The following is a 117,365-nucleotide window of genomic DNA, read 5'->3' on the forward strand; positions in this document are numbered from 1 at the left end:
ATAATTAACAAAAGTTTTTTTGTTTGTTTGCTTACAAATGAGTGTAACACTAAATTAAAAAGATAAAGGTGAAATGGGGTTTGGGCATCAGAAAGCAAGCAGGCAGTTGTAACATGACAATAGACACAGGGAAGGAAAAATGTCAACAAGACTTAGAGAAACTTCCCTTTCTTATTCAATTAATTTTACAAAGGGACTTAATTCAAAATTCAATCCTAAATACTTAACATATACAAAATCTAATTTGATAAAATGGAAAACATCTTTCCTGTCATAAATATGGTACTTACATATATACTCATTAATTGAATAATTTTTACTAATTCCAAAATACGGTATTCATAATCACTTAAAGTTTACTCAGTATTTCTACAAAGCATGCTAATTTATGTTCATAATTTATTATAAAAACCAGCTAAGGGCAATTTGATTAATTTTGTTACCATAAAGTTCAGATAACTGCTATTGACAAGTTTGGATTATTTAATGAAAAAATAAACTCTTACAGTTAATGTGAAAAGACTGATCTTTTCTAAAACCAAAACATTCCTCTCCCATGGACTGCAGAACTATCTATTGTGCTGCGAAGACTGAAGACAGTGGGCAGGAGAGTAAGGACAACATAGCCACTCTCCTCCTAGGAGCAAGATCACGCACATTAGAACACTGATTCACTGTAACACAACCGTAACACTAAGTACATCACAGAATTTTCATACATGACACTTTAAAAATTTCAAGTAGAAAAAAGGAATTCCAAAATACGATGCTCAGATCAATTTAAATATTCAAAAAGTTCAGTCCCCATTCAGAAACAGATAAACAGTATATTTATTAAATGAGTTAAGACAAATTAACTTTACAAATAGACAAATAATAAAAAGCTCGGTGGCTAAAATAGATGGTAAGCATCACTGAAAGAAATCAACACCATCACGGTATCTCAGTTGGCTGACACGTGTAGAAAGAAATTTTCAAAGAGCAGTTTCACAGAAATGAAGCCAGTTTTTTTTTTTTTCTTATAAACAAATCACCATTTCTTGGTTCAAAACTGACATCTGTTATGAAAATTACCATATCATATATTTATAAGATGACAAGGAATAACTCATCTTCAAAGTGCAAGTTAAGTCTATTTACAACCACAGAAAAGGCAATGATGAGGAGAAAAGGATTTTTAAAAAATATACAAAGATTAAAAACATTTGGGATGCAAAATTAAACAATTTCTTGGTTAGAAGATAAAAGAGAAGAAGTGATTGAATTACAGATGCTGATTTCAGCTATACATACTATATAATGGGATCCAAGATCTTTAACAGCCTGTCTGCATTTTTTTTCTACTTACATAATGCTCTGGAAATTTCTGGTAGAAATTACAGTGTCTCAAAGAGAGAATACACACTAAGCATGTCCTGCTACTACTTCATGGATGTCAGAAGACCCGTTTATGGATTAGAGTTGGTGTAAAAAGCCATTGCCTTGAGTTGAAAAATGAATACTGTAAAAGCTCAATACAAATCCTCCAAAGCACATGCACTTCTAAATCTTTTGTTAATTACATTCATATTTAAGCATAACCAAAAAAAAAAACAACAAAAAACTGAAAACATTTCCCTTTTCTCTATTCCCTATGCCTTATAGGCTTTCCAGTTGATAGAGTAAATTTTTAGAGTTGACAGGGTTCTTCAAGATAGTCTAGTCCACCACCCTCATTTAGGGTAAATGATTTTCCCAAGGTCATGCAGCACGTTAATGGCAAAACCAAGACGAGAAACCAGGTCTTGACTCCCAGCCTCGTTTGCTTTCCAGCATATCATGCTACCTCTTTTTACAGTATGATTTGCTATAAATACCTGATGAATAATGTACAATTACAAATGCTGACAGAGCCAATGTTTTCTAAGACTTGCAGAGGATTACTGCAAAGGACTGATGGAGAGAAAAAGACTTTCCCCCACCCACCAAAAATATCAAGCACCATCAACTAAATGTTTCTTTGCTGGGTCAGCACTCTCAGATGTAGTAGTCCTCGTAAACTTTATGTCAGCCTGAGGATTGTTTATCTGGTGAAATCTGGGCCCTAACACAATGCCAGTTCCTAAAAGGTAAAGACAGAGGGATAAAAAGGGGAGAAGGTAGACAAGAGAAATAAAGATTTAATGAATCCAACTGGCTTGGAGATGGGCATTCCAGCATATGGTTAATTACTACATATACATATGTATTTTTAGGACCTTTCCTACCTTTTCATATAATCTCATTTTACCTAATTTATTTGGCCACTTAAGAATGAAAACAAACGTATCAGAGACAATGGTGGTCATTATTTTTTTTTTTAAACTGTGAGACTACTTTAGGCAAACTAAACTCTACGAAGAATATGTCAAATGGTAAAATTGCAATGATTTCTTTAATCTGGTTCTATTAGATTACCACCAAGGAATTAAAGCGGGTACTTCATGGGGCTGTTACCATCTTGAAACTTATTCCAATTGTGGTTAAGGAGAATGGACTGATGCACCAGATATGCAGAACTGAGTAAAGAAGCTGAAATTTGCTTTTAAAAAAACATTGCCATGTATTTATTTAATAAAAGGGCATATTTATTTATGTTTACAAACAAGTTTCAAGAACAAAAGGAAAACATGTATGCTTCTACTTATTAACCTTTTTCAAAATGCCAACAGCCCTCATGCTGTATGAAGGTTTCTAAAGATTTATTAGAAAAATCAATACAGTTCACTCACAGTTCACCAAGACATCACTGAGCTAACATGTTTAGACAAAAACAAAAGGACTAAAGTTCTCTTGTAGTTTGATAGTTTGATTTAATTTGATTTGCCTGAAATAACAAAAGCATTTCAAGCATCTTTCATTATGTAGTTGATGTCCTGCATTAAACAATCTACTAAATTCTGAACAAAGGTTATTAGCAAGTTTTCAAAAATTTTAAAAATTAAACAGTTGTTTCAAAACCATTAAGTAGTAAATGTATTTAAGAAACTAATTAGGACAGATGCCATAACTTCATTAGAACACCACTGCTCATGTTTTTTTGTTTTGTTTTGTGGTTTTTTTTTTTGTTGTTTTTTTAAACAAAGCATTAGTGTTATCTATTTGGCTATCAGTATTAGCAATTTATCTACAGTATTTAACAAGGTAAGTTGTAGGCAAAAATTTAGTACAGTTTCAATAGAAACACCCCTTTTTTTTCCTGAAAATACAGCAGTATTTGAAGGACTAATTTTTCTCTGCATCAGTTATAAGGAAGCTTCCCATCTATGAACAGGAACAAAAAAAGTATCTACAAACCTTGTAAACAGATCTGTATCATTTATAAACATAAATAATCCAAATTATTAACAGCCAACAGCAGAAATTAAAGCATCAATTCAATGATCCAGGGCTCTTCGCTTGCTTGCCCAGCTTTACTCCTCCCTCTCTCCCCTCAAGGATTGAGATCAACTAAAGCTTCGCTAATCACTGTTCAGGACCATTCTTAGGTTCTACTGATGATCCACAGGTCAACTTACGCTGAGTTACTGTTTATCTGTCAGTTCATTTCTCCCACCCCCCAAAAAGCACCCTCAGTCTGGCAGAAAGCTTTGCTTTTTTTTTTTAAAAAAATAAATCTACATTCGTACAAGTGTGTCTTCTGTTGAAGTCCAAAGACAAGAATACTATCTTGTCCATCACAATATGTGAAAAGACCCAGTTTCAATTTGTTTCTTTACAATGCAGCTAGTGTGTTAACATTCAGCTTACAATCAGAGTGATGTTTCCAAACTATGTAGTGGGCTTCCTGGGGATGAAGAGGTAGCAGACTTGTTCATTTCTATTGTAAGGTAAATCCCGCTGTCAACAGCATTGTTATTTTTGTTGGGAGAGGGTGGAGGACTGGAGTTTCGTTTTGTAGGAGCATCATCTTCAGCATCAGTGTCATCAATAAGGGGGATATGAGGCTCTGAATCTTCTATCCTAAACTCAGGATGTGTCATAAAGTTGTGAATTGAACTTCTTGATTCCGGTTTTTCTAACCCTTCATATAAAGAACTACGAAATGCATTCACCACTCGAATCTGTAAATATCAGAAAACACAGAAAGATATCAGTAGGTTGTTAGCTTAATTTAAAAATGGTTCATTTATGAGTCTGAATCCACAAACAGCTAGGTATGAGTGAATCATATTTGCATGTAATGCAGTGGAACTTGCAATACACTGTAAAAAAAAATGAATATTTTAGTAGGACACTACAGAACAACAAAACCACATACTCTAAGAATTAAGAGGTATAGAATTCAAAGTAATACTATGAAAATCTCATTGTCACTGGCTAAGAATTTAATAGCCATTTTATAGGATTTTTTTTCCCCTAAGAAAACAAAATCAAACAGAAAACAAACATAAAATTAACCATACACAAGCTTTAGCTGATTTTTTTAAATGAAAGAAAAAACATAATTTTTGAAAACAACTCAAATAAATTAAATAAAGTCAAGCACAGAGGGTTACTATTAATCATGCTAGGAATTAGGGTGTCACTGAGTATGAAAAAGCCAAGCAAATATACGCTGAATGCCACAATGAACTCACATCTACCCCACTATGCCCTTCATTAAAAAATAAAAATAAAGACAAAACCCAAATAAATTTCTATAAAATGCCATTAAACAGCTATAAATATTTGAGTATATGCCATTTTTCTGTAAAGTGTTAGTGTTTTTCTCGACAATATTAAAACTTAAATAAATTTATATACTATAGTTCAATGGAAAGAACAGATTTAAAATAAAACAAAAACCCTCTGGGATTCTTCTGTGAAAAATTTCCCAAGAAGACACAGTTTTCCAGTATTTTCACCCTTAAACATGTAGCCCCACAATTCAGCTTCCTTCTTAGAAGTCTGCCATATGGATGAAAAGAGGTTAACGGGTAATTAACTCAAATAAACCACAGCACACACTGACATTAGGTCTCATTAACGCAGTGTCATAAGCACTTCAAAAAAGACAAAATCCAAATAATTGAGCATCTACTACGTATCAATTCAAATATAGTGCTTGCTTTTGATTTTAATGAATCCTGTTTAGCAATGAAGATGTCATTATAAGAACTGACAGTGATATTTCAGAAAAAAAATCACTAAAATCATAAGACAATGATACTGAAAAAAAACAATAGACTCCTCATATGGACATTTGAATTTGCTTTTTAAAAAGGTAAGTTTATGCCCGCCTTTTTCTTGTATATATTTGAGGCATACAAGTCTATCTGATATTGTCCACATTATGAAATAATCATGGCAAACAAGCTAACGTATCCATTCCCTCACACAGCTATCATTTGGGCATGTGTGTGGTGAGGACACTTGGGATTGCACCCTTCTAGTAAATCTGAAGTGTACAGTGCAGTACTGTTACCTGTAGTCACCATGCGACACATTAGATCTCCAGAACTATTCATCTTGCATAACTGAAACTCTGTACCCCTTGACTAACATCTGCCAAACTCCCCCTTCCCCTAGACCCTGGTAACCACCATTCTACTCTCACTCTCTGCTTCTATGAGTCTGACTATGCTTGATTCCCACTCCTGGGAATTTACCCAAAGGAACTGAAGGTAAGATCTCAGAGCAGTTCTTTCTCTCCTATGTTCACTGGCATCAGTGGCCAGTAGGCAGATTGAACACAAATTTGAGGACCAGTCAGCAAATCTGGTGGGTGATGAGAGCTCAAGATGACCTTGAAGTCTTTGCTTATTTGATTTGGTTGCTGGTATTGCTAACAGACCTAGGGAAACAGTTAAGATTTCTGTTTTGTTTTGACCAGTCTGGGTGGAGAAGACGAGTGAAGAATCAAGGGAAAAATAAGTCAATTTTTGGAACATGTTAAATTGGGGAGCTGCAAAACATCCAGAGCTCAGGAGAGAGGTATGGGTTTAAGTGAGAGATGTGGGAGTTAGTAAAGCTCTAGGAGGGGCAGAAGCCAGTGAGTGTGTATACACACAATTACACACACATCTGTGGTAGGTGAAATTAGATTAGATTTTTTTTTTAACCAAAGCTTCTCAATTTTGCTAAGAATTTTTTTTCTATCTGATAATAGAGTATCAGAGCTTGAAACGATATTCGAGATATATTATCCCAACCAGTTTACAAATGATGAAACCAAGTACCTGAGGAAGGGTGGTTGTCTTGCGAAGTCACTAGTAATCAGTGCCAGAATGTCTGAGAACCAAGGTTCCTGGACTCTTAATTCCAGGTTCTCTCCAGTCAATAAAAGAACATATGGACACTGACCTTGTAACTAACTCCACTAGAATAAAATACTTCCTAAAATGACGGTCAGCATAGTACAAGAACAGCTTAGGAATGCTCTGAAGCAATACAACTTTCAAAAAACCGTTCTCACATTAGGAATACACAATACAATCTAGATTAACCAGGGGCCGCTGAATCTGATTTGTTTTACTTTCTACTCATAAATAAGAAAGGCTTCCCATCTAAAGCATGACACTGAGCTAGTTTACACTTGCTCTGATCGCTATTACCATTTACATGTAAAATTCTCACAGTACAGTAGTAATTCTGAGTAATTAAAAACACAGCTGTGTGCACAATATTTCAGGTAGATAGAAAACTACTTTAATACCACAAAGCATTCAGTCTAAGCAGAAATGTAAGTAACCCTAATTTTCCATTTTTGACAATCCAACACTTACTGTTTGTCTTTTAAAATCTACTGAGACCTACTATGTACAACATAATTACTGGCTCCTAAAATTATTAGAATTAAGAAAAACTCAAAAATTTCTATGTCAAGAAAAAAAATTTAAAGAGTAAATTATTCAGAGGACGAAACTAGAGGAAAATATTGTATGAGGCATATATGTTAAAGAAAAAATCAAAGTGATTATCATAATCATAATTTTAGTAAACAAAATAATTATCAAGGTAAACATTAAGTTTAAGTAACAAATCAAAATAAGATTATGTATCCTGCTAAACCACCCATTAAAAAATATATAATTCTTTTTGATAGCAGGAAAGGATATTACTGTCTAAAATGCAGTACACAAGACAACAGCTCTAAACTATGAGACTATTTAATCAGTAGCTCATATATCTTACCTTCTACAACAGAGTGCCCATTTCTAAAATTTGTATTCATCATTACTTTTACTATGTACACTACAAATTAAAGAGTTTCTGGTAAAGTAAAAGATATTTTGCAATAGGAAAAGAAAATTCTAGGTTGTTTTTCAAAGTTGGGTATTTGCAATGTTCTCAAAGTGAGACCCACCCGTGTAATGTGTAGAGTTTTAATTATCTGGAATAGGGGTTGGCAAACATTTTCTGAAAAGGGCCAGACAGTATGTATTTTAGGTTTAGTGAGCCATACCATCTCTGATGCAACTACTCAAGTCTGTCTTTGTAGTGCAAAACGACCAAAGATATTAAATTAATGAGCATGGCTATGTTCCAATAAAAAGTTATTTTCAAACAGGCAGCAGGCCAGATTTGGTCCACAGGCTATGGTTTACTGACCTTCCATCTGGAAGATCAAATTTTCTCTCAATTTCTCCTTTCCAGGAAGGTGTAACTACTGATTCAACAAAATAATGTGCTAAAGGTAAAGACTGGTATTAGAAAGATACACTTTATAAAGAGAAATTACAGGTTTCTTTCTTGAGAACTTTGAAAGATCTGACTGGTAAATGAGGGGGTAAAAATGACCTTTCCAGAGAGGTTTCAAGACTAATATATGACAAAGCTGAAATGGATTATAATTTCTTCCATTTGGCAAAGCCAAAACTCCAAATAAGAGTCAAAGAAGTTTAATGAACACAGATATTTCTAAGATTATTCTGTATTACAGTGAAGAAATGAAACCTTCCATTAAATCTTTTAACACTATCCCCTGGCCACATGTGCCCAGAAACTCAGAGTTGTACATCAGAAAAGAGCCTGGAGCAGGTGTGGGTGGGTATGCCTTAAAACAGAGTTTTTGATTGATCTGCTATTGAATATAAAGTCTGGAAAACAATTATACAGAGAAATACAGTAAATATGATATACCTAGGTCACATGAACCTCTCCAATAAAAGTCACTTATTTAAAATTTTGCTGAAATAAAAACAAACAGAATATATACCACCCAGGAAACAAACTTGTCAAAAAAGTTTAACATGAAGCTAATTATGAGAAAACAATCAAATCCCGAATGTAGGACACTTTACAAAACAAACGGCCTGGATTTTTCAAAAAAGTCAATGTTTTGAAAATTGTAGGTAGAGAAAACAGATCCTAGTCAAAGGAGACTAAAGAGTCATAACACACACTACTGATGGCCCTTTCTTGGATCCTGGATCAAAAAAAGCTATAAAGGACATTTTGGGGGGCAACTGGAGAAATCTAAATATGGACTGTACGTTAAACAAAATGGTATCAAAGTTAGATTTCTTGGATGTGATCAGACAGTATGATTATACAGGAGAGTACACACTGAAGTATTCACAGATGGAATTTATGGTATCTACCACTTACTTTCAAATGGCTCAGAAAAAGTGTATATTAATATTATAAAGGTAGAGCAGATGTCATAAAATATCAAGGAGTGGTAAATCTATATGAAGGGTATTCACCTTTCAACTTGTCTGTTGGTTTGGAATTTTTCAAATTTAAAGTTCTGAAGGGAGGGAGTCTATCAGGATTAAGTCTCAGTTTGGCTCCTTCTTGTGGGATATAAATAGGCACTAACCTTCCATTCCAGCCGCATCAACTCCTTACATTTTATTACTTTTTTAGTACCAAACTACGTCAGTTGAGACCTGCCTCCCTCAATCAGTGAATTCTATCAAGGGGTCAGCTTGGGAGTCAGTTCCTTCAGGTAGTTTTTCCTGACTTCCCAGGGAAGGTTAAGGACCCTGTTACACATTCTCTGCTTCATATCCATGTCACAGTCCCCAGCTCCTTGTCTGCTTCCCTTACTAGACTGCAAGGTCGGGTGGTTCGAGTGCAGCCCTGGCAGATGGCAGGCCTTCCACAGTGGTTATGGAATACAATGAAAGAAACACTAGTAGAAGGCAGTGAAGGGATGAGTGATAAAATGCCCTAGAGAGCCAGGAATCATGTGAAACCCCCAGGCAGAGGAAGGAAGGGATGCAGCTGACTTAAGCTGTCCCAGGCATAAGGCCAGGCAATTTGCATAAACCACTTCATTAGGTAGGTAGCACCAGGGTCATTTTCAAAAGAAAGATTCCTATCTGTCCATGCGTGCAAATTTAACATCCTGCCTAACGTTACAGGGTCAGTTTGTCTTTACAGCACTTGTCTGCTCTTTGCGCTACATCATGTTGTTCTGCTTATTAGTCACAGACAAGTTATTTTTCCAAATCAGTTTTCACACCTGTAAGATGGGAATAGTTTCTGTGCTGCCTGTTTTGGAATACCGTCAAAAATAACAAATGAAAATTACTTAAGCAAGTAGTGAACAGACCAGCATTGCTTTCTCCCTCAATTCATCCTCTCCCCAGCTACCCAAGGTTCTTCTAGTCCTTCACTGGCTGAAGACCAAGTGGAAAAGATAGGTCTCTGCCTAAATAAAAGATTACACTTAGGTGTCTCAGCTGATTTCAAGGGCAGGGATGAGGGGTGGGTGGGCGTGTATCTTTAGTGCCTCCAGTATACCATGGAATTCAAACTCAAGTTCAGAGTAGGGATGACAGAGGTTATAAGGCTTCTGAGGAGTTTACTGAAAACCTTTCACTAAAAGCCATCTGCTAAAAACCTGAAAGGAAATTTGTTATTCTAGTCAATTAATAAAATTATGACATGCAATGTTTCAATAATTAGTACATAAAAACTACATGATCACCTCTCCATAGATGCAGAAAAAGCACCTAACAAAATTCAACACAAATTTATGATTAAAAACTCTTAACAAAACGGGTATAGAGGGAACATACCTGAACATAATAAAGGCCATATATGACCCACCAACAGCTAACTTCATACTCAATGGTTAAAAGCCAAAAGCTTTTCCTCTAAGATCAGGAACAAGCCCCTCTATCAGTGAGGGCAGAAGTGGCCAACTGTGTAACTGACAGATTTGTTTTGCTACTTTTATTCAACATAGTATTGGGAGTCCTAACCAGAGCAATTGGGCAAGGAAAAGAAATAAAAGGCATCTGAATTGGAAAGAAAGAAGTAAACCCATCACTACCTGCAGATGATATATATAGAAAACCCTAAACACTCCATCAAAAAACTGTTAGAATAAACGAATTCGGTAAAGTTGCAGGGTACAAAATCAATATGCAAAAATCTGCAACATTTCTTTACACTAGTAACAACCTATTAAAAAAGGGAAATTAAGAGATCAATCCCATTCACAATTGTATCAAAAAGAATACTTAGGAATAAATTTATCTAAGGAGGTGAAAGCCCTGTATATTGAAAACTATAAGACATTAATGAATGAGACTGAAGATGACACAAATAAATGAGAAGATATTATGTGCTCATAGACTGGAAGAATTACTATTGTTAAAATGTCCATGCTACTCAAAGCAGTACAGATTCAATAAAATCCCTATCAAAATTCCAATGGCATTTTTTACAGAAATAAAAACAATCCTAAAATCTGTATGGAACCACATAAGCCTCTGAATAGCCAAAGAAATCTTGAGAAAGAAGAACAAAGCTGGAGTCACCATGTTCCCTGATGTCAACTATATTACCAAGCTATAGTAATTAGAACAGTATGGTGTTGGCATAAGTTTGCATAAAAACAGACATATAGATCAATGGAACAGGACAGAGAGCCCAGAAATAAATCAATATTTATGACAAAGGAGTCAAGAACATACAGTGGGGAAAGGACAATCTCTTCAACAAATGGTGTTGGAAAAATTGGATAGCTACACACAAAAGAATGAAACTGGACCACTATCTTACACCATACACAAAAATCAACTCAAAATTGATTAAAGACTTGACCATAAGACTTGAAACCATAAAACTCCTAGAATAAAACATGGTGGTAAAATTGTAAAGCACTACAGAATTTAAAGAATCTTTCATTAAAAAAAAAGTTTTTTAAAAACAAACCAAAAAGCTCACATAGGAGGTAAATTCCTTGATACAGGTCATGGTGATGATTCTTTTGAATCAGATACCAAAAGCAAAAAAAGCAAAAACAAACAAGTGAGATTATATCAAACTGAAAAGGTTCTACACAGCAAAGGAAATCATGAACAAAATGAAAATACAACCTAAAGAATGGGAAAAAAATATTTGCAAGTTACATATCAAATAAGGAGACAATAGCTAAAATATACAAAGAACTTGTACAACTTGGTTAACAAAAAAAAAAATCTGACTAAAAAATGGTCAAAAGATCTGAAAGGACATTTTTTCAAAGAAGACATACAAATGGACAAGAGGCACATTAAAAGATGCTAAACATCACTAATCATCAGGGAAACGCAAGTCAAAACCACAATGAGATATCACCTCAGACCTGTTAGAATGGCTATTATCAAAAAGACAAGAAATAACAAGTGTGGCAAAGATGCGGAGAAAAGGGAACCCTTGTGCACTATTGGTAGGAATGTAAATTGGTATAATCACTATGGAAACACTATGGAGGTTCCTCAAAAAATTAAAAACAGAACTACCAAATGATGGAGCAAACCCAATTCCACTTCTGAATATCTGAGGAAAACAAAAACACTAATTTGAAAAGATATATGTACCCCAATGTTCACTGCAGCATTATTTACAATAGCACATATAGAAACAATCTAATTATCCACTGATGAATGAATGGCTAAAGAAATTATGGTGTATATACACCTCCCCCTACACTAGAATATTATTCAACCATAAAAAAGAAGGAAACCTTGCTATTTGTGAAGAGAGAGGGAACTTGCGGGCATTATTATGCTAAGTGAGATAAGTCAGACAAAGACAACACTGTATGATCTCTCTTATATGTGGAATCTTAAAAAACAAAAACCTCAAACCAAGCTCACAGATACAAAAAACAGACTGGCTGCAGCAAGAGGTGGAAGATGGTCAGGTAGTGGGAGAAATGAGTGAAATTAAAACAAACAAACAAACAAAAAACACTGAACAAAAAAAATACACTTTCCCTACTTCTTTGGAAAACTTAGAACATTTTATCTAGGAAGCAATTTTAAATTAAGTTGATTACATACACGAAAAAAATAGTATAAGCACCAAAGAACTTTGAAGCTATTATTCAGGGACCCCCTCCTTAAAGAAAAAAAAAAAAGCCAAAGCAACCTGGCTGTATGCTGAGAACTTTTCTACAGGGTACTAACTTACTTTCCAAACTGAACTAGACATGAGTCAAAATGTTAAGTTCATTTTTAGCTTTAAAAATGCAATTTCTTGGTTATGTTAGATCAGTTTCAAATCACATGCATCTGGGAACCATGCAATATGAACATGTTTAAAGGCATATACTCAAAAATTTATAGTAGTTTCACAAATTCTAAGCTACAATTTTACTCCCCATATTAACTCTCAGAGTTAGCGTAGAGACAAGCTCATGGATTTCGTGTCTAATCTTTGGTTGCAATTGTTCCACCTGTTATCTAGCCCTCTAAGAAATAAAACAACAACAACGACAACACTTTGAAGTCTCAATCCACTTTACGAAAAGAAAGCTTTATGAAAAGCCTGAACAATGAATTTAAACATTAAGGAGAAAATGAGAAACGTTAGGTGTGTGAAGTAGGAAATGTTAATTTCATGCACTTAGGAACACACACTCACACCCCACAGTAGTAGAAGCAGTAGAAGAGGAAAACACTACATGTGTAGGGGTAGAAATATTTGTTACATCATGATGCTGGCTGGCGATGGAGGGTTGCCGCCTTAGAGCCCCCTGAATGGAACTTCCACTCTGGAAAGCATTCACTACATCCATCTGCAAGGAATCAGAGATTGTGACAGCTTGCTCAGCAAGAGAAAGAGAGAACAAGAGAAAGGACCATTCCATCTATCAACATATAAAAAGTAAAGAAAAAAGGCACTTTTTACAGAGCAGATAAATAGGCAAGAGTAGCATTTGGAGATGAAGGGGGGAAAAAAAGCTAGGAAAAAAGGAGCTTAGGGGCATATAGACACATTCTTTCATGATCAGTTAAAACTTTCATTCATTCCAGGCACCAGTATTATTTTTCAAAAGAGTAAGTTTTGTGGGTTGGGGAGGCTAGAAAGGAAGTGAAGGAGCACATTTAAACCTCCTCCCGGGTCCAAAAGCCCTCTGCTCCCGCTCCCACTGTCTCTCCTACCTCTCTACCAGGCCCATACCTGCGTCTGGATTCTGTTCAGACCTCTAAACCACAAGATCTGGCCACGCCGCAACTCCCGTTCAGCGTGATCAATCTCTTCCACGTCCTCTGCTAACTCCTCCTCAGGTATTTCTTCCTTTTGTGTTCCGTGACCAGCTTCTTTTAGGAATTTTAAACGGCTAGTTGGAATTGTTGAAATAAGCTACAACACAGGGGAAAGAACTTAGAAACAAAGCGCATCAAGATACAATTAAACCGATCAACTTCAACACAAAAAAGGTATGAAAAGTTGCAAGCACAGCCAACTATCTTTACCCATGAAGCAATGAGATCCTGTCCATCAGAGGCTTTCTTTCTCAGAACAAAAAATATTCTTCTCTTAGCTACATAGAAGATTTAAGTCTGAAGGGTAAAAAGGTTTCCTGAATGGAAATAACCTGATTATATTTTCATATTTTATTTAGGACATTCAAGACAGTAAATTAACAACCATGCTTTTATATATATATTTAAACTCATATTTATTTCAAATAAAATAAAAATAGGTTGGTCTTCTTGGATGCAAAAGAAGTTCACATTTCATTAGTGCTTTAAGAGTTCAATGAGAAAAAAATACCAAAATTCAAAAAATCTTCAAGGCTAAACTGAAAATAGCTTTTGTTTATTAAATATATTTATTTTTATAAAATGCAACTACTTAAAATTGGATTAACAGTGATTGAGAATGACACCAAACAGGAACAGATGCCCCAGAAAACATGAAAGATACAAAAATGCCAATAAATATGTATTAACTTTTAAGTGTTAACAGCTATTCCTTAAGGAACTTGGCCATTCCTTAAGGAAGCTGGGAGAAACAGGCACACTGTCAGAATCAGAAGTGCTCAGAGAACTTCTAGCCCGACCACTTCATTTCAGAGATGAGCTCAGAGGCAAGAGATGTGACTCGTTCTCTGAGTGACTAAGACCCTAGGTCTGCTGACTAACAAAATCAGTGTTTTCTCCCATGGCACACTAAAAATCAATAGATGACGTCAATCAAAGACAGCTACTGATGCCTGTTGGGCATATACGCTGCATTGAATTTCCTCTTCCTGAAATTAGAGTTTTTTGGAGGTTGTGGGGTTCAGTTTTGCCTGTAAGGGAACATTATAAAATAACTAGAAAGGTAATCAAAACAGAAGAGTGGCCCAAATATGGATCCTACTTAAAAGAGGATCTCAATTAAAGAGATCTGCATAATGAGTAAGAAGAGAAAACTCAGAACCTAAAAACACAATTAAGAAAAAGGTAAGATAAAGGCAAATAAAGACTGAGTTAAAGGTTAGGTAGAAGCTGGATTTCGGTTTGACTGACTTGTAGAATGGTAAGAGTTATTAGCTCACACCAGTCACACACTGCTAAGTTTCATTTATGAAAATGTTAGTACAGATTCCTTATCAGTTCGTTTTATAGTGATGGTAACGGACTTGAAATGAACAACACATACACCATTACCACTTATCTTTAAAAAAAATAATGACATACACTTGCAAGTAAGCTACTTATAGTATAGATGAAAGATATCTCATTTTACAGGCATTGTAATTTTAAACACACTGTTAAAGCCATTTGATCCAAATACTCTAAAATGTCATTTTGTGGCCATTTTCTCAGATACTATTTTCATGGAAACATTCCTCACATCAACTGAAACTTAAGATTTTTCTTAAGCTACATTTTTATTATACTACATAACAAAATGATGAAAAGTCAAATGTATATAATATTTTTATATTTTTGTTAAAATATTAATTCTGAAAATGCAAAAATAAGTCATAGAGCAAAAGATACAGATATTAGCATTCTATCCAGTTACAAATGAAACCTAGTAAGTGTCGTGAAACTTGTTAGAAAAAAAAGTTAAAAAACTAAGAAATTAAAGTTGTGTTTTATTGTACAGGCATAATCACAGTAAACAGCAAGTGACATATTAGAACAAGTGTTACATAAAAAAAAATCTCTGAATGCCCTTTCTTGACCCAGAGTAAGAACTGCTTAGGATTAAGTTATAGAACTGATTAAAGAACATACACATCCTGAAAGAAATTTTAAAAAATCACTTTAGATACCAAAAAAAAAAAAAAAAAAAAAAGAGAGATATTACCTGGCCCCAGAGTAACGTTCCCATCCCTAGGAATATTGACCATAGCCACTGTTCTATTGAAAGTTCTGAACAACTGAAAGGTTTTCCACCAAATTGCACAATTATTATCTGGAGGAATAATCAAGAGTACATTTATTTAGTGAAGTTGTTGACTTACATTCTGGCTTATGTTCCTTATCTCACTGTGGACTTGTAACAAACAGACCAGGGGCTGATCTGCTGGTCACACTTCAAGTATATTTATAAGGTATTGAAGAGTAACACCTCACTTCAACTGTTCTGGGTACATCAACCTATGTTGGGAACTAAATTTTATCACATTTGTTTACAGAGAAATAAGCTGTTAAAATTTTGCAATCCCCATATATTAAACAGATAAACCCAATTTTGTAGTAAGTAAAAGCTAAAATTTTAGCATGTCATGAACAATGATTTTTTTTTTATGAAATCTGTAAAATACTTCCAGAAACTACAGAACAAGAAGATAACATTTCTCCCAAAGTTAATTGAAACTGAAAGCTAAGACAGAAACAATTTTCACAGAAATAATTAAGTCTAGGATTTTGGATTCTGGTATCACAGTACACAAGGTATAGACTATTTGAGTAAAGTTCTCAAAATTTTTAGATCTTCATTTTGAAATAAGCACCATCACTATCTGACTCTATTTTGAAAGGCTCACTTTTTAATTTAATTTGAAATCTTACTGTGTTTAATGACTTCCAGGTTTAATCATGCACCATTCACTTACCTGTTTTGATTCCAGATTCTACTGTTAACAATCATTTGCATAGAAGAGTACCACAGAATCCAAGAGGATATAAAAACACAGGTATAATATATAGTTACATAAAACCCACCATATGTAAAGTGTATAGTTCTGTCCTTAGACTGACTTTTATTCAAATGGGAAAATTCAGTCCCTCACATTTCATCTCAACTCCATTCCTCACACTCCATTCTCCATTCCATTTCCTGCCTTGTTTTGACAATATCACAAAATGAAAAATGTGGCTCATACCAACTCAGGATGCAGACATTCAAAATTTTAAAACATTCACTTCAAAATCTTTTATTATTTCATAATGAACTCAACTGTAGAAATAATTAACTGCTATTAATTGCTAGAAGCAATTAAGCGGCCACTACAGCTATATTAAAAAGTGGTAAACTGTAAGACTGGTCTTAAATAACATAAAAATTACAATAGTTTAAATAATAACAATGTAGAATGAATAATCAGAATATCCGAGTGTGAAGGATCACAGCCACAGAACCTACAGTGCAGTTAAAGCAGTATGAGCTTAATACACTCATGCACATGTAGAATTTCAGGACAGGGCAAATTTTCACTTGAGTTATGATACTTAAAACTTTTTTTTGATGTCTTCAAGGCAATACACAGAAAGCCCACACACTGCAGTCAAGTAATTTCTGGAACAAGCCACCTGTTTACCTAAGATCTCCATATAATAATCAAATTTGAAACTATCTTTTACAATTACCCACCTGTACCACAAAAGTGCCTAAAACAATTGTGCAGAAGATGGCATTATTAAAGATTCCTTCAAATACATTTCTTTCACCATGAATTTTCCGGGCATTTATTTCGTTGAAAAGTTGCATCAGTACAAAGGTATTAAAAACAATAGTATAATGTTCCGACGGAGGAGAGTGCAAAGGAGCATTTCTTCCACTATCAATATCAAAAAACTTTTCTCCTGAAAGAATAAAAAATTACTATTCTGTAATTGTCATACAAAATAATTTAACATTTCAAGAAAGTATGCAATAACAAAATCTAGACAGACCTTTCTTTGCTCTCAAATGGCAGCAGAGAAAGAGTTGGAAGGGACGTGGGATTCTCTAGTGTGACTTTCTTATTTTGTACAGGAGCAATGGAAGCCCCCCAAACTATGGTGACATGTTCAAGATCTAATGTCTAAGTTAGTGGTAGAGCCAGGACAAGAAATTAGGACCCTCTTTACTTTTCTCCCCAGTATCTGTCACGCTGCCTCTCAAAACGTATTATGCATCCACTGATAAAGAGGAGAAATTAAAGACAAACGGGTTGGGGGGGGGGTCAGAAAAAGAGTAACAACTTATGTTCTTGAAAAATCTGTAGCATTAAGATATCTGGGATATGAGCTTGGAACAGAAACAACTGAAGCTTTACCAGGCATCAAATTCTTACCAGCAAACAAGAGTGTAAAGACTACTACAAGTTGGTAGAATGCATGACCCAAAATATTCTTCATCATTGTACGTGAGATGAGGGGCTTATTTCTACCATAAGGTTTCCGAAGCAGGAGAGACTCGGTGGGGGGTTCAGTCGCCAGAGCCAGGGAAGCGAGCGTATCCATTATGAGGTTTACCCACAGCATCTGTACAGCTTTAAGTGGAGAATCCTGGGAAAGACAGGTTTCTTAATAGACATTTACAGCCATTCAGGGACTCAGCAATTCTCAAGATGCCATTTACATTCAAAAACTTAAAGAACGTAACATTTTTGCTCTAAAATAAACAAGTCTTAATAAACAAACTGTCAACCTACTTGAGTAATACAGGCGCCCGTGAAGGCAACAATCACAGCTACTACGTTGACAGTGAGCTGGAACTGAAGGAATTTTGAGATGCTGTCATAGACATTGCGTCCCCACATAACTGCTTTAACAATGCTTGTAAAGTTGTCATCTGTGAGAATAATATCAGATGCTTCTTTAGCTACGTCAGTTCCAGCGATACCCTATTAAAAAAAAGTTCTGTGAATTAGACTAAATGTTTAAAACATAACTTTTAACTATTTGAAAGGCTAATATACATTTAATTAATAGAAATTTAGCATTATATTTAATAGTTATTGACTAAAACTTATTGTGAAAGATGGTAGAAATTGAATATAATAAACGAGGCATTGAAAATAAAGTTTAAATTGGGTTTAAAAAAAAAATAGGAATGGATACAGGCACTACCCAAAATTCCTTCCAAAAGTCACATTATAAAAGATACATTGAAAAATAGAAACTCACAAAGACAAAAAGTTAGTGGGAAAGGAGATAGTTCAAAAAACCGCAGGAGGCTGGAAAGCAGATGACCAGACAGTAAGAAACTCAGCAGACCCCAGAGAGCCGAACCCTAAGCTGACAGCAGGGAGAGCGGGGGAGCCTCTGTTGCACTGCGGGGCTCTGCTGCATAAGGCTCGGGACTTGGTAGCATCAGGTAGCACTGGAGGTGGGGGTGACGAAGGAAGTCTTCAAAGTCTTCCGAAGATGCTGAAGAAGTACTTAGAAGGTCCAAACTAAGAGCAACAATGTCCCTCAACAGTGGAATGGGATGCATTATATTAGCAGGCTGTAGATTAATAAAAATGAATGAACTAAACTATATACAACAATGCACATGAATCTCACAAAGACAATGATGAACAAAGGATAATGGACTCAAAATAATATATAATATACGATTCTTATGTACAAAGTTCAAAAACAGACAAAAGAAATCTTCGGAATACTGGCTGTCTCTGAAGAGAGACAGTAGTAACTATAAGGGAGTGTGACTCAGGCTTCCTGGGGTATAGGTTGTACTGCATTTCTTGCCTTGCATTATCTATTATCTACTCACTTGTGATAATCCATTCAGTGTGTACTTTTCTGTAGGTGTGTTACATATTCATAAAAAAATGAAAAGAAAAGCCAGCTAGAGCCTCAGAGCCCCCTCCCAAGGCCATGCAACCAGGCAGTTCGCCACTCCCTCTGACCTGGCAGAAAAGTGCCTGCTAATTTACTAAGAGGATACAACAGAATGTTTAAACTGAAGGGTGGCACCAAGTACTGCTGGGTATGGGGTGCTATATTGAATACAAGCAAGCAGTTAAGAGTAACTCTGATGAATGCTAAGACGACCATTCTTCTTCTTCTTCTACTTGTCTCCCAGAATACCAGGATTCAAGACTGCCCTCCAGTCAGCAGATTTGAAAATTCTTTTCTGGGAAATCTGATCAACTGAAGTGAAGAGACCTAAAAATACTGAAAATTCAAAGTACCCTAAGAAGTGAAATGGCCAAGCCAAACCACTTTATTGAGTAGCTCTGGTCGACAAATCACACCTATAGGCTTAAGGCTTTCCAGCTTTTCAACTTCCTACTTGTAAATAAGCAGAGACAACTAAGAATCATTTGACATCTAAAGAAAGCACTAACTGGAAAGATAGACACGACACCAAAAGGCATACAGAGATACAAAGAGACAAAAGCTTGTTTTTAAAAAAATGAACTCCTTAGAAAAGCAAAAGGCACAGCAATGAAACAAGAACAAGATGTTAAAACAAGAACAAAAATTCAGAGATTAAAAAACAACTCGTGGAAATTAAATATATGATCACAGAAATGAAAAAAACAACAGAGTCGAGGAAATATTCCTGTAAGATGACAAAGGTATGGTAAACAGAAGAAAGAGACAAGTTATCAGTATAAGAGCTCCAAAAATCAGGGGGACTATGCCACAAAGAAAAACAATGGAGAAAAAACAAGGAGAGTATAAGAAAATGCCACAAAACTAAAGAAAACGAGTTTTCATAGTAAAAAATTGCCCTAAGACAAACCATTATGACATTCAGAGGACTTGAGAACAAAGGAAAGACTTAAATACCTCCAGAAAAGAAAGAAAGAAAGAAAAAGTTTCAAAATTCAAAATGGTATGTAATAACATTGGAGGTACAAATTCAAAATTCTGAGTGAAAATTATTTTCAACCTTGATTTTTTAAAATCAAGTCAGACTAAGAATCCAAGAAGAATTCTTTGAGGAGAGAATAGAGATTTCAGTCACAAAAGTTATGAAAAAGTAACTCTCATGAACCCTTTTTCTCAGCAATCTGCTGGAGATGGCTTTACTTAACTGAGAGAGTAAACCAAAAAAGATGATGACATCAAATCCAGGAAATTTAAAATCTTACATCAGTGAATGGTTAAGGAAATTCTCAGATGGAGAAAGAAAAGTCAGCTGAGCAGCAGGCCTAGCAAACAGTCCAGATTATATAGCATGTCATACGGTCTGGGAGGTGTCTCTAAGCAGGTAAAATCGGTGAAGGCACATGATGCCTCTGACATAATGAAAGAAGAATTTGGTGATGAATTAATATTCAGTACATTAAAAAACAAACTAAGGAAATAATTAGATAAATAAATCAATAATTTAAAGATTAAGAGAGTGAACTGAATAAGACAATTTGTAGGGAATACAAAAAGTTGTGCAAGGAAGTACAAGTCATTACAGTAGACCACATGGCTCAGCCTGGAACAGCATTTCCATCACAGTAAGTACGGTCTCTGGACCATCTTTAATTCTGATGGAAGAGTGACAGGACAGGTAGTGAGTATGAATGCACATAGGGGTAACTGTGTGTGTGTGCCTGTGAGAGTGCTAAATCCTTATCGTCCTTAATGAAAAGTCATTAACACATGCTTTATATTAAAAAAATTAAAAACTCTTGTCATGTCATTTAGATATATGAAGGCAAATAACTAAGGAAAACAAACAGCTAAAATAGTTGGTTTCCTTTAGTCAAAAAATGAGCTGGAAGAAATGATAGTCGGTAGGGGACCTAGGTATCAAGTCTTACAGAACTGTTTGACTTTTCAAATGCTATGCAATATTGTTTTGATAAACACAAAAAACAAAGTCCAAGTCAAGCTTTTCTCAAAATATTCAATAAAGGAACAATCATAATTTAAAATTTTAGCCTCTAACTCCTAACCTGAATATTTTAATGTGAAACATATCTAACACAACTAAACCAAACAGGTTTCCCTGCCTCTAATCATTCTCTTTTGCAAATGCAAATCTCATCACTCCCTTGTTCAAAATCCTTCAAAATTTAAAAAGTTACTGTAGATGTTAATTGGTACCCAAATAAAAACTAGTTTTACAGGTAAACAAGTGTGGGAAACTTTACACCAAAAAAAAATTAAACAGCTTTTTTTATGAGCTTCTCAGAGCTGCATGCTAATGTCTCCAGATTTGTTTGCCTGCATCAGAAGACTGCTTGGGAAATGCTGCTCTGTCAGATAAAAGAACAAATCCCTCATCTCAGCCTTTAAGGCCCTCCTCAGGTAGCAAATCCCCCTTCTTCACATCCAGGACCCACCAAAACACCTTCTTCTAGTCTTGTTAAACTACTTATCATTCTCTGACATCTCCTGGCAGGACTTTTCTCCATCCCTCAGCTCAAATGGCACCTCTTTCAAATGCCTCTATAGGCAGAGCCCCGTGCTGTGTTTAGACCTTCACTGGCTGCCACTATGCTTTGATGATTTATTTCCTTGTGTGCTGAACCTTTAGGAGGCAGCAACTACTCACCTCTAATGTTTCTGGACCAGAGTACTGAAAACAGATTCTTAATGTTTGAAGAAGAAACAAATTATTATTGATCCAAAATCTAAAAAGACTTTAAATTACGGTATTCAAATTACCTTAGGGAAGTTTTTTACTACCAGCGATGTACACTTGGTTACAGAAATACATCATAGTATTTAGTCTTTGATGACAGAAATATCTGTACTTGTGTGGTTGACAGAAATTTGAATTTTGGTGGTAGAAATAATAAAATATAATCTAAAAGAATGTAATCATATTTTAAGCACGCTACGGAGGCTTGCTATCTAAAGGAATTCTAAAAGGAGTGGCTAAATAGGGCAAAATGCCAGACCCCTCTGCAAGCTAATAACATACTCACACTAGTTCCTTTATTTTATTGGTGTAAATTTTATTTTAATGTTTAATTTGCTAAATATATAGTGTGTGTACATATACAGAGAGTGCGCGAGAGAAAGGGAGTTTTAAAATGCTATTTCTGCTCGAAAAATAAGAAACAGATTTTAGAAAGAACTAATCAATAGCAATTTCTTGTAGGTATCTAATAAAAGCCCCAAACAAATAATTTCACCTTTCAGTTTTAAAATATGAAACTGAAGAACTGAACAAAAACACAGTAAATTCAAGCTTGAGTCAGAGTGCTTTCAAGTCCAAACCACTAAGCACTTATTCTTTCCCTGTATATTTAAAATACATTTAGATTTTTTTTGATGTGTTACCTTAAAAAAAGTGGTAAAATGTGCCTAAAACCTTCAAAAGGCTTAAATATCAAACAGAGCAGCTGCTGCACTGTTTCTGTTTGCATTACTACATTTACCTGCATTTATTTAAAGCCTTTAGTATCTGCCTGAAATACTTAAGTTTTGGGAAGAAAGCTGTTTTATTTTAAAATGCATTGTACATAAATGCCTTCCTGGTGAGCAGTCCAGATGAAAGTAGCAGTAAGAATCCCCGCTAAATGATCAAGAGCAGCAGTGAGTGACCCTGTTTCTAAAGTGAATGACCCTGTTTTGTCTACAAAGAAACAGCCCTTAAATATTCTTTATCCCTTCAGCTACTTTTCACAAGTCTTCAGAAGTTCACACCAGTGTGCTGCTTACCACAATAAATTTGGAATAGGATGAGGTAGGAATCTTTGGGTGCACAGTTATTGGTCAAGGGGACTTTAACTATGTAATTTCCTTCTTCCATTTGCCTCACTCCTGTTGAAAGGCTGCCACTATAGTGATGGCTCTGCTAAATCCCAAATACTTTAGCAGCAAAATATCAGGGGACAAATTATGCAAAAAAAGCCCACCACTGGTACACATAAATATTCTCTTATCTGAAACATTTGGAGCCAGACTGTGTCTCAGAATTCAAAGTCTCTCATTCTTTAGAAAGATAATGAGGTACATGCCTTCTATTACAAATTCTCCCAGAGGGTTAGCACCCCATAAAAACACATTAGTATCTGTACAAAGACTACGGATGTTCAAATTAAGTGGGACAAATAACATCCTCACATAAATTCAGAGTAAGCTGTGCAATGAAAAAGTCTGTTGCAAATTTAGGGGAAAAATTAGTTTTTAGATTTTTGGATTTCAGAATTATGATTATGAACATATATTTTCCAAAATAAAACAAATCAAATTAAAATTAAATACTTAAATTTTCTATGGCACTGAAGTAACAAAGATTCATCCCAACACTGAAAAACTGGAAGGAATGGATTCAAAGATATAACAAGCTTTTTCACTCATTAAATGTTTATGTAGCATATGTATTTCGTGGTATCTATTTTACACTACTGGCTATACTATAAAAAAATAATAATGAAATGCTGAACTTGCCTACTACTTTTAATAATCAAATATAAACTGAGAACTTAGGTGGGGAAGCAGACTTTTTTAATTAAAAAAGATTACATCTATTATACACGAAATGATTACTCTTAAAAGACATTTTCAGTTGAGTGGAAGATTTTTAATTATATTCTTAATTTAAATACACATAACTGTTCTAAGCCTGTCTTTTACTTAAGAGGACTGTTATAAGGGTCAGATGAGATGATAGACGTTTAAATATTTTAAAGTACAAGGTAAATGCATGATCTTACTATAACTGTTCAAAAGAAGTCATCCTCCAGCATCAAATAAAGGTGTATTATAAACTAATTTGGCTTATAAGCCATTTTAGGCTTATAAATTATCCCTCAAACTAATCTCGAGGGACAGTGTATAAAAGCAATAGCAGTTTAGTAACAAACCAATGAAACAAACAAAAAACCCAGCAGGTAAATTACATCTGAATGCTTGAATAGGTAAATTCCTACCATTGCAAATCCAACATCAGCTTTCTTTAATGCCGGGCCATCATTTGTACCATCACCCGTCACGGCTACAACCTGGCGTTGTTCTGAGACGGTGCTGTCAATTATACCTGAAATAAAGTAAATATTTGTGCTGTAAAAATAATCCCTTTAATTAGTAAGGTGACTCTGCAGAATATCTTGGCTAGCTGGTTTTACAGATTCACGGTTAAAAATAAATAATTAAATGTAGAGAAATGAAACTGCTGAGATGCTGGGCAAGAACCAACTCCAGAAACTGTTTTATTAGGAGTGATATCCTGTTTTAATCCCTGAAGATAAACACAAGTCCCCTAAGGGAGCAGAAGAAATGCATGTAGATAGAGTTCATTAGAAAAGATGATATCCAGGATTCAATCCTGTATTCAGTATCTATTACTATTTTAGGATGTAAAACTCATTTCTGTTATAAGAAATTGTGGAATAATTTTAATATATACTCACCTTTAACCAGTGTATGTTTGTCAGTAGGAGATGATCTTGCAAGTACTCGAAGCTTTGGCCATATCTTGTCTATCCGCTCTTGCTCAATCTAGAAATTGTTGGCAAAGTTAAAATGTGCCCAAATCCTAGTTTCCTAATTCCAAAATCTAGCATATGAATCAGTGGTTCTCAAAGTGTGGTTAACAGACCAGCAGTATCAGCAATGCCTGGGAACTTGTTAGAAATGCAAATTGTTGAGCAATGCCCCAAGGCCTATCTATCAAATACTCTGGGGTGGGGCCTAGTAATCAAAGTTTTAAAAGCTCTCCAGGTCACTCTGATGCATACTCAAGTTTGAGAACCACTGCGATCTTTATAATTACAAGATCAAATTAAAAAAATCTCCCCACTGCCTATGAAAATGAAAACTTCTTAGCCTAAGAAGCACAGAGAGTTTGGGGTCCCCTAAAATATGCTCCGTATCAACCTTTCCAAACTCATCTCTGTCTACTCGCTCACACCTTTGGTACTTCTTGGGCAGAGACTGAAAAGAAGCACTCACTCCCTTTAGGGCAAATTTCTTTATCGCTTGTTCCCTTTATCTTCTGAAGGGCTGCATGGATTCATGTGTGATTCCTAACACGTAGTACATATTCAAGATATATTCGTCAAATGAAATTTCTAATATACTAAAAACATATCAACTTAAAAAATAAGAAACGCTTACCTCTCCCTTTTCATTTCGTATTCTTCTGTTGAAATCTTTACCTTCTAGGCACAGGAAATCTTCCCCTGGATGTAAAATACCACATTTGGTAGCAATGGCTCGAGCAGTATTAATATTATCACCAGTGACCATCCGCACAGTAATTCCAGCCCTCTGACATTTCTTTATTGCATCTGGTACCTGGTTTGGTGGGGGAAAATTCACATTACAAAGGCGGGTAAATCCCACGGAACAAATATCCATTGCCTCAAAGTCCCACAAGTGACAACTTTAATTTCATCTCAAGATACTGAATAGTTCTTGAAGTATTTCCCAACAAACTCTTCCTTCCTATTCCAGCGCCACAGTCCTAGCTCAGGCTTCATTTTCAGTCTGTTTGTATTATTTACTTGCCAGACTTTTTAAAGCAGCTTTTCCCCCTGGCAACCATTAGGCAATTCTTTCTGGTTTGGCATTCTACCTCTCTGGTATACAGCCCAGACCACACCAGGGTAAATGTTGGTGTCCTTTGGGCTTATGGGTGGGTGGCTCACTTGTTTTGTTCCCCTTCCTTACCTTTTAAGGGTTATCTTACCTACTCTGGTGCTTCCAACTACCATCTATGTGCTAGTAACTTTCAAACCTATACATATTTTTCCCAGCTCACTGTGAGAGCTGGATTACTAGGTCCATCAGAAATGTGGACATCAGGATTTGGGTGTCTGGGGTAGGGTAGAGCACATGCTTAGCATGCACAAGGTCCTGGGTTCAATCCGCAGTACCTCCTCTAAAAATAAATAAACCTAATTACCCCCAACACAAAAAAAGAATTTAGGTATCCAAAAGGGAAACCATGTTTTCTATCTAACAGAAACCCAAGGATTAGCTGACTTCTTCCATCACCCTTACCCTATACATCCTTAAAGGCCAATGAGTCCTGCGGATTCTACCTCAAACTTCCAGCACCCTGTCTCCACTGCTTGCTGCCTCAGCTATTGTAATAGCTTCTTTTTTTTTTTAATTGCTGTCCCTGTGTTTGTGTTTCTCCCCTCCTTTGAAATATCTGATGTATTTGACGATAGAGTTCTATTCCTAATACAATTTCTTAAAAATATATGATTCCCCAACTGTTATACAATAAGTCACAAAGTTCTCAGTATAACAGAGTATCACACTTGAGATTTAGAATAGTTTCCTATATTTATCTAACTTTTTTCTACTATACCCAGCTTGATAGATGAATAATCTCTGTATTATTTTTGTATCTTTACTTCTGTAGTTCCCTTTGCCTAGAAAATCCTTTCCCACTCATCTTCTCTAACCAGAAAATCCATACTGATCCCACCAGAACAGAGGCAGCAAATGCAAATACCTACAGGGCCATGTAGGCAACAGAAATGAGGAAAACATGCTGAAAGTGACAAACCCAAGACAATACCTAAAGAAAGAGCACTCAGCTCTAGTCTATTTTGACCATGGTGGAAATGCTGACAAAATCTATACGTTCATGAGAAAGCAGAAATCCAGATTTATGTGCATATATGCAGTCTCTCAATACTTCTACACACACACACACCCCTCAGGTCCACAGATAACTTGACTAAATGCTAACTTTGGCCTACAAGCTGGTTGTGACTTCTTTTGTAAATACAGTGTAAATGTAACATCTCTGGGAGTTTTCATGACCTCCCTAGACAGAATTCTGCCTTCACATTACACAAGCCTGTATTATTTAAAAAAAAAAAAAGAAAAAAAACTTGATTTTGAAAACATTGATCTGCTGTATAAATGTAATATATATCTTGGTATCTCACTTGAGATAAAAATTAAAAGATACATATTTGTCCATTTAAGCACTCAATGATTAGGTGGTTCCCTGAGATCATTTGGAATAGGAAAACAATGAATGAGAGTGAGAAACTGGTCTTGGTTAAAACTATATGGCAAATTACATTTAAGAAAGTAAACTAAATTTATTAATGGCCCACTAGCCATCAAATACTTCCATGTAAAACTCAAACTACCTCCACTTTGGTAAGTAAAAACACTGTAGAGAAGCCAAATATCTTGTTCTTCAAGTACACATGCTGGATTTATTCCAAATATCTAATCAAGACTCTCTACATCAGAACTGCACAGTCCAGATACCCATCTGAGAAAGCTATCTCATACTACATTGTCTCACATTAGTACGAAAGGACCCATTTCATTTTGTGATACTGAAAAAAATTGCTACTTACGTGTTTAAAAAAACTGTCCAGACTCAATGCCAAGAGCACAGTAACAGCAATACACTTCCCAGAGGACAAAAATTGTAGACATCCTGATTTAGTATTATGCTTAGATAAGATTTAAGTCATAAATCAATGAATAAAACTGAATGGTCTTCCCTTGACCAAAGCTTGGCAAACATTATCCACCTGGATATTTAATAAGCATTTACAACTCCACAACCCAAAACTGAATTTATCTTGATTTTTAAACAGGCTGCTTCTGATTTTCTTATTACAATGCTTAATACAATCTACCAGCCACCCAGTTATGCAACTCAAGAGACTGGTTCCCACTTCTCTAGAAGATATCTAATTGTGGAGAAGATACCTCAGTCCTCAGCTTTTTCCCCTAGCTACACATTTTCCTTGAGAGTCCTCCCTCAGCCTCACATGTGAAATCTCTATCCTACACCACTTTCAGGCTCCTAGGTCCTATTGCCTACTTGACATATATTTGGATGTTTCAGACACCTCAACAATGTCAAAAAGAGTATATCCAAAGCCAGCGTATTCATTCCTATTGGTTCTACTTCCATTTACTGTGAAATCATACCCTTCTTTTCATCTTCCCTGCCATAACTTCAGTGCTAAGCCACAGTCATCTCTTGCCTGGGATCGTTGCAGTCATCTTACAGGATTCCCTGCTTTTACTCCTCTTCCTAATTCATTTCTTACAAAGTACCCAAGATACTATTTTAACAACATGAATCATGTCACTTCCCAGCCTGAATTTCTTTAATTACTTCCCACTGAATTTCAGGATAAAATTCAGAGCCATTATTGCCTAGTAAGGCCAAAGATAATCTTGTCTGCCCCTTTTTTGTCCAAACATACAGCCGCACTGGCCTCCTTTTCATCTTTGAAATAGCTAAATACTTTCTCACATTCAGGCTCCCACATTTTTTGTCCCATTTCTTTGAACGCTGTTCCTGCAGCTATCGACACAGCTGGCTCACTTTTAGCCATTAGATCTCAGCTCCAATGTTACATCCTCAGAGATCCTTACCGTGGTCTCTCAGTCATCTCTATTTTATTACCCTGTGCCTATCCTTTATAGCACTTATAACACTTGTAATTGTCAGTTCCCACCCCCTAACCCTGTGCCTAACAGAATATAAGGGCAGGGCCTAGTCTTACTCCTCACAGAATGTATTTTCACTTGGCACAACTGTCTGTGTATCTATCATTTTATCTTTTTATCGGTTGTGTTACTTATCTAGAACATACATTTCATGACTATTGTTTATTGCAGTATTTCCAGTTCCTAGAAGAGTGCCTGGTACTACAGAGGGTGTTGGCTTAATTAGCTGATGATGGCCAGTGAACAAAAGCCGCTTTTGCCTTTGTGCCACTATTCATGTTGCTTCTTTGCTCGGCACATGCTTACTGCTCTCTCTCTCTCAGTCCAGCTAATACCTCCTCATCCTTGAAGACTCACATCAGGTAATTAACCTCTGGGAAGTCTTACCTGACTCCTCCAGAGGTTAATATTGCACAGTGGGCTTTTAAGCACAAGTTTTTTTAGACAGAGCTTGGTTTGAACACACTAGCTCCATGGTCTAGAGCTAACCTCTACACATTTCAACTTTTTTTTTTTAGCTTGCAAAAATACTTATAACTCAAAGGTGAACGTTAGTGAACTAATACATGTAAAGCACTAGGCATAATATCTGGCACACAAAGAACTCAATAAATTAAGACGTTACTTTAGACTATGCTGGGGGTGCATGCTCTGTGCTCACAGAACATGCTCTGTATATGCATCTAACAATGTGCTAACATCTGGGTTACAATTATCATGTGTTTATCCACCCCCACCCAGGTCAGTGACATCTTTGAGGCCAGGAACCAGATCTCAAAAATCTTTATAGTCTCTAGTATCTTGGAAAAGTGCCTGGCACACAATAGTTGCTCAATAAACTTAAAAAAGAGAAAAAAGATTGAAAGAAAAAAAAAGCAAAATCTAGAGCTGCAGTCTGTCCAATATGGTAGCAAGATGTTTAAATTTAAATAAAAATTTTTTTTTTAATTCAGTTTTTCAGTTGCACTAGCCACACCTCAGGAGCTGAGTAGTCTCAAGTGGCTAGTGACTATCCTACTGAACAACACACAGAACAATTCTATCACCGCAGGAGGTCCTACTGGGCAGTGCTGGTCTAGACACCATGAAAAAGAAATAGTTTAATGGTATTTACTGTGTAATTCAGTATAAATATGAGCTGAAAACCAACCCAGTTCAAGGCACTATGCTAGGTTATGGTGCTATAAACACATAGGATCCCCCCAAAAGTTATCTAATTAAAAACCATAAATAGGTAGCACTATTATTTCACTTATCCTGGATTCACATAGGAGAGAAGTAAAACCACAAAAACCAAGGATTCTACTAGAAAACTGTGTACAGCCAGTGCCTTCTGCACATGCAGAACACAGAACGTTTCACCACCTCAGGTCTCACAGGGTCTTCAATCCCCACAACAGCAATGCAGGTAAGGCCGGTGACAATATCATTTTCATTATCCCACTCTGGTTCTGGTTCTCCCGCTGGGAAATCTCTGAACGCAAGACATATGGTTCTCAAGCCTTCTGATGCCATCGGTTCAATCACAGTTTTTACAATATCATCACGGTCCCTCGGTCTGAATACCTTTGCCTCACCATTAGCACTCAAGATTTTGAAACACCTAAAAGGGAATGTAAAATTCAAACATCAGTCACTCACAAAAATAACAGGTAATATCATTTAAGCGAACTGGAAGGGCTAGAAATCATGGGATCTGATATCTGGAATTCAGAGAATTACGTATGTTGTGTTTTTACGGACTTAAATCATACTCACTTTTCACCCTGCCCTTTACAAAACACAGTTCTCTTTTTATGGTTCTCATTTGCTCCTTCTCCATTTAATCAGTTACTCTAGATATTCTCTAAACCTTCTCTTTTGGAAATGCAGAGCTTTAAAATTTTCACACACACAAAAACCTAGTGGCAGGAGACTAGACTATATACCTGTCTATTTTGGTACAGAATTAGACATTAATTTTAATTAACACAAAATTCCCAAATATTTTCTTCTTTTAAAGTAAAAAGCCAAGTTCAATCAACCCCTTACCTGAGACGTTGTTTCATCACCTATATTGTTTTAACCATGAAAGAAAAAAAATAACTTATTGTTAAAATAGGCATTCTATCAGAATGAGAGATAATGCCAAAATAGTTATATTTTTAGTGAAACTAACTACAACCTTTTAGCTAAGCAGTAAATAAAAGTTACACGATATACTTCCCTATCTGAAGTTTAATTGTTCACATTGCCTCTCTACACTCCTTCTCTCCCTTGGTGATGCCACTGCCTCTTGCTTCTAGGCAGGTGATTCCCAAATCCTCATCCTCTGTTTCCACTGTTTTCCAAAGCTTTAGATCCCTGTTGAAGAGTTCCACTCAGATGCTGTGCCAGCACCTTCAATTGACTGCATGTAAGGCTAAAGACTATCTTCTTGCTACCCTAATAGATATCAATGTTACTCCCAATAATTTCTACCTAAGTCCAAAATCTCACTTGAATACTTCCTTTCTCCTCATCATCTGTATAGTATTAGCTCTTAAGTCCTATGTATTTGTCCTCTGAACAGTCTTCTGAATGTTTCCTCCCCACTCTACTCCCCCTGCTACTCTACTGCTTTCTTCTGGCTCTTACTTCAAGCTAGAGCTATTGTAATAGACTTTTAATTGATATCAGTCTCCAGTCCATCCTTCCCACTGCCCTCCCTACCCCCAACTCACCTTATTCCCTGATAAAAGAAATATCCTCAATGCCACAGGTTTGCTCAGTTCTACTACCTAACGGAAAAACGTCTGTTGTATCATCTGGCCTACTTGACTGTTTTAACTGTTTCGCCTAATGTTTGAGAGCGTCCAGGACAAACTGTAAGCTTCACTGTGGAAATGGTTACTGTACAGTTACTACATATCAGACTCCATGCTAGAGGTTTCACATGCATTATTTTGTCTCACTGACCCAGGGTTAGTGGTCATCACCCTCTTTCTCAGAGGAGAAAACCGGAACCTAGGGGAAAATCCGCCCAACATCCCAAAGCTACTTGGGTGCAGAAGAGCCAAAGCTTAATTGGTTTTGATTTGAAAATCTCCCTTCTACCAAACTACTTACTATCCAGCAAACCAGGGGTGCAAGATTTCTAACATTTCACACTGAAATCAGATAACCAAGCTCACTGTGAAGGGAGGAAAGATGTCCCGTGTGCCACAGGAGTGCATCACTACTCAGCCAAACTATATGACTACCTCGTCCCCCATACGACCTGCATATTCCTACCTTCTTTCCTCTGATATGACCTCCTTCACGTCATGTTCTTACTTCATACCAAACCTATCTTAAATGCTACATCCTTCATAGTATGATCACTCATCTTAAAACTTTGTGCATATTTGCCATATACTGCATTTTCACTTATTTATTTATATACTTGTCTCTTACACCCATTAGATTAAATCTTTCAAATGTTCATTAAGATAACACTAGATTATAATATAAGCAAATTAAAATTAGAAATATTTTAAATATTACAATTTCAAATGAGTTCTAATGTTCCTAAAGCTCGTAATTTTTTTTTAAAGTTCTTTACTTCTCTAACTAGAATTAAAGAAATCAAAATAATTTCAACACCTGTAATAACAGATAGTGTTAGGGAAATTATACAGAAAACATGTAATGTCAAAATTAAAGTTACTGGTCTGTATGAGGACAGTGCAAAAGGAAGATTACTATTCAATACGACAGGAGATATTTAAATACAACACTGCAGCAGCATAAATATGATAAAACCTCACTCTGATATAAAAAGAGGATTCTCAAGATCTAGTTTTAATGCTATGCCAGTCTAAAAACAAATCTGTAATTCACTCATTACTATCTACAAGGCAGTGCGGAAGACATAAATGTGAGGTTTTCTTCCCAGGAGGCTTTTATTTTTCACAATCCTACACAACAATGGAATCAACACATCTAGAACAAATACCAAGGTTTTCTTTATTAAAGCTACCAGAACGAATGTTAACAAGATTATTTTCCCTGTAGCAGAATACTAAGAAATAAAAGAAGCTCAAGTATGAAAATGGAAGAATACCCTGGACAAAGACCTGGATACCATTAAAATATACTAAGAAAACTCCAAGGTCCTAGCAAATGCCTGATGTTCACAAAAAGAAAACACCCACAACACAGGAGGTATTCCATAAAGCGACTACAGTTAGCAATTTATTCATCTAAGCATTTCACTCTTACTTTTTCAGAATTATTTCAGATGCACCCTTGCTGAATATTCGATAACTTCCATCTGAATTTTTCAGGACAGTACTCATGGACTTCCTAACAGAATTGAAGGTGTAGACTTTGTACAGTGCTTCTTCTGGTATTTCATTTCTAACATCCTGATAATCCCGTTTTAAATCCAAAAGAAGTCCCAACAAGGCACATTCAGTTTTATTACCAACATGACGAGGTAATCCACCCTCTTTCTCTGGTGGCTATAAGAGAAAAGAGGTTTAGAAGCCAGTATTATCATGTTTCTCTACAACAGTTTAATTTAAAATACAACACAGAATGAGTCATACTAAAACAACAAAAAAAAGGAAATTTCCAGAATCAGCATTTTCAAACAGGGACATAGAAAAGGTACGGTAGAAAGGTGCTCTGGGGTGACAATGACATGAATTCCAATCTCAGCCCTGCCAGTTACAAGCTACATGAACTTTTGGCAAGTTACCCAACTGTTGTGGTCCTTGGCTTCAGCATCTGGAAAACAGGGGCACTTAGGATCCAATAATTAAATGAGATAAGACACATAAAATTTAAAGTTGGTTCCTGACACATAGTGGAGCTTACTAAATTTTAATTCCTTTTCATTTCCTGTTTTCACTGAATGACTATATTAAACAATCCAAAATTAAATCTACTTTGTCAATTTTTATGGCTTAAAATAAAAGTATATGCATTAAAATAAAGCACTGTTGCCTAATACATAAAAAAAATTTACTTCCTTCATAGTATCTTCACAAATACATCCTTATGTACTCATCACAGTGGTATTAACGGCAGATGTGACCATCTCTACGTAATAATTGAACAAAATAAGGCTCAGACTTTCAGCTAGTAAAAGGCAAAGCTAGATCTAGAACCAAGATCCCATAACTCTCCAGTCCAATAATCCAATTCATGCAATATTAATTTTGTTTATGGTCTTCATCCATAAATCACTAGAACACATTGAGTTAGTCCCCAAAAGTTTAAGGAACACTTTGTAGGTAGGATCCACTGAGAAACCAAACAGAATATATACAAGTATATATAAAACATATTATTTTAAGTTGAAATCTGAAATTTTCTCTAGAATTGAAGGTTGACTTTGAACAGTGAGACAGACTGGTCTTTCACAAAATGAGCATGGTAAGAATTTAAAATTAAAGACTTGTTTTGGTCATAAGCCTCAGTTTTTAAACACAGGAAATTAAAAAATATAGGAGAAGAAAATACAAGTAAACAGAATGTATATGTTGATCAACACATCTTACTAGTAACATAAATTGTATCTGAAGAAACTCATATACAGTATATGAATATATGCCTTTAAAAAACTACCAGGATTCCATTCTTCAATTTATATATAGTAATGATAGGTCTAACGTGCTATATACAGTCTAATCATTACAAACTAAAAATTTTTTTCACATATAAGTTATTAAAGAAATCTTACCAATATTTTTGATGTATAAGCACAATTCACAGAAATTCCTGTTACAAGATAGGACAAAATATTCGGTGGAATAGCTTCTGGTTCAGGAATCTTTTTATAATGTTTTTCATTTATGTAAGCTTGAACAACTGTCATTCTGTTCATTGTCAATGTTCCTGTTTTATCTGAACAAATAGCTGTAGCATTTCCCATGGTTTCACAAGCATCCAGATGCCTTACTAAATTATTATCTTTCATCATTTTCTACAGTGACAAAAAAAAATTCAGTTAAGCTACATATAACACCAATCACCTTACATTAAAATGATTATAAACGGCTTTAAAATCAGAACTAAAGCTCCCAACTTTACATGGACACATAGCACAAAAGCACCAGTTTAATACTGGAAGAATTTTAGCACATTTGACCTATTCGAATGAGCTAAAGAGAGTACTAGCTTTCTGCGGTTTCAATCACTTTCCTTCTACATAACATAACTTAGTAAATTATTCTGTATCCATATGTAAATTGTGCTAACAATATGCCTCCAACAGCTTCTGCAAAGTGTCCTCAAATTACGAGGGCAATGACAATTTGTACTCTAAGTACAGAGGTACTTACAGCCATGTAAGAGTATGTTACATGTAAGGACTAAGTCTCCTTTTTATTAAGCAGAAAAAAAAAAATTCTTGTATCAATCACCAAGGGAAAAGTAGCTTTTATCAGTTAAAATATAGAGCTTGTGGGCATGCAGTGGCCTGATTTTTTTTTTTTTTTTTTGGACTCCGATAGACGGACATAACATATCAAAACCAGAAAGGGGCATTTTTTATCTTTTCCATATGTTTGTACACTTTGTATTCTCACCCTTACAATCATTCCTTTCTCTTATTTACAAGAAAAAAAGGAGACAGTTTCTAGAGAAACAGGAGTTCTCACAGCAGCTCCAAGATGCATTTAAGTTAAAATGCTTGATAACTGACTCTCAAAACATATGTGGAATGGGTTAAAAACTGCATAGAGATATTTTAAAGTATGCTCTGTGACTACTAAGATGCAAGATACTGCCAAAAAAAAAAACCTGGTTCCTTGAAGAAATAAATATGGAGAAGGAAAATTATAGTGACTTGCGTTAACACTAAAGACTAAAAGAAAGAAGTTCTACAGTAAAGAAAATGAGTTCAGTTTGCAAAACACAGGAGCCTTAAGGACTACACATCAGTGAAAAGAAAAGTAACTGGCAATATTTGGGCTAAATAAACATTAAGTAAAAGCTTTAAAAACACTAGTTAAAATGGTCCTTCTCACTGTCTATCAAAAGAATGCAAATCAATCCTGCCTACATACTATTGATCAACTGAAAAATTAACATCCTTAATGACTATTCAAAGTGAATTAATGACAATATTGGTCAAATGACTGATCTGTCTAAAACTTACGTTTAGTCTGATTATTTCTAATTATTTTAAAGCATCACAAAAAGGGACAGATGATTATACTACACTTCATTATTACTTGATACATTTACTATTTTATTTTTGAAACAGAAAGATGTGAAATGCCTGAAAAGAAAATAAACTCAAACAGTAAAGAAAAAATATTCTTATCCTGACAGGTCTATTGAAAGTTCTTGGCAACACTGAAGATAAGAGTGCTAGAGCAGAAACTATGACCAATTATGCTGTATCGCTCTGTCAGCAATGCCACTTAAGGAGTAATACTAATTAATATTAGAAAATTGACAAGAGCAGCATTCTTCCACTAGGTATAATTTTATTTCTGAAGTCATTTTGAAAGAAAGATCAAAACTGTCCAAGCGAACTGCTTAATTCAATTCACCTTTTCCATATAAGATAGAAAACTGTTTAAAAATAAATTAATTATCCTCAAATATAATATTCCTTTAGGTAAACAGTAGTTAGCAAAGCCATCGAAGTTCATTTTACTTCGAAAACAGGAAGGACTGAGCTACTGCAGATGCTGTGGTCAGAGGAGGTGACATTAGAAGAGACCTGAATCAAGTTAGAGAGCTGACGACCCAAAGGAAAGAACACATGGGCCCTCAAGTGAGGACACAGCTGGCCTATGTGAGAACCAGCAGGAGTCTGGAGAGGCTGGACTGGAGGGAGGGAGAGGTGGGAGATGAGCACTGAGAGGGAAGCAAAGGCCAGACAGGGCAGCGCCCTGCGAGCCTCGGCAGAGCCTTGGATCTTACTCTAAGTCTGACAAGAAGCCAGGAAGTTTTGCACAAGGAAACAGTATGATCTGAATTATATTTTTAGAAACATGAGTCCACCTACTGTGTCAAGGCTAGACCATGGGGTCATGAGGGTATAAGCATGGAAACAAGAAGGCCTTAAATGCTCAGATCCAAATGTCCCACAGGTAAACGACAAACATACTCATTTCAGTTTCACAGATGGAAACAGGAAGGGGTGTGACAACACAGTGATCACAGGAGGAAAATGAAGCTACAACTTTCCCCAGCAGTTACGCTCAGTTTTGTGTCAAGGCTGTCCTCCCAGCAATGTACGGGCCTCAAAGCATCATCTTCAAACTGCGGGGACGGGGAGGGAATCAATGACAGCATCTCTAAAGAAAACAGTGTAGATTTATGGAAATCTCTGACTTTCAGAACCCAAAAGAGAAGAACCAGGGGTGCATTTTCTATACCAGATGAAGCTTTACTCCCAGGCTACCTCCTTAACTGCTTCCCACTTACCTTGACTGAATAAGCCAGTGAGATAGTGACTGCAAGCGGCAGACCTTCTGGCACTGCTACCACCAAAACTGTGACTCCAATAATGAAGAACTTCACAAAGTATTGTATGTAAATCGGTGTGCATTCAGCAAGCCAAGGTCTCTTCTGAATCCAGAATGTATGAATTACAAAATATAATACGAGAATGATAACTGTGATGGCAGACATCAACAAACCTTTCAGGATACAGAAAGAAGGAAAATGTCATTATTAAATAGTCCAGACTCCACTCATTGTCAGTTACCTATTAGCCACTGGAAGGATTACAACTACTTTGGTAATATTTATTTTAATTTCTCTGTGAAATTGTTACCTCCTTTTCTATACCCGTAACTCATCATTTGACATTGTCAGACTTAATTTCTGCTTCCAAGTATAGCCCTGTCCCCAGGAGAACTGGGAAAAACGCATTAATGATTCTCTTCTAGACTCAACTGTATCTTCAGTCTTTCACTAACGCCAAGACAAAATAATAGGCAATGACAATGAAATACCAAAACCTTAGTATAAGCTGGTGCTTTACATGTTGGCAAGTTGCCTAATAATGAAAGAGAAATTGGTAAGAATATGATCAATGGGGAGAGACCTGCAATTAAATATTCAATCCTATGTTTTTCATGAAAAAACAGATAATTGAAACTATTTCTTAATTTTATCCATCGATCCTTACTGCTTATTAAGTTAGAAAACAAGAGTTAATCTTGTATTACAAATTATTTGCCTTCCTGTTTTGTGGGATACTTAGCTCCTTATAAATGAGTACTACAAAATAAGGCAAGTCCACATGGTGGGTCTAATTGCCCAATCTGATGTCTACTAAATACCATCACCATCTTAAATCCACCCATTTCCACAATACTATGAGTCAGCATTACTATCTGGCTATATATTACAAAAAGCAAGTATCTGCTATAAGACAAGAAGCTATTTGAGGACAGAAGCAAAAACTTAACTTTTTCCAGTATACTCCTAGTAAGTACTAATAGAGTGATCCAATGTAAGTGACTTTAAGAACATAGGCTTATTCAGCCATACATGTTCTTTCACAAAAATGATAAACCCTGTTTTTAGCCAAAGCTCTGCTTTTTTTTTTTCTCCCTGAAGAGTGATTCTATTAACAGGTGTTTTATAGTGATGGTTGCATTTTATAACTTCAGCCTCACCATGATGATGCTGTTTAACTAATCCATTCAACATGAGTAAACTAACTTTTAGAAAAACATGTGACTAATTTTTTTTTCATAGTCAGTAAAAAGATGAGAAAATGTATGTGAGATTTCTTTTTACTAAAATATACTTGGGTAATCTGTATGGAGTAACCTCACTGCCAGCCCTTCCTCTACTGCTCCCAGAAATTCAGAGATGAGCTCATGGGCTTGTGTACTGGGAAGGCTTGGGCGTTCACCCTGACCCAACCACTTATTTATCAGCTAGCTCACAGAAGACACTTCCTCTATGTAAAATGAGGATAATAGTTCCCAAGCTGCAAAATATTATGAGGAGCTACAATACCTCAAAAGGCCTGGTACATAGGAGATAAAACTAAAAATATTTTTAACTCCTCTTCCACTCACAAAACAGCCTTAAGTGTGCCAAAAGATTTTTAAGCAGAAAGTTAGCATATTGTAAAACAAAACATGTTAGTTTCTTGTATATATCATACCTGCTTTGCCAATCTGAACAGCTAGCTTTGTCAGTTTCCCTTGTAAAACAGATTTTTCCTTTTTTGGCAAATTCGCTTTCTTTTTGTCTTTTTCATCACCATCTCCACCTTCTTCACTCTTCAAAGGCTGCATTTCCATGGCTGCACCATCCTGGGCTTTTGCTACATTGAAGAGCAAATATAACCTCACCACATGTTAAAGGCATACATATCACTTAACATTTTCAAGTAATTTTTGAAAAAAAAATCAGTTTCTCACAGAAACATGAAAATATTTAAACATTCAGCTTTGTGTGTGCATGTCTGTGTGTTGGCGTCTGTGTCTACCCTGACAAAATAAGGTAATAGGATACTAGGTTTTGAAACTTTTTAGCAGATTTGAAAATGCTGTGCTAGGAAATAGGGATGAAGCATAAGAAGAAACACAGGGCCCTGAAAGTAAGAGCTAAATAACAAATCACTTCTCTTCCTATGTGCTGTGTTGGATAATGAGACTCATTCCAAACACCAAAAATGCTTCCTATATAAGTTATGACCATGCTGTAGAACATTATGTATGACCACACATATAGAGAACTGTACATATGTTTACATTTTTAAATAAATGCAGGAACATTTACATTATATATATACACACACACACACACACACACACACACACACACACACATACATATATATATTTCTTATGCATTTTTGCTAGCAATTATATAGTAACCAATGATAATGATACCTGAGCTTAAGTTTAAAATTGCCTACATCTGGGCTTTTCTAAGCTTACCACCACAAGTCATAATTAAAATCTTATTACCACTGTAAAGGCAGCATGAGCACGGCACTGACGGAAGAGATTCACCCAGGTAACATGGTTGCTGACCCACGTGTATCCTACTTCTGGATGAATACAGTGCACAGGAGATATAGCTTTGGATGTAATGAGAACAAGCTAAGTATACTTTTATACTCCTGAATTTACCTTTGTTGCGATTCTCAATAGCTCCATCTTGTTTCTTATCTGTAGGAACAAAATGGGAATTAAAGCTTTCCAAAAGAAATGAATACAGCCATGCTAAATTATGCAAAGGTAGCTCACATTTCTATAAGAGAACTGTTACACAATCGTTGGGGTGTGTGTGTGTGTGTGTGTGTGTGTGTATAGATTAGAAAGTATTTGTCCTATAATAACTCCCTGCATGTTAACCATGGGAGAATACTCCAAAATAACTTGGATCATCTATTCTTGTTTGATTTCTCCATAAGACTTTACTCTTTTTTTACGCTGTAACATACCCAAATATGGTACAAGAGGTTTTAAAACTAAATACAGATACACAATCCTATATCTGTAACAGAATGTAGAAAGGGGCAGGGGTAGAGACGAAGGGAGGAATTTCCTAGGAAGACAACAGGTGCACAGAGGAGCTTTGACGGAAATGAGAATAAAACCGGTATGTGTAAAAAAGACAGGGGAGGCAAGCAAGTAAAACTAGAACACAAAGATACAGAAGAAGCAAATAAGACAACCAGTTAATTTCCAAATTAGCTTAGATTTAGAGAAAAAAGAAAGATAGGGATGTCTAAAGTAATAAATCAAGGAGTCTACAGTTTGGAGTAGACAGTGTAATATTAAAAATAACAAAGAGGAAGCAGAACCATCCAGTCTATTCTTCTTCCAACTTCTCTACCAAGGACAGCTACCTTCAAGCTGGAGAATGTGGAATAAATATGGTCAAGGAAGAATAGATGCTCCAGATAAGATGAGGAGACAGTATGAGAGCATCAAGCTACTTTGAATGAACTCAAGTTTGGAGAGAGACCAGACAGTCATATTCCAGACTATGAAGGGAATTGAGACAGATTACCCTGGAACATAGTCTATTAATACATAATATTCATATAGTCAAGGGAATGGGAAAAGAGCTGGAAGTCCACAGATGGAAAAGTGGTGTCTCCCATTCTAAAAACAACCCCAAGAATCAAAAATGGTGGGTAGTCAGATATTAATTCCTGGAAATGCTCTTGACTTGACTAACAAAAATAGGTACACAAGATCTTAGAAAAAAAAGAGTGCTTATTGGAAAAGAAAATGTGAGGTCAATAAGAATGAAGCCATGATGCAAACATCCCTTTCTTTTTTTAACAGGGTCTGCCGACTTGAGTCTCCTATCAGTTAGGATGCAACAGTGTATCGTTAAGACCACAGACTCTTCAGCCAGGTAAGTGGGTTTATCTAGATCTTTGTACTAGATAAACCCACTGTACTAGATCTTTGGCCTGGAGCAAGTTATACAACCTCCATAAGCCTCAGTTTACTCATCAGTAAAAAGATAAACAGTTACAACATATATAAAGCACTCAATAAATGGTATCATTAATACTGGTTTTCAAATTGCCTTTCATTCTTCCTTAAGACACCTAAGGTGACACACGGAGGGCTACTGTGAGGAGTGGGGTAGGGAAAACCTAGAGTTTGGGGCTTGCTACCCTTGCCTGCAGCCAGAGCTTTTCAAACATATTTCTGTTTGAAATAAAGATTTCACAGCTAAAGACAAAACCCAAAGAATGAAACAAAACACATAAATATTAAAAACACTCCTGTGGTCACTGCAAGCCAGATTTTAGCAAGGCATTTATTTTAGAGCTCAAAATACCAATGTGTGTGAGAGAAATATGGGCTCACTAGTTTAAGTAAAATTAAATAAATCTAAGTGGTTGAACCACAGTAAACTGCTGTCAACTGAAAGGGAAAAAAACTCGAGCAGAGTGATCCCCAGTAGGAGTAAAGGGTGGTCCAGCAGATACTTAAAAGCAGAGTGGGAAAGGTTTTAAACAAAAAAGTGACGGAGCCACCAAGTGGTTCTGAACTGTTTGCCTACGTATGACAGAGCTTCTTATAAGATCCCTGAGGAAAAACTGCAGTTATCAAGTTTGCTGACAACAGATCACTCGGAGCAACAGCAGACACAATGGGTCAAGATCAAAATGTAAAATCTTGGTATTGAATGATGGGCTGAATATAACAAGGTAAACATAACAGGTGTCAAAGTGAACTCTTGGCCTTATGGCTAAAAACCAACTACATAAATTTATACTGGGAAATGAGAAAAGCAGAAAACTTGAACAAAAGCCCAATGAGGCCAAAAAGTGCTATGTCTGACAGAGAAAGCTACTACTGAAGTATCAGAAAAAAAAAAAAAAAAAAACAAATAGGAAGTGAGAATTTAATTCACTTTTCTGGTCAGATGACAGGGAGATTCTAAAACCAGAGAATAAACAGTGTAAAGCCAACAGAAACGTACAAGGAGATAGGGCATCTGCCTGGCTATGGTGATGTGGTCACCACAGGCCCTGCCCGGACGACTATGCCTAAAAAAATCCCTGCCCCTCTGTCAATTCCACTACTTGAAAGTACTATACTGGGTAATTAACTTTTTGCAGAATGCATCATATCAAAATCTGATGAAATAAGTCTATTTTTGGTACCAGTTCTTACAGTCTAGCTGCTGTGTTTCCAAACACCAATTCTTACAGCAACCTACTGTTCTTACTTTTCTTTTCCTTTTTCTTCTCATCTTTCTTCTCTTCCTCTTCACCTCCAGCTCCAAGTAAGGTAAAGATAATTCCAGTTTGAGAATTTACACCTACAGCAGTAACCACCATTCTTCCAGAGCCTTCCATTACATGAGTACCTACAACAACAGAAAACTTGTTTTTTAAAATTCAGTAAGATATTACATAAAACCTTGTGCTTAAGGGTTTAACTAACAAGTCGTCTGAGTTCAAAGCTCACTCTACCACTCATTTATCATGTGATATTGGGCAAATTATAAAATTGTAATTACTCATCCGTAAATGGGGATAACAGTACTTACACTTTATAAAAATGAGACTCAAATTACGCCCCGAAGTGTGAAGTGTTTGGCACAGTGCCTGGAATTTGTAGGGGTTCAATGAATGTTCAATATTTAAATTATAACTGTATTATTATTATTAGAGTCATTTCTCTGAGAAAATACATCGCTTATAAAGAAATGTGCTTATAACCAAAAGGATTCCACAGCAACCACTGCCAGATTTCCCACAACCTCTGCCTAACCCAGGCTTTACCCCAGCCCGTCTAGGCTACTGCTACAGCCTCCTAGCTAGTCTGTCCTTCCAGTTCATCCTGAAATCAGTTTTAACTTTCCTAAAATGTGATTTTATCATCAGCCTCTCATGGCTCAAAAACCTGACTATACACTGCCTACTGGACAAAGTCCAAAGTCTTCATTTTGAGACCCACTAACCTCCAATTTTTTCATCCACTTCTCTAACATAAAATTCCAGGAGAGAAAGCTGGGGAGCAGTGATGGGAACCCTGACTGAACTGACTGAATTCTGATTCTGTCCCTCACAACAATCTTGCAAGTTGGCAGCAGGCACTATTATTCTTATTTTCTAGAAACTTGCCCAAAGTTACACAACTAGTAGGTGACAAGGCAGACTCAACCCAGCTCTGTCAGAGGACAGAGAACATATTCTTCTTAAAATATAATGCAAGTAAGTTTGCTTACAGCTCACCAACTTGTACATCAACAACTCTGTATCTTCTCTTAACTCATTAAGAGGCTTCTCACCTCTCTATTCTAATGTTTTTGTGGATTTTAAGTAGCTTTCAAAACTTAACTCTTTTTTAAACACTCAATAAAGCCTAATTTATTTGATCTCCTAGTTCACAACCATCTGGGGGGCAGGGTCTGCAGCACCTACTACCATCCCTTCTACCAAATCAATGCTCAAGGGTTATGTGCAAAATAAGATCATAAAGCATGTGTACTGAATCCAGTAGTTAAGAATTTTTATTTGGCTATTAATTACTAATTTATCCAATATCATTTTTTTAGGCCTTTGATTTTCTTGCTTTTAAAAATCTATATTCTAACTATTTCATTAATTATTAGTTTCTTAGCCTAATAAAAAACGCAAGGGAAACAAGAAATGAAATTTAAAAAAGGGAAATGGTATTTACTAATCAAGGATTATATGTAAAAGACAGTTTTGCTTCTGTAAATAATTCTGGTTTTCTGCAAATTTCACTTATTTTAATGTCCTGCTCTTCTTTACCACAGGTAATCAAATGTTGCAGTTAATAAGCTACGGCAAAGTAAATGGTTTTTGTTCTGGTTATATACTCACTACTAACTGAAAAACTGCTTTAAAACATCTAAATTTAAAAAGCCAAGAACAGCAGTGAGAGATGGCATCATGAGAATAAATTTAAAAATAAATGCATTTCATGTTTTTAGTAAATTTTTGGAAGAGGGAAATAAATGCAGAAAAACTTTCCCACCCGTACTGTGATAAGGGACTCCAGAAAGTTATTTCAGTCTTTTCTTAAACATGGAAAATTTTATAGCATCCTCCTGGTATACCTGGTGTGTTAAGAACCTGAGTCTACAAAAACTTGCCACCCATCTCTGCTAAAACAGAAAAGGACCAAGGTTCAGTTAAGGGATGCCAACCTGAAGAGGTAAGCACTGTGTAAATAAGCTAGTTGTACACCAAAGCCCATGAAGTGTATGTGGCAGAAGGGAAGAGGAGATGATCTCAGTCTATGGCACTTAGGTATGATTGGCTAGCTTTCCCTTCCTTTGGAAAGACCATAGATTTTAGCTGGTTAACATTAACCACAGTTTCTTAGAAGGATGGCAAGGAATAACTAAAGTAAGTATACATTAAACTTAAATACATTAAGTATCCAAGATATTTCTGTCTGTTTGGAATGAATTTCAAACATACCAATATAAACAAAAACCCAAATAGGGTATGAATGTTCTTAGTAGTGTAGGATATTCAAGGTATATAAATCTTATAATTTTTTTCCCAGGAGACATGTCTATATTACAACTTAAACTTTTCCCCTATTTATAATGGTGTTTATAAATGTATATAATATATGAAATCACTCTGACTTTTAGGGGTGGGCTGTTTTACAATCAGCCTTTTGGCATATATTTACAAATCTTAAAAAGGTAATAGTTAAACTTAGGTATGTGTCTGAAGTTTGATTTTAACTTAACTGACCCTTGTCACAGGTTTGACTTTGGTTTCAGTAAAACTATGTTCAACCAATTAAAATATAAAGTTCACAGAGAAGAAATGAAAAAGTATAGCTGCCAAGTTATTAAATGGTTAAATCAGCAGGAATCTCCGTACAGTGTAGGAAACGCTGGCATTTCATTAATATCAGAAAATGATAATTAAAGACAAAAAGGCAACAGTTTGCTTACTCCAAACGCTAGTATAATTCAATCTAACAAATATATTTAAAACAACTGTCTTACAAACAATTCATAAATTCTATAAAGAATGCTAGAAAGTTAAGAGTTGGTAACTGGAAATCAAAGGTTAAAGAACTGGCACACTTCTGGAGTCAGGCTGTGGTACCCAGGGTTCCTTTCATGCAGTATTTTAGAAGAAAGGGTGTACTTTTCTTTGTCATCCTTTCCTTTTCATTTCCAGTTAGCCTAAGGTCTAGCTATCAACAGTCAGGCCACCACCAGAGCCTCCCAGGTACATAACCACCTCCCCTGTTCAGACAGTACACCCCCCTATACAAATCCTTCCCTCTTCCATTCTCAGAACGTGTCTTAACCACATGCAAATTCAGTTCTGCTTGGTAGATGCAGCGCTACTCCTAGACCTGTTTATTAGTCATATCATCTTAGATAAATAGTTACTGTCTCAGACTCATTCCTCAGTAGTTAAATGAGGAAGTGAGATTAGGTAAACTTCAAAGATTCTATCAGTTTTTTTTTTTAAACCCTGTCCTTTGTAGACCATCACAGAAAATTCATTAATTTGCTTTAAATACATAATCATTCTTTAATTTTATCTTTCAATAGTCCTTAAGAATAATTGTGATATGGAAAAACAGAACAATTCAACAAAGACCATTAGTGTAATGATAAAACTAAAAGGCTTAACATTAATTAAAACTGACTCTCAAATCTCTTCATTTTTCTGGACTCAGGTTCCTCATTTGTAAAATATAACTCTAGATTTAAAGATCTCTAGCTTACAAAAAAAAGTCTGCTAGCTTACAAAAAAAGTGTCTAAGGATTATAAGGGTAGAAGCTAACATAAAATACAGAATCCTCTTCACATTACTGGCTCTTAGGGAAACTGTATTTGCTGACAGTGGTATAAAGTTGTGGAGGAGGAAAAAGTTCAAAGTTATGAAAGAAATTCATACCTGATAAAAGTAAGGGATCCTTATCTAAAGACTTCTTAACATGATCAGATTCTCCAGTCAATGAGCTTTCATCAATTTTAAGATCATTTCCTTGAATAAGTATGCCATCAGCTGGAAGAAGATCACCTAAAACAAAACAATGATGCATTAAACCGTGAACAAGATTACAACAGTATTACACCCTGTGTAAGATGTACTGCCATTTTTTACTTACCATATTTCACCTGAGCAATATCTCCAACAGTAATGTCAGCTACAGGTATCTGAATGACCTGACCACCCCTGATGACTGTGAACTTCTGTTCTTGTTCAATTCGACTCTGCAAACCTCTGAATTGCTTTTCTTTACTCCAGTCATTGAAAGCTGTTACTAAGACCACACACACTACTGACAAGAGGATTGCAGCTCCTTCAATCCAACCAGTTTCACCTTCACCTTCTTCCTCTCCAGCAGAAGCCTGTCCACAAACTAATTGGAAAGAAAGAAAATGCTTATTAAAAAAGATTCTGCATTGATGGCAATAGATATGTAATTATGATGGCTATATATCCCGTTGATTTTACTTATAGCTCTGAACACCTTATTGACTCAAAGCATTCCATAATGATGAGGATGCCTACCATGTCAAATTCAAATTCCCTGCCTCCGGAGATTTTCATCCTCAGGATAGGGAGGCAGTCTAGGGGACTAGTTCAGAGTAAGGACACTGGGGAAGATTAAATCTCAACCCTAAGGCAAGTTACTTACTTTTGGGACTCAGTTTCTTCATCTGTCAAATTAGGAGACCATCACCTACCACAGAGTTGTTGTGAGATTAAAAAATGAGAAGAAACTTGCAAATTAGGTAGAGTAGTGACTGAGACATCCTTCACACTCAACCAATGGTTAATGCTATTAATTATTACATATAGTAGGCAGGTCTTACATAGACAATTAAGTTTTATGTGTTACCCATGAATCATGCTTGTTTACTGCTTCAGTATCAAAGGAGTGTGATAAAAGCCTGGCTTTCGTAAGATAAAAATTCAAGCAAACTGCTACTCTTTAATTCAACAATTTGGGCACCTACTCTAGGTTTCAGACACTGTTTTAGAAGCCAGGGATGTAACAGTGAATAAGACACATTAAGCTCCCACTCGTCAAGAAACCCAAACTCAGATGAGCAGGTATAGACGGTATATGAAGGATTCAGATAATAAAACACAAGTAATGAATTTCACATATCGTCAAGTGTCATGAAGAAAATATGGTAATGTGCTATCAAATGCAAAAAGCTGGGTGAACAGAGAAGGCCCCTCTGGATGTCCATGACATTTGAACTAGGAGCCAAAAGATACAAGGGAACTAGCCATACAGACTTAAGAGGAGAGGATTCCAGGGAGAGATTAAAGTCAGTGCAAAGGCTCTATGGCAGAAAAGAGTTTGGAGAAAGGCAGAAGAGGGAAAAAAGAAACCTCAAAACTGTAGGGTCAACAATGCTGAAGAAAGAACAAAGGAATAGTGCTTTTTGGACTTCGAGCTGTAATCTATTTGTGAGTCCAAAATCAATTCAGCAGCTCATGACCAGAATTTTGAAAAATGAAACAGAACAATACAGAAAGGATTTACATGCAGTAAAGGTAAGTATTGTTTTTTGAAAGCTTACTTTGGTTACTTATAAATTCACGTGAAGGAATATGGTCTTCTGCATTCCTAAGTAAGGATCTTTCTCACTGATAGTTAAGCTAAAATCTCTAAAAGTCAATGGTTCTTCTAGGACATGCAGAGCAGGAAAATGATTATTCACAAGAAAAGAATGAGTAAATGATGACAGTAGAAATTATTAAAACATATTCCAGAATATAGTATCTATAGATACAACTCACATAATCAAAAGCTCTTTGGAGTCCTGGATACTTTGAGTGCAAAGGGCCCTGAGACCAAAGAGTTTGAGAGCCACTAGTTTTATACAGTGACTGTAGACTTACTGATGGTGTGAGTTACAGTGCTTATTTTCACACCAAACAGTACCAGAAAAAAATTGCGATAATTTCAATTTCTATGACTGTTGAGTTCAATGAATGGATTTCCCTTTTAACAAATTACCACTTCTTAGTGTTCTATACAACATAATGAAAAGATACATGAAATACACTAATAAAAGCTAAAAAAAAAAAGTACAAACACTAAATAACTTTTACCATGGAGCAAAAGTATCTTTATATGGTTTATTACCTTCTGGTAGATCTTTTTAAAGGGTCTTAGGACACTAACAACTCTAGATTATCATCTCAGTTGGATCTAATACCAGTATCTCCTTAAGCAAATTTGAAAAAGGGCTTGTCACTACATCCTACAAATGAAGTACTCTGAATTCCAAAAAGATATGCCCAGATCTTGTTAGTAAAAACAAAACAAAACAAAACAAAACAAAAACTACACCCGTTGAAAATATTTTCCTTCAGTTTTCTTAGTCTCGGGAAAAAATGTTAAAAGTAAGTTTTTAATCATTTTCTAACTCACTCAACTCTAGGACACCAATTCCCAGTATTCTACAACGACAATTGGGTAAACCAAGCCAAATAATTTAGCTATATGTTGCTAAATATGGTACAACCTCCCTTTTAAGATAAAAGACACACTGACACATCCTCTCACCTACCCATGTGTGCACATATACACATACGTGAGTGCACACACACACACACACAAACATCTTAAAATCTCAGAGGATATATATCAAAATGGTATGCCAGTAATTTCTAAGAACTGAGATTTTCAGTGAATATGATTTCCTTTGAATTGTCATCCCCCCTCCAATTTTTCTACACTAAAATATGTATTATTTAGTGATATTTAAAAAAATAATTTGGCTCCATATTGACAAGAATATTGCCTAAATCCTTTCTTATCTACATTAGTGATTCTCAGCTACAGGCAATCCTCCCTCCCCCTTTCTAGGATACCTAGCAGTGTCTGGAGACATTTTTAGTTTCCTCAACTCAGGAGGTGGTACAATGCAGAGGGCAACAAAAAATGTTCCAGCGCAGTGTCAACAGTGCCCCTTCTGAGAAAATTGATGTACACTGACCGCAGACAAACTGGCTTATTCTGTGACCAACTACCTCCACTCCCATTCCCCTCCAAAAGTTCTCTCTCACATGAGCTCTAGGAAAACCTTTGAAAGAACTACTTCAAATGATTCTTAAGCCACCTTTTAGTTAGCAAATATTTATTAAACTCTCCATAACTTGAAGGGCAGGAGAACGAAGCTTTACAAACAGAAATATTTTGGTGAATCACTCTTCTGATCTATAAAATATTACATTAAATGTAATGACCAAAACCCAAGCTAGATTTCCTAGTAGTTACAGAATGTACTGTCAGGAATATCTATTTGAAGTAATTTTTTTAAAGGAGAAGAAGAAATTTAAAAGAGAAATGAGAAAGCCACAGAACAATAAAATCATTTGTAGCTGCAGGTTAAAGCAGAGCTACCACTCTACCATGGATTTTTCCACTGGGCAGAACACTGTGCAGCATAAAAATTTCTAAAATAGCAGGTAAATTACTCAAATCATGTATATAACAATTTAGAAAACCCCAAAATAAAAACCTGTTATTTCACAATAGTGTCCTAAAGAACTTAAAAACCATGATGACACATACTACATCATATGTATGGCTTAGCTCGTTGCCAGACAGAGTATGCGTATATTGGCAGGTTATTTAACCTCTGTACCTCACTGTAAAATGAAGAAGATACTACTTATCTCACAGGGTTACTGAGAAAATTATCTGAGGGGATATACTTAAAGAACTATTAAAAGCACTGTTAGAACAGTGCCTAGTACACAGCAAACAGTCAATAAATGCTGGCCTGCTACTGTTATTATATTAAGTAAGCCAATGAGCTGAACTCAAAAGTCATTTTTTTCCTCCCCAATTTACTTACGTGCATTATCCCCTTCTGGAGGTTGATAAAAAGAAAGGCCCAAAGATACTATGGCTGCAATTTCTAATATAATTAAAGTAACATCTTGTAATGCTTCCCATACTAACTGAAGAAAGGTTTTTGGCTTTTTAGGAGGTATAAAATTCTTTCCAAATACTGCTTCTCTTCTCTCTATATCTGCAGGGTTTCCACTTAAACCTAAAAAAAGAAACAAATTTCAGTGAACAATTTTACTACAAATGAAAATATTTTTTCAAAACACATTCATTCTTTACACTTTAGATTCACTACATTTAGATACAATTTCTAAGACCCTATCAAAGTGGTTTATTTTTGTGCCTAAACTAAGTGTACAGAACTTAAATCACTGAAATACATGTGCAATGCTTTAAGAAAACATTTTAAGTAGATGCTGCAAGGTTAAATTAAGGACTTCCACTTTTCTGACTGCTGGTTTTTAATCATACTATCTTACACCATCTTTTAGAGAACAGAAGTGATATGAGTTTAATGGTTTTACTTAGAATTAAACATTTCTCTGACCTTTACTTATGACATTTTTCCTCCGAAAGCAGGGAAATATATATATTTATTTGATTTACTTACTGCATCTTGGTTAACTTAATCGGTGAAAGTCTTTGATGTTCACTCTTCGCTGAAGAACAATGAAAAGTTCATCTATCACAAGCTCTAAAATTTTTCTTCTAAAAGGTCCGTTACACTTCACTGATAAAAGATTTGCAAGTCACAAAAAAAAAAAGGAGACTTGGGATGACTTTTTTTTTTCTTCAAATTTTACTTTTAGGATTTATTTCCAATTGAAGAGGTAGGAAGTGCTACTGACTGACTGTACCTACGGTTACTGTAAAGAAAAAGGTACACTGTAGGATGTGCTATTTATTGCCTGGAGTGTGGAACTAGAAGGCTACAAGGGAAGAGGTTAAGAGAGAGTTGGATGAACATCAAATCTGCCTTTCCTTCATCCTACCAAGCAATTCCTCCTCTAATTTAATCCTGCTGATTCTGTCGAGCCTCAATAAATCCCAACCAGTTAGTGCAAACTACGCACACATTTACATTACTGTGGGGTACGAAAACATGGACAGCAGTGGCAAGCGATGTTTTTCCTTAGTTTAAAAATATACTGAAAAAGGGGACAGAGGTACCAGGATGACGTTTGATTTATCATTATAAATTTAAATTTATAATCATGTAACTTCAACTCTTTATTTTTTGGCAAGAGCTCATTCTATGTGAACACCAAAGGAGGAAGACACAAAAACGGCAGATCACCGGAAGGCGCTCAGCTTTAAAGTGTTTTAGCTATTAATCTTGATGTGGAGGCAGGCAGAGTAGGAAACAGAGAACAAAGAAGTTCACTGTTAGAAAAAACAACAAGAAATAAATATACAGATTTTAAAGTAATTATTTTTTATTTATTATTCACTTACTTGTTAAAGGTACCAAAAAGCTTCCAGAGAATGTTTTCACTAGCAACTCTAACAAAGTCAGGTCCATCCTGGGCAGACTGAAAAGCATCTTAGATTTCTGATGACAAAAGTCATTAACTGAAAGCTTCCAAAGAGCTCTAAGCTTTGAGGCAGAGTCAACAGAAAGAAAGGCACTGAAGGACTGCACTGGCTGTGATTGGGGAGAGAGGAAACCTGCGATTTTAACTTAGAATCCACACGCTGTTTCTTCAGACGACAGCAATGCCCCTCAATCTCCTGGCTGCAAACAGTTAACAACGGTCTGTAGTTTAATTGGAGTAGGAGATTCAATGTAGCGAGGTTTTCCACAAAACACAATGTATTTCATTTAAAGAACTGTACTTTTAGATGTTCTGAAATTATGCACTTTCTGCTTTTCAAATTAAGTATCCTTCCTTTTACAAAAGGATATTAGATGGTGGGTAGGCCTATTCTGCCTCATATTTCAATGCCCTTATAGCAAAAATAAAAGGTTGTTATCCTGCCCCGTGTCAGTCTTCAATTTTTTCCAAGAAATACTCTGAGATATTGGTTCTATCAGTTAATAGAGGCTATCATTAATTACATATTAACACCTAAGTTTATAATATAACCACTGTAACTATACAATAATTCATTAAATCTTAACCTGTACTGGTTATAAACAGGCCAATATTGTATGTTAATGCTGAAAAGAACAGCCACAGAGCTAAGGACAGCTTAAAAATGCATCTTGGAGGGAATATGGGAAGTAAAAAAAGGTCACACCCCTATCAAGCCTCAGGATCCAAACTTGCCAAGGTCATTCACAGCCTCCCTTTCTGCTGTCAAATCCAGTGATACCTGCTGCTAAGAAGCCTCCTCTGGGTTCCAGACAGACAGATGAGCTGCCTCTTCAACAGCTCCCCTGAGAGGTCCAACAGACCTCTCGCACTCTGCACGTCCAAACTGGAGTCCTCCCGAGCTTCCCCGTATCCTCTGCGTCACTTTCTGGCATCTCCATCCTTCCAGTTGCTTGAGTGAAGATCTTCATATTATCCTGATGCCGCACTTTCCTCTCACACCCAAATACGTAGTCTCAGCCAGCGCTCATCCCGCTCAGAGGGAGACCTCCGCTCCTGGCTGTGTGGGGCTCACAAGGGATTGGGTCCTCCTCTACCACACACACCCCATCTCCTACCAATCTCCCCCACCACTCCTATTCCCTCCTGCTGCTCCAGTCTTCCCCCACCCCACCTGCTTGTTCCTTGATCATGTCCAGCACACCTTTGCACCTGCAGTTCCCTCTGCCTGGCGTGATCTTTCCCCATTCATTCACGACCTTGCTCCTTCATGTCATTCAGTCCTGCTCAAATGTCACTTGGCCAGGGAGGCCTTCCCTGCCCACCCTGTCTGAAATAGCACCCTCTGGTCCCTCTCTAGTCCCATCCCCTGCTTTATTTTTATCCCTTTGTTCTGTGTTGATCTTTCCAATTAGAATGTAAGCCCCATGGGTTTAGGGACTTGGTTTTGTCACTGCCATCATCCCCCTCCCTGAACCCGTCCCACCACATAGAATGTGGCACATATATACTGAGTCAAAGAGTGAATCAAGCCGATCATGTTGCCATCCTACAATCCTACAGTGTTCCGTCACATCTCTGTGCCTTTGCTCATGCTGCACTTTCTCCTTGGAAGGTGCTTCCTGCTCCTAGTCTGCCTAGAAAACTCTTACTTGTCCCTCAACACCCCACCAAACTGTCGCCAGCTTTGTGAAGTTCCCATGTCCCCAAGCAGAATGATCCAGTCATTCCTTGGTGACCCCAAAGCATCCTGTATGTGCCTCAGTTAATGCCTGAGTCTCATGTGATTTGTCTGTCTGTCTTCTCCAGTAAATAGTGAGCTTCCTGGGAGCAAAAAAAAAAAAAAAAAAAAAAAAAAAAAAGCTTACCCAGAGATTATCATAATTCTTCTCTACAACCCACCACACACAGAAGCACACACCCAGGTCACTGCAACACTAAGGTTGTCTGGTTTTGGAATCAGAAGACCTAGGTGAATCCTGTGCAAATCACTTAATTCCTTTAGGGGTTGAGGAGAAGCACTAATATTTGTTGGTGTAACTTACAAGATTGTTTGGAAGGACCAAAAGAGAAAGCACAAAGGACGCAAATCAAAAACTACAAGGCGATAGTTAATTAAGCTAAGGAAGGGGGAATACAAGTTACAAACTGAACACTACAGGTTTTAATTCCATATTGGGGGCAATTAATTTCTAATATAAAATAATAAACTTACATACTCTAAATATAACGAAGTTAAGAGGTTTGCAACAACAGTCTTTTTGCCACCAGATATTTACTGAGTATCTGTTAATTCCAGGTACTGTTCTACTTGCTGAGGAGCCAGTGTAAATAAGACAAGTCCTACATTCAGCAAGCTTGTATTATACTGGAAGGAGACAAATAAAGAGACAACTAAAGTAATATGAAGAGAAGACTGGCGTTTATTCTAAGTGTAATGGAAACTACTAGAAGGTTTTATAGCAGGGTAGTGATAACTAATCTCATTTAAACTGTGTGAAGGATACACTGAAAAGTATGAGAGTGGAGGAAAAGACCAGTTGGGAGGCTGCTTCCATACAAAGTAAGAGAGGGTGGTGGTTTGCATCTGGGTTTTGGAAGTGGAGGCAGAGTCACTGAATCTGCCACATATCTTGTAAGGAGATGAGACAGAACTTGCTGAAGAGTTGGATGTGGATGAAAGAAAAAGAAGAATAAAGAATGATACCTAAATTTTTTTTTTTTGGTCCATGCATTTAAGTGGATGGATGATAGAGACATTTACCAAAACAGAACTGCAGAATTGGGTGGAAAAAGGGAGGCATGGAGTTAATGGCTCTGCGTTAGAGATTTAAACACGAGAGGACCATTAAATAAATAAATGTAAATGTCTAGTGAACAGCTCATTATTCATATTCAGAACTCAGGGAGAGACCTGAGCCAGACAATCCTCAATATACAGATGAGTCTAGATCCAGGGGCCTGATGAGAGCTCCTGTAAAGCTACAGCAAGTTGACAAGAAGAGAGTAGGGCTGAGGCGAGAGCCTTGGAGCACTCCAAATTGGATGGGCAGCTAGGGGTCTTTAAACGCCAAAGGCAACTGAGAAGAAACGGGGACACACACATACACACAGCTTTGTGCAGTACTACAGAAAGGGAGAATCTGAAAAAAGATAATGTGACTGATTATATCAAATGGTGTTACAAAGGAGGAATAAAATGAAGACAGAGAATGGATAACTGGCTTTGCTAGATGGAGGTGGATGACCTTAATGAGGAATCTTCCAGTGAAGGTGTGGAAGAAAGTCTGATTAGAAGGAATCAGACAGAGAACGAGAATGAGTGGAAGCAATAAGGATAGATAACTTCTTCCTAGAGTGTGATGCAGTGGAGAGAAATAAAGCAGTTAATGGTCAATTAAAATGGCTAAATAAAACCCATTTTTTAAAAAAGTAACAGATATTAAGGCAAGTTATTTAGCAATGGAAACGAACAACTGGAGAAGACCACACTGGTGATACAGGACACACAGGCTAACTCATCCAAGTAAAGGCTTTGAAGAAGCCAGACGAAATGGAATCCAGGGTGTGGGTGTTAGCCTGTTACAGGTGTAGGAAGGGGCTTCCCCCTTGAGGAGGGGGAAAGCAAAGTTTGTGGGGAAGAGAAAGATAAGCTGTTGGAGCTGGTAATGAAACTCCACAGTCCTAGTTTTAAAAACAGAGGAGATATCATATCAAATCGTTGAGAATAACTTATAAATAAATATGATGAGAAACCTTCTGCCTAGTCCTGAGGGCTCAGCTGACTGTGGGGTGGCAGCAATGAGGCCAAGGGCATGCGTGGCATTGATCTCTTTATGGCCCAGTTGGCTTCACACACACACACACACACACACACACAAACATATTCAAAAACCATCAAAAGCAGCCTCAGAAAAATATGCTTTTGGGGTCTGGAGCCACCATACTATGAAGAGCTAATAGCTCATGAGTATTGTCTTTACATCTGAAAGGGACAGATTATGGGATAAAATGCAAATTCTATTAATTGTGGGATGTTTTACCAAAAAAATGTAGGCATTCTAACTGCTGGGGCTAATAAGATCATGCATCAATTTAGAAAATGAAGAGGGGAGAGTACTGCAACACAGAAAGCAGGTGGATTTAACAGAAACTCATGTCTAAGTATACAGCACATCCCACAGTTTTATCAAACTCTATACCTGAAATCATGTCAGAGTGTGTGCGTGTGTGTGGGTAATGGTAGCAGCCAGACTGACTTCTCTAAGTGAGGGCCACAGGGAAACATGCAGATCACAAAGTATGTGAAAATTTATGTTTGTGTACATTCTTATTGAAAAATAGACTAATACTTTCATCAGCTTCTCAATTTCAAAAGAGGAGGAGAGAGAGGGAGACTCCTTTCAAACTTAAGAACTGCTGTCTAACGTCAAACGTAGGCCTTCATTCCTGAATGCCAACCATGGGCCGGATACTGTGACAGGCATAAACACACACAGAGAAATGAGTCTGACTGGATGCCTTTCTCTCGCACTTGCCTTCAAGGAACTCATAGTTTGGTGGGAAAGCCTGACAAGTAATCCGTTAATCACAACCCAGTGGTTAAGCATTATGATGGGGGTGGTGAGGATGTCAATGAAAGTCAACAAAGGGAACTGGAATCCAAATTTAGGGGGTTGGGGTAGATAAGGGAATTCTAAGACACCTAACTTTAGATCTTAAGAATGATTTAGAGATGCAGTCACAGGAAGGGTGAGGTAGAGTGTTTTAGGTGAAGACATCAGTATGTAATAGGACCAGAAACAAGAGTGAGCTTGGCACAACCATATATAAGAAAATAGAAAATTCTGCCATGCTTCAAACACTGAGGAGTAGAGTTGGAAAGAAGAGATAAGATGAGAGAGGTGAGCCAGAGCTGGACCCCACAGAGATTTGTCAACCTAAGTGAGAGGTCTGAACTTCCTCCTGAGGGCAATGCGAAACCACTGTCAGCTTTAAGCAGGAAAGGGGCAGGCAGCATGAAGGGAGACAGGAAAAGACAGCAGTTAGTATGTTGTTACCTGAATTATGCAAGAAAAACCCAGCGGCCTCACCCAGGGTGGTGAGGAGGCAGAGAAGCAGATTCCCTTGAGTGAAGAGACAGTGAAGAGTTAGAATTTCCATGTCTTGTCGACCCAGTGAGTGAGAACAGGTGGAAGATTCCTTCCAGGTCAAGACTACCAGAAAGGTGGATGACAGTTTCATTGGAAAGAGGGAAAAAGGAAGTATGCTTTCAGAAGGGAAAGTTTGGAGAGGTTGAGAAAATGAAGATGTCTAAAAGCACTTAAGCTTTCAGGTCCAAAGTCTGGGAGAAAAACCTGGGCGGAAGCTATAGATGTTGGAGTCAGCTGTGAAGTCTTAGAAGTGGAGGGCATCACCCAGGGAGACGAAGAGGAGAGGGCACAGATGATCAGAAACCTGAGGCCGGCCAACATCCAAAGGAAAGCACAGGAGGCTGACAAATCTGGCAAGATAGGAAGAAAGAAAATCTTCAGAGCATAAAGTTATAAAAGCAGAGGAGAATGCTTTGAGAAGGAAACATGTCTATTGTACTCAGAAAACTGAACTCAAAAAAACTAAAGACATGCTACTTCAGGCTCTACCAAGTACAACTTTAAAAAATAATATATATGCTACAAAGTTTGAGAGGAAGTAGTCAGTGTTACAGTTATGTTAAAAAAAACTCATAAGCAATGAAAACTGGTGACCTGAGGAGGTAGTTAACTAAATGTTTAGTTCTCTACTTCAGCAGTAACAAATTTCTAGGACACGGTCACACAGGGCCATCAACAGAAAATGCTCATTGGTAACTCTATACAAGTATGAAAACACACGTGGCTGGCACACCATGGCTGTGCAAATCCTGCCGAATGTCTGAAAGGGCTGTGTCAAGCTGTATGACCAAACATACATGAGGGCATCACAACATTCTTGCAGCAGTCTATAAGTCACTAATGATTTATCCTGGGCAAAAGGCCGACTTCTTTGGAGTTAAAATGTATTTGCAGGTGTGAAAGTCAGTTTTATTATATTACACCATGAAGACATGGTCAAAGCAGACTATTACTAACAGCCTTACTACTAGCAAATGCAAATGTAGACTGCCACCCGAAACATAATGAGATACCAGTCAGCCAGGGACAACTACTGTTGATTCTACCCTGCTTCCTACCACACATGACTTTTGTTTCTCTTTACCACTGTTTCCTTTTCTCATTTTCTTTTTTTCTCTTCTACCTAATTTTAGCAACTACCACTTAAAAAACTTGGTGTCTCATTTGCTTTCTTGCCCTTTACAAATCTACAAAGCCCTGCCTCTTACAGAGTATCACTTCATACCTGTGTTTAATTTTTATGAATTCATTTTATCCTTTGCTAAATACAGCAGTATGAATAAGAAACATGACACCAGGGGCTAGAGATCTATAGTCTATAATCTTATTATTAGTCTATTCTACCATCCAATATAAAATATAATATAGATAACATAGGAAAACACATTAAAATGGAAAAGATACCGAAAGCTAGTATAAAAATAAAAAAATCTAGAAGTATGGTCTAGAATAGGAATAAGGAAGTTCACATATGAAAACAGTAATACAGAAGAAAAAAACTGTAATGGTAACTTTATGCAGTAAGGATATTATACGGTTATTCTGGTATAAAAGTACATCTTGGATTCTAAGGACTGTAAGACAGGTGCTTGTTCACTAATAGATAAAACTAAAAATATGAAGCAACATGTCTCAATTCCAGTTAACCCTCAAATTTATACTTCTAATTCTTTTAAGAATAATGATAATTAATCAGAACCACTAGGAAGTTGTTAATATGAAAATCACATCTGGCTCAAAACACTGCCTATTGATCAGTACATGTCCAGTATGCTTCAAATCAAGTTAAAGGCCTATTCTGCTAGAAAACAAGCAATAAATTAGCAGACCAAATGAGGAAGCACACAACACAACTTCCTGAATAGGGCACATTTTAAACACCGACTGATAAACTGAACCTTAAATTCCATTTTTTTTCATTATGTGATTTCCTGCCATCAGAAAGTACTACTGAGAAGAGAGAACACAGGTACTTCTTTCTCACTATCGCAAACTCTTTTGCAAGCCGGAGGAGATGAACTTTTACAACAGGCAGTCCACTACAGTAGTTAAAAGCATGCTCTCTGTTGCTAGAATGTCTAGGTTTGAATTCCTGCTCTGGGCTTAAGAGCTGTGAGACTTCCACTAAGTTGCTTAACCTTTTTGTGCTGTGAGTTCTTTGGCTGTAAAATAGGATAAAACTGTTGTGAGGATAAAATAAGTTAGTATTTGTAAGCGCTAACAATCAATCTAGCACAGAAAGCATTATTTAAACCTTACCTATCATATTTGTTGTTGCTGCTCTTGAGAACCGTCTTAAATCGTTTCTCCACACTTATGGAGCAATCTAACATCGACATCCCCAATATTTCTGATTTTCCTTCTCTTAGGCATGTATCACTAGCACACTATACACATTTCACTTATCTGTCTTGTGAACTTGTCTCCCCTATGTAAAAATAAGATGGGTAATTTTGTTTTATTTATGAATGTACGCCTGGAGTCTAGAAAAGTGCCAACCAGATAGGAGATACTGGTGAATACAATCCCAGCGATTTTAAAACACACATCTTCTTACATTTTATTAATATCTCTGAAATTGGAATGTAATTTAATTATACACTTAACAATGTTCTTACAATTAAAACTGTCAATACTAATTCTGTTTTGGGGGGATATATAAAATATATGATAATTAACAACCTAGATCTAATGAAAGACTGTGTCAATGAATTAATGAATGAATGAAAGAACTAAAAAGGGACAGATAAACTTCAATTTTACCAGCTAAAATTCACGTACTTTGAAGAATCATTTTAATCTCAGTTTTCCTGACTATATGCAGGTTATACTAACAAAAGACTACTTCTTGACTAGAATATTTCACTTGGGCATACAAACTCCTAGCTGCTTATCTCCAGTGATGAGTCATTTGTTATCATCTGCCTAGTTGATAAGGGACAAAACATTCATTAGCTTTCTGTGTGAAATATTGCTAAATTAAACTAACAGTATTCCTTTGGAAATAACATTCCTGTGAAGGCTGCTGTTTTTATTTATTCCTACAATAACCATAAATACAAACAATGCTTAAAATGACTTTTTCACTTTTTTAAAAAGTGTTTCAAAATGACAAACTGTTCATAAACAGTGAAGACAAAAGTTTGTACAAATTTTGACAAAAAGAAGTTCACAACACTAGAAAGATGATAAGCAAGAATCTTTTAAGAATAAAAGAGGGGAAAAGGTGCATACACTTATTTAGTAGCACAAAACAGCAATGATACACACAAAATTTTATGTGTTAAGTATTTCTAGAGATTATCCACAACTTCCACTTAGGGTAAAAGAGGCACCTAACCATCCCCTCCCCAAATTTTAAAAACTACTGGACTAGGTGCAAAATTTTCAATTAACTTAATAAACTTCACTAATCAAACCAAAATCAATGTAAGGAGTACTGCCCAAAATAACAGCACAAAAGAAACTGCAGGGCAAACTAAAGAGAAATCATATCTGTAAGAATAAAGAACACACCCATGGAGAGGTTTTTAGCTACGAGAAGACAAAAATTCTCATTAACTAACAGCAAAGAAATACAAAGACATGGTCAGGGGAAGCACAGTTTAAATAGAGATTTCAAAGTGAAGTTCAATATCAAACAAACTATGTTATGTTGAAGGTTTTTTAATGTTGATGTTTTCCTATTATTTTGGTGATCATGAAACAGTCAACAATTAGGTTTTAGATTAAATGTAGTAAGTACAAATGGTTGAATTAATGAATCCACCTATTGAGAGCAGCATACTAATATACAAATTTCTAACATTACATAAAGTTACCTAAAATCTTACAGTAGATTTAACAAACAAGCTCCAGATCTTGTTAAATTACTACCTATTGAAGTCCATAGGTCTGTCCTGATTTCCTGAATTAAAACAGCAGGGATTTGGCTCTTAAAATGGTACAGTATATTGAAGGTGTAACCGAGAAGTTCATGCTTCTAGTGGTTTTGACTTGCGGAAAAGATCCAGACAATCTGGAAGACTTTACAGAAAACAACATACTCCAAGAGGTCTGAGGAAGCCCTTTTAGGGTATGTGTGAATACTGACACTGGCCGCCTCAAGATCATACTATCTTAGAAAAATTAAAGTAACCACCTACCATTAACATAGTGAGCAATTCACACAGAATTATATAAAGATCTTAAAGAATCTTTTAGTGTGATTTAAAATTCTTTAACAACTTTGGAAATAACTTTTTGCTATTACCTTAAAATTTATCACAAGTAGTGGCATGGCCTAAGATGTTTCAGGAAAAAATGTTAAAGAAAACACTGAAGCACAATTTCTCTCGAAGTAGCTTTGGGACATATACTAATATCCTTTAAACTTTAACATTAATAATTTCACATCCTTACTAAAACATACTGTAATCACCAAACATTCATCTTCACATATCCTTCCCTACTCTTTTGCAATTTGGAAATGCCTTCCCAAAACTTCCCAACTTAATGTTATATTCAGCATGATCAATGATAAATAAAAGGTTATCCTTTTAAACCATTTCAAAGACCATAATGCAATTAAATTATAATGAATTTTCCTTTCTTGAGCCTCAAAAAGAAATATACTAAAAATTCCAAGAATTATGAAACCAAAAAATTCTCTAAACAGAGGGAAACTGGACATAATTCTAAGACTGAAAACTATTTTTAATCAAAGGCAATGTCTGCTAATCTAGACTATTCCATTTGGTTTGGTACCTTCTGAACTGATTGCTAACAGTTCAGGTTAAAAAAAAAAAAAACTTGGTCAGCTACTGGCAGCGAAAACTATTTTAAGCTGCCTGGCAAAATGAAGGGTAGTGAACAGAGTTTATTTCCACTGAATCTCTTGGGAACTACCAAGCCTGGTTCCACCCTCTACAGCTCAAGTGGGAAGAAAATCATGCTAATGTAAACAAGCAGCCATAATATGTACAAGAGTATAAAAATTTCCTCCCACCAACTCAAAATATATAAATAAATTTGCAAAACTGTTTCTTGATCTAAGGTTACTTTGCACCAATCTGATAGTCAACTCATCTTTACTTCCACAAAAATCATGGCATAACCAAAAAACAGCCAAGACAACACAAGCATGCTTATTTATAAGCCAATTACAGTATGCACTGTACAAAGTACTAAAAATGAATGTAATAAAACTCACCTTCATTGGGAGATGTTTTTAATCTGGAGCAAATTCCATAGACGTCTCCATAGCTTTCCTGTATTTTTCGTAACGCGTCTGTAGACCTGAGCTCCATGAGAGCCCGCAGCTCTGCAAGTGTAATTCCAAAGTCTCCATCATGATTAGCTTCCTTCAAAGAGTTTTTCACTCCACTATATGCAACTGAGTTGTTTGCCATGTCGCCCATTACAAGTATAATTTATTAGGAGGAAAATGTTTCCCAGAAGACTCTAATTTTCACTTATTTCCAAGATGAAAATCTTTTAAATATGAAAATCTTTCTGAAATGAAACACTCATTGTATGACTTTCTTAAGGAGCATCAGCAGTATTTCCTGGGGAAGTATCTTGACCTTTGGCCCATGGCTAGTTGCTTCATATCAGTCATGAGATGAACACATCTGTAAGAAGGAAATACTTAAAGTTAGTAAAATCCATCTTAGAGTATTATGCATATAAGCATATTTTCTAAGTGTTATCGGCAGCTGTTCAAAGCGTATCATTTAATTGCCAAAACATTTTTAACTGTAGTCTCATGCCCTTAAAATGTTTTGCATGATAAAAAGTCAAAGTGTAACTTCTAAATAAAACTGTGTATCAAAAGACATTAGATTTCACCATTATTAAATGAAATGGTATTTCACATGACCGATCAGTATTATTAATAGTTATCATTAAGCACTTATGTTCCAAGCACTACACTAGCTGCTTTAAATTCATTCTCTCATTTAATCATCACAATTTAATCCCATGCAGTGTTATTACTACTGACTCTACTGAGAAGAATAAGCCTTAGAGAAACCAAGGAGTTTTTACACAGCTAACAAATGCCTGATATAAATGAGTTGGTATGTCTCCAAGCAGCCTGTGTTCCTCTGAATACACTATCGTCTCTCTCCAAACCTTTCATACAGAATAGCCCCTGAAAGGGCAAAAAACACAACAAACCTTCTCATTCGCTTTCCTGCAATTCTCCTTGGCCACTCTGATGCCAGCATCTTTCGGCATCCCACAACTATCTTTCACCATGATTTCTGTCACATGTCACCACCTCAGGCCTTCCTTGACAAGCTATCTAAAGAAATTCTCCACCCTTGAGTCACTTTGTACTGTGACTCATTTTCTTTTCTTTGCCGGCTCTCAGTATTGTCTGAAATGATCTTGTTTATGTATTGATTGATTTGTTGTCTCCCTCCACCTACAATATTAGTTATAAAGACAGGGCGTGAGTTTGTCCATTTCTGTATCCTGAGAACCTAGAACTGTGCTAGACCCATGGTAGATATTCAATTCGTGTTTCAGGAGTGAATGACTGCATTACTTTCATTTCCTTCAAATACCAGCTGGTTGAATCTGGTGAATGTGGAACCTGCAGATAGAGGGACCAATTTAGGGACTTGAGCATCTGTGGATTTTGGTATCCTCAGGGGGTCCTGGAAACAATCCCCTGTGGATACCAAGGGACAAATGTACTTTCAAGCTCTCTTCATCTAAACTACCTAAAAATGAGCTTTCTTTTTTCTCCATGTATGTCTTTTAAACTATTACCTCAAAGTTAATACGCCCATAGATTCATCTTATTCCCTAATTAGAGAGCTCCCTTCCCCAACCATCATTATCTTAATCATCTGGGCTTGAGATCTTAAATCGTCTTTGATTTCATCTAACCTAGCTTCATTCAGTTAACTGAGTTCAGTTAATTGTTCCTTTGAAAAGCCTATTCTATATAACCACTTTTCTTCTTGATCTTTAAGTTCCTCTACACAAATTATAATCACTACCCCCCAGGTTCTCTCTCATTCTAGTGTCTCCTCCATCCAATCCTTGCTGCACTTTGCTGCTACATTTAGTTTTTTAAACAGGTATCATGCCACTACAGTGAAACCTATAGGATGGAAACACAGTCTTAATGTTCATGCCTGTTTGGCATTCAAGCTCAAGCTCTATTTCACCTATTCAACCTCTCTCCCTCCCCCAAATGCCCCATATTTAATAAATGTTTAATGATGAGGAACAAGAGCAGATTACTTGCAAGTGCAATTAATCTTCAGCTATGAAATTGTTATGGGCATGTTTGCAAATTATAGTATACAGTTCTTATAGCTCAAGATCCATAAAAATCACTTAGAGGGCTTGCTTATATATAGATTGCTGGGCCCCACCTCTAGAGCTTCAACAAAGCTATTATTAGGGTTTCTAACAAATTCTCAGGTGATGTTGATGCTGTCGGTTCAGAGAGCACAGTGTGAGAACCACTGGACTGAAGAACAGGCTAAAACCTTTGAATTTATACCAGCTGGTTGAGGATGGCTGGTGGAGGAAAAGTTTGCCTACCTTGGTTTAAATTTGCAAGGATGTGATAGTTATGGATTCTGTAAAACATTTTCTTTCACTGCCTGCTTCCTCCCACATCACAAATCCTTATGCTTGCCCAATTATTACCAATTTTACTCACCTCCTGGGCAAAATGGGTTCCCTCCCACTCACACATCAATTATTATAATAACCCAACTTCAAAAACTGGAGAGGGTGGTTATTTGATAATCTCTCTGAATTTTCATACCCCAAATTTTTTAGGATCTGAACATCACACCAACTCAAAATAAATTATTATTTAAGAGAGATTAAAATAATTAAGATTCGTAAGTCTGTGTGTTGGGAGCATGTGTGTCATCATTCCTCTGGTTTCCACAAAGAAGAATTTTCCTCAACAAATTCTGGCCTCCTATTCCACCAATTAGCATGGAGGTGAAATGAGCTGCTGAACAGATTTTTGGGAGAACTAGACATATGCAGCTTCTTTACCTCCCTGCCTTGTTTTGTGAGCCAAATGTCTGCAACTCATGCATTTGCATGAGGAGCCAGACCCCTAGATAAAAAAGACTATTGTTCAAAGTGCCTGGGGGTGGGGGTAGATAAATGTATAGTTCTGGGTTCATTATTAGAACCTCACTGTTACCTGTTACTAATAAAACTAGTATTTTTATTACTATGTGTCAATAATTTGTCTTTTCTCTTGACAGAATTCAACCAGGAAAAAAGGGTTTTATTGGGTGTCCTTAAATTTCTCAGTAATACGGGTACATTAACAGAGCTAGAACTTGAACCTTTGTGACTCAAAAGCTATGTTCCTTCTACTATACTATCCCCACTTTAAGTCTTCATGTTCATTAGGTTGAAATAGAAGTATTCATTTTTTTTTTAAACAAACAGCACCAAACGTACCAATTTATGTAATATAATCAGAATTCAATAGACATTCTAGTGGACATTTGTTAATTGCCACTTCAGCATCCTTTCCCCCCAGTTTTCAGCAATAGCCTGTTTAGGGGTCTGCCCTTTCCTAACTCTCAATTTAGTCTATCCCCATTATCCAGACATTCCCCTGATCATAACGATGCTGGATTAGGAAGGTGCATGTGACTCAACAAAGGCCAATAGGTGGCAATGAGGCATCTGCTGTGGCTCTGACTTGTTTCTTCTCAGGAAACTTAAATCTGAGATAAGGAAAGTCTCTGAAAATGGATCTAACACGGCAGGAGGAAGGAAATGTGCCTGTCAGTACTGGATCATTTGAGTCCTTTAGTTAGTCAATGCCTAAACTCTGTCCTATCCATGATCTTTTCCGTAATTTGTCAGTAAATTCCTTTTTGGGGTTTTCTATCACTTTGCAACCGACATGATTACCATCAATTTTCAGTTCCTCCACTGTTTAAAGAAAGGAAGCCCAGGGAAAAGCACCAAATGCAAATAAGCCACTTTCCGAAAGTGGACTATCTGAATTGCCAATTACCTACAAATGGTGAATCAGGCTGCTGTCTATTTCTAGATCGTCTACAGCCTCTTCCACTATTTTCCTCTCTCTTCCACTAGCTCTGCTCTCACTCTTTCATTCATCTAACTGGTGGATCGACAGAAACACCAAAGACAACAAAAAAGTTTTGTTTTTCACTTGTTAGCTACAATATGATAATCAAGAGAGAGACACACCATTTGGGACTGAGATACTAATAGAAAGTAGAACATCTACTTGGCTTCTCTTTGTTCTCTAAGATTTTGATCTTTCATTTGAAGAGTTTAAAAAGAAATATTAAGTGGAAGCTGAAACTCCATAAAAGGGAAATTTTAAAGAAAACATACCTAGTCTTTGTAGGCCTCTTGGAGTCCGTAATCTAGCTCGGATCCACCACTGTTCGTAGTCTTTGAGGGCTTATGTGAAAAGACAGAGGTGGTGGTTTAAGACTAGAACTGGGCAACAATAGTCACAGCCTTCAAAACGAAGAGTAAGATGGATTCCAACTGACACATAAACTTTACTGTGAATGAGCAGGGCCCCAAAAGAAAACCAAAGGATGACTATGAAGTCTCAGTAATGACTGAAACTCATAAATAGATTTTTAATAATACAGTTTCAATTCTCTCTTTCACAAAGTCACCTGACTTACGGATCGTGGAATGGTTGTACAGATATTATCTAGATTCAACAATGATAACAAGAGAAAAACCACGTAGAAAAAACTAAAAGAAATACAGCAGAATAGTTAAATTATGGAATAAAATATGGAGCTGGATGAAAGATGGAGCTCTGACATTGATTATTACTTTATATAGTAACATGAGATTCCTACAGGCAAGGCAGGAAATATAGGCTAATATAACTAAATGTATCAAAATAAGAGAACAACCCAAAAGATATTTTTAAGGCATTACTGCATTCCTAATTCCTCACGGTTCTGAACTTTTGTCAGTGATGTGGAAACATGGAAATTACATTTCTCCAATCTGTAGATGACTTGAAGCTATAGGTAAATCAGCAAATATGTTAGATAACAGAATCAGGATCCAGAAAGACAGGTGAGAATGAGAAGCTAACTTTTAATTGGTATAAAAGTATGGTCTCCTATATTTAATTCCCAAAATATAACTGTACAAATATGGTATGTGAGAAATATAACAGTATGTATTCAAAGACAAAGGTTCAGCTTACTCAAAGCTCCGCATGCATTAACTTGATGTTAATTAACATGATGCAAGTGCTTTCCCCTCCCACCTCCAAGCTGTCTTAGGCGGCAATGACAGGAGTGTAACAACAAAGGGAGTTAAGAGATCTATTCTACTTTGCCTTGGAAGAACACACCTATAATGTGACAGGATCCTCTGTAAAACACACAGTAACAGTACACACCTCGCTAAATGTGTGAATATATGTAAAACAATGTGAACTTAGTCTGGCACTCAACACATGGTTAAGTGCATGTTAGCTATTTTTATTAAGATTTCTAAACTTAGAGGAAAAACGAATCCTGATGGTTGTCTAATATAAGTGAAGCTCTGCTATACAAATAAAGCATATGATGACTGAAAACATCAAAAAGACTGATGAACAAAAGAGGGGAACTTTTATTTGTATTATAGACAACAGATCCACCAGATTTTGCATTGGTCAGGTCTGAGTTACCATAAAATACGGTGTGAAAAATGATTAATAATGTCAAAGAAGTCAGAAAGCCAGTCCACTGAAGAAGTGGAGGGAAGTTAGTCTAGGGGAGGAATACCTCATGATAGCTAGCTTCACACACCTGAACGTTTTACAGTGTAGAACAGTCACTAGGCATATTCTGTGGAGTACTGGAAGGCACAACTGGAATGAAATGAAAGAAAGTTACAGAGAGGTAGACTACAGGCTAAGGAAGAACTTAGTGACAAGTTCTACCAAACTGGAATGGGTCTATAACAGTTAAATTTATGTCAACGTGACTGGATCACAAGGTGCTCAGATATCTGACTGAATGTTATTTCCTGGTGAGCCTAAGAGGGCGTTTCTGGATGAGATGAGCATTTGAATGGGTAGATTAAGTAAAGCAGATGGCCCTTCCCAATGTGGGTGGGCACCATCCAATACACTGAGGGCCTGAATACAGCAAGCAGTGAAGAAAGGGTAAGTCACACCTGCTCACTGGCTGACTGCTGAGCTGAGACAACCATCTTCTCCTGCCCTCTGACTCCAAATTACCCACTAACCTCCCAGGTTCTCAGGCCTTCAGACTCAGGCCAAACTAACCCATCAGCTTTCCTGGGTCTTCAGTTTGGCGACGGTGGAGGGTGGGACTTCTCAGTCTCCATAACTGCCTGAGCAAATTCCTCACAGTCAATCACTATATGTATAGATTTCCTATTGGTTCAGTTTCTCTGGAGAACTCTTACTAATAAAGGGTCCCTCAGTCAATGAGACTCCTTACTTTTGGAGTTGATGAAGCTGCACTAAAAGGATGTATGGAAGAGAGCTCAGTACCTGAAGACAGCTCATGCCCTTTTGCCTACAACTCTAATATTTAAAACTCCATTCCTGTTTTAAAAGGTTAACACCATCAGTTCTGATGCAGTGAGCATGCTTTAATACATGTACACAACTTCCTGTTCATCACTCCATTCTCCATTGGTCCTGTTTAGCTTTTAAAAATCAAGATTCTCTTTAGGCAAGATTACTTCAAAGAAAACATACCCCAGACAAGAAAAGGTATTCTTTTTTGTATATAGTGCATGAAGATCTGCTAATTTGAAGATCTGCTAATTATGGTCATTAAGTTTAGGAAAGGTATTTGATTAATTTCAACTCTAAATTTACACAAACTGTTTATAAATCAAAAGTAATTTATTTGTTAAAAACCAATCTTTTCATTTAAACTTCCATTAATCTCTTAAAATGTCCTTTGAGTCAACTAAAGATTCCCAAGCAATCTGGATTTTCTTCAGGTCACTCCCAATTCAAGATAAAATTTCAAAACTACTAGAAAAAGTTGTAGTTCTGAATCTTACTTTTTAATTTTCTAATTCTGTAACTACTTCAGTGCATGAAGTTACTTCTGATTTCATATATTCTTTCCCAAGAAAATTCAAACAGTTCTCTTAAGGTATCTACACTTCATTCAAATACTGAAATAATTTAAGTGTTAAGTCAAATTTCTATTTACTAAGTCTATTACATGTTTCAGTAAATGTTTAAAAATAAAAAATTAGTATTTACAAATGTTCTTAATCTATGACTGGTTCAACAGGAATGCAAATTATGGGTCTGGGGTTTTGGGGGCTAAAAACTCTGAAGATAAAGACAGTTTATTTTCATTCACTTAATAAGAAAAAATTTGTTTAAAAGTTTCTAAATCAGAATAAAATACCAACAATAAACAAATTTTAAAAAGCTATCATTCTGCCCAAAAATGATTACAAAGGAATCATAGAATTTAACAGCTGAAAGGGATGCTGGAAATCAAATTCAACTGTTTATTTTATAGCCATTGAAACCAGACACTCTTAATCATCTACTTCCAAAAAGAAGAATAAAGATGTTTATAATTACAGAAAGCAAGCATTAAATGGTCACAAAATCATTTAAGAGTAAAAGATCAAAATTTAAATCATGGGATAAATCCAAACAACATATAGGTTTTAAGAAGGCTACTATCAGGGATATAACTGCACTGTACTTCAGAATGGATACTGACACTGTTAGACGCACCATTTGATTGACAAAAAGCTAAAAAAGTTTTTGACTGCAGCCTTTCAAAAAAGAACACTCAGGAAATCTCCATTTTCTTAGTTTATTTTTTTTTCTTTTAACATAAAAATTAATCAACTTCCTTTGTAGACAAGTGGCTGTGTGAAGAGGATAACATCTTTATATCTGATTCTCACTGTGGCTGCTATAGGCATTTTATTGACAGTGAGCACTATCTCATAAACTGAGAAACCCAGCCTCACCCAGCCCCACCCCGCCCTACCCGACAAGATACTAGCAGTAATCCTCCTGAAATTCTCCACCTTAAATGCTCCCTGGACTGTATAACTACTATATAACTACCCCTAAATTAAGGCCTGTTATACTGAACATTTATTTGAAGGCAAAGACCACACTTGATTTATCTTTGATCTCCGTATCGTAAACAAGAGGTACTATGCTCTTTCAAATTTCTTATACAGTCACTTTCTGCAGAAAAAAAAAAATCGGACTCATACCCTAAAATTTATTATTTCAACAGTTAAAATAATTTTTGATAAGAAATGATACAAATTTACTGTAAATTACTGGATATCAAAGTACTAGCATGTAATATGACAGTAATGGTGGAAAGAGCATATGGTCTAGTATCATACATATCAAAGAGCAGACACTACAAGATTATGAGTGGTGTGGGAAGTTTCTCTTACAAAGTTTTGTTACGTTCAAAGTATTCCATTAAAACACTCTGAAGAACCAAATGATTACTTAATTGTAATGTTACTCTGGATTCACATTATTCCTGTTTTAAGTGGCTTAGAGAAAACATGCACACTTGCATAAAAGAGCATAAAGACTGTAAAGCTTGTTCAGAAAAGTAATTTATATCAGGTGAGTAAAAATGATACACACACCCAAGATTAAATCCACCAAAAAGGATTTGTTTTATAAAACTGATAAGCAGAAAATAAGCACTGTCTACAATGCCTAATTTATTAGTCTCAAAAGATTCATAAACACCATCACTGTGTCTGTATTGACTACAATTATTCCCACTCCCTCAGTAAGTTACTTATCCACCAGACTCTTTTCAGATACAGAGACTAAGTACAGTACTTAGGCCAAGTTAGAGCTGCTGCTAGTGAAAAATTCAGCATGACCACTTAAGCAAATCTCTTAGGGTGGGAGGCAAGTAGACTGGAATGGTGGAGGCATTAATTTGTTCTTCTATTACAGCTTTTAACACAGAGCTGCAATGATCTGTTTATCTCTGTCTTCCCCCAATGAACTGTGAACTCAAGGCAGGATTTGTGCCATTTATTTTTAACCCCCAGAATTGTCGGAAATATACCAGGTGCTCAATGTTTATTGAATCGAAACATTCCTGTTCGAAACTTAGCTAGAAATCAATTTGAAAAACAGGTTTTATGTTCGTAATCAATGCCAATTCAAATAGCAGAACAGAACAAAACCTCCTAATCCTGTGTTTAAAATCATATGCTAGGTTCCACGAGAGAAAGCTGTAGCATGCAAGGAGTTTTCAAACCACCTTGCAAGATACATAAACTTTCCTTCAAATTCTTTCAGACAATGGAAGTTAAAAGGCATTTCAGATTTTCCCAATTAATTACACAATGACTGCTATGTGGCAATGGGTTTTAACTGGGTCCTGGATCCTTGAGGCTATATGCAAAGCAGTAACTCTGAGTTTCAGTATTTCATAAAGCCTAGAAGAAAAGATGTATTTATTTGAGAAATAATTTGTTAGGGTTACTCATGCTGAAGTAAAATTATGCCAAATCAATGAGGTAATAAATTTAACAATTAGATTTAAGGATTATAAAGAAATAAAAATCAGCCAGTAGAGGCCATTGGGTGAGAAAATCCTCAAAGCCACATCTAGCTATCACCCTCTCTGAAAGTTCCCATTTCTATTTTATCTCCGGCTCACAGATCACCGCATTTCAATCCAGCTGCTGCTTCTGTGCTGTACTGAAACTACTCTTCAAGATGACCCCTGACCACTCTTGTTCCTAAATTTAATGGACACATTTAGTCGCTCTTATCTGATCTACTGGCCACCTTTGCTACTGTTAACCCCTACCTCACTCTTAAAATGTTCTGCTGCCTTAATTTCTCAGATGCATAACTCTTGTTCCCACCACAATGCCATCTCTGGTTGCCTGTTCTCATTTTTCACTGCTTGTTCCTCTTCCTGAATAATTGTAAAGGCAGTCAGTAGGGAGGGGCTGGGTGGCACTGAAATTTTGACCACAATTGTTGCCATCTGTTTTTAGATAGCAAGCAGGAGATCAGTTTACAAACAACAGTAAAAGTTTATTTGCATGTGCATTTACAGGTTCATTTTTTTCTGTTCCTCTCATATTTCACAATTTCACTATTCAATTAAAATGATAAAACCACACTATAGTAGTCTGGCTTAAAGTGTGACTAAAACGACCCAGTTTCCTTAACCGAGCCCCAAACACAGCAGTCCTCCCCAAAGCCTTTATTTGAAAAAAATTTAAAACAACTTTATTGTGGTATAATTTCTGCACAGTAAACTACACACACTTCAGATGTATAATCTGATGGATTTTGATGGATGTATACACCTATGAAACCACCACCACAATCAAGATACCTAACCTTTAGTTCATAAAGAATGTCAGCCCAAAGCAGAACAGGTTCCATAAATTGGTGATTCATCCCCCTCCCTGGGGCTGTAAGACAATTACTCTGGCTTTTGATAACTGTCATTTCCAGCACAGATTATTTGTTGATGCCAACAAAGGACTTAATTAAGGAGAGCATATGGTAAAATTTTAATGTGAATGATCCCAAACACTGATATCCTGAAGTTCACACTATGGACTTTGCAGTCAAGTCTGCTGGAATCATCTTGTCCCAAACACTGATGATGTGTATGTCTTGAAAGGCTGTCCTAACTATAGACCAGTGGTTCGCAAACTTCAGCACACATCAGAATCACCTGCCGGGCTCCTTAAAACAAACTGCCGGTGATCTTTGATCTTCCAGAGTTTCAGTAGATCTCCGGTAGGAAACAATTTAGGTTTGTAAAAACCTCAGGTGATGGTGCCGCTGCAGCTGCTGCTCTGGAGAACCACTACCATAGATAATAAGCGTGCCTGAAATCTGACTAAGGAACAAATTGCTGGATTATCTCCTTGACCCCAAATTCCCTACAAGAACAGAAGCAAATTACTCATGGTTCTTTATTATGCTGTTCTTAATTTGCATGAATATTTGAAAGCAGACCTTATTCTAAAAACTATGCTGTTACTTGATTTTTAATACCAAGTATACTGATGGATTATACAAATACTGCAAATAATTTTCTTCTAAGTAAGAAATGTGAAGACATCCTGCTTCATTCTGAACATATTTTAAATGATTCTGAACACCCAAAAGTACTAAATTTTAACAAATTTAACTGAGAACTACAATTTAGATACCCACTTTCCCTTGCTCTCCCCCCAAAAGGAACTTATCCTTTGTTTTCTATTTTATTGTTCTATTTAGGCATTTTAGGAACCTTCTTCCTAACAGTAATCATTTCCTTATAAAAGACAGGCCTTTGAAAAGCTCAGAAAGAAAGTTCATTTTATACAATCGAGTGCAGCTTACCAATAAGTATAAGAACACATTATATCCACAGTTAAACAGGAGAACAAAATGTTCTATCATTTTCTAGCCTCACTGATTTTTGAGAATTTCAGCTATAGTCAAGAAAGAGATTTCTAAATTAAAACTGTTTTTTCCCTTCTGTTCAGGAGCTAGAAGGCAATATGAACACTTGAATGTCACACCAGCTGCTCCATCAGCCTACTCAGTTCTTAAGAGTTTCTATCCTGTCAGTTCACAAGAACCTACACTTAAACGCTTAAGGAAACAGGATGCTCATTATGTCACCGAATGAGCTCACAAAAATAAAATTGGCAATATTTAGAGAGGCATAACTCTTATCTGTAAATTTAACACGAGCTTTCTGTTTCTTAATTAAAAACTCTAAATTTCAAGGATTTAAACAACTGAATACAGAACTGAGGGCAGAAGACCTTTTCCCATTTCTTTATCTCCTTTTTCTTTATTTATATCGTTTGATAGTTGACGGTCTTTTGCAATTTCTAGCAGTGGTTACCAAAGAACAGCTCAGTAAATCAATACTTTTGCAACACATTCAAAGAATCTGCCTGAAAAATAAGGTAAGCTATATTTTTAAGAGGCTATTAGGCAAGGATCTCATTTATAGTTAACTCATCAAAGTGTAAAGAATATGGACATTAGGGATGTGCTGAACCATAACCACTCCATCACATCATGTTGATGATCCTTCAAACTCTCTGGTTTCACATCGTTCCTGACCTTCATTTCAAGACTCTGATTTGTACTCTGTGAGTGCTATTCAAGGGTAGAGACACACATTAAAAGTCAAAGTCATCATCACTTGGAATTGTTCTATTTTCAAGACTTCCTCTCTGGTACAACTTCTCTTTATTTCTCTTCACTTACGCAGAATCTCGTGTATACATTCTGACCTTGAGGCTCAAAGGCAGTTGACATCCTTTCTGACAACCTGCCTCCCAAAAAAAGCAAACTTCCAACAGTCTGCAACTCCATTCTTGCTCTTATGTCTCCCTTGCTTTTTCACTCTCTGACTACACCCGGCCGGTTACCTGGCTACCCCTGAACAGACATTACATCTGGCCGAGTAATGCTGGTTCAAGTGTTAAAAGCTGAGTTCTTAGTTTCATGAGAAACTTGTTTTTCTCAGTCATATATGATCCACTGACACATCTCTAACTTCTGAGCATCTTCCTTTTTCTATTCCAAGTCTCCTACATCACTTCAGCTCTTACCTCCCCAGGATAAGTCTACTCCAAGACCTTATTTCCCTGACTGCCGCTGCAAGCCACGGATCCTACTTTGTCCTGGTTCCTTCAGCTTAACCTAACCATAAAGACTATTCCCTCCTCCTCCCCTAAAACAAGCCTGTCCTGGATTTTGTGAACCAAACAATTTAGCCTTTCCCTCCTCTCTTTACTACACATCTTAATAAGGTCTATCCTCAATGCTTCTTCCTGATCATCTACTCTCACCCTGACCTGGGAAACTGGATCCATCCTCAGACCCCTCTGTTGGCTGCTTGTGGTGATTAATGATCTCAGGTGTCTTCTCAGTCCTTATCCTCACAGGTACTTTTGAGTCATTTGACAGTATTCTTCCCTCCTACCCAACCTTATTGCTTACTTAGTCTAGGACTCAAAGCAATTCTCCTCAGTCCACAATTCCCTGGCTTTTAAAAATCTTTACCACTCCCTAAATGAGGCTGTCACTCAGGAAACTATCCACAGGCCTCTGAGAGCTACTAATACCACATCAACATCATGACCTATATACATCTAAGGCCTGGACCAAGCTCCAGGCCAATGTTTTCAACTGTTAACAGACACTTTCATTTGAGTATCTTGCAGCAAATCAAACTCAATCACCAGTATTACGCTTATCCTCCCAAACCTGTTGTTTCCTCTGAAGTTCCTATCAGTCCCAAACGTGTGTGAGTAAGCCCTATGTCCAAGGCTCTTTCTTCAAGGAGTGTACGGCCCAAATGGGGGGAAAACACAAGGATGCCAGCAAACACATTAAGTGTTGTAGAGAGCATTGCAAAAGATTTGGTGAGCACACAAAGCATAAAGTGTTGATGGGGATGTGTCTTTGAGGAAGGCTTCACTGTCTAGTAGACACCTGGACTGAGGCAGGGTGGAGCAGGGGGATGAAGAACCCAAAACACAGAGGTGTGATTGATAGCACAGGAGAGTAAGTAGGCAGCACAGAAAAGAGCTGATATCATGATAAAAACAATACCTCCTTGTACCTCTGGAAGGTTTCTTAAAAGTTTATCTTCTCTCCTCAGATACAACTTAAGCTTCCTGAGGGAGTAGCCACAACTTGTGTTCCTCTTATAACTCTCACAATAAATTGCTTAACTGTTCACTAGAACAAAAATGAATAACTAAACTGTGGAAGATCAACACAATTAGAATCCTCAAGCTCCCCTAACAGAATATTTAAACAAACAGGCACACACACAAAAAATAACAAAACTTCAGGTGAATATAGTACTGAGGGAAGGAAAGTAGATTTCAAAAGCTCCTGACTTCCAGTTTCTTTATGATAATTTCTTATTATTGATTTTAAATGATTTAAATCATCTTGAGAGATTTGCATCATCTTTTGAGAAGGTCAGAACATGTTTGATTTCCTTTTGTAGCATCTGCAAAAAGTAAAATAAAGGAATCATGAAGAAGGCTGGAAGGAATGAGTACACTTAAGATGGTAATAGACACTGCGCAACATCTAGTCCGTGAGCATCTCCCTTCTGTAGGTCTTCAATAAAACAGATGTGGGTATCGACAGCTTCAGCATGGGTGTGAGGTACCAAATCAGCATCCCTCCTCTCTTCCTTTTGTTTCAGTATTGCTCTCAGAATCCTCACTTGCTTTTTCTTTGGACAAGCTTGTTGTCATTTTCCTGAATGAAAGCTGGCCTATTCCCTTTGCCCTTCTAACTTCTTCAACAAACAGTTAACATGCCCCCTCTTCTCTGACCCCATGACATGACATGGAATTATACTAGTCTATTTCTCTCTGTTTCTGTAGTTTTTGAGCCACTATAACATTCAATACATACTATAATTACTTGTGTACATGGCTTTCTTCTTGATTAACAGTAAAGTCTGAGAGCAAGTTGGTCTTGCTCATTTCTGAATCTCCTAGTGACCAGCTACAGCTACAACACCTTGCCCACAGAAATGACTCAATACAGGGTAATGGAACTAAACTGGAAAACACATGGCAATGTACTGGACAGTGGTCCTTCAGTAAGACCCACCTCAGGTGCCGGCAAATGAGACTGTCAATGCCAGAGAGGTAGATTCTTTCAGCACTCAAGAGGATACCTGGCCCAGCACAGAATCAGGACTATGATGATGGCAGGTGCCTAACTTTTTAGATTTTATTCCAGCACTTTCCTGTACTTGCTGGGTGACCTTGGGCAATTTACCCAGTGTTTTAGCTTTCTCACTTATAAAATGGGCTACCTTGTAATTTTGAAGAGGTTTAACTGAATTAATACAAGAAATATCTTAAAATCATCCCCATATCTTAGTGTGTGGTATTCAGAAGTACTCAAAAAAAAAAAAAAAACCAGCTATTTAGTTGTTATAATTAGCAGTTAACACATTTTTAGTTAGTTTCCAATAAACTGTCCTATCCAGAGTATATTGTATAATACTTAAGTTAGCCTGTGGATATAAAGGCACATAATACATATTTGTTAAATAAACAAAGACATTAAATGCAATATTTGAATGTGATATCCTTATATATAATGATATCTACCAGCATTTAAGAATTAAAAAGCAAGAGTGTTGTATCATATACAGAATTTTATAAGAGCTGATCTACTATTCAATTATCTATTTTAGAAAGAACAGTAAAGTGACACCTCATTGGGAGAAAAAGGTTTTCTTCCCACAATTAAAATTAAATGATTAATTTAAAAAGATTCTTCAAAACTTTAATAATTAAGAAAACTAAACACCAACATGGAAAACTCTTAATTACAGAACATTCAGGGGGAAAACACAGACCTGTATCTATACATCCAGTGATTATAATCATTTAGAATTCACATACTGTAAATGAACAAGAACCAGAAAACGTGTAGATGAAATAGCTAATTTATCAGAGGAGCCTACAGATTATTTTCTTCCCTAAATGCTGTAGGTGTTAGTTGAGCATTATGAGAGCGATTTATTTGCCTTCAATAATTAGGCATTCCGACTTCGATCTATGAGAATTACACTGAAATTCTAGTGCAACAAAAGAATCTGCCAACTCTGGTACTGATGCACAATATCCTTTCTAAAACTGAACATTTTAAAGTTAATGGCTACGATCTAGGATATCACGCACAGAATGTACACTGAGCAGCAAACACTGGTTTAATAACAAATAAAAAATGCACCATGTAAACTATCAATCAAGGAATTACAAATAGTCATTCATATGTTCAGTGCTGATCTGAGCAAGTAAGAGAGTACATGTAAAGAGAAGAGGAAAAATGGTATATTACACAAAGGACACAAGCAGACATGCAGCAGAAGAACCTTCTCAGAACCTGATCACAGAAAGAGAGGGATAATGGTACAGCCCTCTGCATTTAAAGAAAAGGCTTCAGGACTCATCAATAGACTTAGCTTCTCATAAAAGGAACTACTGGGACCACTTGGAAAGAACTGAATTTTAAAATCAGTGTATTAGGTTAAGCCATGTGACACTGCCATTTTTGCATGTGAAAATCAGTAAAATAGCAGCAATTTCATATGGTTCAACTAACATAATCGATTGAGCAGAGAATCCACACTGAGCATCCTAAAAAGATCAAAATGGATCCCAGGACCTAAGATTGGGCATTAGGTAGACTGAATGAGTCAATTTAACTTACTGAGGAAAAAAAAATTTAACAGTCAGAAATGGGCTGGTCAATTATGAAAGCACAGGCAAAGGATAATTGTTAGAGCAGCAAAAGGAAACCTGGCCTTTCTCATTCCAGCAGTGTTTAGGAGAGGATTCTAAGCCACAAGGAGGTTCTGGAGTATCTGTATTCTAACTGGGAAGAACTAGAACACTGACAGAATCCCTGTGGCAGGTACTGTGCTAAACACTGCACACTACACTCTACCTAATGCTTCCAACACCCTACCAACAAGGCTCTGTTATTACCCATATTGCCAGAGAGGCAACTGGTCTCTGAGAGGTTAAGAAAAGCCTGACTCCATTACACATTCCACACATATTATGCCACTTGTTCTGCCAACATACCCACTAAGCAACCTTCTAATTATAATGTAGCTTCCCATGTGGCAAAATCTATGGGGAAGAGAATGTGCCAGCTAGGACTTGAGAATCTGCTTCTCATGGTAGTAATTTTTTCCACTGTAAATTAATATATTAACATTTTGATTTTTATATCAATCTCATGAGGCTTTGATAATATGAGCCTGATCCAAAAAAAAAAAAAATCGATTATCAGAGTCTCAGACCCTCTAGCACGGCAAACCTACTAAGGGGTGCAATCCCTCTCCCTTGAGGGCCCTTTGGGGGACAGCCAATCCTCATTCTCCCAAGAGAGGGGATACCTCAACAGTCTCTTCCCTTTTGAAATCTCTGGAGTACAAACAGGTAACAATGAAGTGACCGGATTCCAATCCTGACTTTGCTGTGCTAATATTTAATCCTTGCTCTCACTTTTTTTCATGGATAAATGGAGGAGCTGAGCCCAGTGATCTTATACCCCTTTCTTATCTAGTACTAATGGCTGCCTACCCCATGAAAGAGTCCTGCCTTGCCAACCATGCACACTTTCTAGTTTTTTATCTATTTCTCTTAACGTTCCTTCCGGTGTCCCTGACAGGCTCCCCCATGCACTTCCTGCCTTTACACCCATCCAGGTAAAGTCTGGGGTCCTCCACTCTTATGTCACCAGCACTCAACAGTCATGACTCTAGATTTGTCCTTACAAACACTACCTGTACTTCCCATTACCTGACTACTGTGGATTACATAGAGTCTAGCATGATCATTTATACATACTTAAGGTATTGAAAAGCTATGCCTTTATCTGAAGGACCCACATGCAATTCAATAGTCTTGGGTTCAGAATTATAACTGGATATTAGTATTTTCTTTTCCAGGTTCTGTCTCGCTTCCACTTAGTTTACCCACCAAACTATACTTTCAAGCTTCATTTCTCACTCATCTCCAAAACCCTGACGGCAATTTAATTTTCAGTTATAACCTCAAGCTCAAACCTCAAAACTCCATTCCTATTACCAATCCCCAAATTCCTCTAGAACAGACTTTTCCAAACTGGTGCCCTAGAGAAGGCTATTTTACCATATGTTAAGAGCTATGATGTGAAAAGGTCAGCAGGGTAAGTAGGTTTCTTTGGTCAGACTTTGCAGAATCTACAAAAGGGAAATATTATATGTAGCATTTCCTGAACTTATTTTTAACTACTGTTTTTTCCCTCCATGAGCACCTATTAATATCTCCTGGAAACACTATTTCACAGAATATTTTAGGAAACACTGTTCTGTTGTTTCATCCTTCAAAGTATCGACCACTTAAACTCAAAAGCATCTCTGATTTCTCATTCTCTCCCCAATATCTAGTAAGTAGCTAAATTCCTTTTCCTTCCTAAGCGAATCATTTCCATCTTTTGTAGTCCCTTTAAAACACTGAATTTCAGACCTTGTCCTAAGAGTGACAGATCATGTCTACAAAATAAGTATTAGATATGTTATTATCAACCCCTCAAGGCTGTCATGAGGATTAAAAGAGAATGAATATGGTATCTTGCAGAATGTGTCTTCCAAAAACCAATCAACATTTCTCCCTGATAGCTGGAATCTGTTCTCTATTACGGCAAATTTTACCTCAAAGCTGGAGGATAGCCTTATCTTCTTAATAAAGGCAGCACTGATCTTATACATATCAGTCCTGACTGGGGACTTTTAAATGAGGTAAATGAGAAATGCGGATAATATGAACATGGTGTGAGTAACAACAGTGGCAGGGTGGGCGTCACTCATAGCACTGGGTCACCTTCCCTTCAAAATACAATCAGGAGTTATAGAACAGGTAACAACTTACAGCTAGTTTTCTCATTTATTCAAGCATTTTAAGTTGGGTTTCTCTAACTCTGTATCTGTAAAATGTGTACCTCCTCAGCTAGCCTGTAAGTTTCAGAAGAGGTGAAGACTGTCATTCATGGACTCCTTTACTGACATTAGCATGAAAAGAATAGGCATGTAAACATTTTTCCTCATTCAAGGTGTATTTGAGTGCTTGGTGTTGGAGACACAGTGGGAAACATGACAGAATCCTCCCTGTCTCCACACAACTTACGTTCTTTTCTAGAATATATATCAAACTACTTACTAATTACACAATTATTTCATTACAATTGTGTTAGGTATACAGTGGTTGATTTCCTTTGAACCTTTGGTTATTCAAAGTTTGGAAGAAGAGAAGTGGGCATTAAGCTCATAAGGGTTCAGAACAGTATGTTTCATTAGAGCCTTTTGGATTAGCTAGAAAATAAAAAATGAACACAGGGTATTTAGGGGAAGACAGGGGTGGCTAAGTGGGGAAACCACTGGCCAAAATGTAGCATTAAAAGCAGATTCTTTGACATTGCACCTATGACAGCAAAAATACCTCAGAGTACTATCTCTGTGGCTTGTTGCCAAATGTAAAAGAAAAACCACCCAATTTTGAATGTCTCCTACACAGACAGCACTGTGCTATCAGTTTTACATGAAGTTGAACAATAATGATAATGGTAACGATACTGATAACTGACATTCCACAGTGTTTCATGGAACACCATGGCCCTACGAGATTGGTACTGTTACTTTCCACTTCACAGCTAAGGAAACTGAAGTGAGGTAGGGTAAGCAATTTGTCCAAGGTTATGACACTGTTAAGGGCAGGGCTGGGGTTCACACTCAGGCAGTGCGGTTTGGTCCCCACCACTTCTCCCTAACTGCCTTTGCATATATATATTCACATATATACTGAGGTATGGTACCAGACTTTTCTGAGATGTTCATCTATTCGGAAATTCAGCATATATAACTAAGCTGTCACTAAAATTCTCTGGGAATTTTAATTCTGAAGGATCATATATTGAAGAGATCAGGAATTTTCACTATTATCAATATTTACTGCAGCTCATTATGTGAAAAGCATTATACCACAATTATAAAAATACAAAGAGTCTATAAAAAGGAAAAGGTGCTATCCAGTTTACAAACTAAGAGGAGAATTCTTCATTCAAAACAGTAAGAAAATCTCAATTTGTTCTACCAACTAAACTCACGCTTTTCACAATTAGACATACATGTAACAGTATACAGGGAGTCATATTACATAAATGTCAGTGTATCTCTTTCAGGGTCAAAATACTGGTCTATTATGAAGGATGACATACTTGTATCTGAAGGCAGCATCACTACTCTTTTTTTAAAAGATACTATGCTGACTTTGAGAATATTTCTGTTCTTGTTATATTAACAATGAGCCTAAGGAGAGCAGCTTTTACCCACATAGTGGAGTATATGGTATGGCACAAGGTAAGCACCTGAACGTTTGGTAAATGAACAAAAGGTTCTATTTAACTATAAAGCTAGAAAAGCCATGCAAATGTAAAATTTGTACCCTCCCCAATACTGCTGTCATATAACCTACAACTGAAGCAATGAAGTGCTTTTACTACATTCCAGAAAAGTAGCTCCCCTCTGTTCAAGTTCATAATCATGAAAATATTTCACATGATTCAACCATTAGTTACCACTATGATAAAACAAGTAAGAAAAGGGTCCTTCCCAGGCTGCCCCAGAATCTATTTCGGTTCTAGTGGTAAATGTGCTGTTATCTTTCTGGGGGAGATACTGTTTGTTTGTTTGTTTTAATCTTAAAGCCCTAACTAGCCAGAACTTATTTTTAGGTATGATTATTTAAAAAACAAATAGTAAAAGGCTCCAGGAAAACAGTGCTACTTCAAGAATACTTAACAAATCTATTTTGGCCAGAAGAATTGTTTTTACAACCTCAGAGATTTATTGTCATCAGAATGCTTCCTCACTGGAGGGAGAGGGTAATTAATAGAGAGGTGTTAGCTTTGAAGGCAGCTGAACTTGTTTGCTTGTGGGTGTCCAGAATGTAAACCACAGACTCCAAGCTGAGGGTGGGCAGTGGGGCAGGGAAAGAACTGCAGGGATGGAGGACTCCCTGATCTCCTCTCCCACTGCAGGAGCTCTTGGGACTTTCTAGGAAGTACACATTAAAGGGCAAAGACCAAAGGTTTTTGATTTACTCTCAGCAATGTCTCCTGATTTCACCTTGGATGTACAGAACCATATAAGGCATTGCAAAAGAATTACAGACATGGTTTATACAGCTGATGGTTGGCAGAACTACGGGTGATGTATTTTACTGACTTTTGTGGCAGCATCAGATATAACTGCATGTGACTCAGAACACTCTCTTAAAATTTTTAACATTCTCCTAGAAAAGATCTGAAAAATAAGCATTTACTATACTTCAATTTTTAAGTAAGAAAAGTGTTTCTACTATTGCTGTTTTTGCACATATTATTTACATTAAAAGGATAACAAAGTGGTATGCAAAGTCGGAGGAATACCAAGTCTTCTCTAAGTGAAGACATCATGTGTACTTATCTAAAGGTAGAAAAATTGCAAATAGTCGCAGCTTATTCGTTTTATAGCTGTTGCCACATTTTATATAAAAGAAAATTTCTGGCTCCCACACTCCTATAAAATAATTACCCTTCTAAATTCACATTTTAAAAACAATTAGAATTCCCAAATTTACAAGGCAGCCATTTATTATTACTATAGAACACAAACAAAAGAAAAAGTATGCTTTAAAAAAATAAAGCAGTTTCAAATCATGTTCTCCCCTTAGAAGAAATCTCTGTAGGAACTAGTATCCATTATGGATCAAAAATTTTTTTAGAAGTCTCTCTCAAAGACAAAAAAACAACTCCCCCACCGGAAAAAAAAAATCACAGAGCTTGTTGAAAAGTATTTCACAATTTTGACTATTAAAAATAGTTCATATATCCAACAGAGCCAAGAAAGCTACGCAAGGAGCTGCAGACAGCAGCCTTCTTTATCACTGCCAAATGATACTGAATACAGACCCTGCAGGATATTAAACACCTTGTATTTTTCATGGATCCAGGGCCCAGCTTTTGAGGTATTCCTATGCAGAGCCCAGCTGTTTTGAGTGATTTATCCACAGGAGTTTAATTTCAATTGTGTGCTGGTAAGTGGGAGGCAGTGATTATACCCTCCCCAAATCTTTCTAGCACACTAATGAACATTTTAAGGAACAGTTTCCAACTGAGATTAATTTGCCCTTCAAATATTCTCCTCCTAACTCACTAACGGCAATATCTGAATCAATATACTTTAAATGGAAGAATACAGGATGAAGTTATAATAAAACTTGTGCTTTATTCATCTGAAGACTGAAAATGACAGAGAACAAGTGTACTCTCTCTGCGTCCTCCCCTACTATCTTCACAGGGAAACTGTCCAGGAAGTAACACTTCTTACACTTCCTTGAAAATATATCAACACATTCCTTCACCTCTTTCTGCTCTATTTCTGGTACCAAACCACACCAGTGCTCATTTCTCCTTCTCTGTAGTACCAGCAAATCTTAAGTTCACCAGAGGCAGACTACCAGTTAAACTACTTTCATCCTGTCCATTGTTTTTCATCAAAAACCTCAACGTAGATTTAACAGACACACAATTTTCAAATGCCACAACTAGAGGACATCTCATATGCCAGATGGCATGCTACATGTTCACTTAGTGGGACAAAAAAGGAACAAGATGAAATATAAATAGTAAACCCTGCATTCAGAATTTCTAAGGTGGGGGGAGCCATAAGTACACAGAAATTTATAAAAAAAAAAAAAAAAAAAACAAAAAAACTAGCAGTTTTTAGTTCACTACATATTCAACCTGAGCCTGCCCACATTAACATTACATGAAATAAGGAGGGAAGGCAGCAGTGACCTTCAAAGTTGCTGGAAGAAACTAATTCAGAAAAAGCATTATTTCCCTGAATAGGTCTTTGATACTGAGGAAACCTGGCCAGTTTTAGAAGTACTTGATTATATATTCGGCGGGGGGGAGGTGCTGAGTGCAGGACTTGAAAGCACTGAGAAGAGCTCCCTTTTTGTGTGGGTCAATGGCTAAGGAACTTCAGGATGAAGTCACTTTCACAGAAATCTAAATTCAGGTGCCTTTATGGGAAAGCATAAAACCACCCTCCTATTTAAAAAAGAAAGACAAACAAAAAAACCATCCTCTGTTATTTTGGCAATCAAACAAAAGTACAGGTAAACACAACTCTCCACAACCTAATTCAGAGAACTGAACACTGAAACTTTATTTTAAAAACCGTTTATAGTTTTCCCAATTATGGTTACAGAGACACTATTATGCATTTACCCTTAATGCTGAAATGGTCCTTCCTTATAAAAACTTTACTCTCACAGCACACGGATCAGAGATAAGAGCATGTAAGAGGTACCCCCAGGTGCATTTCCAAGATCAGCTGAATTTGCCCATACCTTCCTCAAGAGGAGTGGAGTGGTGTGGGGGAGTTACACCATTGTTTATATTTTATCAGTAATGAAAGAGATTATAATTGAAATAAAAATCATACACACGGGCAAAAACTTCCATTCATTCCTCAAAATGTGTCCTTTGTGTGCTAGGCTGTACTTGAGGGACCCAGAACTCAGTGGTGAACATGACTGCATTCCTGTCCTAATGAACTTTGAATTCTACTAATTATGTGTCTCCTCCTTCTGTTTTATAAGAATGATAAATACACAAAAGAAGGACAGTGTGCAAGGGAGGGGCACTACTTTGGTGAGGATGAAAAGGAGTTCTTGAGAGTGTCCTCAATACTGACAAGGAAGAAGCCTCAAAATGTGGGGGAAGAGCATTCCTGCTGGAGGGAACATGAAGGTCCTAAGGCAGGAACAAGGTTGAAACATCCCAAGAGGCAGAAAGAAGGCCAATGTGGACAGTGCACAGTGCATGATGGGGCAGAGGCCACTGGGGGGTGAGCTGGCAGAGCTGGAAGGTAGGCCATGGTGGAGTTTGAACATTAATTACAGGGTGATATCGTCTGATTGGTGTTTTCAGCTTATACCGGCTTCCATGAGAAATGGACCATGGTGCCAGGAAAGGGAATGAAACTGTAACTACTTCTGTCCATTTTTCTTGTTTAGGTAAGGAAATGAAAGTCGTAACAACTCCAGAACACTGGAGATGTCAAGGATACTGCATCAAGCAAAATCCCTAACCTTCTGACTGCCCCCTCATCTTGCACAAAGTAAAAGTCTGCGTGAAAGACTTTTAAACACTGAGTCTAGCAGTGAATAATGATGATAAACAGGATGATCAGTCACCAAAAATAATGGTGACTAACATAGTGCCTTTTTTTTTTAACCCCACGCTTCAGACCACAGTGATTCCACAATGGAAATCAATCTCTCTCTTCATGGATTACAAAAGGATTACACTATGTGACTCTAGAAGTTTCAAAGGGCTGTTTTTTGTTTTTTTCCAGTGGCCATTTGTCCTTCATTCATGTTTTCTTCTAGTAGGTGGACAGAGAAGAACCTGAATGGAATTCAGAGATGGCTAAAAAGACTAATAACGAGCCGGCTAGTCAAGCCTTGTTCCTTCTCATTCCACAGTGCTGCTGTTCATACTACTTAGCTTTCCAAAATGGTCTTTTCCTCCTCACCTGAGACTTTTGCTATAAAGCCAGCTTAAAACTACTGCTGGGGAATGAGAAGTGGTAAGAATGCTCATTCACACACAGTAAGGGTATCATGCGTTTCTCCAATACATTTAGACAAAATAATAACAGCTTTAAGACGAAGAGCATGCCCTCTGGCCACAGGGAATAGGAAGCTATTTTGCGTCTGTCTTACTAACACAAATCAAGAGTTACCTTAAGAAGCAACTGAACCCATATACTGCCAGGAAAGCTCAATATCAGCTGTGCAAAGAGTCAAAATAAATTTGGCATAAATTCTTAAAATTTAAACAAGTAACTTTAGAGGTATATTTGCAACTCTATGGGCTCCTCATTCACATATTCATAGACACTGTGCTGGTCAATATGCCAGGCATCCCTCAATACTCCGTAAAACAGGTATTTTACAGGAATCATGTAAAGTTCTTCTATTCTTAAAGCAGCTAGCCAGTAATACCAACATCTTCATTTTCCATTTCATATTGTCACTTCTATTCTTTTTGGCTTGTACCTCAAACCATCTCTTGGTTTATATTCCTGAGGTCTAAATCTGCTTAAGGCACTGAAAATAGTCCTTGTTTCAGGCTCTCAGAAAAAAGTGAACATTACACTGACTTTTAAGTCAAGTTCAGAAAAAGGTATTGAAGACTGTTCTACAGCAGGGGTTTATGAAAATCGCCTACAGCTTGTTTTTGCAAGGTCTAAAACTAAGAATGATTTTTAAAATCGTTTTAAAGAGTTAAAAAAAAAACCCTATATGCAGCAAAGACTGCACATGTTCTTGAAAGCCTAAAATACTTAATGTCCGGCCCTTTACAGAAAAAGTTTGCTGATCCCTGGTCTAAGGCAACATTTCCCAAAACTAGCTCTGTATCCAAATAATCTAAGGGCTTTAAAAAACAAAAAAACACACAGTCTTATACCTCACTCCACACCAACAGAATCAGAGTCTCTAGGACTAGGATCTAAGAATCTTAATTTTAAAAAGCTCCTCTGGAACTTCTGGGTCAAGGGGATAATGGTAGTAGCCTGAATCCCAATCTCCTTCTCCAAAATATATAAAATCACAAAGAGTGCAAATAAAACCACACATGACCTCCAGTATTACTAAGAGACAGAATACCACAAATTTCAAATTACCCACAAGAGGAGAAATCAACGCAAAAATCCAACAGTGCTTCCACTGCCTTTGCAAACCTGCTCCCAAAAGGGTACGCTTGAGAGACTCTGAAACAGAGAAGAGACCAGGGGACCCAAACAAAGCACAGACAAAATCACCCACAGAAGAAGGAAGTCCAACACCAAATGTCAAAATACTCAACACTGGAATCTGGTAGTTCACTTCATCAGCTATACAGAAAGGGACTGAAAGACAACAGTGACAAAAACGCAGGCTCAAGCAAGAAGTACTTCTGGGGAAGAAGATCAGTAGAGAAGGGTGGTGCCCCTTGGAGAGACAGCAATGAAAAAGAAAGAAAACTTAAGGATCCCGAAGAAACCAAAGAGAAAAAGACATACAAATTCCTCCCTAATTCCCTTCATATTGCCATCATTCATTAAAAAAAATGTCCTTCACTATTTTGACAGAAGGCATTTAGGAATGAAGAAACTTGTCTACCAAATGCTTAGGAATAGGGATGGAAATCAAACCAATTCCATAGAGAGCTACTGGAGGAAGAAAAAAAATGCAAATCACATTCCACCTAATGAACACTCCCCACAAAACAACAAACACAACACACACCAAAAACCATGAAACACTAGGAAACTGTAAAGCAGTATTTCAAATTCAATTAAATATCCTCAAGTATTCAAAAACATTAAAAACAAAACCAAAAATCACCTAGAACCAAATACTCAAAAACTAAAAACAGAAATGAACAAAATTCCAGGAAGAAATGCAATGGGAATGGATCAGTCTCAGAGAAGGAATGAAAGAAAAAAAGATAAAACCATTTCTGAAATCAAGAATAAATTACAAAATGCTCAAGAGAGAATGGATATGAATGAAAATCTAATAAGGGACATTGAAGAAAAGGCAGAAAAATAAGAGAATGAAAATGAGATAAAGAAAGGAGTAAAAAGGGTCAGAAGAGAGTATGAAATTTAAGGCACACAAAGGATCCAACACTATGTAACTGGAGTCCTTTAAGAAAAGAAAAACAATGGAACAGAATATTGGAAACTATTGTTCAAGATATAATCTTTCCAGAAATATAGGAAAATTTAAACTAACACCCTGAAAGGGTCCACTGTATACCCGGGAAAGCTAATCTACAACAATCTACTTCAAGACACATCTCAGTAAGAACACTGGAATTTAATAACAAAGGGAAAAATTCTCAGAGTAAAAAAATCAAATCACTTTTAAAATAAAATCAAAAGCCAAAAAAAAAAAAAAAAAAGACAACAGTGGAGCAGAGCAGTATTTTCAAGAAATTTAAGAATATGGAAGCCAAGCTCCCCTTAAAATATTAAGTCTACAGAAAGAAAACAGTTGTGAACACAAGAACTCAGAAATACAATATACACATGCCCTTCCTGAAGAATTTGCTAGAAGATGAACTTCATGCAACCAAGGGATCCTTGGGAATCTTCAGCAAAAAAACTAAGGGTGAGCATTTAATATATTTAACTACAGAACTAAGACAAAGGTGGGAACATGATTAAAAGAACAGAATGTACCTGTTATACATGCTGACAAAGTAGAAAGAATGCACAAATATACTAAAATGAAATGACAGAGAGGAAATAACTATGCAGAGGAAATTTCAAAAAATAGACTGATAACTTCCATGTAAATAAATCTTAAAGCTAGAAGAAATGGTTAATTTCTTAAGAAAATACAGCTTACCAAAACTGACCACAGCAGAGATAAACAGAAAACATTACCAAAGAAAAACCTCCACAAAAGAGCACCAGGTCTAGAGGGTTCCATGGAGGATTATACCAAAACCTTGGAGACCAGAGTCTCAATGCTACATAAATTGTTTCAGGGAACAGGAAATAAAGAAAACTCGCAAGTTTCTTATGAAGCAAGTATAACATTGATATCTAAACCTAATAAAGATAGAATAAAGCTGCAGACTAGTATCACTTATGAAAACTGGTGCTAATATTTTATTCAGGATTTCTGTAGACTTCAACACCACATTAAAGAAAAAATAAAGTGATATTTATACCAGAAATGCAAGGATACTCCAGTATCAGAAAATCTATTAGTTAACATAAATAAATGCTTAACATAATAAATTTTACCTGTCTATATCTCAATTCTAAAGTAAGTTAATTAATGGGGAAACACTAGAGGCATGCAATATAAGGTCAAAAACAAGGAAAGAATGCCCACCATGTCCACTACTATTTAACATCATTCTGAAAGTATTAGCCAATGGATCAGAAAAAAGAAAGCTACTGGAGTGATAAGAACTGGAAAAGAAAAATAAAACAATCTCTTTAGATCCCATGATAATATATCTGGAAGACCCTAAACTCTAGAACTAAGAGAATCAATGAAAACTAACTCAATATTGAACAATTGAGTAAGGCACAAGAGTTAAAATTAACATGGAAAAATCAATGGCCTTTCTACACACGGCCAATAATCAATTAGAAGATATAATGGAAAACTCCATCACAATAACAACCAAAAAGATTAAAAACATTTAGGAATAAACTTAACAAATGTTCAAAATCTATATTAAAAACCCCTGACACTCTTGAAAGACACATGCAGACTTGACCAAATGCAGACATTCTTTGTTCATGATTAGGACATCTCAACATCATCAAGCTGTTGGTGTTCCCTAAGACAATTTGTAAATGTACTGCAATGCAAATAAAAACAAGTTTTTTTCTGGAACTAGACAAGTCAATGCCGAAGCTTATATGGAAAAATAAACACACAAGAATAGACAGGAAACCACAGCAACAGAAGAGATATGATGGGGAGACTAGCCCTATCAGATAATAAAACATACTGGAAAGTCCCTATGAATAAAAGAGTGTAGTACTGATACATGAACAGACCAATGGACTAGAATACAAAGACCAGAAATAAACTTAACTATATACTGAAAGTAGTATATGATAACAGTGGTAACTCAAATTACTTGAGAGTAAGGAAAAGCAAAGATAAGCTTTTTCATAAATTGTATTGGGACATATGATCAGTTATTCAGACAAAGATAAAATCAGATCTACACATTCCTTAGACCGTGTAAGAATAAACTCCAAATGGATCAAAGAAATGGAACTATGCAAAAACTAGAAGAAAAAACAATTGAATCCCTCTGAAACTGGAATGTAAGGAAAGGTTTTCTAATTATCAATTACAATTCAAAGGCATTAAATAAGATTGATAAATCTGACCACAAAATTAAACTTCTACATGGTAAAACACAATGTAAGCAAAGTTAAGACATAAGTAACAAATATGGATAAAGTATTAGCAGCATCAAAGAAAAAGGGCTAATTTCCCTAATATATTGAAGACATAAAAAATGCTTTTTTAATTAAGGTATAGTTGGTTTAAAATGTGTTAATTTCTGGTGTACAGCCTAGTGATTCAGCTATAGATATACTCCTTTTCAAATTCTTTTTCATTATAGGCTATCACAAGATATCAAATATGGTTTCCTGTGCTATACAGTAGGAACTTGTTATCTTTGAAGACATTTTTTAAGTTAAGGGGGAAAAGACCAAATATCTTACAGAAAAATGAGTAAAAGTCCCAGACAGGTCACAAAAATATAAAAATAGCCCTTAAAAACAGGGAAAGATGTTCACTGTTACTTATAAGAAAAATGCAAATTAAATCTATGGTGAAACACCATCTCTTGTCAAACATATTAACAAAAATTCAAAAGCTGGAAAATGTACTGGTTAGTGAGGCTTTGGAGAAACAACTGATGCACCAGCAATGTATGCAAAATGTCATGTGGCAGTTTTAAAACAAAGTTGCAAAATTTTTGACACTACTCCCATAGAGAGGTGAGGTCTGAATCCCCACCCCTGAATCTGGGTAGTCTTGTGACTACTTCCCCCAACAGAGTACCACAGAAGCAATATTATGTGACTTGAAACCAGGTCATACAAGGTGGTGTAGCTTCTGTCTGGTTGTCTTGGGGTGAATGCTCACTCTCTTGAAATGTATGCCTTCCTAGAACCCAGGATGCCAATTCTGTGAATAAGTCCATGCTCACTAAGAGTCCATGTGCATATATTCTGGCTGAGTCTTAACTGAGCCCAACTTCAGTCATCTCAGTACAGGCACCAGATATAAATAAAGAAGCTGTCATATAATTCCAGTCCCTAACTGTTCTAGTCACCTCATTGCCATCTGAGACTTCCTGATGGAAGCTCCACAGAGACAAGACACTCCCATATCCCCTACCTTAATTTCTGACCTAGAATCTAGGAGCACAATAAAAGAAATTGTACACAATTAAGTTTGGGGTGGTATGTTAAGCAGCCATATATAACTAGAGCATGGCATATCCCTAAACTGAAAATAGCTACTAACAGAACTACTATTAATTGACCCTTCAACTCAGCAATCTCACAAGAATCTACTGTGAAAATATATGTTTACAATATGAAAATACATACGCAGTTATTCATTGTGGCATTATTTATAACTTCAAAATGCTGGAAACTACCTAAAACATCCAAACATAGGAGAGTGGTTGCAGAGCACATATGGCAGAATACCATGAAGTTATAAAAAAAGAGGAAGACGTCTACAAGCCAAATGGAGGGATGTGCAGGAAGTTACTGAGTAGGGGGAAAAGCTGAACGCAAAGCATACACCACTCTTTGTGTAAGAAAAAAGAAGAAACCATACACAGTCTGTTTATTTCTGAAAGAAGAAACACAGAAAAAAAAAGCCAGAAAACAAGAAAATTGGTTACCTGGCAAAAAAAAAAGCAGGGATAAGTGGGTAGAAGGAAAAAGGAAAAGGACTATTTTGAGTATACATTTTTTATGTGCAGTTTTGACTTGTATTGTTTGTTTTATGAGGGGGAGGTAATTAGGTTTCTTCACTGATTTCCAGTTGGAGGAGGTACTGGGGATTGAACCTCTGACCTCTTGTGTGCTGAGCATGTGCTCTGCCACTTGAGCTATACCTTTCCCCTAGTTTTGACTTTTGAAAGCACATTAGTGTTCTACATATTCAAAATATAAAACTGAAACAAAATAGGTTGGGGGGGTAGTTAAAAGGGAATACAACTAAGTAAATGAACCCAACCATACTTCAAATGAATAAAACAACTCAAGGGTCGGGGAGGGGGTGGAGAATCCAATGCAAGTTAACTGTCAGATACAGTATTATTTTTACTACACAGTCTTAGTCTAGGGGAAAAGAGTGTAAACAAGTCTTAAATTTCTCTTAGTACCTCTGTTTGTCATAGTGGCACAGACGTAGAAGTTCTCAAAGAAAGTGTTAATGTTGGGAGCTACGGCCCTCACTGCGGAGATAGAGGAAAAAAAAAGTGGAATGGGGAGGCAAAGAAGAGCTCAGTGGGCTGGACTGGTATGGGAGCAATCAGTATGAATTCACAATTTCATGTAGTATATGAATCTTCTCAGTCTTTTAAAAGACAAGTTGGGTTACTTTGGAGCATCTAATATAGAGCTTTATGTTCACCCTGTAAAACCTAATCTCTCTCGGTCCATCTGAGATTGGGTGGGGAAAGGGAACTTGGCTTGGCTGCCCTCCCTCCTGCCTGCTACCTCGTATTAACGTATTGGGGACTCCCAGATCTCAGGCTAGTATAGTACTAGCGACTTACCTTCGTTTTTGGATTTTGTTGACCAATTGTTTATAGTTCTATTTCTAAGAGAAAATTTGTTTCAAGTTCTGACTTACCTGCATTTTTGGATTTTGTTGACCAACTGTTATAGTTCTATTTCTATGAGAAAATTTGTTTCAAAAATGAACTTTTGGAGTACAAACCAATTTTACTCACTGCCTACACTTCAACCAAAAAGTCTGTTTAAACTAAGTAAACATTAAATTCTAAGCTTCAGGCACTACTCTATCTAATTTGTATTTTTCACTAGAGCACCTGCCTTGGCCCTCTGTTCTTGGGATAAAGTCTTTAAAGTCACAGATGCAATTTAATAGGATGGTCAGGGAATGCTTCACCAAGAGGGGGACATTTCAGCAAAGATTTGAAGGATGTGATGAAGATCCTGGGAATTAAATTCCTTAATAACCAAGTCTTAGAGTCAATTTCCCACCCATAACAGACAACAGAAGTGCCTGCTTTTTCAACATCCAATCAAATGTCTCTTCAACTTACTGAGAGTAAACATGATGGCCAGTGAGCAGAACCAGTATTTCTCAACATTTCTACTATGTCTTCTATGTCCCACTGCAGTCCATCTCATCACTCCCATCCCCAAGGAGAAAATTCCTGTACTTCAGAGGCATTCTTCAGCAACTTCCCTCAATCCAAATGGGAACTATAACATCAGTGATTCTCAAAGCATGGTCTACAGAGCAGCAACAGCAGCATATTTTGGAACTTGCTAGAAATGCAAATCCTCCCAACCACTCCAGACCTACTGAATCAGAAACTCTGTGGAGGGACCCAGCAAGGAGTTTTAACAAGCCTCTAGGTGATTCTCACGTATGCTAAAATTTCAGAACCATGTTCTAGTTGACTAAAATTACACTTCAGAGTGAATTTCTTCGCTTTCCCTGTTAGGCACTGAATTGTGTCTCCTCAAAATTCTTTGTGTAAATTCTAACTCGAAAGGTGACTGTCATTGGAGATAGGGCTTTTTAAAGAGGTAATGGGTTAAACGAGGTCAGGAAGGTGGGGGCTCCAATCCAATAGAATCAGTGTCCTCATAAGAGGAAGAGACACGTCAGGCAGGTGCACAAAGAGAAAAGGCCAGATAAGGACACAAGGTAGCCATCTACAAGCCAAGAAGAGAGGCCTAAGGAGAAAATTCGTCCTGCCAGTCTTGACCTGTGACACGTCAGCATCAAGAACTATGAGAAAATTAATTTCTCTTATTTAAACCACCCAGTCTGTGGTTATCTTGTTATGGTGGCCCTCAGAGACTAAGACCTTTTTTTACCTTTTTACCTCAAGCAATACTTAATTTTGATGCTTTTTTTTTTTGTTAGGTATGACCTGAAAATGCTGGCCATTGTTAAAAGAAAACTGTCTGAAATTCCCTTGGGCATTTGTAAAACTCGTTCTTCAAGTCACTCTTTCACTCTTTTTAGATGATAAAGGAAGGGTTATCTTATACCCTACTTCCCTAAGAAGATAAACCAGAAGCATTTGCAGCTTAACCTGTCAGAAGTCTATTTTCAAGTACAAAATGGTGCTGCTTCCAGTATCTACAATCCATCCTACTTTGACTTTGGTCTACTCTTTACCCTGTCTAAGCAAAGACTAGACCCCTTTCTCCAATTCTTGTCCCCTACTCTCCCTTACTACAAGAATGCCAGATAGCTAATAGGCTTTTTTTTTTTAAAGAGTTTTAATTAATTTATTTATTTTGTATTGAAGTACAGTCAGTTACAGTGTGTCAATTTCTGATGTACAGCACAATGTCCCAGTCATGCATATACATATATTCATTTTCATATTCTTTTTCATTAAAGGTCATTACCAAATATTGAATATAGTTCTCTGATAGGCTTTTGAGCACACTCACTTTTATTTTGGTTCATAGCTAAGTGTTTTTAAATCACAACTGTATTTCCCCCTTTATCCAGTTTACATAGAATGTGATATGGAGCATACCACAAAACCTCCTAAAAAATCCAAAAGGAAACTTCAGCAGAAATATGTTACATTGAGTACACTCTTCATTAAGAAATACTAACAAGTAACAAATGAATTTTGAATCAAGCAAACATATTCATAAACAACCTAACCAGCCCAAGACACCCTCCAGGCACAGGCCATTTCCCCAGGCATCACTATGCCTACATCAGTGCACAGCATATTTATGTTCAATAGCAACATGACACTACATGATTGGAAGAGTTTCACATTCCAAGTGGGGTATCTGCGTGTGTGTGCGTGTGTGTGCGTGTGTGTGCGTGTGTGTTTGTGTGTGCGCACAGACACATGTAGCAAAGTTACTTAGCTAAACTGACAGTAAGTGCCACCACAGTGGCCACATACATACTAAGAAAAAACAGCTGGGTATTAAGCCAAATAAAAATATGATCCTGTCTCTACCACATATCCATAATTAATTTAACATAATATCCTTATGCGGCTACTTACATTTTCTAGAAATACAAATGATTCATTTCTTTCAACTCACTAGTGAGTAAGGTCAAGAAAGTGGCCAATTTTGATATTTACACGTTAGCCACTATATATAAAAATAGATTAAAAAAATAAGTTTATTTTGTATAGCACAAGGAACTATGTTCAATATCTTGTAATAACCTTTAATGGAAAAAATATGAAAGTGAATATATGTATATATATGCATGACTGGGATATTGTGCTGTACACCAGATATAGACACACTGTAACTGACTGAACTTTCATTAAAAAAAACGTGGCCAATCTAACCACCTAGTCTCTTTCTCATTTAAATAATACTGACAGTATTATTTTCCCATAAAGATACTACCATACAGAACATCTTTTAAAAATGTATAAAACTCTTAATTAACTAGAATGTAACCCGAATGGTTATTGATTAGAACATTTTTGCTCCAATTTAAAGAGGCAAGTTTATAAATGAGATCCATTTTAAAAACACATTCCAAATTTGTCTGTTCAGTGTACCAGGGGACGGATTTAGAGCACTTTCTTTCATATAACCACTGAGGTCTCATCGATATTACTCTTGATTATTTAGGGTAACTGACTGAATTATAAAAGAACAGTTAACACTTATCAGTTGAGCAGAGGTTTTAAATCATAAGATACTCGGAGACTCGCAAGAGTTTTGGCACAATTGTTACAAACTGCAGAACAGAGGGGTGAGCTACAGGGATCAGGCGTCAGAGTTCTACCACTGGTTTACACATGTTAATGAAACCATTTTTCCCTAAATAGTGTTCATTTAGCATCAAGTGCCTACAATAAATAAATAGAAAGACAATAAATTTTCATTTTAACAGGACAGAGACTACCTGCTTTAACCAATATCATTCCAGCACCTAGCAGAGTACCTTGAATTACAATGAACACACATAAAGCTGGCACTCAAATAGTTTTCTGAATGGGTACTATTTCTGTCAGAGTTTAGGAAAGCCACCCACTGAACAGTGGAATGGGCACTAAAATGCGAGCTGTATCTGGGTTTTCATCCTCACTGTACAATCTTGGGCAAGCTGTGGGGTCCCCAGGTCTCAGTTTTCTCATCTAAAAAAAAGAGGACTGGACCAAGTTCTCCAACATCTTTTTGAGCTCTAAAATTCTTTGCCCTCAAAATGCTGCCCCTTATTAGCTCTCCCAGTCCAAGTGCAAAAACATCAGTGCTCCCTTACATGGATTTAGGGCTACTCTTACATTTTGCTTATAGTCTCTACCAGAAAACAAACAAACAAACAAAAAACATAAGAAGCCTGAAGTTGAGCTACAATGTAGAGTCAATATCAAGTTCACTTTAATGGTTCAGAGCCTTGGTTCACTGTATTGACTTCAGTTGTTTCACCCAGAGTCTAAAAATCTCCTGTCTACTCTGACTGGCAATAAACAGATGCTCTTCAAATTTTGTTTTCAATACTGGCATCCTTTTAAAAACCTACGTATGGTCCATATTTCAACTTCCTGTTTTCCAACTTAGAGGAAAGATTCACAATGCTACTGCCTGTCTTGTCAGACCCTAACAGGATTGTCGAGTGAAATACAGAACATCCAGTTAAATCTAAATTCAGACAATCAGTAAATACTTTTTTAGTATTTTAGTATTTAGTATTTTAGTATGTCCGTCCAATGTGTGGGATACATTTATACTAAAAAATTAACTCATCTGAAATTAAATTTAACTGGGTGTCCTGTATTTTTACTTGCTAAACCTGGCAACTCTAAAACCGATTTAATATTAGCGGTTTCCAAACAAATTTTAAAAAGTAGTTTAAACACTAAATGTAATCATTTTTCTTTGATTCAGAAGGAAATTAGGTCTTTCAATAGCTAAGCTTCACCTCACTCTGGTCTCCCAACTTAACCACACGTACAAAACATTGGAAACGAATTGTCAAATAGCCTCTGTCAGCCATATGACATGCCTTCCTGGCTGCAGACTAATAGAATAAATAACCTTCATGTTTCTAAGACAAAACTTAAAAACACCAAATTCCCAATCTACAGCTCAGAGGCTGCCTTATTTCACATGGCCCATATTCAGTATGTTTTTTCAATTGAGATATAACTGACATATAACATTATATTAGTTTCAGGTAAGATACAATTATTCAATATTTGTTTATATTGCAAAATGATTACAAGTCTGCTTAACATTCATCACTATACACAGTTACAATTTTTTTCTTGTGGTAAGAACTTTTAAAGATCTACTCTCTTAGCAACTTTCAACTATACAATACAGTATTATTAACTATAGTCACTGCGCTGTATATTACATTTTCAGGGCTTACTTATTTTATAACTAGAAGTGTGTACCTTTTGACCAACCCAACTCATTTGCACCACCTGCCCCAAACCTCCACAAACCAATCTGTATCTGTTCGTTTGTTTTTCAAATTCCACATATAAGTGAGATAATACAGTATCTATCTTCCTACATCTAACATTTCATTTAGCATACTGCCCTCAAGGTTCAACCATGCTGTAACAAATGGCAAGATTTCCTTCTTTTTTATGGCTGAATAATATTCCACTGTGTATATATATACACACACATTTTATATAAACCATCAATATAGCTTCTTAATCCACACCTGTTCTTTAGTTTGCTATATAAATACATATATTCATCTTTTTTACCCAATACATCATAACCAATCAGGGAGACACTTCTTTTGTATCCTCACCTTCATCTCCTACCTTACACCACACACATAGTACACAGTGTTCATATACAAAGTTTAGCAAGTGTTTTCTAAATTCTAAATGTCATTCTAGAATAGTATAAATACAGAAGCTATAATGGTCTGCACTGAATTTGCACTGATCCCATCATAAACCTAGAACTCACTTTTTGAATTAAATTCTTATCAACTGCTTGACTCATAGTTTAAACATAAAATGTATAGAAATTCCAGTTAGGAACTTTCTGGATAGTTGGATTATTTCTAGTAAACATTTAGTAAGCATCTAACAAATCTAGTCTCTGTCCTGGGTGCTCCTGACTACAACTAAGCAGTATGACTATAAAGTAATAACTGATATGTCAAAATATGTATCAGAAATACATAGCCTAAAATGCCCATTTTTATACTAAGTATAAATTACCTTAGCTCATCCTAATAAGGCTGTCATTGCTGAAAACATTTCAAGCACTCCTATTTTGAAACTTCCTTGAGTGTGAGGCACTTTTGAAAGAAAATATCCTCAATGTTAGCAAATCTTCAATTTTTGGAAGATACATAATCAAAAATAATTCTGCACACAAGTTTCATTAATAAGTGGATGGCTCACACACAGTTATAGGGACACTGGTGTAAAAAAAAAACTATCATAGAACCTGTTGTATATCAGAGGCAAGTGTTTATGAAAGGCAGTATTTCTTAACACAAAATCTCCTCACTCAATTCAGAATGTCAACATCCTAAGCCCAAATGAATTGTTCAATCTTGTGGAAAGGATTCAACAGAATTATGCTTTTTTAAAATTAATAAACATGTGTTTTACCATTTATTATTTATCACTTATTAATGTTGACAGGAATGCTTTCTTGAATCTCCAATGTTGTGTTTCTACTACAGACCTTAACTTTTTCCCCCCAGATATCATCAGACATCACACTTCATCAACAATTACTATTTCCTCCTAATATCTCTGGTTGTATAAATTCTCCTTTTAAGATCAAGATAGTATCAAGTCTTCAGTGTCACTATAAATGTGTGGCACAATCTTCCCAGAATCTAAGCAGAAGCAGATTTAAATTTGGACTTCTATAATCAATATTTAGAGTCAATCAGATTAAGCCAAATCTCTAGTCTCCTGCACATTTTTTTTTCATCAAGCCTTAGGTAAACAGGTAAGCATTTAAAAAATCATCCAAGAGCATTTTAATCCTACAAAAAAACAAACAAAAAAAACTGGCCCTTGACATTACTTTAAACATCTGGTAGCATGCCAGAGGCTCAACACTGTACAGCAGAAAGAGCAGCAGACAAGGGAGTTAGAGGGCTGGGCCCCCCAGGCCTTCTCTGCCACTGAGCATCTGGGCAGGTGAACTGACTCATTTCTCTACCTCCAGATAGAGGCCATTATCTTTTCTGGAGGGCTGCTAGACAGAATGCATGATACCAACTGTTACATGCAACACGTTCTGACACAATCAATCCTCTTCTGACTACCAAAGAGGATCTTTATCCTCATGACCTCAAATATTAAGGCCAGTAAGCCAAATCCATTTTCTTTACTAAAGCAGTGGTCTGAAGCCTGTGACTGTTCACTAGTGTAATACTCAGTCTTCATGTCAAAAGTACTTACTTAAAGGCAGAATTGGCTTGTGAGCTATTTATTCGCTTTGCCATGAGATGAATTTTATCCTTATAAAGAAAATATTTTATTTTAAATATTTTATACAAAAATCTTCCAAAAACATACTGCAAAATTATCTTGGACAATTTGAAAGAGTCAAACATAATTAAACCAGCAAGTAATCACCGAGGATTACTACTCTTTTTTTTAACTTTTGAATTTTTTTAAGACCTACAGTGTGCCAGGTATTATGCTAGTTCCAGGGGATATAAACCATCCCAATCTAGACTCCACTCTTAAAGAACTCTGTTTATCTAACAGTAAAATGACAGATAAATATAAGATAACAAATAATATTTTAGAAGTACCATATTTCCCTGGATTAAATATATTTCAGAAATCATTCTTTTCACTTCCCAGCATTTTTAGCCCATAAAATTAGGAAATTCCACCCTTGTTGAGTTGACGGGATTCTGAATTCCCCAATTTTTACGTAAAACAGCTTTCAGAAGTTTATAATTAAAGAAGTAACAGTGAAACCAAAAACGAGTTATATAGATTGCCTGTCACATACCAAGCAAAGTAATTAAAGGGAACAGAATTTGCTACCTCTCAGAAAAATCACAGAATTATCAAACTAAGGAAGGGCAGTGTTTCCTTTTTATGTATTAGCACTCAGAGTTACTATTACATTAAGGACAAAAAAATGAAAACATACAAAAAGGATTAAAAAAAAACTTCAGTTTTAAACCAACAGGAAATGCCAACAAAACCTATATACTTACTAAGTTTCAAAATTACAGGTCAACTGTCAAGGTGAGGAGGTCAAGGATGTTAAGGAGGTCAAGATCACAGAATATAGGTTATAAAAACCAACATATTACCATGTTGTGATTCTTAATCAATGGCCAAAATGATTCAGATGACTTAAGACTCAGAAAACACTTTGACTCAGTTTTTTATATTGAAGAAAGCAGAATATCACTATAATATGCTTCTGTTAGTAAAAGTATTTCTGTATGCATATGTAATTTTCCCTTTTACTCCCCACAACTATTATTAAATCAGTAATTTATTTCCTAATGGGTGTTTCAGAATCAAGGAAACACTGACTTAATACAAAGCAATGGCAACACTTGCATGGGGAAGGTGGGGAATTTAAGAGTGTGTGTCTTGAAGAAAAGGTAGTATTTTGTAATATGAGGAACTAGGGCAAAGTACGATGTACAAAGTATGTCCCAGATTAACAAGCAGGCCAGCATATCTGTAACACAGTAAGAACTCCTGATGTGCCTGCAGGTCATCACTGTGACGGCAGAGATGGGGTCATACAGGGGGTTCAGAGCCTAATGGACACATGAGAATTCAGTAAGCGCCTAGAGAGAAGCATTTCATTTTCTGGAGAGCTTGGCAGTCCTTCATGAAGGAGTTCCATCATGAGTCCTAAAAGACAGCTAGTCCAGATGAGGATAGCAGCACAGAGTTACTGTTTTTGAACCAAATTTTCCTTGACTATTAAATTTTGTGAATTCCTATTTTTAATTTTAAAAACCTTTTTCACTATCGAGATACCAATTTTCAATTTTTTTTTTTTGGTACTTTTTGTGCTTGCTTCTGAACAACCTTTCCAGTTTCTCCACATTTGTTCTCATCTGCAGTGACCTGGGAAACCAATGATCAAAATGCTATAAAAGTGTATTTAAAATACTAGTAAACACACCAAGTAAACACTGAAAGTGGAGTGAGGCACTGAGAGATTTGATGCTTGGACTCCTGGCTTCTAAGAGGGCCCGTCTGCCAATTTCCTGGTTCTCTACATGTTTTACATGGTTCAGGAAGCTAGACAAATAATACCCTTCAGGCTAGGAAAGAAATTATCCCATACCTCTCCCCATTCTTCTGGTCTCCTTCCTCTTTCATTCCTTTCCTTTCAGAGGCATTTCAGATGGCCACTGGTCACTAAGTTGCATTCCATGACAAGAAGACTATTATTCACAGACTTCAACATTAGAGGAATGTCATGATAGTTATTTTGGCACATTTTATGCTTTTACATCTTTAACTTTCTAAGCAATTAAGAGGCAGTACTTGACAAATAGAAAAAAAAAAACCACCTGCTCTGAATATTCAAATACATATATGCTGATGTCTATCGACAAACTGGATGCAAAAAAAATTACATTCAATCCCATAATCCGTCCTATTCTCCCTCCCCCATCACATCCCACTTCTACAGCTGCCATCTTAAGGTCCTCAACACCACTACAATCTATTGACGTTTGATGACTCTAATCTCTTTGTGTCCAACTGCAGCTTTAAACTAGAATCTCTCTAGACCCCCAAAACCATTCCAAATTTTTTCCTTTCAACTCCCAGTTGCATCTGCTTTATAGGGCTACCTAGTATAGAATATACTGGAGGGGCACAGTCAAAGAAACTCCTCAAAAGGAGGAGTTTTCCCTCATTTTTGCACAGAGACCTTCACCCACACAGCCTCAGCTAGGGGAAACATTCAACTGGAATCTTTAGATACACATCAAGAAAGGACATGGTAGGGACAAGTCCAAGATTATGATGTAACTCAGAACTGACAGTCTGGCTCTCCACCTTGGCTGTCTGTGGAATACAAGCTGAGCTCAGTACAACTTGAAAAAAAAAACCTTCAAAAGTAAGTGACAGAAAGAGATCACTATCAAGAGTTCTAAGAATAGGACAGGATGGTAGCAAAACTATGGAGATTTGAAGGTTTGACAGCTGACTCCAAAATGCCTTTCTTCCTTGTCTAAGAATAGCTGGAAACGATATATCCCCATTCATTACAGGAAGAGATCAAAGACCAGGAAGGGGACATGTGCATATGTGCATATACTTAACACTGGTTCCTTGGAAGCATACAGCACCTGATGAATCACCGCACAAAAAAGGAAACCAAGGAGGAACACTGGACACACCAAGTGAGTTGGACTGAAAGTCCTGCATAACAGCCTCTCTTCTTGGCAGGTCACAGTTGTTACTGCCTAGCACAGCGATCACATAAATAACTTTTGAAGGAACTTTTATATCCAAAATCTTAAATTTTCCAAAGTCTGAGGATTAAAAAAAAAGTTCACATATAATGTCACAGGAAAAGCCTGCTAGGACACCTTCCTAAAACTTTAAAATTCTACTTCATATACAAACACAGAACCTCCTTCCTGGATTAACTCAACATATATTTGCACTTAAATGCTTAAGGTCAAACTTTTGGAGAGTTTTCTCCTCTGGAAAAAAAAAAGACTTATTAATCTGTAACAAGTATTTTAGAAAGACTTTTTCTATTTATCTATTCATCTATATCATCAGCATTTTGAAATAAAAGTAACATCCACTTCCTTGGGCTGCTTCTTAGTATCCTACTCCACTTAGTAAAGTCTATCTTACCCATTAAAAGCAGGCATAGTGGAACTATCTCAAAAAGAGTTAGTTATATAGCATGGTCATAACAAAGTATTTCTCATCTTCAGTTGTGTGGTTCAGCTAACATATTATTCAGCTTAAGTTAAAAGAAACAGGGCTGTAGAACCAGAAGGAAAAAAAATCCTCCCTTGACCCTCAAAAAAAAAAAAAAAAAAAAGGAAAAAGAAAAGAAACAGGGCCCTGTGATAAACAGTCACCACAAGCATATTACAGTTTCTAAAGAGAGACAAAACAAGCATTTTACAGGAGTCCAATGTCAGTGGATTCAGGCTTAAGACTGGACACAAGATGCTCATTCAAGAGTCATTAGGAATATCACAGGTAAAAAGTACTGTGCCAGAGGCGAGTAATTAACAGTCCCTGCTCTCAAACTGAACATCTCTTGGAAGTGTCAAACATGTAAACAACAACAAATTATGAATTTTTAAAAAGGCTATGGAGAATTTGAGGAAGTAAAGCAGAGAGCTAGAAGCTGAGTGGCATGAAATGTACAGACAGCAGAAAAAGACAAATAATCCCAAATACGTAACCAGCTTCATAAGAGGCTGGCAGAAAAATTTAATCAAAAGACAACAAACTACCAAAGTCCTTTAAACTCAGTAATTACAAATAAAACAATCACAAATGAAGATAAACATCTACAAAAAAAAGATGTTCACTGGAGGATTATTTAACAATAGAAAACCTCAAAACCCAAACATCCAGTAACAAGGGAAGAGCCGTGGGATGAAATATCACACACACTAAAATGATGCTAATGAAAAAAAATTTCATGACTTGAGAAAATGATATAAAGCTTTTTAAAATCATAGTTATACCTACATTATCTCAAGCATGTTAACAGGTATACAAATTTTTTAAAGATCAAAAATAAATCAAAATGTTAAAGCTATTTCTCAGAGGTAGTGATTCTGTTTCATTTTTACACTGTTCTGTATTTTCCAAAAATTTATACAAGCAGTGTTGCTACATTTTAAATTGGTAGAAAAGTTAGGTAAGTCACTGTATTCTAGGATTCCTCTTTAAAAACCACTAATAACTCTTTCCATATTTTCCAGTAAAGAATCTCTCTCTCCTAAATTCCACAGAACCCACTAATATAAATAGGATAATATTTGTAAATTGCCTGCTAACAGTACCTGGCAGATAGAAAGTAATTACACAAGGTTCATTTTACTCAATATTTCTAAATCTCTTTATCTAGTCAAAATAACTAGTGTGTTTTAGAGCTGGTCTATTTTTCATGGCACCTTGACAAAAGAACCATATTTTTTTTTTTCTCTTCTGAATTCCAGCATCTCTTACGAGATGACTGCTATCTCCCTCTGAGATTCTTCTTTCAAAGGAAGAGCACAAGGAAGAAGTTCTGTCAAATATTAAGTTCTTCAAAGGGAAGACAGGAAATTAATGAAGGGGGTGAAATTTGAAAATATAGTAAATTGTCAAGACACACCTACAAAAGGATACTCCTTAACATATTGTATTAAAGAGTCTCTCACAAGTCAACATTTGATGGGACTGATCTAACACTAAGAAGAGTATATACTGATCCAGATGAAGAAATGGAGAAATCACATACCAGACTATGAGGGACAGGGCTACATGCAATTCTTTGGAGAAAAAAAAATCTTCATATATTCTTATGAGCTGCTTGGGGTGTATGTGTAGAGTAGTGGTGGTGGTGGTGTGATAGCAAAGGACATCCTAGGGGAAACTCAAGAAACCAAAGATGGCAACCAACTGTTCTATGTAGTAAAGAAGTGAAAAATTTGAACTTGCAAAGTGGAGGAAGACTTGCAGGAGAAATTGAGGACCTTAAGTGGACTTAAGAGGACTGTCTTCCCTAAACAAGTTTTTAATCAAGTCCACATTGCTCACTTTTGCTTTTGTAAAAATGGATTCTTTTACCCAAAGTACTACTGAATATTGCATCTAAGTTGTACACAGACAAGACTGCACAGACACAAGAACTGAACGACAGGGGATGTATCTGGCTTATGCATACACACAAACTTACTCTATATGCATTCATTTTTAGTTCAGACAAACTTATAAAAGTAAACAGTTTGTCTGCAGAAACAAATCCATAAGGCTTTAAAAAAAAAAAAGCAGTCTTTTTAGTCCCCTTACCCCACTTTCCATTCAGAGGCAATGAGAAACAGGGGCCTTTCTTTTTAGTATCTAACTGTTTTTACAATATTACTTGCAGTGCTCCTACTTGCTCTAAGTTTTTGTTGAAAGATTGATATATATCATTCTTTCCCCTCACCCCCAACACAAACGCTTCCCAAAGTACTTTTTATGTAGAGTATATAAAGAAACTACAATTTAATAATAAGACAAACAACCTAATGAAAACTGAACAAAAGATCTGAACAGACACTATATGTTATTGGACACCAAGATGTCCATCAATGGGCAAATGGATAAACAGACTGTGGTATATTCATGCAATGAAATACTAATCAGCAATAACAAGAATTGATCTATTAAATTTATGCAAAATAATTTCAAATAATTATGCTGAATGAAAGCTGGACAAAAAGAGAACTCATAACTTATGATTCTATGTACCTAAAACTCTAGGAAGTTCAAATTACTTTATAATGACAGGAAGCAGATTAGTGGTTGCTTGAGGGAAGGAGATGGGAGAGAAGGGAGGGAAGAAGATTACAGAAAGGCACAAGGAAATTTTTAGGGAGATGGTTGCGTTCATGAACGTGATTATGGTGAGTTTCACTGCAGCATACATACATCAAAACTCAAGTTTTTCACTTTAAATACGTGCAGTGTATTATATGTCAATTCTGCTTTAATAAGGCCATAACAATTTTTTTAATTATGAGAGAAAAAAATAGGACACAAATAAGCTGAAGAGGATTCTAGACTCACATGTAGGGCTTTCTGACTTTAGAGTCCACTGTCAGGTGATCAGACTGGGACACTCTCTTTGGACATCCCCTCCGGCAAACACAGTGTCAGAACCTTTAGATCCTTTCCCTTGAGCTGGTCAGAGTCCTCAGAGGAGACACTTCAACTCTGGCCAGCATCCTGAAAGTGAGGTGAGGGAAGGCAGCTGGGGGTCTGAACATAAACACTGTAAACTCACACTCACTCTCATTTTCATATACTGTGGCAGAGAGCAGAGTCAAATGCCAGTGAAATGCCACTTCTTTAACTGGAAGTCTTAAACACATTTTTGAAAAGCTAAATTATCTTCCTGAATGAAACAGTATATCACCAATGAAACATGAAAAGATAAACTAGTTAAAAGGCAAAATTAGATGGGAAGCCTAAACGATAAATTAAATAGTTGATAATTTGGGGTGAGGTGTGGGGAGAAGGCAACCTACCATGGACATACATATTGTCTTAAAAGTCAAAACTTCCAAGAAAGAAAATTAATAAAACTCCCTGATTCTATATTTTGTACTTTTGGGGGAGGTAACAAAGAAACCAAGGGATTTACCCAAGGTCACATGGCTTTTTAGTGGCAAAATTTATATCTGGAGAGATCTCAAGACAACATCAGAGTAAAAACCAAAATCTGAAGTTTTAGGTCTAGTCACACACAGGAATACCATCAAGATATACAGGCTCTGAGAAAGGCAGGCAGGCATTCCTAGCAAAAGGCACGAAGCAGCGAGAGGGTCCAGAGGCAAAAGAGAATCAGGTAAGTCCCAGTGTTCAATAACATACATAAAAATATTGGAGTTCAAGCTTAAAGGCAGATGAATTTAAACTTTACCCTAAATCCACTCTGCATGTGGAGAAGGGTTGACTGGTTGATGGATGTTTGTTTTTCTGATACCTGACACTCAGAGTCTGATGCTAGAGATCTCCTTTTCCTGGACTTTGCCATCCACTCTTTCCCATCTCACTGACTGACCTTCCTTGTTTTCAGCCCTCTATCTGCCTTTTAACTCAGTAGTTCTCCACCATACTATTAGTTGTCAAGAATATCCAAAGAAAAGGACCTGGAGTTTGTGACTCACTTTTTAAACAAACCAACAGCAGTTAAAGTATCACTCACTTGATTTGGGTCATAGAGAGAAGGACAGAATTATAGCAAAGGAACTGAAAATTTTTCATAACTCTAGGTATAAGCAAGGGAGCATGGACTATATGCCAGTGTCACCCATGTGTGTCTCAAGAAGAAAAGATCCAAATCCAGTAGAAAAGATCATCCTCTAACCCATCTCACTTTTGCTGGATCCAATGATTTCTGCCTTCACAGATTTTTTTTTTTCTTTTCACTACCAAAACCATTCTACACTTCTCTTTTGATCAACAATTAAGTCCTTCTATAATATCTTAGCAACAATTAGGTCTATAAAATATAAAAGGGTTGGGAGACTACTCAAGAGCGATGCACCTGTGCGCTTTCAGCTGTGCTAATCACTGGGGAATAATCTCTGGAGAGCAACTTCTTTTGAGCATATTGAAATATAACAGTTTACATCCTAAATCTACAGAAAGCATTAATTGCTCAAATGTCTGAAATTATGACTCCATGAGCATTCAACAGAAATGATACAAGTACAGGCTTTCCTTTCTTGACCTAAGTAAAGCAGTTAGAGAAATAACCACATTGCTATGCTTTAAACTTTCACGAAAACCATATACCTAAACCCATTCCTGATGCCTACCATGATCCTGTTGGTCATGAGCCAACTGTTCACACTCATTTCATGGAAAAGAACTCTCAGAAAAATCAGGACCTGCAGCAAACAGACATTTAAAAACCTGGCTCCAACAGCTTTCCTGTTGATAAACAGTAACTACAAGGGTATCATATTTTAAATTTTAGACCAGAATACATGCTTTAAATTATGGCATTTTACATTATACACAGTATGATAATGAATTAAAGATGTAACACACATATCTTAAGAACATCAATCCTGATGAAAGGAAAAGATGTCACAAGCTAAAGGAAAAGTGAAACTTGTCATTTTAAGATAAAAATTATAGCTACTATAATGACTAATTACAATTAGAATAAAATCTAAAACGGACCAGCTACTACACTGCAATTAAGAAATGGAAAACACTTTGTATATAGATGCCAAATTCTATTGTCCTAGCATTCTATGAAAAGTAGCTGCCCTCCAGAAATAAAACAGGCTGTCCTATGAATCCAACTGAGGAAAGTTAAAATTTCAAATGAAAAAAGGCTTTAGAAATTCTCTAAGAAAAATGCCTCCACTTTATCTGCTTTACCTTCATGCAAGCTATACAATGTCAAAATCTTAAGTCAATATGTCCAAAAAATACTGATTGAACGTCTGTGGGATAAAACTCTACATATCCTCAAAAACCCATGTTCTTATCTGAACGCCTATATTATCCCCAAATGAAATTACTAAGACAAAAAGGATATATAATAGATGGGAAGTGTATGGCCCGACTATAAATGTAGAGAAATTCAGACAAGGAAATTAATGAGTGATGACCGGGAAAGGTAGACTAATGTGGAGTTTTGGAGGATGGCCACCCTTGGATGGACAAGATCACAGGTCCTATCAGGTGAGAGGAAAAACATGAAGTCACAGCCAAAGATGTGAGAAGAGTGTAGGGAGAAGACTGTCAGACATGACTGTCATGCAGTGGGCAGTCAACAGTACTACAGTCCTGTACACTGCTCTCAACTCCAGGAAACATGATTTATATTGTGTTCTATGAGAACAGCACCTCCTGGAGGTGTGCAAAGTGGTGATCCTGGTTAAGTAATATACAAAGTAACAAGTGGATGCTTCACTAAAAGGGATTCTGTGAAATAAGGGGCCAAAATGCTAAACACATTTAGATAGATTCAGACCATGTTAGTATACCAAAGTATGGGAGAAGTCCCAAATGGGAAAACTGCATAAACCAGCATATCTTGGATTTGGGTTTTCTCCTTCTCCCCTCCATAAAACCCCTATTAATATTTCTTAGAATCAGGGTTCTAAAACACACTTTAGAAAATACTGAGCTAACTTTATAAAAGGTCTTCAAAGTCAAATTGCATCTTGATAAAGAGAAAAATGAGGAACCACTGAAGCTTTTACTGAAGAAACGACAGCAGGAAAGCTATTTAAAAACAAAACAAAACAAAAATCCGGCACAAATATCAAAGGTAGATTAAAGCAGCAGATCTGAGAATTTTGAGAGTGAAACACTGCTCAACATCTTTCAGGGAGCAAACTTAGTTAATACAATGAATCATAAATTCACATTGTTAATAATCAAGTTATTTTAAAGGCACCTTTTAAACAAATTCTTTTTAAGAGCTACTTTTCAGAAAATACAACTTTCAGTCATAAATTTATCAGGTCTTTACAGTAGTCATACCAGTTTACAGTTAGAGGGTATAATCTCAGATTTCACAATGTAAGCAAGCACTGGTCCATTCAAAACCATCCTTACGTTTTCCTCCAGAGGCCCAGGTGACTTTAATATTAATACAAAACAGGTATCCTGAATTTTGAGATTCCACATTGTTGGAAGTTATTGTACTTAGAAATACCAAATAATATTCTTACCAAAGAGGTAACTAAAAACACTACATACTGTTTAGAATAATTAACAGTCCCAGTCCTGTTTTTATATATAAAATAGCTTTAAAAGAATATGGTGAAAAGTCTCTTCCACAGTTTATCTGTATCTCTCTGCCAGAAATCTTTATTAATTTAGATTTCCACAAGCATTAGTAAATTATAACTTATGATTCCTAAATATATCCTAAAGCATAACCAACAAGCCTAAGTTTTTGGAAAAAATGAACAAAAAACTTCAACACAGTCTTGAGATGGACTTGCTTTGAAATTAATTTCATCATAAAATGTACTTTAAAAACAGATGCAAGCTATTTACTACAGTGTCATAAGTAAAGCAAAAACAATTGCATTTTAAATCTGCTCTTAAATAGAAAGAAATCCATATGGGGTACACAGCACTAGATAAAATGGTTAAAAAAGTCAGATCAGTTTACGTCAAATGGACCCTACAGTCCATTTGTACTGAACTACATAAACTGTCATTTAATATTTACATACAATAGCAGTTAACTTCTGTTTTCATGCACAGGTGGTAAATTACCGATTAGTCTTATATCATTATCTTATATCTGAAAGGTCATTAAGGACAAACCTGCTGTTTTTGGAAAGACTACTTGTTAACTGAAATTAGGTACACTACTTATCCATCAATTTATGTCTTTTTAATTTGAAGGAACATCCAAAGTCTTCCCTTCTTACAAAAAATAAGCGCTAGACTAAGGTATAAATGTATAGTACTGTACTGACACAGCATGCATTATGTTTACATTAATGAGCCCCCTGTTCAAGTCATTTTGAAATGGTAGACACTGGGGCATGAAAAAGAGAAGAACATTCTGTGTCTAGGACTTCATAGCACTTAATAACTAACTTAATAAATAACTGTAGATGGATCTTTTGAAAGACTGCACACAGATAACAAAAATATTTTCAATTTACCAGTTTTACAACTGTCATAAAAATCACCAAATCCCAAATCAAACTTGGCTACAACAGTCATATACTTGAAAACACTAACTCTGCCACGTTCAAAATCAAATACATCCATGTCATCCTTCCAATTTATAAAGGCACCTTTACCATGTAACGTAATTTTAACCTAGATATAAATTCAGGGTCAGTGTTTCTCAAGATGCTGACTCCTCGGCCCCACCCCAAATCTGCTGAATCAGATTTGCAGGGGCAATGCCAGGGAACCTGCACTTTCAGCAACTCCCCAAGGTGGTCCTCATGCACACATACAGGAGAACCACCACCTTCCCTGTGAGATTTATAACAAGGTTTTGGATTTTGAAAACTAAAATCTCATTTGGGACCTTTTAAAACTAAATTTCATTACATACCAAATTAATATTTCAAAAAGACTTAGGTAATAAATATGCTGTGGAAGAAAAACAAATGCATTAAAAAAATCACAGCAGAAATTAAAAGAAGAAACTTTTAAGTATAGGCCACTTTATTTTTAACTCAAGTTAAAACATCCTCTAATCATTTCAAAGACCAACAGGTCTTTCAGAATAAAATTCTTAACTTAAAAATCATCCAATGCATCATATTAACAATATAGTATTTCAAATATGATCAAATTCATTTACTTGGCTGTTAACAAAATCAGGGTATGAACTGTTTACATTACACCAAATAGAGGCAATGATTAAATTTATAAATTTAAATCCAAACAAAACTGTTTATATTCTACTATTAAATTTACTCTGGTCAGAAACTTATTTTTCATAAACTTATATAACTTTCATATACTTACATACACATGTGTAATGGAAAGAGCAATGAAGCAAAACCTAGAAGCCACCTAGAGTTCAGTTCTGGCTAATCCAGCTGCTGGCCCGATTCTACGACCTTAGGGCCTAGACAAATTATTTCACCTACCTAAGAAAAAGGAAGGCACAGCTATCTATTTTACTCACTTCACAGAAATATTTATTGTGAAAATCAAATGAGATAGTATTTAATACATTCTAAAATACTGTAAAGCATTTTTTAAATCAAAGGCATTATCATTAAAATTTAAGAGACATTGTCTTTAGGTGCCTGCTGTAAAACAGGCTATCAAAGAAACAATGAACATAAAAATTGATCTTTCGGATGCAATTAGATACTGAACATTATTGTGTAAATCCTATAAATTACGAATATAAAACATAGGAATTCAATTCAATTATCTGCCCTATGTTCCCATTTATACAGACCTATTTCTTGTGTAAAAATAGAAATGAAATTAGATGCACCATGAAATGTTAACTGTCAAAACTGGTCGGTAAGTATATTATTCTCTCTACTTTGACATGTTGTACAATTTCCACAATAAAAAATTTTAACAAGGCAATGATATCTGTGTGTGTACCTAAAACATTTATAAAAGCTAAAAAATAAATCTTTTGAAGTTTTGGGGGAAAATTTTTCCCTTAACTATTGTATCGTTTTCCTTCAACGTTACTTCAGATTCTATATATTCCAAAATAAGCTACTCTCACAGTGCCCTTCTATACATCATGATACTTACTAGAAAACAGTTATTCCCTTTCAACTAGGCAGTACTCTTACCCAAGCTGCAAAAATTTAATTCTTAAGTTTCTGCTTCCTGATCTCATTACAAAATTCCAGACTTACAAAGTGAAAATGACCAGTTTCAATTGTATGCATGTGTAAAAACGTAAGGAATAAAGGGACACTTTTCTGTTACCAACGACCACCAATGGTTTAATTAGCCATTCCTCTTAAAACTTGTTGACCTAAGCAATTCAATTCACATGGCAAGAGAATGTTTCATCCAAAACAAAGTTAACCTGTCGGAAGAAATTGGTAAAAATAACCCACAAAACAAGGATTCTATCAAAGTGTGCATAATGATATGTAATCACTCTGCATACATCAACCTAATTGCTCAAATAATGTCCTTTAACCTGGGACCATATTCTACAGATTGACGAGCATAAACCACCTTTCATCTCAAGTGGATTTTTTAGCTTAATAAAACTATCTATAGCTCAATAGCTTATGCTCACAAAAATCTATGTAAAAACTGCAAGTGCGGAATTAAAACTTAAATGCAGACAGAAACGGTACTATCTTGTGGTTTGTAATTAAAACTATATTTGGGTAATATCCACACATTAATTTATTCATTACTTGAAAAGCTAAATCTTTTTTTCTTTATGTTACACCTGCAGTCACAATCATCAAAAAGTACCCTGTGTCTAAAGAGATAGTGTACCTTAAATTTTTGATATGGGGGAGAGGGGGTTAGGAGAGAACAAGTGGGCAAGGAAAGAAATCTCACCCATTCAGCTGTCACTACAGCATTTGTTTTCTAAGCATTAAAAACTCCATTTATTTTTATATGAGATACATTTGAGAAGAGCCATACGCAGAAACCACTTTTTCCAACATGGTCTTCAACAACTTTGAGTGTAAGTACTCCAGCTGGAAGTCCTCATTTGTATTATTTAAAAACAATTGTAAAACTCGCAAACCATAAAAGGAAAGCTGTCGGAAGATGAAAAGCAAAAAAAGAACTACTATACCTTATTCAAACAAGCTTAATTTTTTGCATGTTTACTTTAGAATCTGCTAATAGCACTTGAAGCTAAAAACATTTATAAAACCACTATCATGCTGGTAGGTACCCTAACTTAGTGGCGATGGCTAGTTTTAAATAAACATCTATTTATGATGAAGCTATTACTTTCCTTATTTCTTTTCCTAAGTAGATCCACACTATCTTTGCCCCCATTATTTTATTATAAGCAGAAATCAAATCTAGTTTATTGCTTCATCTCAGAGTTCTCAATTCCAAGCTTCCATTAAAAAACCATGATTTCCCATACAAATGCAGAAATCCCACCTTCTGACTGAGGAATTACAGAATATAAGAAAATGAAGACAATTTCACCATATGCATCTAAATGGGGGTGCCAGTAAAGACAATTGCAACAAAAATCAAGGCGTACTCTGAATTTTCACCATTTTAATAAAAGAAAATGCCGAAATTTTAAAGGTGGCGCTCTGTCCTCAACTCACCCGACTGTGAGTCACTTTTGCAGACTATATAGTAGGAAACAACAGTTACTTTTCAAAGTTACACCCAAGCCAAAATCAAGAGAGATCCACCCTTAATTACAGTAATTTAACTGTCTCATGCAAAGTAAAGTAGAAACTACTGAAACATCCCCCTGAAATCACGGCCAAATCAAACCCATTTCATATACTCGTTTTTCAAATATGCCCTTTAAGGAAAATGTTTCATTTACTTCAAATTTGAACTCACCAGGACAAAAAAGAAGGAAAAAAAAAAAAAAAAAAAGGAGAGGGAGATCCAAGTGAAACGCTGAAGTACAAAAGGCAGATTCTCCTCCAATCCCTCTAATTCCCCCAATCCGCCTCTGCCACACACAAGGACAGGGAGTCTGGGGAAGGCTGGCAGGAGGGCAAGCAGTGAAGGCCCTTCATTCACTCACGTGGGCCACTATCCAAAGGGTTACACACCCTCTCCCCGAAGAAAGCCTCATACAAAGCAGATCCTTACAAGTACTTCTTATTATAAAATACACCCACGCTGAACAAGAGCTTTATTTTAAAATAAGACTATTCTGGTGGCGGAGGTTAAACACAACAAAGGCTTCCATGTTGAAAGGCGGACGGTCCACATATATGCAGATATCCACACTCACATGAACAAAAATCCATATAACTAATTTATCATGAACAGCAGTCGATACCAACAGAAGCCATTAGATGATTAAGAAACCCAGAAAAGTAGCATGCACAGCTTATGCATAGCGAAGGGTGGCTGTCTGATGCGCTCTAACCCCAGGAAAGGCAAAAATACGCCTGCAGAGACTGGTCGACCCCTCCGCAGATTTAAAGACCCCCTTCTGCACCTCTCGCCCCTCCTTCCGCGCCAAGCACCGCTGCACCGCACTGGATGCGAGCACTCCCAGCGCTGCGAGTCCCGCAGAAAACTGGTGAATGAAATGCGCACAGAGACCAACCTGGCTAGTGACCGCGGCGCAGACCAGGGGTCGCTAACTAGCTCAGCCACCGGATTCTCCCGCAGGAAGGAATAAAGGGAGCACACCCCGCAACACCGCAAATGGAATGCGGTTCTTTCTTACTGACCCTTCCCAAAAAGAAGTGGAGGACGCAGGGGTTTTTTTCCTCCCTTTCTTTTAAACTAAGTCTAAAAAAGCGAATAGGAAGCAACCGTGAACATCCTGGGGGGCGAGACAGGAGACGCCGGGAGAAAGGCGAGGCAATTCACCAACTCCCGGGGAATCACCGTCCGGTGTGACACGCATCAATCAACCGGCCCGGGCCGGGGGCCAACGCGGGCCCCACTCTCCGCCTGCGGAGCGCCAGTGGGGCCGAAGCCGGGGATTAGAGGGGTGACCCTCCCGGGGCGCGGGGAAACAGCGCCGGGCACCGCTGCCCTCAAGGTCACCAGGCGCCGGGGCGGGGGCGACCGGCGGCAGGATGGGCTATGGCGCTGCCGAGGAGGCTGGGAGAAGCCAAAGAACTGCGGGTGCAGACGCGAAGTCCCACCACCGAGCCCCGTCCCTCGGGCCCTGTGCGGAGACTACTGGCCGGACCCAGCGCTGGGGCGCACGCCTAAGAACCCGCTCACCTTTACGGTTTCCCGGGGCAGACACGGCGGGAGACCACCTGCGAGGGGCCTCCCGAACGCCCCCGCCAACTTCTCCGGAATCCGCGCAGTCCGCGGAGCACCCAGCTGTCAGGATCCCCGCCGCGCCGCCCCGACCTCAGTGTTCCGCCCGGCCTCCCCCGCAGGTGACCTGCCCCGCCGCCCCCGCCGCGGGCGGGCGGCGGCCGCCACTCACCTCGCCCGGCAGCAGGAACCATTTTCTGAGGAGGAAAAGAAGGGGAGGCTGCAGGAGGGTCGGGAGAGGGGGCGGTGAGGACAGCGGGAAGCGCAGAGAAGGGGGGCTCGGTCCTCCGCGCGTCGGAAGGAGGCTCGCAGGACTCCGGGAGCCACGCGGAGGTTCGGTTGCACCTCGAGGATGAGGCGGCCGTGGAGCCGAGAGGCTCGGCGTCCACCAGCCGGGGCTCCCTACTCACGCTGCACTGCGAGGAGGCGGCGGCGGCGGCGGCGGCGGCGGCGGAGGAGGAGGAGGAGGAGGAGGAGGCGGCGCCCGGCCCGGCCCCCGCCCAGAGCCCGGCAGCTGCCGAGTAGCCGCCCGCGTCCCCGCAGGACCCGCCTCCTAGGCTCCGCAGAGCCGCACACAGGGCGCGCCGCGCTCACCACGGGCAGCTCCACCGGCCTCACGCCGCCGTCCGCAACAGCAGCAGCGGGCGGGGTGCAGCCCCTTCGTGAGCACCGCAGCCCGGTCCGCCCCAGGCGAGGCCCGCGGCCCTCGTGAAGCGGACGGTCGAGCACAAGGGGCTTCGCGAAGCTTCGGGCAGGGGCCCCGTTTGCACCGGGTAGCCCGCAAGATTGCCGGGGGAGACAGGGGAGGAGAACTCTCACCCGTTCCGGTCTGGCGCTCCCTTTTCTCCACACCCTCACGCCTCCCGCTCCACGCTGGCGGCTCAGCAACTGCCACTGCCGCCGCCGCCGCCGAAGCTCGCGCCGCCGCCGCTGCCGCCTTGGCTAGGCGCGATCACGTGACGCGGCTCGCGGGGAGCCTGGGGGCGGGCAGGCACGCGCGCGCGGAGGAAGCGCGGCTAGGACGGAGACTAGGAGCCGAGCGGCGCGGAGAGGACGTTTAAGGGGAGGACCCGGCGAGCGCGCCGCCGGCTGTCGAGCGCGCCCCCGGCGATTAGAACTTGCCGCGGGGTGGGGAAAGGGTGGCCCGAGTGAGGGGCGGGGGACCCGCGCCTCTGCGCGCCCCTCCCTCTCTTCCTTCGCCGAACGCCTCGGCCGGCCGCTGCCCCCGCCCCCTCCCGCTCGCCCCTTTCCTCCGGCCGCTGCCAGGGATTGGCTGAGAGGCTCTGACGTCCGTGTTTCCATGACGTATCGGGGCGGGGGGGGGGGGCGGCGGGGGAGGAGGGGGTGGCTCGGGCGCGCCGGGCGGTGACTTCGTCAGTCACAGCTGCTGTTTCGGTGCGGGTCCGGGCGGCTCCCGCGACTGTGGAGGCTGGAGAGCGATGACTGCCGCAGGCGAACTCGAGCGCCCTTCACCTGGGGCCCCGTCCGAGCCACCCCCGGGCCTGCGCCCCTCCAGAGCCCCGGAACTGGGCGGGTGGACTCGGCGAGCGAGCACTCCTGGCGAGGACAGGTTAAGCTGACGCTCGCGTCTGCGGACAGTTGAGTGGTTCCTCGCGGCGTCTCTGCTCCACTCCGTACGGACTCGGTGCCTATGCTGGGCCCTGACCAGGCGCCGGACGACAGAAGTGCCTCCTTGGGGAGGACAGCCCACACCCCCAACGGGCCTCGGCTCCCCATCTCTGTTCCTGCTAGTCGGCCTGTAGACTCCGGGGATCCCCGTTGCAGCGCCTAAAGGGTTAACGCAGGCGTTGGGCCGGTGCAGGCAGGCCCCTCAGGATCCGCGCTCACAGTCCCCCGGTTTTCGTTTTGAGTTTGCTTTTTCTACCTATGCCAAGCTGTTGGCTCTTTTAGTTCACTTGTAGCATCTCGAACGAGCACCTTTCCTGGGATGAAAAGAAAATGAAAACAAAACGAAACACAGGGTAACGTGCCAAGACTGATAGGCTGAAAGGTGACCGGCTTTGCCCCAACCTTCAATAGACTTTGCAGTTAATAAAAAACCGCTGGAGTGACAAAACAGTTTTTCCTTCACACGCATACATACGTGTGTAAAGATTCGTCTTACCTATGACATCGTGCTCCATCTTCGTCTTATCTCTGAACTAACCCTCGCGGCTCTTGGAGAGACCTTGTCAGTGTTTTCAGTACCACTTCATCAGAACAAAAGATAAGCTCTGCAGAGGCTCCTCCTTTCTCTTAACTCCAGGACTGG

The 117,365-nt window shown here is 37.2% G+C and overlaps 1 protein-coding gene across 6 annotated transcripts; it reads right to left on the reverse strand.

Moving 5' to 3' along the window:
• Window positions 1-807: 807 nt before the first annotated feature.
• On the reverse strand, window positions 808-116,250 carry ATP2B1 (ATPase plasma membrane Ca2+ transporting 1). Of its 6 annotated transcripts, none has more exons than XM_064491572.1 (22): window positions 115,913-116,249; window positions 61,817-62,237; window positions 49,942-50,139; window positions 46,221-46,475; window positions 46,007-46,132; window positions 42,321-42,461; window positions 39,749-39,787; window positions 38,773-38,934; window positions 37,071-37,285; window positions 34,369-34,611; window positions 32,901-33,142; window positions 30,045-30,282; window positions 25,347-25,526; window positions 24,641-24,728; window positions 24,161-24,267; window positions 18,032-18,223; window positions 17,672-17,885; window positions 16,987-17,198; window positions 15,478-15,585; window positions 13,351-13,533; window positions 12,878-12,964; window positions 808-4,082 (listed from the first exon to the last, which is right to left on the reverse strand). In XM_064491572.1, the coding sequence occupies exons 2-22, from the start codon at window positions 62,022-62,024 to the stop codon at window positions 3,771-3,773; spliced, it is 3,750 nt and encodes a 1,249-aa protein (XP_064347642.1). In that variant the 5' UTR covers window positions 62,025-62,237; window positions 115,913-116,249; the 3' UTR covers window positions 808-3,770. The 6 variants fall into 6 exon arrangements, with proteins under 6 accessions (XP_064347642.1, XP_031318897.1, XP_064347643.1 ...); XM_031463037.2 differs by lacking the exon at window positions 115,913-116,249 and adding an exon at window positions 115,266-115,522; XM_064491573.1 differs by lacking the exon at window positions 115,913-116,249 and adding an exon at window positions 67,416-67,457.
• Window positions 116,251-117,365: the final 1,115 nt, after the last annotated feature.

Source organism: Camelus dromedarius, chromosome 11 (assembly GCF_036321535.1).
Source record: "Camelus dromedarius isolate mCamDro1 chromosome 11, mCamDro1.pat, whole genome shotgun sequence".
Classification (NCBI taxonomy): domain Eukaryota; kingdom Metazoa; phylum Chordata; class Mammalia; order Artiodactyla; family Camelidae; genus Camelus; species Camelus dromedarius.

Bases quoted from the DNA above. Each gene is read 5' to 3' on its own strand.
- ATP2B1 (XM_064491572.1), bottom strand. From the start codon at position 62,024: ATGGGCGACATGGCAAACAACTCAGTTGCATATAGTGGAGTGAAAAAC. The intron at 37,286-38,772 runs GTATGATATATA...GTATCCTGAAAG, and splicing joins TGTTCAGATTGGCAAAGCAG to GTTTGTTGATGTCTGCCATC. The intron at 17,199-17,671 runs GTAAGAATTTGA...TTATTCTTTCAG, and splicing joins CTTTACACTCTTGTTTGCTG to GAGAAAAGTTTTTTGATATT.